Source organism: Lagenorhynchus albirostris, chromosome 9 (genome assembly GCF_949774975.1).
Source record: "Lagenorhynchus albirostris chromosome 9, mLagAlb1.1, whole genome shotgun sequence".
In the NCBI taxonomy this organism is placed as follows: Eukaryota; Metazoa; Chordata; class Mammalia; order Artiodactyla; family Delphinidae; genus Lagenorhynchus; species Lagenorhynchus albirostris.
Genome location: NC_083103.1, coordinates 22,156,590 through 22,300,227, shown reverse-complemented (window position 1 = coordinate 22,300,227; position 143,638 = coordinate 22,156,590). Strand labels below are relative to the sequence as shown.

At 45.3% G+C, this 143,638-nt stretch overlaps 2 protein-coding genes across 14 annotated transcripts; one reads left to right on the top strand and one right to left on the bottom strand.

Annotated features, from left to right (window-relative positions):
• The first annotated feature begins 27,180 nt into the window (after positions 1-27,180).
• Positions 27,181-99,392, top strand: PRR5L (proline rich 5 like). 10 transcript variants are annotated; one of them, XM_060159381.1, is made up of 12 exons: positions 27,183-27,348; positions 28,484-28,608; positions 46,161-46,448; positions 48,132-48,212; positions 63,306-63,354; positions 75,026-75,075; positions 77,405-77,499; positions 80,225-80,316; positions 81,404-81,538; positions 84,008-84,148; positions 88,331-88,457; positions 96,806-99,392. In XM_060159381.1, the coding sequence occupies exons 3-12, from the start codon at positions 46,285-46,287 to the stop codon at positions 97,198-97,200; spliced, it is 1,329 nt and encodes a 442-aa protein (XP_060015364.1). In that variant the 5' UTR covers positions 27,183-27,348; positions 28,484-28,608; positions 46,161-46,284; the 3' UTR covers positions 97,201-99,392. The 10 variants fall into 10 exon arrangements, with proteins under 10 accessions (XP_060015371.1, XP_060015372.1, XP_060015369.1 ...); XM_060159380.1 differs by lacking the exon at positions 28,484-28,608; XM_060159382.1 differs by lacking the exons at positions 27,183-27,348; positions 28,484-28,608 and adding an exon at positions 28,280-28,415.
• Positions 99,393-114,725: 15,333 nt separating this feature from the next.
• On the bottom strand, positions 114,726-142,227 carry TRAF6 (TNF receptor associated factor 6). Of its 4 annotated transcripts, XM_060159376.1 has the most exons (9): positions 142,038-142,227; positions 140,295-140,351; positions 137,498-137,704; positions 135,740-136,060; positions 131,830-131,980; positions 130,744-130,902; positions 129,346-129,417; positions 119,852-119,929; positions 114,726-118,504 (listed from the first exon to the last, which is right to left on the bottom strand). In XM_060159376.1, the coding sequence occupies exons 3-9, from the start codon at positions 137,530-137,532 to the stop codon at positions 117,635-117,637; spliced, it is 1,686 nt and encodes a 561-aa protein (XP_060015359.1). In that variant the 5' UTR covers positions 137,533-137,704; positions 140,295-140,351; positions 142,038-142,227; the 3' UTR covers positions 114,726-117,634. The 4 variants fall into 4 exon arrangements, with proteins under 4 accessions (XP_060015359.1, XP_060015362.1, XP_060015360.1 ...); XM_060159379.1 differs by lacking the exon at positions 137,498-137,704; XM_060159377.1 differs by lacking the exon at positions 140,295-140,351.
• Between the last annotated feature and the right edge of the window lie 1,411 nt (positions 142,228-143,638).

Below are 143,638 nucleotides of genomic sequence, written 5' to 3'. Positions count from 1 at the left end.
TTCCCAGATTACCCAGGCTTCTGTCTGATCTGGCTACAAATTGGGGGTTCCCACGACCCCCTCCTTAGGTTTGATAATTTGCTATAACGGCTCACAGAACCTGCGGAAACACTTTAGTTACGATTACCAGTTTATTATAAAGGATATTATAAAGGATACAAAAGAACAGCCAGATGAAGAGGTATTTAGAGTGGGGTCTGGAAGGATCCTGAACACAGGAGGTTCTGTCCCTGTGGAGTTTGGGATGTGCCGCCCTCCCAGCATGTGGATGTACTTACCAACCAGTTGCTCTCCAAACCCCTCCATGTCGTGTTTTACAAGGTTCCGTTACATAGGCATGATTCATTAAATCACTGGTCATTGGTAATTAACTCAATCCCCAGCACACACACACACACACACACACACACACACACACACACACACACGCTGCCGTCCCTGGAGGTAGGGGCATGGTAGAAAGTTCCAACCCTTTAATCACGTGGTTGGTTCCTCTGGCAACCGGTCACCATCCTGAAATGACCTAGGGACCCACCGAGGGTCACCTTATTAGCATCAGCTCAGGTTTGGTTGACAGGGGCTTATTATAAATAACAAAAGACACTCCTGTTGCCCCTATTATGCAGGAAATTACTAGGGTTTTAGGAACCCTGTGCCAGGAACCAGGGAGAAAGATGAAATATATATTTCTTATTATATCATAATATCACAAATAGTGAAATGATAGAATAAATTATAATTCATCCATATTATGAAACATTAAATAGCTTTAAAAGAGAATGTTAAATCCGTATGCAATGACCTAAGAGGCAGCCATGATACTTTCTTTAAGTGAAAATACAGGTTGGAGTGTAGTGCATAGGGCAGAAATGGGCACATGTTTTCTGAAATGAGCCAAATAGCAAATATTTTAGGCTCCTGCCTTTGTAGCGTAAAAGCAGCTATACAAATGTGTAAACGAACAGGCTTGGCTGTGTTCTAGTAGAACATTATTTACAAAAGCAGCCAGTGGGTCAGATTAGTCTGCAGACCATAGTTTTCTGACACTTGGCATAGGGTGTGATCTTTTTGAAAAGAACCCTTGAACATTGTGTCTATATTTCGTAAAGTTAGGGTCCAAGCTGTTAATATTGATTACCTTGGGGAGAAAAAGGGCGGAATGGGGAGCAGGGAGATTATTCATTTTTCTTTATTCATTTCTGTTTTGTGTGATTTGAGATGGAACACATGTATAGATTTTGTAATTTCTTTTTTGAATTCCCCAAATGACGTAATTAAGGATTGGGAATTCTCAGCTGCACAGCTGAGTGTTTCTGCCCGTAGAATGGGAAAATTGTGGCATAAGGAGGTTTCAGTTAGTCACAGGCTCCAGAGAAATCAGTAATTGCTAAAAAAAAAAAAAACAAAAAAAAACACCTAACCTAGTTTGAGACATAATGAAGGTGTTACCGAATCAAGTCTGGCTGCTCACCACTCAAAAATCAATACTCGAGAGAGAGACAAATGTTGGTAGAAAGTTGCTTTTAATCAGAATGTCGGCAATCTGGGGAGATGGTGGACTCAGTGCCCCCCAGAAACCATCTCTGAAGATTCTGCTCAGCCATGAAAGTTTTTAAAGGGAAAAAGGGAAGTGATCTCAGTTAATCATTGAAAAAGGAGGTCAGAGTCATTACCGTCCCTCACTGTGTGCAGGTCTGTGTTGACGTCTTGTGATTTTTCTTTAGGTGCTCTATTGTTCACAGAATTTGTTCACGAGGTTACTGAAGGGGAAGCTGGGGAAGAGATCTGGTCATCTATTCATTACTTATTGTGTGATCAAAAGATCTGAAAGGTGTGCTAGGGCTGGAGATGAGTAGGGCATGGGGGCGCCTGGTTTAAAGTTAGTGACAAGCCAAAAGGGCGCCTCCCGCAGAGAGCTCTTTCCTGCCAAAAGCTTGATGATAAATAGAGGGTCACTCTCACTGTTCTTTGTATCAGTCAAGCCACATCCAGGGCTCTCTTCCGAGCTTGGGGTGCTGGAGTGTAAGGCAGACACGGGCAAACTAGATGACCGCTGAGGACGGAGGCTGGCGAGGCAAAGGACCAAGGAGTTCTTTCGAGAGGCGCAGAGCCTGCTGAGCCTGAAGCAAAGAGGGTAGCGTGGAGGATGAGACAGTTGCTCTGACACAGTGGAGAGGAGAGAGGATCCACTCACCCGAGCCCCAGAGTCTGTGCCCCATCGTCTCTTGTCAAGCAGAGGACAGTTCAGCCACAGGGACTATTGGCTGGGAGAAGACTAGGTGATCCTTACACGGCCCCTTTCTGAAATAGCCCAGAACAAGCTGGTCTCGGCAGGACTCTGGGGGCAGTTTCTATGGGCCTGAGCTCAGGGCCTGAGCTTTGGGGTGGACAGACCTGGGCTTGCAGCTGGCCCTGCCAGTGACGAGCCCAGCAACCTTGAGGCAAGTTTCTGAACCTCTCTCAGCCTTAATATTTCCTCTGTAAAGGAGAGAAAGTAATAATAATAATAATATAATACCACCACCGATTTCATAGACATTATGAGAACGAAATAAGCCAACACACATTTAGCACTTTCCATGACGCCTGGTACAGTGAATAAGTGCTTAGTAGATGTTAATTGTTGTCGTGACATTTATCATTGTGGTTGTTACACAACAACGGCCAGATGACTCGGTTGACTCCTGAAGCCGTGGTAGCCTTTTGTTAACGTTTCGCCGCCTGATCTTTGACAAAATGAGGCTGGTATTGGCTTGGCTGCATTTCTTTCTCTGGGGCTCAGTTTCTCACCCATACAGCAGACTTCCTGGCACCCGTTGTCCCCATTTAATCAGGCAGATGAGGTATGAAAGACTCTGGGCATGGGCACCGGGAGAGTAGGAGGAAGGATACAAACGGAAGGTGACATGGTACCCAACGCTGGGAGGTCCCCGCCTCACCTTTCTTGGGACCAAATCGTGCTCCTCCTTCAACCAGCTCAAGTCCTGCTTCTTCTGACCACACAGATATCTCCCTTCTTAGGACTTTCGGGCATACTGTCTACCTTGCCCGTGTGGATCGGTAGTGCTACACCCACCCTAGTACCTTGTATCCTGAATGAATCATTTCATATGGATGTGTCACAACAAAAAGTGAGATCCTGGAGAGTTGGGACTTTGTCTTATGTATTTTCAAGTGGGTAACTATTAATAAGAGATGAATTAAAAACTAATCATAGATGCTAAATTCAAGGAGATTGCTGTGTGTCAGATATGGTGCTAGATGCCTTCACACAGAATTTCAATTTCATATCACAACACCTCCGTAAGGTAGGTATCAATGTTCCCACCCTACTGAGGAAAAATGGGGTTCAGGAAAGTCATTAAGTAGCTCTAGTAATTAGTACCACTCAAGTATATTAAGAGGCCGACTCTCCTACTTTCTTAGTGCCGAGTATCAGCACACACTAGGTTCAGGGTAAATATGAAGTAATAGTTAGTAAGTCCCCTACATACAAACCTTCAAGTTGTGAACTTTCGAAGACGCAAATGTGGGCTTCCCTGGTGGCGCAGTGGTTGAGAGTCCGCCTGCCAATGCAGGGGACATGCATTCGAGCCCCGGTCTGGGAAGATCCCACATGCCACGGAGCGGCTGCGCCCGTGAGCCGTGGCCGCTGAGCCTGCGCATCCGGAGCCTGTGCTCCACAACGGGAGAGGCCACAACAGTGAGAGGCCCGCATACCGCAGAAAAAGGAGAGGCCACAACAGTGAGAGGCCCGCGTACCGCAAAAAAAAAAAAAAAAAAAAAAAAAAATGTGCATCTGGTTCCAGCAAGGAACCAGAACCTGTGCCATCAACATCAGGCGTAAGTGAAATTGCAGCTTGCCCTCCACCTCCTATTGCTGACGATCCCTCAGCTCTACCATCTCCCACCTCCTCTCCCTCCTCCAGTCGGTAACTCTTCTTGCCTGTTCACTTGATGCCAGCCCCTGTATGCCAGCTGTTGTACTGGACTACTGTGCTTTTCAAGGTACTGTACTATAACATTCAAAATGTTTTCTTTATTTTTTTGTGTTTGTTTTTTATGTATTATTTGTGTGAAAAGTATTATAAACCTATTACAGTACAGTACTGTATAGCCGATTGTGTTAGTTGTGTACCTAGGCTAACTTTGTTGGACTTATGAACAAGTTGGACTTATGAACGTGCTCTCGGAATAGAACTCGTTCGTATGTAGTGGACTTACTGTACCCCTCTCTGATGAATTTGAGATTTAAAAAATTGTTATTTCTATAAAGCAACTAAGTTAAAATTAACAACAAAATGTATGAATTGCACTCGGTCCTTTCTGTCTGTTTACCAAACAGGCAGAGCGCTCACCTGGAGCTGAACCAGGGCAGAGAGGGACGGGAAGCAGGAGGCCCTCATAGGGCCTGGGTTTCCTGCAGGGAAATCCAGGGGCTGAGTGTCCCAACTTCCTTCTGGTCGATTGTTCAGGGGAAGGAAAGCAAGGGGCCTTCTGTTCTCTCTCCGGAATCCCGTGATGCTCACACTTTATAGTGGGTGAGAATAATTAGCACCTCCCCCATCCCGGCTCCAAACCTCCACATCCTCCAGGGAACTCTCCACTCTTCCCCCTGGAGGAGGGAGGAGGAATGAGGAGGGAATGCGCATCATGGTGGGGATTGGGGTGGAGTGGTGTGCAGCTACCTATGTTTTCTCCTGGACGGCAAGGACAAGCAAGTTTAGCTTATCACTTCTTTTAAACTCATCATTTTTTGAACCCTACTCTACCTAAGGCATCTTGGGGTGGTCCAGATGGAACTGGTGTCACTCTTTCCTCCAATAACCAGAAAAAATACTGTGAGACCTACCCATCCCCACAGAGGATTCAGCAAAGGAGAGAGCCCAACACCATCTCTGGCTTTGACCTCCTGCCATCTGCTTTTCCTCCATTACCTCTTACCCATCCTCCCTGATGCTGGGGGCTGCTTTCAGCTCTCTGTACCACTTAGCCCCCAGGCTAAAGAGAATAGATTTCATTCTCTCTCAGTTTTACTTGCCATATTTTTCTGAGCTAATAGAATTACATCACAGAGCAAGCACACCCACCTGCAATATAGTAAAGTCATTAAAAGCACAGATCTTCAAGTCAGACTGCCCGGGTTCAAATCCCAGCTGTGCCTCCTACCAGTTGTGTGATGTGAAGTAAGTCACTTAACTTCTCTGTGCCTCAGTGTCCTTGTCTATAAAATAGTGATAATAAATAATACAAGTAGAATTGCCATAAGGATTAAATGACTTAATACTTGTAAGGTCTTAGAACCTTGCCTAGCACATAGTAACCGCTAGATAACCAGTTATTAAATAACACAGCAATGTTATTTAGCGTAGCATCTAGGTCATCTGTGTCTTTGACCTGGTCAGTTTCTCTGTTGCTGGGGCCTGTACCCACCTTCACCCTGAAAAGCAGCTGCTTTCATTTTCTTCTGTTATATGACTCCTGAGCCCCTCCAATATCCCTGTGGCTCAGGCTTCAAGGGAAAAACAGAGAATTCTTGTTACCTTATTCTGGAGAACACTTTTAGCTTCCTTTATTTCTGCTTCCTCATTCCAGTCAGAGCCAGATAAGTTTTTAAAAAATTAATTAATTAATTAATTTTTGGCTGCTTTGAGTCTTTGTTGCTGCGCACGGGCTTTCTCTAGTTGTGGCGAGCGCGGGTTACTCTTCGTTGCGGTGCGCGGGCTTCTCATGGCGGTGGCTTCTTTTGTTGTGGAGCACGGGATCTAGGCACGCAGGCTTCAGTACTTGTGGCTCGCAGTGTCTAGAGCGCAGGCTCAGTAGTTGTGGAGCACGGGCTTAGCTGCTCCATGGCATGTAGGATCTTCCCGGACCGGGGCTCGAACCCGTGTTCCCTGCACTGGCGGGCAGATTCTTAACCACTGTGCCAGCAGGGAAGCCCCAGAAAACTTTTTATACCTAAAGGCTCATCACCACGATTTTCTAAACGGAAGATCCTCCCCACTCTCCCACCACTGGAACAATGGACAGTGCCCCTCAATGTGCTCAGTGTGTAGAAATAGTTGCAGTCAGTAGTTTTCTAATAATTTTGGCTTTGTAGGGGAAGAAAAACTTTCCCTCTACCCTCTTAGGTTCTGAGACTCAGGACTGTGAATTAAGCTGACAAATGACAGAGTAACAGGAGAAAAGCACACAAATTTTATTTGATACTAATATTTTTATGTGGCATGGGGAGCTTCATAGAAAAGAAGTGGAAATCTCAAGAAGCAGTTAGATTTGGGGGTTACATACCATTTTAACAAAGGGGGATAAATTGTGGAGAAGTGACTAGACAAAGGAAAGGGGTTTGGGCTTCTAGGGGTGGTAAATTACGGGAAAGTGACTAGAGAATATATGGGACGATAAGTGTTATTTTAATAATGTTTATTTGTGCCGGCTCATTTTGCCTCAACTCCCCATCTCAGGTAACAAGAATGTTCTTTTCTTCTTGGTACCAGGAGGGCACCTTTCTCCAGGGAAATTTATGCCCTGCTTTTAGACAGAAAGGGTTACTAGAGTGTGAGCAAAGAAGAGGCAATTCTGCTGACTTGGGGGAAACTTCCATGAAGAAGGATTCTGAAGCATCAGCTGTTCTCCAGGAAAGGTGGAGAGAAAATGAAGAGGGGAGAAAACATGCCTTATGTCACAGATTAGGGGATACGGGGCCTGCAGGTCAAGCTCCTGAGTCTCTTGAGGATTTAGCCTGGAGAGAAGGAGGTCGATTAGAAATTTCATCCTGTAATCCAGGTGGTGACAATGACTGTCTGGGTGGAGGAAGTGGGTGTGTGTGGTGGGGAAGGGGAGGTACAGAGAAGTGAAAAGGAGAAAATTGCAGGCGTGTCTTAAAAGTAGACAAAACACTTGACCTGGGATTGGATGTGAAATCAGAAGGATACATTAAAAAAGAAAGAAAAGATCAACTTTCAAAATGTGTTAAAACCTGAGGATTTTAGAGCTAAAAGGGGTCACCCCCATCCACACCCGTTTTACAGATGAAAAGTTGAGCCCAGCCCCTTGTCTATGGCACTAAATCATGTTAGTTCCAGGTTTTAGGAACAGGAGTTACATCTCCAGATCCTCAAGCTGGATCCCCAATTTTACCCTGTTCCTTCCATTCAAGTAAGAGGCAATACTGACCCTGGATTATGGCACTTGGCACTCAGATAAACAGAGGGTTTATACATCCCTGCCCCATCTCAGCCACCAGGACACCAGCTTCAGGAAGAACAAACCCTTATATCAGGCTTCTCAACCTCAGCACTATTGACATTTTGGGCCAGATTGTGTTCTTTATCACGGGCGACTCTCCTGTGTATTGTAGGATGTTTAAGGGCATCCTTACCACTAGATGCCATTGGCATCCTCTTCCCTTCCCCCCACCATCAGTCGTGAGAATTAAAAATGTTTCTGACACTGCTAAATGTCCCCGGCATAGTGGAGATGAGGGTATAAAATCACCCAGGGTTGAGAACCAATGCTTTGCATCAATGTGCTTACAATGAGCTCCAACATTGCATGGGCCCAAACCCATAAAACCTTAAAGGTTGAAGCTCTTAGATCATTCCTCAAGAATAAAATGATTACCAGTTTTCAAATAATCTTTAGAAAGATGATTTGTTCAATTATTCAACAAATATATATTGGTTATGTACTACGTGCCAGGAGTTATGGACGTCTTTAGAGAGATAGTGAATGAGATGACTTTAAAATGTTTATAGTCAAGATTGGTGATAACGTGAAAGTGAATGATCTCCTCCAGGACTTGAAGAGTCCCACGGGGAATGGGAGAAGGGAGAGAAAGCAGAAAAGACATTGGCAGTCAGGTGTCTTTTTTCTCTCTGGGAAAACTTGGAGAACATACTGCTGCAGAAGTCAGCCTAGGAATTGAGCTGCTGAGAGCATGGGCTTTGAAGGCAGATGCACCTGTGTCTGAATCTTGGCTCAATATGACTTGGGCAAATTATCTTCTTAACCTCAGTGTCCTTATCTATAGAATGGAGACACTAAGGATACTCAGTTCATGATTGTTTTGAAGATTCAAGAAGATAATGCGTGTAAAGCTCTTAGCACAGAGCCTGGGACTTGGTAAACACTCAACAATCCTACAGAAGCTTCTCTGATCATCTTTCAGCTTATTTTATACTTAGGAACAAAGTCGTGCTCTGGACAAAAGCGTATGCACTGCCACCAAAGAGAGGAGGGAGTCAACGGGGCAGTTACTTTAGTTTCAGCCTTTTGATTGTCCCTTATTTATGGCTTGTTGGTTGTGTGTGTCCTTGGTTTTGAGGTGTCTTATGAATATTACTAAATCTTTTATTTCCTATATGCACAAAAGCAGGGAGTGTTAAACATGTTACTTCGAGATTCACTCATAATGGAAATGAAAGTAAAAGCCATTTTTAAAAATTGAAAGTAAGAAAAAGAATTCTACATGTGCATTTGAGGTGAAGTGGGGATGGGGGGACAAATGATGCATTTAAAGTGCTGAGAACCGAGCTGGGCACATAGTAAGCACTCAAGAAATACCTTCCGGGCTTCCCTGGTGGCGCAGTGGTTGAGAGTCCTCCTGCCGATGCAGGGGACGCGGGTTCGTGCCCCGGTCCGGGAAGATCCCACATGCCGCGGAGCGGCTGGGCCCGTGAGCCATGGCCGCTGAGCCTGCGCGTCTGGAGCCTGTGCTCCGCAACGGGAGAGGCCACAACAGTGAGAGGCCCGCGTACCGCAAAAAAAAAAGAAAAAAGAAGTATCTTCCATCCTTGTCATCATCATCAAATCATCAACACATAGAATAAAGAGGGGATCATATAGTATGTGGAAATTGTTGAGTCATGTACTCTACAGTTATCAGCCTGAAGCAAGAAAAAATGAAGAGCAAAATAGAAAAAAATCTCAATTAGGAGAGGCTGGAGCAGAGCATCAACCCCAGAAGCCTCATGCAAGTTTAGGAGCCGGCTGGGCAACGGAAAATGCAAGGGCTTAGCTTGCGGAAGCAGAAAGCGCTGCTTGGAGATTTTTGGATTCTTTTTTTTTTATAAATTTATTTATTTTATTTATTTTTGACTGCATTGGGTCTTCGTTGCTGCACGCGGGCTCTCTCTAGTTGCGGAGAGCGGGGTTTACTCTTGGTTGTGGTGCGCGGGCTTCTCATCGTGGTGGCTTCTCTTGTTGCGGAGCACGGGCTCTAGGCGCACGGGCTTCAGTACTTGTGGCTCGCGGTCTCTAGAGCGCAGGCTCAGTAGTTGTGGCACACAAGCTTAGTTGCACCGTGGCATGTGGGATCTTCCCGGACCAGGGCTCGAACCCGTGTCTCCTGCATTGGCAGGCGGATTCTTAACCACTGAGCCACCAGGGAAGCCCACTTGGAGATTTTTTTGTTGCAAGCCTGGGTTTTCCATAAATTTAAAGTTCATATGAATCTGTTCCTCATTGAAATGAACCTCGGGTGATTAGGGGTATGGATCCCATAGATCTCTAAGATACGGAGACCATCTGGGGAAGGAGTGTCGATTGCCTCTACAGATTTCCAAATTGACCTGTTGTAAGGAACTATACCCGAGAAAGTTGTATGACAGCAGCAAGGAGAAACAGAAACGTCACAGCATCAACCAATGCTTCCATTTGGTGGGTATGTGAATGGATGTTGCAAAGGTAAACTCCTCTCGGTCGTCTTAGATTTACAAATATTATACCGACAATAGCAACTTACATTTATTGAGCATGTACTATGTGCCAGACAGTGTTCTAAACATATTCCATGGACTTTCACCCAAACTCTGTGAGCTAGGTCCTGTTATGTTCCCAGTTTATCACTATGGAAGCTGCGGCACAAGGCATCCTGCTAGTCGATCGTGCAAGCAAGAGATGAACGAGGCCGTCTGGCTCCAAAGCCCTTTTAAATACTGAACTTACAAATGGCTTTTTAAGACCTGACCTATTTTTAAGTATAAAAGCTTCTGTATTATCACGACGACTATCACTATTAGGGAAGCATGGTCATTGACGTCAAGGAGAATTACGACCAAGTCAAAGACATTTGATTTAGGACAAGCGCATCATTGACCCTTGGTTTCTGTTAAGCGCTGGGATGGCAGCCAGACTGCAAGGGCTTACAGGAGTCAAGGGAGGTGAGAAAAGGGAGGCCTCGATGTATATATCACTTGCAGGAGTTTGGCAGTAACAACCGAGAAAGAAATAGAATTATAACCACGAGGGGCAGCTAGCCTTATGAAGTCTTGTTTTTTCTTCTCCCCAAGGCAATAAATACACATTGGAGGGAAGGAAAAGGGGCCAGTGGAAGGGAAGAGGATAAAGGTGCTGAAAATGGAGGAAAGATGTTTCAAACGAACATTGGGAAAGGGATGGTACTCAGGGCACTAGTGGAGGGTTTGACGTCCAGCTGGATTTGGAGAAGATATTTCAGGCCCTACTTGTTAATGATCCCGGACGCAGCAGTGGTTACATTTTCAGTAATCTGGACCCACACTGTGCTGAAAGCCCACATTTTTCTGGTGTGGGTGGTCCATTATCTAACTGTTTGGAGAGTTGGGTGTGTGTCCCAGAGCCACTATTAAACAGCTCTGTGATCTTGGACAAAAAAGTCACTTCTTATCTCTGAGCCTCAATTTCCCCATCCTGTAAAGTGGCAGATTTGAACTCAAGGTCCTGGGTCCTTTGCACTTGGCAGCAGTACTAACTTCTCATATGAGTAGAAGAAGGTCTATTTTAGGTGAAGGATTAATACCTCTATTGTGTGATTTTTGTCTTAGAGTGAGAGAGAGGTCACAGTGCCTTCCCTCTGTGCTGGAGAGAGAGGTGATTTGACCAGAATTGTAAATGGCTCTGTATTTTATTTATAAACGTATATAATGTTCATTAAAATAGACTGATTTGTTACCAGGAATCTAAGGGCATCCTTCTAAATACTATAAAAACTTAGGCCCTTTATTAGCTATATACATATCTGAGCCTCAGGAATATCAGGTAACATTGCTCACTTGTTTCAGGAAAATGATGTATCATCATTTGAATGCACAAGTCCACCCATTGGTCATGGGGTTGCTGATCTCTGGAAGAGCCTGGTTCTCGGGAGGGAGGACCAATTGCTGCATTTGTGTTGTCAACCGTCAGTTGTTAACAGCATTTAGTAAGTAGAATATCCCCCCAGCCACTGGAATTATAAAATTCAGCTCAGCAAAAGCATAGAGTGCCTACTGTGTGTTAGGCACCAAACAGGAAAATGGGGGTGATAGACATCAGTTCGGCTGATCAAAGCCTGCAACCACAATAAAAACACAAAACAGGAAACTATGGTGAATATCGGGTGTGCAGCCATTTGGAACACAAGGGGTGCAAGCTTTCAGCTAGAGGGGTGTGTGTGTGTGTGTGTGTGTGTGTGTGTGTGTGTGTGTGTGTGTGTGTGTGTGTAATAGACTGAACATGGCAGATTATGTGGAAGGCACCCAAGGGGAAAACGTGCACAAGTGATCAAGAACACTTATGCCTGGTGATCCAGAAGCTTAAACAACGCGTGCACACACACACACACACACACACACACACACGCAGACTGCTACCTCTATAGCGTTTTGGTGTATACTTGTGGCCCTAAGTCAACCACTTGATGCAAGATGCAGGTCATATTCTGCAGTAGCAGTTCTCAAAGTGTGATCCAGGAACCTTTGAAGTAGCCCTCAGGACCTGTGCAGTCATTCAGGGCCCCCTGATCAGAAGGGCTGGTGCTCTGTTTAATGCTGTGCTGTGGCTGTCTTGAAATTCTAAGTAACTTTTGAATAAGAGACACACAACCCCCACTAGCCACTTTCAGTTTGCACTGCAAATCATGTAGCTGGTCTTAGTTGCTTGAGACCCCTTCGTGGGGTGCATGAGTTCAAAACTTTTTTTTTTTTTTTTTTTTTTTTTTTTTGCGGTACGCGGGCCTCTCACTGTTGCGGCCTCTCCTGTTGCGGAGCACAGGCTCCAAACGCGCAGGTTAGCGGCCATGGCTCACCAGCCCAGCCGCTCTGCGGCATGTGGGATCTTCCCGGACTGGGGCACAAACCCGTGTCCCCTGCATCGGCAGGTGGACTCTCAACCACTGCGCCACCAGGGAAGCCCTGAACTATTTTAATAATACTAATAATGATGACGATGAGGAGGATAATAATCTTACTTTATTTGCCTTTTCCACTCTCATTCTCACACGTTGGATGGTTGTGAAGAGTGAAAATGTGTGTGTTTGCCTCTTTTCCCCAGTAAGATGTCAGCTCCATGAGGGCAGGGCCTTTGTCTCTCTTGCTTACTGTTGGATCTTGGCAGAAGAGGAGCCAGCAGCATTTGTTGAGAGAATAAATGAAAGAAAGAATAAATGAATATACAAAATGGTCCCAACTGGGTTCTATAAATTTTTGTATAGGAGTTTACCAGGTGGTAATGGTAGGATTAAAGATGACTTCAGTTTTATATAAACTTGTATATTTTAAAACATATTTTATAATTAGACCAAATAAAAACATCATGGCAATGGGATCAAGGCACTGACTGGTTATATCAATGGCTCGCCCAGACAGAACTTCAGGTGGCCCTATTTGTCCTTACAGCAGCACCAGGATTTATAATTAGACCACATAATAAATGTCATTAGCATTGAGAGTTTTAGCATCAAAGGTTTCAGAAAGCAGCCTCAAGCCAAGCAGGAGAACTGATCCCCGCAACACGCTGAGGTCCACGCTGAGGGGAGGGTGTGCAAAGTGCTAGGCAGGCAGCCCCGTGGGGAGGGGAAGCACAGTCCTGCCCTGGCCCCTGGAGGGGGAAGTGGGTACTTATAAGGGGGAGCAGGAGAACAGGGTGCTCCAGGCCCAGAGAGGTTAAATAACGGGCCCAAGTTCACAATGGTATGTTGCTGGATGAGCGCTGAAATCTGGCTTGTCTCCATCACCTGAACCCTTGACCTGAATGCAGTCCTGCCTTTCCAAGAACGCAAGCAGCTTAGTGTGACTTGGCGTAGGGTGGGGTGGGCAAAAAGGAAGAGTGGCTGGGAATGAGGCTGGGGTCCAGCCTATATATAGCATCCCTTCAGTCATACTGGTAAACAGAAAAAGGAGGCAAACATTTATGGACCGGAGAAAAGTAAAACCCGAAGTTTTAAGGGGCTGTTCACTTATATTCATGTTACAAGTTATTCGGCACATATTCGTTGAGCCCCTGCCCTGTGCCCGGACAGACATCACTCCCACCCTGTCTCGGAGCTCACGCCTGTCCAGCACAGCTGGGGGAAGACTTACCGAGCTAGGCAGGATTCACTGTTAATAGTTCAATGTCATTTCTTAGATGCTGTGTTTGCAGCTTCTCATGCTTCCTTTGAAGACCTTTTGCCCCTTCTCCTAACAAATAACCTGACTCACATCTTTTCTTTCATCCTTTCCTTCCCCCAGCTCCCTCTGTCAGAGGTGCAGAAGGGCTGTGAACTGACCCAAGGCAGGTTTCCTGCAAAGAGAGGAGGAAGGGGCCCAGCTCCTAGACCAGCAGAAAGCAGGAGCCGATCCATCTCTGCCGGGTTCTCTCGACAAAGAGATTTGGTCCCTTCACCTACCAGTCTTGCCCTGGCTGACGCTGGCTGAGAGCTTACTCTTCCAGAGACAGCGGGGGCCCAGGGAGAATGGCCCACCCCTCCTGCAGGAATGCAAAAAACAATCGGCTATTAATTTCTAGTAGGATGAGCAGAAACATTTTTAGCCAGGAAATCTAAAGCTCCCTGGCCCCCGTTTAACTTCCAGGACTGCAGATGGCTCTGAGTTCCTCTTCGAGATCATTTTAGCCACTGGTCTTGGGAGGATATTTCACTTTTAAATGAGGTGTCTGCCTGTTCCCATTGGGCAGCACCCCATAGCAGTTAAGCACAAGGACTAGGGATCCAGACTGCCTGGGTTTGACTCCCAGCTCTGCCACTTGCTGTGTGACTTTGGGCAAGTCACTAAACTCTCTGTGCCTCAGTTTTCTCATCTACGAAATGGAAATAATAATAGTACCAGCCTCATACTCTTTTGCGGTATTATAAGAATTAAATGAGTTGATACTGGTGATGTGCTTAGAAATATGTAAACATTTTTCAGGGTTAAATTAATAAAATAAATATATTTAATTATCCAGCTGTGGGTGGTACGTGCCGCTGTCTGTTCCTTCTCTTGGGATGTCTATCATTGGACTGAGGGAATAGATGTAGCAAAGAGGCTAAAAGCAGGGATTTGAGGGTCAAACTGCCTCAGTTCAAATCCTGACTCTACCACTTAATTAGAGATTGTCATCTAAATCTCGCTGCTCCTCAGTTTCCGCATCTGTAAAATGGGTTTATAATTGTACTTTCTTCTTAGGATGTCATGGGGAATGAGCTGTGTCATGTTCTCAGTGTAGTAAGTGGTACATAGTAAGTGCTCAATAAATTTTAGCTGTTATTACCAGGCACTCCAAAAAAAAGTGCAATTTTGATTGCATAAACTACAGGAATGCCAAAGCTAATGCACAGAGCACACATGGCCAGAGCCTCACACCAGCTCCTCAAAGCTGGTTGTGCGCTAATTAACAAAAAGCTTGGCGGTTGGTCAGATGTGGGAGAGCTCAGCTATTTGGCATTTAAATCCTGGCTCTCCTGCTTGCTAGAGGTGTGATGTTGGGCAAGTTAGCATCTCCAAACCTCAATTTGTTTCCTTCCTCCCACCCTTCCTTCCTTTAATAAATATTTATTGAGTGTCTACTCAGTGGAGGCACCGTGCTAGGTTCTGGGTATTCCCCAAATGGACAGGCCCGTGAGGCATCACAGGCAGGCTGTACTCTCTGCTGGGGGCCTAGCCTGGGCCCGGTACGTGCTCTCAGTAACTATGGCTGCTCGTGCTAATTTACGATCAAATGCCCTTGATCACATCTCCATCGGGTCTCAACAGCCTTTCTCATGAAGGAGGTGGCTGGGTCTTATTCTTTTCTCCATCCCAGATGAGATGCATAGGCGGGTCAGAGGAAATGATTGTGAAGGTTACTCATTTGGTTTCTGCAGTGGAAAGTGAAGGAGGGAGACACTTTCCCTGTAAATTTGGATAGTATCCGTAGATTAGTCATTCAAGAGATTAAAAAACTGAAAGCAAAGTCGGCTGAGTAGATTCCGTTAAGAACTCCCGTTGATCTTATTTAGTTCTGGGACCTCTTCAAAGCAAATTTGACTGACGTGCAATTCTCCTGTCTAGGACAGCATTTTCCCGATGGTGTTCTGTGGAAAACTATATCCCTAAACTCTTAATAGTAGTCCATGAAAAGAAGTTACATTACTGAATGTTTCTTTCCTGCAGACCACCCCCAAGTTCTTAACATACAGATGCATGTTATGATATTGTGTGCACGATATATCCAAAAATTATTTGAGTGAAGAACCTTTTTCCAGTAACACTAGCAACAGCTTGTGGTTTACTCTTCCTCAGAGGAGAGCTTGAGAAATGCCCTAAGTTAGACTTCACTGATGAAAGCCAGGCTGAAACACCCAAACTCTGGTAACATGAGTACCATACTTAGGAGAAGTGGAACAGACATTGAGTGATGTCAGATCAGAACTGCCCCACTTAATGCCAGAGAATGAACAGAGAGTTCTCTCTGAGCCACGGCCATCCATGCGCTGGCTTGGCTCACCTTGATCCAGCTGCTAGGGACAGTTGTCCAAAGGGACAGGGCATCCTGGCTCTGCCCACTTTCTCCTACTGCAGAATTCTCCTTTCCCATGTCCAGCAGAAAACCTCTCTACAGTTGGTGGTTTGGATGAGAATATTTATCTTCCCCAAACAGCTCTGTAACTTCCTCTCCCTAAATTGGGAGGTCGAGATGACTCAGGGTAGGGAGGAACTTACAGTGGGAAAGAAAACCTTGTAATTTGTGGTTATTTCTACTTCTGACAAGCTGGGTGACCTTGGGAAAGGACTAAAGCGTTCATTTAAGCCTCAATTCTTCATCTATAAAATGGGGTTAATAGTAGCACCCATGTCATAGTGTTGTCTGAGGTGTGAGACACTGCTTGCAAAGCACCTGACACAGGGCCAGTATATCGTATGTCTGCAATTAATATTAATGTCAGTTGTAACTGTTGTTATTGTAGATTCCACATTTGTGGGGGGGGGGGAAGGAAGGGAGGAAGGAAGGAAGGAAGGAAGGAAGGAAGGGAAGAAGCAGAGAGGGAGGAGGGAAGAGAGTGGCACAGGATGCAATGTTTAGGGTATAATGGGAATTCCATCGTGCAGAGGAAGATTTAGATTAAAATGGAAAGTGAATAAATTTCCTACTAATGCAGGAAAAAGAGAAAATTTATCAATGTGATTCTAGGCAGAGTCCTAGAAACCAGAATTACTGGTTACATATTAATTAGTATGTTAGTTTATACATCAGGCTCTGGAGAATTTAGTTAGCATGAGTCAATCCCCAGAAGCTTACTTTGCATGGGATACATCTTGCAGCTGCATCGTGGTACCCAGGACACTGAATTTGTGGTTAGAGACTTGAGAGATGGGCACTGACTCTGAGGAAAGGGGGATAGATTGCCTTGAGGGATTTTTTTCAGCAGGCCTCTGACTGTAGCCTAGATGAACTCTCCTGGCCAGAACTCTTTCACTGGCCAAAACCATCTCTCTCCCCCTGTCTTTTTCTTTCTCCTCTTCCACACTCTTCCCTTTCTTATCCTCCCCTCTTCCTTTCCCTTCCCCTACCCCAACAGGAATGAATAAGCATAAACACACTCCTACTTATTCCATTTGTCTTTGTATATAACCAATGAAGACTACTATCTTATGTCCTTATATTTATGTGATTCTGCTCCTTATTTTTATTTGATCTATTTTTGAAGTGGGGAGCATGTGAATGTCACATTTTATGATTACCATTTGATTTCCATATTCTTGGACCACTTGTTGAAGTCTCCTTTATACTCAACAGTATTTTTTAATACAAGAGTACATTTGTATTGCGGTAATACAATAAACATTAGAGAATAAAGAAAGGCTGAAATATATGTGAATCAAACTGGGAATCAAGCTCAATACTAGGCTTTATCATAAAGGAATTGGGATTATTTATCTAGGGAAACAAACGCTATAGACAATAAACACACAAGATCTCCTGTTTTGAATATGATGCCTCATTGCTTTTCTATTGCTACTAAAAAAATGTACTGCAGTGTGCCAAGCACTATGTCAAATATTTCACATAACTCTCATAAACTTCATTTCGACTTTATAAAATCCCTGAAAACCAGATTGTGTCTGCAGCTGAGACTGTCATGGATTAAGGAACTGCCCTGAAATAATGCTACTAGGTCTAAATCAAGGTTTAGGCTTCCTCCCCACAAGGAAGCATTTCTTGATGGTAAGATTTGGGTTATATCAATACTAGAAGAGATGACTGTTCTGGTCAAGATACCTGTGTTGCAAAGGACAGCCTTACTCCTACGCCACTCTTAAATAAAAGAGGCCTCTCGAAGACATAAAGCCAAGCCAGGCTTTGTGGGAGCCGGGGCCAGGAAGAGTTCTCTCTCTCTCTGTCCTTCTCCCTCTCTCTGCCCCTCCCCCTCCATCTGTGCGTGTGTGTGTGTGTGCACGCATACACATGTGTGACTTTTCTGTTGGGAGATCCTCACTCTCTGAGAATTCATTCATTCATTCCTTCAACAAGTATTTGAGTTCCTATGCGACATGGAGATCGTGAACAATGTTGACAAGTAGTTTCAGCAGAATGGAGAAGATGAAAGCCTGATGGGAGAGGGTCAAAGAAAGAAAAAGAGAATAAGTATTAGGGACAATGAATATGGAAAAATCTTTCAAGCTGTTTTGTTCTACATAAACTGGAAGGGTGGGAGTGGAGTAACACCCCGCTAGGAGATGTGGGGGGATGGGATCAGTTGCACAATGGAGGGTTTAGCTTCAGATTTGGCACTGGCAGTCCATCTCCAGCAATAGGAGGGAGGCGGAATAGGGCTACAGATTCTAGCAGGTGCATAGGTACAGCAGTGGTGGTATGTGTGTCGGTCAGCTCAGGCTGCTGTAATAAATACCATAGACTGGGGGGCTTAAACAGCAGACATCCATCTTCTCACAGTTGTAGAGACTGGGACGTTCAAGATCAAGGTACCAGCAGGTTTGATTCTTAGTGAGGGCTCTCATCACAGCTTGCAGGTGCTGCTTTCTCACTGTATGTTCACATGGATTTTCTTTTTTTAAAAATTAATTAATTTTACTTTTGGCTGTTTTGGGTCTTTGTTTCTGTGCGAGGGCTTTCTCTAGTTGCGGCGAGCGGGGGCCACTCTTCATCGCGGTAAGCGGGCCTCTCACCGTCGCGGCCTCTCCTGTTGCGGAGCACAGGCTACAGATGTGCAGGCTCCGTAGTTGTGGCTCATGGACCCAGTTGCTCCGCGGCATGTGGGATCTTCCCAGACCAGAGCTTGAACCAGTGTCCCCTGCATTGGCAGGCAGACTCTCGACCACTGCGCCACCAGGGAAGCCCAATGGATTTCTTTTTTGAGAGAGAGAGAGACAGAGAAATACAGAAAAACAGAAAGACATATCACTTTTGTGTCTCTTTCTCTCTTTATAAAGGCATTAGTTTTTTCATGAGGGCCCCAACGTCATGACCTCATTTAACCTTAATTAACTCCCAAAGGCCCCACCTCCAAATACCATCACATTGGGAACTAGAGGTTCAACATATGAATTTGGGGGGACATAATCATTCAGTCCAAAGCATTATTGAAATTGTTATTAGATGTTCTTATATTATCGTGCAAAGGAGGAATGAAGGTTCTCAGATAAGAGTGAGGATGAGGAAGAAAACTTTGGAATGTGGGAGACAGTAGAAGCGTGAAAAGACTAGAAAGACTAGAAAGCGTGAAAAGACTAGGTGCAGGTGCTGAGTGGCGTTAGGGGCCCAGGAGGGTGGTAGGTGTGAACACACGGTTGCCTGTATTTCTCCAGCTGTTTATTACTGATGTAGGCACTGAGTAGAGGAGAATTGGATTGAACAACCTTGGCTTAGCCAAGCAATGCAATGAGAAAGGGGCAAGGCAGTCTAGGGCGTATGTGAAGAAGTTAATATAATAATGGAATCTAATCTGAATGAGGAGGGAAGTGAGGACCTGAGGGGTTGAGAGCCATGAAAAGGTAGTATATCCCAGGGAGTTGAAGAATTATGGGAGTCAGGGAACTAGAGGGAGAGAAGTGAAAGTTAGAGAGTGGGAGAGAGTGGCAGGCAATAGGAAATGACAAGGTCAAGGTTGACCAAGAGAGTGAGTGGCTGTGGTAGAGTGAAGGACAAGGTCATTGGAGCAGAGGTCAAGGAACTGAGCATTGAGGATACTGGAAGGATTCTATCTATGGATATTGAAATCACCAAGATGATTCTTCAATGGACATTGAAAGCACCAAGAGCAATACCTAAGAGAGTGACCTTGAACTGGGAGTGAAAGCTTCAAGGAAAGAGAAGGATAACCCACGAGATGGCAATGACCACAACAAGGAAGGAAAGTGGGTAGAATGATCTGATGGTTTGATGGGATTTTTAGGAGGAACTATGGTCTGGAAGTGGTGTAAGGAACAAGGAAGACAAGTACTCTCCCTCAAAATTCAGTGATACAAGGTGTGCGGGAGAAAAAACACCACCATTTGAGAGGACTTTGGAGGAGGCAAGGCCCTCAGGGGAGAACCAGTGTTCATTTAGAATAGTGATTCTCAAAGTGTAGTTCAGGAGCCCCAGGGAGTCTCCAAGACCCTGTCAGAGATCCATAAGTCAAAAACTATTTTCATAGCGACACTAAGATATTATTTGCCTTTTTGCTCTCATTCTCTCACAAGTCTACAGTGGAATTTTCCAGAGGCTACGTGATGTGTGATAACACAACAGACTGAATGCAGGAGTGGATAGAAGAATCCAGCTGTCTTCCATTAAGCTGGAAGTTCAAGAGATTTGCAGAAATGTAAAACAATGTCATTCTTCCTGTGACTTAAAAAGATACATATATGTGAAGTTATTTTTCATAAAATATGTGATGGTTTTTCTATAGTTATTTGAAATTAATAAGTTAATTTAAATGTTGTGTTTCAAATCCAGTAAGTATGGATAGATATAACACACACAAACAAAAGTTTTCTGGGGGGTCCTGAGACCCAAATGCTTGAGAACTACAAGGTTATGGCATAAAGGCTAATGAAATATTCAGAGAAGTCGAACATAAAGGGGATTTTGCTGATGATGGACTCCGGGTTCCAGAGCACACAACAGAAGGCTTTGGGGAATGGGGAAGGGCTGGGAGACAGGTCAGAAATGGAAATGGAAAGACAAATGTGGTGATGGCAGTCTGGAGGATTAATGGTGATCTTGAGCCCTGGCTTCTCATGTTGAAGGCATAGAGTGGCGTGAGCATTTCCAGGAAGCCAGGAGCACTGTGTGAGGCATGAAGCTGACTTATATGGTATCTGGGCACCTCAGTCTGAATTTTTAGAGGGCAGCCTGATAGGCATTGCTCATCTGCCTACTCCCAGGACCAGTCACCTGTCACAAGTCACAGGATGATCTGCTGTCCTATTTTGCAGAATCTGAGTGTGATGGTTCTTAGAGAAGGGAGTATGGTCTGGGCAGTCATTCTCAAATGCCTGCTACAATGATGGAGGAAAATAAAAAGCATATTTTTGGAACAACTTTGATTATCTGGAATTTTTCTAACTCAGTTCTGCCTGAAGGTGCAGAGATGGACTGGGTGTGTGCAGATTTTACACTGTGACATGGAAACTGGGGTATATGGTTTACCATGAATGTATTCCATTGCCTCTGGACGCAAAAGACCTTCTGAGAGGTGCATCGGGCAATACAATGACAGCGTCTTTGGAGGTGCCAGTGGTGAGTGGGTTGATGTATGTAGTCAGATTCTTAAATCTGCAAAGAAAATTTGGGCATGGGTCTGCACCAGTGGTTGGTTGGTAGAGGATCTAGCCCAAACAGTCTTAAGGTTAAGTCTGCCATATTGCACAACTTCTAAAAGATACCATTCGCACTGTGGTCTAAGGGACTGATGTTTTTTTGCAGCTGTGAAATGCAGAAGCTCTGATGTGAGAACTTTCCCTGTGCATGTCAGTATCTTACTTCCACATGGTTTCCTCTAACATATTTTCGTCATAGTCTCAACATGTCAATTTATTGCATTTAAAATATGTTTAAATGGTGCCACGTTTGGAGAATGTGTTCAACAAGAGCATTTATTTCCCTAGCCCCTCCCACCAAAATGTGTGTAGGGATATAAATCAATTTCCCTCTCTACTGGATAATTCTCATCAGCCTTTAAAACATGCCTTGCTATTTATCACCCATTTAAAAATAAACCATCAATCAAACCAGCAGACTATCTTTTGACCATGCACCCTCCAGGTACAGCCCCATTTCTCTGCTCCCCTTCATAGCAAAACTCTTTGAAAAAGTTGTTAGTATTCCCTTTCTCCATTTCTTCAATTCTCTTTCTCTTCCCAGCCCACTCTGATGGAATTTCCTTCCATACCACTCCCCTGAAAGGACCCTTATCAAGGTCACCAATGACTTACATTTTGCCAAAGAAATGTTATTCTCTGTTTTCATTTTACTTGACATTTTGACAGCACTGGACATACTTGATCAATCCTTCCTTCTTGGGATATCTTCTCGAAGCTTCTATATCACACTCCCTTGGATTTCCCTGTCTCATTAGCAACTCATTTCTTTCTATTCTGCTGGTTCCTCCTCTTTCACTAGACTCCTCTATTCTTCCCGGCTTCTCTTCTCCATTCATACTGTCCAAGGCATCATACCTAGTTCCTTGGTTTTCAGTACCATCTATATACACTGAAAAGTCTCCTATTTCTCTCTCCAGCCCTCAATGCCATCTCATGTATTCCAATGTCTCTTTAACATCTCTGCTTGGCTCTCACTTCAGGCATTTCAAACATAACATGGCTAAGGCAGAACTACTAATTCTCCTTCTAACTTCACTCTCCATCCTGTCCTTGCCATCTCAGTAAATGGTACCACTATCCACCCCATTGCTCAAACAAAAAAATGGAAGTACCACCCATGACGGTTGTCTTTACTTCACACATCCAATCTATCAGAAAGGCTCATCATCTTTAATTCTATAATGTTATACAAACATTATTGCTTCAAACTAATTCAAGCATCATCATCTCTTCTTTGGTCTACTGTGCCCACCCCCTTTAAGGGACTGCCAGCCCTCACTTTTCCTAGTTTATGAACCACATATCAGCCAGAGGGATCTTTCTAATACAGAAATCAGATCACATTACTTCCTATCTAAAACCCTCCAATAACTTCCCACTGTGACCCAACTCTTACCATGACTTACCAGGTCCCATACGATCTGACCCTGATCTATTTCTTGGACCTGTTTGCTAGGCTTCAACCATACTGCCCTTCTTTTTATCCCTCTAACTTGATAGGCTTCTTCTTGACTCAAGGCCTCTACACTGACCTCTTCTGTTTGGAACATTCTTCTGTTCCTATGGCTGCCTCTTGTCATCATTTAAATCTCAACTCCAAAGCTACCTTCTCTGAGAGACCATCCATGATAACCAAAGATAAAGCATTTCTCTTCTTCCCTCCAATCACTCTAATACCCCATTTTATCCTCATCATAGCACAGATCAGTACCTGAAATTATGTGAAACTACCTTTATGTGTTCGTTTCCACGTTTATTGTTTGTTTTCTGCCTGTTGATGGCAGGGACTTTGTCTTTTTTGCTCACTGTGGCACCCCCAGTACCTGACACCAATAAGTGATGGTTCAATATTTGTCGACCAACTGACTGACTTGGAATTGTGGGAAGGAATAATTGAAGTCTGGATTATCTGGGGAAAATTCACGTAGGATTGCTAAAGTTCTTCTCACTTTTAAGATTTGCTCATTCAAGTTATTCTCAAAACACATTCAGACTGAATTAAATACCAACCCCTTTAGAATGGAGAGGCACTTCCCAACACTAAAAGATAAAATTGATAGAAAAAAACCCAACACACCAGAAACAGCCCATTGCTATCAAACAAAGAATGAAGCGAACGAAAACAATTGTTTTTTGTATCATCCAAAATTCTTCCCGAAAACAAACTTCAAGGTTCTCAGTTTTTCTTACTGTGGAAGTTAAAGAGAGGGCAGAAGGAGAGCAAGGGTTTTCATTGGTGTGTTAAGTCCTCCTGCTAGGCCAAAGGTCACTGATTTTATACCCCGGTGTTAGATCAGATGCTGAGCTTAGTTTTCAAATGGTCCTGTTTTTATGGATGGTGCAGTGCTGTGGACATATATTGAGGGCTTATGCAAGTTCTGTATCTAGATTGGCATTTATCATGAGTAACTACATTAACTTATTTTATGACCAGAGCTCCAAGGACCTGAAAAACTATGTGTTCGAAACTGCATATGCCTGGGCACCTACCTGTGCTCCTCGCAAGCTCTGTACCAGCCATTAGCAAAGGATCTTGGATTTTCTGGGCCTCCAGCTTTCTATCTATAAAGAGGAGAAAACTTATGGAATGATTTGATGATTTTTTTCTTCATTGGAATACTTTTATGATACGATATGAGACCGTGAGGTGTCATGGAAGGAGGTCTGAACTGGAGATCAGAGCTTAAACACCTAAATTCAGCAGATATTTATTTCATACCTATTATATACCAGACCCTTAAGCTACTACATGCTATGCTTCTGCAAATTGAAGTAATTTTAATTATTATTTAGAGAGGAAAGCAGTTAATGAGACCAAGAGGGAGTATAGTATAGAACAAGAGTCCTGAATTGGCATTAAGGGTCCCTGCTTTGTCCTTCCTTGTTTGTGTATAATTTTAGACAAGTCATCTAACCCTTCCTAAACTTGGTCTGATTAGGCTTGAGGGGGGTAGAAATGAGTAATGGATTGGGAGGGGTAGGCATTGTCATGGGAACAAAGGAAAAGTAGGAACAACAGACTTCTGGAAGAGCGAGAATTGGATGGTGGCTTTGATCCCAAGGCAGCCCTAGTGGGGGCCTCTGCTGCTCCCTGCGCCCACTTGCCTCCGTACCTACCCCATAGCTTCCTTCACCTCAGTAGTATTCAAATTCTGCAATTCCATGCAAAGTTTGTTTATAAAGGCGTTCTCCTGCTGGGAGAAAAATGGTTTGAACCAATGCCATCCTCTTACATAATGTCTGCTGACTCAGACCTCTGCCCCCCTCCCCCACCCCTGCCCCTCCAACTATATGCCAGCATCCCTTTTCTAGCTGCATCTGGGTGGCAGGGAAGTGGGTGAAGCAGGCTGGGAACAAGAGAAGTAGAGAGTAGGGAGTGGCTGGGCTTGTGGCAAACTGGAAAGTGCATGTCCTGTTTGACAGGAAAGAAGCACTGTGGTACCAGCTAATTGTGGCTGTGCGGGCCTGCACCATGGACAATGCCAGGTCATCCAGATTTTTCCAGGCAAGCTGAAAATCCACATTTTTGCATGAAGTTTGCTGCTTTTTACGTGTTGGCAAGTAATTTAGAACATGTTGACACCATGGGCTTCAAACAGTATACATCTAATATATATCTAGTTAGTCTACAGACAGTTTTTAGAAACTAGAGTTCAGATAAAGTCATGACCTTTCAGCTTTCGTTCTGGATACTAGGTACGTGTGTGTGTGTGTGTGTGTGTGTGTGTGTGTGTGTTCACATTCCTGAAATGGAATCTGATTGGCCCAATGTACCTTTTCAGGCCAGAGTTTCTCAGAGGAGTTTATCACAGAGTTTGGCTGCATTGGAGTCAGTGACCACTGGCGCTGCCTAAGGTCTACCCTTTCAGCAGGAGCCTTGATTGGGCCAACTTCCATTTCAGAGGCTGTAGCCATGGTAAGCTGTGTGACTGATATATCTAACAAAGAACTAGAATTTCCTCCTCCATAAATGAATATTTAAGTAGCATGATCTGTATTGGTTTCTTCTAACAAAATTCTATTTCTTAATAAGAAAAAGCAATGTTCCACTGATATTTAGTTAGAATTTCGGTAAAAATGCGGGTGGTGACAAGTATAATATATTGGTATTAATGGTCCTTAGAGCAAAGCTCTGATTTGCACCAAAATGTTGGCTCCTTCTTATTTTAAGAAAATTCTGTTCACAAAATTAGCAAAACCCTTAGGGTTAGAAGAGAGTTTAACCTCTTTACACCTCCCTTCCAATCTTTGAATATTCTTTTATGGCGTCCCCACCGAGCTGGCATCGCCTATATTGTGAATACTTCTCTTTACAGGGAGTGTAAAGGGAGCCACTTTTATCCTCAGATAGCCTGGTGATTAAGTTTTTTCTTATTGCACAGAGCCCAACCCACCACATGCAGTCAGCATAGCATAAATTTGCTAAAGGAAATCTATTCACGTATTCTTTCATACGATATTTACTGGGGAGATACTATATGCCAGGAACTCTCCTAGGATCTCGAGTAGTATCAGAGCAAATCCACGTTCTTGTAGAGCTGATGTTCTAGCGCAGAAACAAGAGGTGGTGGGAGAGACAATAAATTTCTTTAAAAAGTAAATCACATAAAATGTTACAAGGTGATAGATACAATGGAAAAAAGAAAGGGTAGAGTTGAATGAAGGGGATTGGGAGGGAAGAGTGAGCTACAATTTTAAATAGACTGAATAGGGTAGGCCTCATTGAACGACTCCCTTTCCACTTCCCAGACCTGCAGGATAATAATAGTAATAATAATAGCTTAGTATCTGTTGAATCCCAGCAGAGATTCTAAGCACTTTCTCTGTATGAAATTCATTAAATCCTCATAACAACCCTGAGCTAGCTACTACTTTTATCCCCATTTTCATAGGAGCACACTAAGGGGTAGCGGTTAAGTAAGTTGGCTAATATCATGCAACTAGTAAGAGATGGTGGTCGACTAACCCCGACCTTCTGGCTCCAGGCTTTGGCTCTAGGCTTTGGCTCTCAAATGCTCAACACGGCTGCTTTTCAGCGCATCTCCCAAGTCTCCTCGTTGACCACTGCCCTCTCAAGCGTTTCTTTCCCAGGCACGTGCTTTGTCCAGTGCCTTTCATTGTCTCTGATTCTTGGCATGAGGTTTAAAGTCTCTTTATCATCCTGGGGTTTGTTGAGAATACTTTAGCTTTATCTGATATCACTGGACAAGGGAGGGGGGCACCCAGAGCTTCACGAAACCCTCCTTGGGCACACTCTGACCAGCCACCCTTACATCGGTTTTGTAAGGTCACAGTGATCAAAATAAACACGAATTTTTTTTTCTCAGTTTTGACATAAAAAGACATCTTTTTTCAGCAAATGTCACTGTGGTTTCCAAGCCTAAGTGTGATGTGTGAACGGGCAGCATTTGTAAAGTATTTCCTGCTCAGCCATAGGGTGAAATTATGCAAGCCAGTAAGTCCTGAAAACAGCTGCATCAAATTCTTAACACCTGCAAAAATAAAAAAAGGTTTGAGAATAATTTTTCATTGTTTTTAATTTGGGGATTGGTTGGTTTTCTGCTGTTTCAAACTCTGAAGGACCCTCCAGTTCACTAAACCTTCCGTTGGAAAGAGAATTGGGGAATTTTAAGAGAGTTTTGCAAATCTAAGTGGGAGACTTCACTGGAATTATATTTTCATTGATGCACTTAAAACAACTTCTCCTGGAATCAGCCTCAGGACTGCTCCTTAAAGCAACGACAAAAGCCCCAGGCTTTAGTCCTCTAGTGCGCCCTGGATCACTCCCTTGGCTTCTCGGTAGAGTTTCTCTTCGTAGGGGTGGAGGTAGGTGGGGGGTCTCGTCTTGTGCGACGGGAACGCAGAGCCAAGCTCCCATGACCTGTTGCATCCTCCCCAGCTTTTCAAGTTAAAGCGCTGGATTTCCTGAAATTGTTGAACTGGATCTAAGCGCAGGCGCCCCCTTTCCCCTGCCCCCCTCCCTAGCAAGGTGAGGGTTGCTGCTGGGGAGGAGAAGTGGGAGGGGGTGAGGTGGGGCTGGGATGGGGGCTGTTGGAGAGAAACTGAAGCGATGAGCACAGGACAGGAAAAGTGGGAGGAGGAGGAAGGAGGGGGGAGGAGGAGGTCGTAAGATGAGAGAGGAGGGAAACGTGTCACCAGCTCGGCTCCGGGAGCTCCGCTGCCGCCGCGTTTGTGGACTCGCGCGGGAGAGGACTCGAGTCTGGACCGGACCCCGCGGAGGGCAGAGCCGGGAGAGGAGGGAGAGAAGGAGGCTGAGCAGAGCGCGGCGGCGAGAGCCATCCAGGTCGCTCACTGCTCTCGGGTGAGAAAACTTTCTCGGGAAGACCGGAAACTTTTCCCTGGGCGCGCGGAGTCTGGGGCGGAGGCGAGCTGAGGGTGTGCGTGACTCGAGGTGACTCGGGAGGGGCTGGAGTCAGGCTCAGCAGTGGCACGGGATCGAGAACAAAATCGCCGGGCACACCGGGCACAATCCGGCGGGGCACGGGGAGGGGCCTTGGGGAAAGCGTTACATTTGGGGGCAACCGGGTGGGGGCCCCCGCGTGGTTAAGGATCCTCCGATTGGACGCTGCAGGCGGGTACAGAGGAAGGGGCTCGCGACCACCGTGGGGGGCGCGGAGGGGGGCGGGAAACGCGCCCAGCGTCCTCACCTTAGGGTGGGCGAGGGATCGCTGTGGGGTGGAACGCGGGACGCCGCCGATCCTGGGACCCAGGCTGTGCCAGGAGATCGAAAAAGAAAGTTTGCTTGTCGGTCTTTCTCGTTCTCCTCTTTGGCCTGAGGGGCAGATCTAAAGAGCTGCCCCTACTCGGGCGCGGGCGATTCAGCGCCCCGAAACACCCCATCTTTTCCTGCCATTTCCCCCTTTTCCGGAGAGAGGCGTGGGAGGGGAGGCCAGAGAAGTGAGCCGCTTTGTCCCGAGCACCGCTGGACGTGAGCGCTCTGCCTACTGGGGCGGGCCCGGGCGCAGCTTGCGGAGACCCGGCGGGGTGGGCGGCTCTCCTCGCCGGCGGCATTCCCTTTCTGCTTCACCTTTCCCGCCAGACCTCCCTTTGGGGAGGCTTTCCCCTGTGCGCCTACTGTGCGCGCGCGCGCAGAGCTCCTTGCGCGCACAGGGGGCGCCCTGGAGCCTCCGCCCCTGCAGCCCGCACCCTCTTGTCCCCAGCCTTCCGCCCCTTTTCTGAGGGGCGGCCGTCCGAGGGCAGACCAGGTTGTGTTACTTGCAAACCGTGCTTCAGGAATCGGCTGTGGGGTGCCCCTGTGGTTGGCAACAGGGTTTTCCCCTTGTTCTACCCACCTGCCTTTGGTCACATGCCACCGCCTCTTCCCCCGCGGTGCCGGGAGCCCGCGTTTTGTTTGTCAGCAGTAAGGCGGTGAGTATTTATAGACGCACTACAGTCTGCGGAGTGCAAGGTTTCAATTACTGCGATGCGCCCCACAGGACGGAAGGCTCACGCGAGGCGGCTCAGCGGCAGGTCTGCTCCAGAGACTCGCTTGGAAATAGTTCTGGGCCGGAGTCTGCTGGCATCCTTGCTGGGGCAGAGTTCTGGACCTGTTGCCCAGGCGGTACGTGCAAATCCAAATGACCCATTGCAAAGGACCAAAGCAGTCAAGGACGCCAACTCCAGATTGTCTCCATCCCCTGCCCCTCCCCCATCAAAGGGTGCTCGCTGATCAAGCCTCAGAGACTGCCCTTTAGTGACCATCGTGGGTGCAGTCATGACATTTCACTGGCCTACATGGTGCAATATTTCACGGTGCTGCGCCCTGGTAAATTGCTCTCTGGCTGGAAGGCGCTGTTACTGACAACATGAAGCAGCAAGCGGGTCAGGAGGAGAGGTGGAACTTGCAGAAACTAATTTAGCCACATTTTAAATTTAGCCCCTGATGAGGTTCCTAGTAGACTGAGGAAAGTGCAGCCCTCCTCTCTGTGGAACCTGGCTGGCCCATCTTCTCTGGTTGCATTCAGCCCAAGAATCTGACCAAGGGTGCTGTTCAGAGTGTTTTTGTAGAATGTAGCAGATAAGGGAAACAATGCTTGGTCAGTCCTCAAAGTTGTCTTTGGTTTTTTCAGCTCCAACCATTGTCCTTTCAGTGTTTTACTGAAGCTTCTGACAGCCAGAACCATTAGTAGTGTAAAAAAGAAAGGCGTTAGAAATAGGCTTGTTTGACTGGGTTCTTTCTCAAGGGCTTAGTTTATAGACAAAATTACTTCTCGAGGAGACCTCGTTTCTTTCAGATCCAGAGGGTCATGGGTATGTATTTATTTCAATGGGTGAAATTTCAGGAATGGTCTGTGTTTGAACATTACAAAAATGTTCCCTTTATTTTAAAAAAGGGGGCAAGCGCCTATTGTCGCCTTAATATGTCTTAAACTTTGCACTAACAGACTCTGATAATATTATATAATCTGCACCAAAACAATGATGAAATAGGTACTATCATATCTGCATTACATAGATAAGCCCACTGAGGCTTAGAGAACTTAAGTAATTTGTCCAAAGCAACACACACAGGGGTGGAGCTGAGAATGGGTTCCGGATCTGTTACTGCAGCCTTGTAGTGCCAGCCTGTTCTGGAGATGTCTTTCCTTTCAGGGCCTCAGTTGTTAATTAGATCATATTATAGTTGATTAACTTGGTGGCTTTTTTCTTTAAATATCACATAATATCACAGAGTGTCTCAATAACTGAAAAAAATAATCCCAGTCTTGTCTTTAGAAAACTATCACTCTGCTATCTGAAAATTTCATGCTGGAAATCCAGAGCTAATGTCAGAATCTTCAATTCGTTCATCGACAATGTATGTGCAACATTTAGACCATTCATCTGCAGAAAATTGAAATTAGTAAGGGCTTTGTGGATTTCTTAATGATTTCTCTATTTTAGGGGATTTGTAGGTGTGCATGTGTGTAATCCGCTGTGGTCATTCCTTTTGTATTGCCCTTGTACAAGGTAAAATATACTGAAATCTTTCTTGAATTGTAGCCTTTTTCATGTTCATCTTTTTTTGCAGCGCTAGACCAATACAGAATTGATTTGAGAAATAGAGTGTGAGGTCCTATGAAAGATCCCTACTGTGTTTAGCGTTCATCATTGAAAGTTTATTCCCTAGAGTTGCCTCTGTATGTGCAAAATGTAAATGCTTGCTAAAAGCAATGCTTATAGAAAGTATCATTTGTGAACAAGTCAGTGGGAATTAATATTTCAGTTGTTGAAAGTTGGGAATAAAGTATTTTGTGGGCTTTGTGTGGGGTATGAGGTTAGTAATTTTGGAACAGAGACAGTGGTACCCTGTTAAGCAGAAGGTACTGTTTTACAAGGGAAGATTCCCCTTTGGAGCTAAGAAGGAGGTTGGGAACATAGACGATACAAAGCAATAATGGGGCATCAGAGGTGAACTTGAGTTATTTACGCTTTTGTCAGGGGCTGAAGATCCAAGGCAAGGTTTACCTTGAAACCTGTACAGTTAAACGAGCCAACTTATTTACTGGGCAATAACTGTGAGCCAGGTCCAGCCATGGTAATGTTATTTGAACCTCCCAACAACTGTGCAGGTAGCTATTCTTTTCTCTATTTTAAGATGTGAAAATGAAGGCTCAGAGAGGTTAATTACTTTCCTGATGTCACACAGCTATTAACTAAAGCCCCTTGTTCTTTCTAGTTCATTTTGATATCTACCCTTGAAGGCCTTCCCTGAAGAACCCAGGGTCCCAAGTACTCAAGAAGGTCCTACTTGGTCACATGGAAGTTTCTGGAAGTTTCTGGATCAGAGCAGTGTGGTAGCACTCAAATGAGGGCACAGGAGTTGGGTGAACAATGGAGGAACTAAAGGGACAGTCTGGATAATTCTGACAGTAGTTATCCCATGGAAGAAGGAGAGAGGCCCAGAAGGTATTGTGAATTTAAGAATTACTGGCATTGGTCTGGCTGGGGATGGCTGTCACATTGCTCGGCCCGACAAGGTGCTGAGAGGGGAAAATGGGGGAGGAAGTACTGCCACCTCCCTTGGCATGGCTTCTGTTGTGAAGAGGCCTTGTTAGAAACCCCAGGTTATAGTCGATATAAATTAGGGAGTCCGTGAGACCTGTTTCCATTTTAATTGGACTCGGCTCTTTGAGGTAACAGTCGCCCAATCTCTCTCTTTATTCTTTTCTTACGTTTTGCCAGTTTATGGCCTTTGTAGATCAATCCTTGGATTTCATTTAGAGGCGAGAGAGAGAAAAAGGAAGAAAAAATAGAGCGAAGGTTAGTGATTATCTAAATTGGATTAAGCTCTGTCTAGCAGCCGTTTAAAGAAATACTACTTGCTCTCTAATTACCATCAACTAGGAATTTAAACGGTCTATTAAATTTAAGCTGACTTTTTTTCTTTCTTTCTCTTTTTTTTTTTGGCCTTCTGATAGTTGCAGCCTTAACATATTCTGGAAGTTTGGGGGCTTTTTATATATTCTTCAAATGTGTGGAGGACATTCTCTGCCTCCTCCCTTTAAAAAAGATTACATTTCTGTAACAGGATAATAAATGATATTATTATATACTGGCTTGGTTAAAAAGCAGAAGCTCATAGCCAGGTTCAGCCGGCCCTGGCTGGCTGGAGAGCGAGTCAGTTAACCGAGTTCTTTGTCAGAAATGTAGAGACACCTATGTTAGGCTTTCAGGGTGGAGTATGGCTCGTGTATTTTTCTCTGTAGTAAAAAGTTAGGCTTAGAATGAAAACCAGCCACCTTTACTCTGTGTGGAAGCTTTGAGTCAAAAATATGAACGTTCTTTATCAAAGTGGGTGGTGTGTGTGCTTTGGGGCTGGGACTAAGGTGAGGCAAGTGCGGCATCAAGAGCGTGGCCCTGAGAGAGATGCCTCACTCGCCTCTCCCTCTTCCCAGCCCTGCTGTGCTTATGGTGAACTGTGCCCAGAAGGGTTCTGGAGAGATCTCTCTCCCTCTTGACCATGGCCTATGGAAAATCCAGGTCGACATCTACCCCTGCCACTGCCCAAACAGCCTCTCATAATTATTGGTACAATTTATTTTGCATATAATCATATGTTACAAAAATCATATGTTACAAAAAGCTTTCATACTCTTTCCCTCACCTCAATTTTAGGGTGTAAATGTGAGATTTCTCTCAGGCACTCATCAGTGTTCTGGTTTCACTTTAGCTGATCACCAAACACCAGCAACACCTCCAGTTTCTTGCTTCTCTCATTTCTTACAGAACTTCCTTCAACTTTGCTGGTTCTTTTGGACACAGGCCAAGTTCTGTGTTTTGTTGAAGGCCTCTGTGACAGAGGTTAGGTTTCTAGCAAATACTAGGATTAAGGGGACACTTAGGGGCTCCCTTGGCCATTCAGGAACTAGAGTATATGTCCATTTAAGCTGAGCCTGGGAGAATACGTGAAGGAATTTGTTTTCCTCTTCTTCCCAAGGACTGGGGGCAAAAATCCAGCAAGGCCTCTGATGTGTGTCTGTATTATTCTGAACTAAGCTGCCTCAAACCCTGTTACAACCTGCTCGTGACCTCAGCTGCGTAAATCCTCCGTGTAAACCCTTTTACGCTTGCTGTTGAACTCTAAATACTCCTCTGGAATGGGTTCAGCATCATTCCCCGGATGTCTTTGGGGGAGAGCACGTCAGCTGCTACTGTCATTTTGGAGAACTGCACTACAGCTTGCTGGCCGCTGGAGTCCATCACTGTGCAGCTGTATGGCCACTTTCATAAAATATCTGGATGCAAAAGTAGTGGGTGAACATGGTAATCCTTTGCAGCGTTCTAAGATAATTAAAAAAAAAAAACTGGACCAACAGGATAATCGATTCCTTTCAGGCTTCAGAAAAGCCCCCAAGACACCCCCAAAGGTTGGAATCAACTTTGCAGAGGGGAGAGTTGTTCAGAGAGGGCACGCATTGGTCCTAACTGGCATCTTGGAGACAACACAGGTCGGGGATTTGAGATCTGGAATCTGATCCTGACTCTGCTGTGGGCAAGCTGTCTGACCCTGGGCCAGTTGCTCAGTGTTCATCTCTACAAAATAACGAGATTGGTCTCCCGTGAAGGTTCCTTCCTATTCTAAAATTCTGTGATGGCCAAGGAAGTGTGGTTTAGAGCAGTGCTTCTCCAAGTGCCTACCCGGTTGGGGACCTTGTTAAGCCACAGAACCTGATTCAGTGGGTCTGGGTTGGGGCCTGAATGACTAACAAGCTCCCAGGTGATGCTGACTCCGCTGATTCTCAGGTTGCTGGTTATGTAGCCAGGCACTAGAGTCTGGACCAGGGTCTCTCAACCTTGGCCCTATTGACACTTGGGGCTGAACAATTCTTTGTTGTGGGAAGCTGTCCTGTGCATTGTAGGAAGTTTAACAGCATCCCTGACCTCTACCTGCTAGATGCCTGTAGTACCCTTCACACCTCCCCAGTATGGCAGCCAAAAAATACCTCCAGACGTTGCTGAATGTCTCCTGCAGGAGGAGAGGAGGGCAAAATCACCCCTGGTTGAGAACATTGGTTCTCCCTAGAACAGTGTTATCAATCCTGGCTGTACCTCAGAATCCCCTGGAAGATGTCTAGAAAATACAATAGTCTGGAGTTCTTCTCTGAAATTCTGGAAAAGTACTAGTCCCAGACTTGAGTCGTGGTGCTATTATCCTTCCATAGCTGTGGGACCAGTTGCTCCTCTGGCCTCCCAAGCAGAAACTCTTCACTTCTAAAATAGAGGTCATAATGATGCCTACTTCGGAGGGTTGTTGGGAAGATCAACTGAGATGACATGAAAATGAGCTTTAGAAACTACAGTCATCCCTCAGTATCTTCAGGGCACTGGTTCCAGGACCTCTCCCCGCTTCCCTGTACCGAAATCCAAGGATGCTCAAGTTCTTTACGTTCGGCCCTCTGTACCCGAGGGCTCAGAACCCGCAGATATGTAAGGCTGACTGTATAAAGTGCTGTGCAGATGTCAGTGGTGAGTGTTATACCACAGGCCCCTGGAGTTTCATTTTATTTGTTCAATTACTTTATTTATTTTTCCCAGGACTGGATTCATCTTCCCACAGCTCTGCCTAAGTGACCTCCACACTTTTCCCTCATTATTCCTCCAGCGCTGGTAGTTAGGAGCTGTGCGTGTTTTTCTGCAGTCGAAAACTGGCAGCCCGGGAGCCAAACTTTGGCATCAGAAATGTCTTGTTTGGTTTGAGTCGTGTTTTGAAAAAAAAAAAGATTATTTTTTCCAGTATTTAAAAATTGGGAGATTTGACATATAAACACAGGTTTCCAGTTTTTCTTTAAAAATACAAAAAGAAGACTGAATGTTCTCTTTAGTTTGGTATGGTCCCCACCTGGCCTTCTAAGCGTGGTTGTGTTTTCTGCCTTGGCCCCTGTAGGCACTGAGTTTGCCATCTCAGCTTTAGGCCTTCCTGTGTTTTTCTTTCATCGTGACCAAATTACTCTTCCTCTTTTCTCTTTTCTTTATCACTGGTAGGACAACATCTGGCTCCTCTTTGCATCCTGGGTAGTGGATACTCACTAGCTATTTATTAAAATGCGATATTCTGTCCCATCCTTTTCTGTCACAGATGAAAAAAAAAAGGATACTCATTGAGCTTTACCTTTGAAAGCTTGCTTTTCCTTCCCCAAATTTCCTTTCCAGTGTCCAGCGCCCATATTCTTTAGAGAAACACAAGAAAATGGAGAGCATGTATTTTCGGTTGACCTTTCATTAACTTTACTTTGTAACTGGAGAAGGTGATTTAACCTTTGTGCGTCAATCTTGTCTCAACTGTCCATCTTCAGTTACAGCCCTCAGTGTCGACTTGCATTTATAACATTACTTCTGAGTATTTCCTGCGAGCCCCTGAGCCCCTTGGGGGCAGATACTTTATTCTTCTTTGCCCCATATGGCTTCCTCTACTTAGATCCTGGCACACAGCGGACCTTCTAACATGTGGTGGTTGCATGAACTTGAATCGAACCCATGACCTCCCTGAAATGATCATATCCCAAGAGCCCCTTCAGGCTTCTGACTCTCTATCCAGTGCTGTTTACACTTGGCCCCATGACATAGGAAGAAGTGCCCTTTCCCTTCATCTCCTTTTCTTACGAAAAAGCACTCCATCCTGTTTCTGCAACGGGAGAGTGAAGCTAATTTTTTAATAAATCGCACATGTTAATCTAGAGCACATTTCCCCACACTGAAAACTCTTGTTGGCTGCCAGACAGTAGCTTTTGACCGCTCTGTCACCCCCCAGGGATTTATGTATGTTCCATGTCAGCGATGTAATTGCAGACATCACGGTCGGTCTCGGCTACTGCTGGTGTCTAGCCTTTTGGTTTATCCTCTGGGAGGCACTGCAGAATTGCTCTGGATGGCGTTTATAGGCCACACCCAAACAATCTGCACTCCAAGAACCGCCCTCTTCAAAGTGAGGCTTATAGAGGAGGTGATAAGATGTGTGGTTATTCCCCACACTTTTGCTTGACTTGTATCACAGGAGGGGATTTTTCTGGTGATTATACTGTGGTTTGAAGCCTGGGTGATGATGATGATGGGATGAAATAATCACTTCTAGATGGATCTGAATTGTCAGTGCTCTGAGTCCTGTGGACATTCAGGCAACACTTTGAAACAGAGAAACATGCGCCTGCATCCTGTTGGTGCCGATATTTACTCTTGCACAAATTCAGGCTCCCAGACTCTTCTGTCTGCGCTCAGTTTCCAGTGGAGCGCTGAGAAAGTTGCCTCCTTCTTCCTGTTGAGCCTTTTCCATAGTCCAGACTTGACCCTTAACATTTTCTTGTTTGTGGGAGTGTCTGTCTCTCGGCTGTCTTTTGTCTCCTCAAAGTTGCGAAGTTTTGTCCTTAATCCCAAAGAGCGTGCTGTGCTCTGCAGCAGTCACCTTCCTCTGCTGTGTTTGTAGGATCCACTGACCAGCGTGCAGACCCAGGACTCTGTGCCCGCGTGACCCAGGTCCAATAATGCTTAGGCGGACCCCAGTTCAGGCAGAAGGAAGGGCATTTTTCTGGTCCCCCAGAAATGGGAGGGCTGCTCTTTCTGCTGGCTTGGAAGTCCACATTTCATCCCATCATTCAAAATTATTTACTGGGCACCTTTTATGTGCCCAGCATTGTGCTCATAGCGGGATCCAGCAGTGAACGAGACAAGCAAGGTCTTACAGGTCTTTAAGGAACTTACGTGCTCTGAGGGCCAGTCAGACAGTGAACAAGTAAACACAATGACTTCAGCTCGCTTGAAGGTACCATGAAGAAACGAAGCTTCCTTCCTGTAAGGGACAGAGCATACAGGCTGCCTGAACCTGGTAAGAAGCTGTTGGTGATGGTTGAGAAGGGAAGGCATGGGTGGTGACTGTGTGGCAGACAGGAATGTTGTTAAAACAGAGGGTTGGGAGTTCAGGCCCTGGAATCAGGTAGGATTTGACTTTTGGTCCCACTTAGTAGTCTTCCGACCTTGGGCAAGTTAATTTCCAGGCTTCAGTTTCTTCCTCTGCAAAATGGGAATAACAAAACCTACTTCCTGTAGGCTGGTTTAGGGCGGAAATGAACTAAGGTGATAGATGCCCGTAGAGGCTCGGCACCATGCCACCGTCGTGACCAGCCTCTGATGATGGTTAGTATATTCTTAGGAGCAACACCAATAGTAAAATCGGCACGGTAGGCAATTGATTTGCAAAATGGTCCCACTGCTCTTAAAAACCTACCTCTGACTTGGTTTCCATCCCACGGGCGGAGGCTGGGTAGTTCAAATCTGGTTTCCTAGGTCGGCTTAGAGGATTCTGTTTGGTGTGTGTTTCTTTCAGTGAAATCCCAGGTGCTGCTGGCTCTCCTTGGTGAAGAGTATACCTCGGTGTGTATGTGATATGGGGGTGGGGGGTTGCTTGTGGCTCTACCGAGGAATTGATGATGGGGTAAGAGTGAGATAAGAGAGAGAACTGGTTGGTTAAAGAGGCTGGTCAACTAGATGATGTGGCAGGTAGGAGCTGATACACTGGCTGAGGGCTGGTTCTGTGTATGCACTGTGTCAGGGTCTGATCCCCCTCCAAGTCTGTCAAAGGCACCCGTTTTTGTGCGGCTTACAGGGTAGGGACTGAATGCATGGCTGGTGATGCTGAGAGGTTATCATGGCCATCAGCAAAGCCAAACTCTTAACTAACTGAGAAGTCACTAGATTTAGGGAAGGGAAGTGACTTACCCAAGGCCACAGTGGCTGGGTAAGTGCTGGCTTACGTTACACCCCCGTTAGGCTCTGGGTGAAAGGTGTGAGAAGGTTTGGTGGTCATAGCTTGGGATAGCGATGGGATAAAATAAAGGTCACCAACCTATATGTGAAGCCCCCAAAGTGTTAGTCGGCCTGGTGAATTAGTTGCCAATACTTACATATCAAGTGATTTCAACATTTTAAAAAGTCTGGATTTGGGGCTTCTCTTCGAAAATTCAGATCTGGGACTGCTGGGCTTTTATACTGAGATGGCAAAAACCAGATTGGATTGAGCAATGGCTGGCTCCTTTAGCCTGGGTTGGTCCTGCCCACTCTCTGGGATGTGCCAGGCTCAGCCCTTTGGGCTTGTTTGTGATGCATGATGCAAAGACGGAAAGAAATTGGTTCTTCCTTTCATCTTCTTTTCTTACCAGGGTTTATTTTCTGGCCCACGTATCCCTAACAAGGCAGCTCCTTTTATAGCGTAAGTGTGCTGAATAAATACATTTGCGTTGAATGAATGAGTGAATGGATAGTTATGGATAGAGGGCTGCGCTGGGGACCAGGAGCCAGGCTTGAATCCTGACTCCCCCCGATAGCTGAGTGACTTTGAACAAATCATATAAGCTCTACTGATTTTTACTTTTGGAGGAGGGAGGGAAGTAGGAGGCGGTCACTGTTGTTTTTACTTATTTATTTGAATAAGTAATACATCTTCATGTTTCAAAATTCAAAAGGTACAAAAGGGTTTATAGAGAAAAGTGTTGCCCTCTGTATCCCTGCCACCCAGCTCCTTTCCTGGGGAAAACCTGTGTTACCAGTTCCTGGTTTGTCCTTTCAGAGATACTTTATGCTCATGCAAAAATATGCAAATACTCTTTTTCATGTTTTTTATGTAGATGGGAGCCTAATATACAAATGATTCTATGTTTAGCTTTTCAACACGCTTCACTCAGAGTGTCCCCTGGAGAGCGTCCCTGTCTCTCCCCTTCTTTCTTAGATTCCAGAGTATGGGATCCCATAGTTGACATAGTCGGTCCTCTGTTGCTGAGCATTTAGGGTCTTCCCCACCCATTGCTGTTATGAAGAAGGCTGTAGTAAAGGCTGGTTCCATAAGCCACTTGACATGCCTGGAATAACATTACTGGGAGTAGACTTGCTGTGTCTGAGGTGCAGCCGTTGTTATTTTGGTAGACCTTGTCAAATTTCCCTCCATAGCAGTTGCCCCAGACTGCTGTCCCTCCAGCAGGCCGTGAGAGGGCCTGTTGCCCCACACCATGGCTGGGTGTCACCTTTTGGGACCTATGAGGGCTTCGTGAAGAGCAGTGTTCTATAAAAATTTTAATACTAGCTACAGTTTGGGGGACCCCTACTGTGGGCCAGGCCATGGTCTGGGCTGTCTCATTTAATGTTAACAACATCGAGGTAAGTATCACAGTCATTTGACAGTTGAGGAAACTGAGATTCAGAGAGGTTGAGCCATTCATCCAGGTCACCCAGTTAATAAATTGTAGAGGCTGGATTTGAACCCACGTTTGTCAGATTTCAATACCAGGATGTTTTCATACAGTAAAGCCGTATGTAATTTGAGGTGTCGGTATCCTCAGCTGACACTTGCTTATAGTTTCTGTGTCTCCCAGCAATAGTACCTCTCAGGGGGCTGGTTCATTTGCTCATTTATCAAATATCTGTGGAATTCCTGCACTATACCAAGCTCTGGGGATGCACTTGAGAACAAGATAGACATAGTCCCTGACCTTATGGACCTCATAAAAACAATAAGAAACAATTCTGTAGTGATTTATTGAGGTGGATTGTGATACGACAACAAAGGAGGTGAGGAGGGTGCTCTATGGGGTGATGTGACCTGATCATGGGGGAGGGGGAGGAGGGCCTTTCTGAGCAAAGGAAGTTTAGACAATAAAGGGTGTACAGGTTTGAGCCTGGAGAAGTGAGTGGGAAGTATTTCACACAGAGGGTACAGCATGTGCAAAGGTCCTGGGGCAGGAAAGAGTGGGTGGTATTAGGGGAAATGAAGGAAAGTCAGTGAGCTGGCATGCAGAGTGAAGGGAGGTGAGAGTGTGAGGTTGGGGTTTGGGGATTTATTCTAAGACCTGTGGGGAGCCTTTGAAGTCATTGAAGCAACATCAGCCATAAGCATCACAGTCACTGGGCTGTCGGGTTCTTGTCCTAAGCAGCACCTCCATTTCCTTCTCTGTAAGATGGGGATGGCGATGGCACACAGGGCTTTCCAAACATTTTGAATGTTACAGACTGTAGGAAATACTGGTACATTTAGACTCAGTACGAGTACACGTGTAATATACACGTTTCTCCCAAATGCAGTGCACTCTGATATTTTCTGTTCTAATCTATATCATTAAAGGTTTTTGGTCAAGATCCCCTAAATTTATTTTAGAAACACCGAGATCATACATGTCAAGTACCTGCACCTTACTTCGCCCTCAGCGAACGTGCTATCATTCTCCGCTCTCATCATTATAAAGATCTCTCTGGCCACAGTTAGAGAATGGATGGGTGAACTTGAATGACAGTATCTAAATCCTGACGCAGCTTAAGGACGTTGCCTCTTCATTTCTGTGTTTGTGTCCCAGGGAAGGAGCTCCACACTGGGCTTCCTGCCTGCAGGGTCTCCTGGGGGCGGGGGTGGGGGGGACGTGTCAGATGGGCTCTCTGTCTGGTTTCCCTGGGAACTGGTTTCTCCTCGTTTTCCATTTTCTGGGCGGCCACAGCAGACTGAGTACCCAGTTTTCTTTGACTTCTTTGTTATTTACACTCAGAATGGCTTTTTCCTGGAAGCCTCAGAGTCATTGTAAGCCACCCACTGCTTTATTTTAAGTTGTGCCATGGTCCTACTTCCCTTTTCAGAGTCGAGGGCTGGAGCCTTAGTAGAATTCATTTGCATTTTCCACTGAGTGTACCACCTTCTTCTGCCTACTGGCCCGGCCCGAAAGCTGCAACCCCTCTCCGTGCCCTGGCCCTGGAAGCTGGGAGGAGAAGGCAAGAAACCACATTCTTTTTCTCCAAGAAACACATTCTGGATCGTGAGTGCAGAGGTTTCCAAAGAGACCCCTGTGCAGTGAGCCTGGGAGAGCAAGGCCAGTGGCAGCACCCAGTAACCCTCTAACTGCCTCACGCATCATGGACACAGGACCCCGGCTTTCCAGATTACTGAAGTGAATGCTTCCAGCACCCAAAACTTAACCCCTTAAACCATCATAGAAGCACATTTTTCTAAATGTTAGTAACCTCATCGGTCCTTCACAAGGGAATATCTACTGAGACACTGTGGCTTCTGTAACTCAGAGACTTTAGGCAAAGAAGGTTTTGTGGCGGTGACGATGATGATGGTTGTAGCTGAAGTGTGTCCCCCCCAAATTCATATGTTGAGACCTAGCACCTAGTACCTTCGAATGTGACTGTATTTGGAGATAGGGCCTTTACAGAGGTGACTGAGTTAAAATGAGCTTGTTTGGGTGGGCCCTAAGCCAATCTGACTGGTGTCCTCATAAGAAGAGAAGATTTGGACACACAAAGAGACACCAGGGGATGCATGTACACAGAGGAAAGGCCACGTGAGGACACAGGGAGAAGGTGGCCATCTGCAAGCCAAGGAGAGAGGCCTCAGGAGAAACCGCCCTTGCTGACGCCTTGATCTTGAACTTGTATCTCCTGAACTGCAAGAAAATAAATTTCTGTTGCTTTAACCATCCCATCTGTGGTATTTGGTTATAGCAGACTGAGCAGGCTAATACAGCAGTGATGGTGGCAGTAATAAAAATAAACAATAGGTAGCATATATCAAGCACTTGCTGCATACCAACACTATTTTCAGCCTTACTTGAATCATCTCATCCAGCCCCACACCAATCCTAAATCGCCTGCCTTGGCTGGAAGTGGTGACATGGGGCCTGGCTCTGGCCCCTTTGCTCTGAACCGCCACTGCACCTGTGGTAGCACCTGCATAGTTCCAGGAACCCTGCCAAGCACCTCGTAGATAATCTTTCTCATCGGCACCACAACTCTCCAAGTTCCCGTGTTTTAGAGGTAGAGACTGCAGTTTAGAGTGGTTCAGGGACACAGAGTGAGTATCTTCTCTTTCTGTTGGCTGCAATAGCAAATTCCCACAACCGTGGTGCCTTAGAACATCAGAAATGTATTCTCTCACAGTTCTGGAGTCAAAAGTCCAGAATCAATGTGTCACGGGTCACACTCCTTCCGGAGGCTCTAGGGGTGAATCTCTTTTTCTTTTTTTCACAGTATACCAACTTCGAGCTGCATTGGGAGAATCTATTTCTTTCCTCTCTCAGCTTCCTCTGGTGGCTGCCAGCATTCCTTGGCTTGTGGCTGGATCTCTCCAGTCTCTGACTCCATCTTCATACCTTCTCTGTGTGTATCTGTGTCTCCTCCTCTTCTGTCTCCAATCTCCTGCATTCCTCTTATCAGGATACATGTCATTGTATTTATGGGCCCACCTGGATAATTCAGGCTAAGCTCCTTCTCTCAAGATCCTTGACCTAATCCCATCTTTTGCCACCCGAGGTAGTATTCACAGGTTCTAAGAACTAAAATGTGACATATCTTTGGGGGCCAGTTTTTCTGCCTCATACAGTCAGTGAGTGGCAGAATGAGCATTGATGCCAGGGTTTGTCTGATTCCAAAGCTTCTAGTGACCACTGCTCCTTCAGAACTACAGGCATTCGCATTAATTTTAATGGTATGTTAACTCTTCCATTTAGGGGGTACCATACTTGATTTAACCTTTCCCCTTTGGGTGGATATTTTGGTAGTTTCCAGTTTTTCGTTACTGCAAAGAATGAGCACATCTGCCAGTCTTTGGGGACACGTGACCATGTCTGTAGGGTGCATTCTTAGAAGTGGAACTGCTGGGCCAAAGGGCTGGTAATTCTTAGCTTGCTTCACTCTGTGACCAACACCCACCCCCGCTGCAGCCCAGAAAGAACGCTGCAGGAAAGGAGTTGAGAGTCATCATGCCTCAATAAATAACATCGTGAGTTACCAAAGACCCTGATGCACTGTGACCACCATGGGAGCTCAGAGGCCTGGCCTGCTCCCACGTGGAGTATTTTCCAGATGTTTGTGAGGTCGCCATAAGCTAGAGGAAGTGTTGCTCTGTGTCTACTGCTGTCATTGCTTGGAGATTTAGAAGTAACAACAAGTTATTTTATTTATTTGACAAGCACTTATGAAGCATTTGCTCTTTGCCACGCGCTGTTCTATCTAAGTGCTTTACAAATATGTACTCACTTTATCCTCCTTCAACCCTGAGGTTGTCATGCTAGCAAGCTCATCTCTTGCAGGGGGAAATGGATCCTCAGAGAGGTCAAGAAACTTGCCAAGGTCACACAGGTGGCTTGTGGCTGGATCTCTCCAGTCTCTGACTCCATCTTCATACCTTCTCTGTGTGTATCTGTGTCTCCTCCTCTTCTGTCTCCCATCTCCTGCATCCCTTTTATCAGGATACGTCATTGTATTTATGGGCCCACCTGGATAATCCAGGCTAAGCTCCTTCTCTCAAGATCCTTGACCTAATCACATCTTTTGCCACCCGAGGTAATACTCACAGGTTCTAAGAACTAAAAAGTGACTATATCTTTGGGGGCCAGTTTTTCTGCCTCATACAGTCAGTGGGTGGCAGAATGAGCACTGATGCCAGGGTTTCCCTGCTGAGTAAGTTTCCCTACTGTGACAGTGCTTGTCATCATGTCAGGCAGGCAGTGGTGCCTTATTAGCTGCTGTCCTTTTCTTCATTTTTATCTTGAGCACTGCGCTTAGGCTTGAGGTAACAGAGATGAGTAAGTCCCGATGCCCATCTTCAAGGAGTTTACAAATGGCTTAGGTGGGAGTCAGGGAACCTGAGTTCTAGCCAGTCCTGGCTCTCTCCTACCTCAGACACATTGGACGTTTCCCTGCTCCTCTGGGCCTCACTTTTTCTTTTTTTTCTTTTTTTTTTTTTTTTTTTTGCGGTACGCGGGCCTCTCACCGTTGTGGTCTCTCCCGTTGCGGAGCACAGGCTCCGGACGCGCAGGCTCAGCGGCCATGGCTCACGGGCCTAGCCACTCCGCGGCACGTGGGATCTTCCCGGACCGGGGCACGAACCCATGTCCCCTGCATCGGCAGGCGGACTCTCAACCACTGCGCCACTAGGGAAGCCCTGGGCCTCACTGTTGTCACCTGTAAATGGGGGCCTGGACTGGCTTCACCCCAAAGCCCCATCCGTCTTGTCACTTTCTGATTTGTCCTATTTAGGTCAGGACAAACCGATGTCCGAGGAGCCAGCGCCGTAGCAGGTGGATGCAGGGTGTGTCAGCTTTTCCCTTTAGACTGCTCTTGTCAGCACGCCCAGCAGCTTCCTCTGCGTGCTCTGGGGAGTCCTCTTGGCTCCGTCCAGAAGTGAGAATTGTTGAGACCCAGACAGGTTTGCATTGTCTGTATCTGAGGGTGGCAGGTTTTGCCGGCGACGAATGAGTCAGAGGTGCTGCTTGTTGTGTGTTACTGTGGGGCTAATGCAAGGCCGAGGAGGCTGTGGTCATCATCCCTTTGGCTGAAAATTACCCTTAGTTAAAAAGGTCACGTGTGTGCATGGGTCTGCCCATGCGTCTTGCTGGATGCGCACACGGCTTGGAGCAGGCGGCCTGGTGGGAGGCGTTAACTGAGAAGTCGGGCGGGGCCAGGGTGGGGACGGGAGCCCACCCTGGGACCCTCAGTGTCGCCCAGCCTCCTGGAGAAGCGGTGTTTCAACAGGAAACCGGAAGCTGAACCCCTGATCGATCTGTTCTGCTCACCTTTCTACTTCCCCGTACAAGTGCCCCTGAGTGGGAGGCAACTGCATCACCTGGAGTTTAGGATGCTCATAAAAGGAGTTAATAGCCCGTAATTACACAGATGAATTGCACTTAACAGGCCCATTTAAAGAAGGGCAGTGAAACAGAGCCTCTCTTAATAGTGTGACCTTTACCGGGCAAATCAAATCCCAAAGCCGGCTAGTTTCAGGCTTCTGAAGCGGCTTCTGTGGTTGTGTCACTTCTTTGCCTCACTCACTGATTTGCACAGATCTTTCCACCTTGCAGTGGCACTTGGGGAAGTATTGAGACCCTCTGAAACTGAGCGGGCTTGTTATAACTTCCCCAGCATTTACTGGTAAAGTTTAGTCACTATTTGCTCAGTCTGAGAATGGGTCGAAGGGCAGGAGATTGTAAAAGAAAATGGGACACAAGTCTGCTTTCCTTTAAAAAACTGTAAGAGGTGGGCGGAGTCATTCCTTTTTTGGCTCTTGGTTTTACAAGTTCACTGTCACTGTGCCACAGTGCTAGCACCGCCCACACCCTCTGGATGGACGGCCTCCGTGCCCATCTAGCAGCCTCACTCCCCTTCTGACCAGAGCAGCGTGTTTCATTAGAAGTAGGCACCTCAGTTCCTCCTTCTTCTAACGCTGCAGTTGGACCTGCAGAACCTACCCCTCCTGCCAACCTGAAAGTTGGCATTTATGGCTGGAATGTCTTTTTCTTTCAGCATTGTTTTCGGGATCATAGCAGAGTAAGCTGGTGAGAGAGGTGCCAGTGAGAATACTTCTGGGCTAAACCTTAAAGCCTTGGAAGGAAAAAGTAACTATGACCTTGGTGGTTTCCTTCTGTCCTTCACTCTGACCAGTTTCAAAACTCACTTTAAGTCGTCAGTTTGGACTTGAGGCTCGCTAAAGATGAAAAGACTGAAAGGACAGGTTCAAAGTGCCGAGGAAAGAAGGAGATGAGTCTGAACAGAAACAGCTGATGCTTGAGAGCCTTGGGTCTGCTGTTCTGCTGGGCATGTCACACCATCTCATTTCCTCTCTCATCGGTCCTGGGAAGTTGGCAGTGCTAACAGGTGTGGACTCTCAGACTTAATGAGCTCAAAAGTCACACAGCTTGGGAGTGGCCTTGTTAAGACTCAAACCCAGATTCACTCAAAGTCACTGCCATTAACCGTGGAGCCTTAAAGGTTTCCAGGAGACAGTATCCTTGAACCCAACCCTTCAGGGTAAGTTAGATTTAGACAAGCAGAGAGGAAGAGGGAGGGGGTTCTGGGCAAGGGAAACGGGAGATACAATCAAAAGCCTGGGAGGGAGTCAGCCTGGCATGGAGCATTGCCTGCCAGTTGTAAGCTCCATGGGGCAGGGACCACATTCTCCAGGGCCACCATTGTATCCCCAGTACCTGAGTGCCTGGAGCGTAGTAGGTGCTCAATAAATATTTATTGTGTGAACAAATACATGACCAGTCATCTTCCTCATGAGCCTCTGGAAGGCAGGGACTAGGTCTTAGAAATCTTTGGATGCCCCACAGCTCACATGGTTAATAAATAGTAACCAATAAATATGTTCTGATGGAATGAATGAATGAACAGCAGGTAAGAGAGAGTGAGGAGATGAGCCTGAGTGAAGAGGCACTGACACTTTGGGAAATACTGAGCAATACACATGGGCTGCCGTGGTCAGGGCATGTCATGGACAGTCTTCAGTGCCAGGACAAAGAACTCTTGTGTTCTCTGTTTTTTAAAAAGCCATCTCTTAACGCGCAGCATCATGGGGTCTGCAGAAACCCAGCCAGCACCCAAACTCTGATGAGCGTGCATGGGAACCAAGTCAAGTACAGCTTAGAAATCACTTTTCTGTAGGACTGGCCTCAACCCACTGTCGCTGGCTTCCCATTTTGGGAAGTGACCAAAACTAACAAGAGGCCTGTAAATGCTTGTGAATGGGACCCTGCAGGGTATAGATAGTGCCGTGGGGTCCTGGAATTATTTTTAGGATAGTTTGGCCAGGAAGCCCCAGCCAGCTTCCTCCAAGTTGGGGTCTGCTCAGCCTAGGCGTTTTCAACAAAAGCTGCCCTCTCTTTTCAGGTGTTGGCTCACGTTGTGGTTTTGAGAAAGCCTGAGGGCCAGAAAGCAGTCCTGGGAGAAGCCCTCTGGGTGGGCAGTCGGAACCTTCAGGTCCAGAGGAGAAGGCGTCCCCTCACCTGGACTTATGACCCGCGGCTTCGCCCCCAGCCTGCCTGTCGAGTTCCCCAAGATGGGCTCTTTCCGCAGGCCCAGACCGCGCTTCATGAGCTCCCCGGCGCTCAGCGACCTGCCCCGCTTCCAGGCAGCCCGCCAGGCTCTGCAGCTGAGCTCCAACTCGGCCTGGAACAGGTACAGGAGGCACGGGCGGGCACAGGGGCACTGCTAGCACCAGAGCAGGGCCAGGGGCTGGCTGAGCTTCAGCATCTCCTGCTATCTCAGCTCCAGAAGGTCGTGAGTACAGGGTTGATTGACGAAGAGAGTGCTTTCCCTACGGCAACTGTATCCATTAGCTTTCCTTTATTAAAAAATATTTTCTTCTTTTTTTATTGAAGTATAGTTGATTTCCAATGTTGTGTTAGTTTCAGGTGCACCGCATAGGGATTCAGTTTTCTTTTTTCTGATTGTGTTCCATTATAGGTTATTCCAAGGTATTGAATATCGTTCCCTGTGCTATACAGTAAATCCTTGTTGCTTATTTATTTTATGTATAGGAGTTTGTGAATCCCATTCTCCTAATTTTTCCCTCTCCCCCTCCCTCTCCCCAGGTTTCCTTGTTTTAGTAGAGGGAAAGCGGACCACTGGGGGCCTCTGGGCTCTCAGAGTCAGTTAACCAGCCCGGGACAGTTGGATCAGAACTTACAGTTACCGTTCATGCCCATTAGTCACATGCCAATTGTAAGAGGACCCGGGGGTGGGAACATATAAGTAATCTCAAGTCACCTGTTACCCCTTCGGAGAGCTAAGACAGTATCTGTGAAAAGCTAACTAAGCAGCGTAAACCAGGGGTGATCCATACCTGGGAGCCACAGGTGGCTGGGAGAGGAGACACTTAGCCTTTGTAAGGCGTTCAGCTGAACTATTGTGCACCCAGCACTGAGTAGAGACTGAATCCGTTGTATGTCTCGCCCTTCTCTGAGCTGTTTTTCAAATCTGTGTGGTTCCTTTTTGGATAAATCAATGCATCCTTATTTTAAAGCATTATGGAATTCTTTGTCATTTGGATTATTATGGATTTTTTCAATGAATGCCCAACCCTTATGATGGGGAGGGAGGAGGTGTCCGAAATGTTTTGATGTTAAATGGAGGCTTGTTCATTGAAAAAGGCCTAGAACCTTTGGTAAAGACAAGCTTGTGATCAGCTCCTTGCTGAAATGTTGGGCTGGGGTCCAGAGAACGTGGAGTCAAGACTTACCTGGGCCCCTCAACGGATTAACCCTTCAGCCTAGACAGTGGCGGGAGTGGGAGTGGCAGGGGAAGTGAGGCCAGCCCCTCTGGAGTTCTTCCCAGAGGGTACTACTAAAAGGCAAGGACAATTAAAATCCATATTTGAAATTTTTTTTAAATTAAACATTTTAAAAAGGCAAGGAATTATCCTTTCCTATTGGCCCTGGGTCTCCAGGCTGCCCTGTGAAGGCAGGTCTCCTGAGTGAAAGGACCCCAGACCTGAGTCGTCTCCTACGTGCAGTTACTGCCACTGGGGATTCTTTCAGGCCCAGCGGCGGTGGCCACGCAGTTTCCTGAGAGTAGATCCCACTGCCTGCCCTTCATTAAGGCCGCCCCCCAGCAGGGCTGCCAGCCTGCGAGAAAGTGCGGGGGTGGTGAGGGCCTACTTTTGGGTCCTCCTGGCCTCAGTCTCCCTTCCTCTCCAAGGACCCTCAGATAGAAGTGACGGATTCCAGGGACAGAAAACATGGCCATGTTTGTGCCACAGGCTTCCCGGCCCTTGCACTCACCTTCAGCTCTGAGCTGCTTGAGGAAATGGCCCCGGGGAGACAGATCCACTCACGAGGGGTCGTTTCTATTTCCCTGCAGCGTCCAGACTGCCGTGATCAATGTCTTTAAAGGGGGCGGCTTGCAAAGCAATGAGCTCTACACACTGAACGAAAACATCAGGTATGTGGCTGGCCAGGCCGGGACCCTCCCACCGTGGGCCTGAGCTGGGGTGGAAGGAGCTACCCCACCCCCAGGAGCTTTACCTTAAGTTCTGTTTTCTGCTTGGTTCCTATTGCTGCTTCTGTTGGCTTTAATGAGACTCTTGTAACTGTTAAGTTCTGAGGCCCTTATCTGTCTAGACTTCCGCTCCAGAGAGGGCTCGTCCATTTGTCCATGTGTATAATGTATGTTTGGGTCACTGGGGTGCAGGGGGTAGAGGGCTGACATCTGGTAGCTGCCGTTTATTCTGTAAACATTTCTTGTGCCCTGCTTGATTATTAGGTGCCATATTAGGCCAGGGTGGCCTAGCAGTTGGTAGCAGACGGCTTGGGATTTTATTACTGTCCCTCCTTTTACTAAGTAGCTCGCCAACTTCTTTGTGCCTTGGTTTCCTCTTCTGTGAAACAGAGATAGGAAATGCACCTACTTCCAGTGCACAAGATTCTTGTGAGTTATTGAGTTACTACATAAATAGTCTGTAAGAACAGGGTTGGAACACACCAAGTATTTGGTACTTGGAGCTCTTATCATCATCGTTACTGTCATTGCTGTTAGGTTTTGGTGGTGAAACCCTCAATAAGACATGGTCCTTGAGGAGTTTAATGTCTTTGAGAATCTTCCCAGTAGTGTCCACTACTTGTTCTTTCATTCATCAAATATATGAGTGCCTCCCTATTAGCCAGGCACTGGAAAAACAACAATGAGGAAAGACAGATGTGGCCCCTGCTCTCCTGGAATTTATGTTCAGTTGAGGAGATAATCGTTAGTCAACTGATCACACATGTAAAATGTAATATTATGCACCTGTGATGGCTACTACAACACAGCTGATGTGATGAAAGTGTATGTTAGTAGGACTTGATCTTGCCAAGGAGGCCAGGAATGGTGATGTGATACTTGTGCTGTCATCTGAAGGATCGGTGGGAATTAACTAGATGAAAGGGCTCCAGGTGGGGGCAACTGCACGTGCAAAAGTCCAGTGGTAGCAAGGAGCAAGGAACTGAAAGAAGGCCCACGTGCGCAGAGTACTGGAGGTTGGGTGGTGGTGTGGTTGGGTTTGTGTTTTGGTGAAATGCGGGCAGAGAGGCAAGCAGGGCCCAGAGCCCCGAGGTCTCCTGGGACAGGAGGTTGAACATCAGGTCTTTTAATGCCCTGGTGTTCATTCCTCTTGGGTGTGTTAAGTGCAGAACATCAAGGGTGAAGACCTAACCCTGGAATGGGCAGAACATTTAAAAAGGCCATTATTCAGGTCTTGTTTACATTTAGTTAAGACCTGTGTTAAGGGTCAGTGAGGTGTTTTAAGAGCTCTGCTTTCATTAAAACGTTTAGAGCTTGGAAGCAAACAGAGTTGTGTTAAATTTCTAGCCAGGCACTTGAATTCCGCCTAATAATTACACAAATATGGAAAGAGACAATAGAGATCATCTCACCCAAGCCCTCCTTTTACAGAGGAGGAAACTGAGGCCCTGAGATGTTGAGTGACAAGGGCAAAGTTGGGTCGGCCAACCCCCCAGCTTGCGAGAGCTGAATTTTACTCCAAGAACTAAGATCTCGGTCTTTTCCGTGAACGTTCCTTAGCTCACAATAGATGTATAAATAAATAAAACGGTGACTCAGGAACGTGCTAATTGTTCCTCACATCAGGGGACTGATCCTGAAATTGTACTTAAAATCTTTGTGGGCAGCTAGGAAAAATACGGGCCACGCTAGATTTCAACAGCCCTGTTAACCCCGGGCTGCTCACTCAGAAGCCCACAGGTAGCCAGCAGGTCTAAGTGGGTGAAGCCGGCCTGGAGAGTGGAGGTGAGAGCTCACCCTCTGTCTAAGGGGATCCCCCCTGCCCAGAACAATGCAGGTCCAGTGACATACCATCTTATTTCTCAAGAAGAACCAGAAATTGAGATTTTTATGTGAAATTTTGTCTTTTAAAAGTTGATAAGTAATCCAAATGTCCCCAAACATTGGTACAGGCCAAACAAAACACATCTGTGGGCTGAAGTTGACCAACGGGCTGCCCATTGATGAGATCGGCCATAGCATACATGGGGCGGCATCGCTGATGGGGTGTCGTGTCCCAGATTCCAGCGCTAAGGACACCCAAGTGGGGGAGAAGGGAACTGACGTGGATGGAGGTGCCAGGAAAAGTGCCAGGCACCTTTCACATACATCACATGCAGCCCTCCTCACAGCCCTGAGAGACAATCATTGTTCTCAGTGCATAGCTTATCGGCAAAATGATGGGCAAGAGAAACAAAATAGCTCGTCCAAGGTCACGCAGCTATGAACGATAGAGTCAGGATGTGAACCCCTGTCTGACGTAGGCACCTATGTTAGTTTGCTCAGGCTGCCGAATGGTTTTTGTAACTATAGACTGGGAGGCTTAAACGATAGATGTTTATTTCTCACTGTTCTGGAAACTGGGAAGTCCAAGGTCGAGGTGCTGGCAGATTGGGTTCCTGGTGAGAGCCTGCTTCCTGGCCGCCATCTTGCTGTGTCCTCGCACGGCCTCTTTGTGTACGTGATGGGGAGAGAGCAAGCTCTCTGGTGTCGCTTCTTATAAGGATGCTAATCCCAACATGACTGTTGAGGGTCCTACCTTCATGACCTCATCAGAACCTAATTACTTCCCAAAGGCCCCACCTCCAAATAGTGTCACATTATGGGTGTAGGGCTTCAACATATGAATTTGGGGGGTGAGGGGACACAATTCAGTCCCCAGTGGAATCTGTGCTCTTTGCACTGTATCGTAGTGTCAGAGAGAGAGGTTCTAGGCTGGAAGAAGTGTTAAGCCAATGGTCTTGATCTTTCTTTCTGCCTTTGTTCCTTTCCCAAGGCCTCTGGGACTCCATCTGTACCATGTACTGTGATTCTTAACATCCCTCCAAGGATCACATCACTCCTCCAACACTCCTTTCCAGTATTGGGTTTAGCGGGGGCTGTTGGATGTTCCTCTCTATGTTTGGAGCAATTTTCAGGCTAGTGAGAAACACATATGGTTGGGGTTTGAAAGTAATTGCCTGGATGTGAACAACTCAAAGCTGTCAAAAGCCAGAGCTTCGATGACCATGTCCTGGACCGTCTGCCCTCTGTCCTTCTTTAGGATGGTGGTTAGAACAGAGATGGGCTTTCCCAGCACAGACACTCAGAGTATAACTGAGAACATGAAACACACCCCAGGCATATGTATGACCTGGTCGTCCCAAGTTAAATAAAGTGAACCCACGTATGCAAGAGCCAACATGGGAATAAACACAGCTGCCTTTATTTCAGTAATTAAAACACCAAAACAGACATACTACTCTCTGGTTACATTTAAATTGACAGGTTTTGGTTTTTCTTCACTCTCTTTTTTCTGTGAAAAGACCCGTTTGCAGAACATAATGGCAAACTGGCCAGCGTTGAGGCCCGACCAGGTGGGGTGAGGGGCAGAGGCGGTAGGGATGAGGGAAGAAGATGCCAAAGGAGAGAAGGCTATTCATCTCAAGCCCATTTTTCAATCAATTATGACGGTTCTATGTGCAAGAAGATCCCTGCCAGATTCGAGAGAATAGTTGAACTTGTTAAGAGAGTGGCTTTTGGATTCAGAGAGACGAGGGATCAAAATTAGGCCAGCTGTGTGACATGGGCAAGTTACTTCATTTATCAATCTCTGTTTTTTCTTTTATGAAACGGGAAAATAATGACATGAACATCATAGTGGTTGGGAGGTCTGAGATAATGCTAAAAATCTCATTATTACAAGATCTGGTGCCGAATACATGTTAGCCATTATTATTCCTGTTATGAAACTTGAGCAATAATAAAGTGATAAATGCTGGCTGAGTACCATGCGTGAGAGCACAGGGCAGTGTGATGAACTGCCCCATAAACAGTACTGTATACAAAGTTCTCTAGCTGTTTGGATGAGGTGAGCTGACTTTGAACTAGAGAGGTCCAGGACAGGCCCTTCCAAGAATGTGCTGGCCTGGAAGTGTGGGTGAGGCTAAGTTCTTACAAGGAGAGCCAGCTGTTTCTCCTTTCTGCAGAGGAAAGAACAAGAGGAAATGACTCTCTCAGTTCTTCATTCTACTCCAGCCAAACAGTAATAAACTTTGATGGATTATCCAAGTCCAATGTCAAAGCCTAAATCAGCTTCCCCGGGTCACCCCAGCCAGCCCTGGCCATCTTTCTAACTGTGGAGTTAGTGTGTTCCCTGGGAAATATGAATTTGTGTAAATATTAGCCAATGCGAAGGATGACCAGGAAGGTAAGTTTTATATAACTGGGTTCTGAAATGCAGTCGTTACAAACAATTGATCTTTTCTTCTAAGACGTGTCTCCATGTCTTAAAAATGAACTTCAGTTTAAACTTAAGTAGATAGACTTCGGGGTATCTCTGAGGAAGAACTCTGGACTAAGGATGTTCAACTTCTAAAACACATTACTAGATCAAGAGAAGGATGCGGAGACCTTTTTTTTTTTTTGAAAAAAAGACTGGAAAGTGTCCAGCCATAGTTTACATTTTTATTGAAATGAAAATTATTGGAGGTACAGAGATAATGCCTTTCCATGCACTTGTGTCCACATTAATTAGCAACTTAAAGGATACAATATGCTTGTGTATGTTATGTGTTTTAGAAAACAAGAAAATTCCTTATATAGTGTTCCTCAAGCTAACAATGGAAATGTGGTTCTCACGCTACCCATTATTATTGCCAAGAACAAATATGCTTCTGAACACAACCCTGGAAGTGGTGGTCTAATCTCACTGGTATATTTATATAGCTGTTGAAAGAACATAACAGAATATGCTATTGATACATTGTCCACACCCTATGGATGGAGCTAAGAGTCCTTCACTATCGCCTTTGCTGTTAATTGCACATATTTCTGGATCACCAAATTTACTCAAAGATTTTTTACAAAAATAATAAATTAAACAGGTTAAAAAAATAAGGACATTTGTGATACCATGCATGGTAATTATGGTAAAATTAGCAGTCTGAAATTTCATGCTTTTTCTTAATTATTAATTTAAAAACAACTTTTGCTCACAGTGAGCCAGTTTACCTCCTGATGCAGAAGCCAGGATATAGGATTTTTGTCATCTAACTCCACATGATCTTAACCCCATTTCTCATTAGCACTTATTTCCTCATTAGTTTTTTTAAATTTAATTTTATTTATTCTTTTATACAGCAGGTTCTCATTAGTCATCCATTTTATCCACATCAGTGTATACATGTCAATCCCAATCGTCCAATTCATCACACCACCCCCACCCCAACCCCCGCCGCTTTCCCCGCTTGGTGTCCATACGTTTGTTCTCTACATCTGTGTCTCAATTTCTGCCCTGCAAACCGGTTCATCTGTACCATTTTTCTAGGTTCCACATATATGGGTTAATACACGATATTTGTTTTTCTCTTTCTGACTTACTTCACTCCACATGACAGTCTCTAGATCCATCCATGTCTGAACAAATGACCCAATTTCGTTCCTTTTTATGGCTGAGTAATATTCCATTGTATACATGTACCACATCTTCATTATCCATTCGTCTGTTGAGGGGCATTTAGGTTGCTTCCATGACCTGGCTATTGTAAATAGTGCTGCAATGAATATTGGGGTGCATGTGTCTTTTTGAGTTATGGTTTTCTCAGGGTATGTGCCCAGTAGTGGGATTGCTGGGTCTATGGTAATTCTATTTTTAGTTTTTTAAGGAACCGCCATACTGTTCTCCATAATGGCTGTATCAATTTACATTCCCACCAGCAGTGCAAGAGGGTTCCCTTTTCTCCGCACTCTCTCCAGCATTTGTTGTTTGTAGATTTTCTGATGATGCCCATTCTAACTGGTGTGAGGTGATACCTCATTGTAGTTCTGATTTGCATTTCTCTAATAATTAGTGATGTTGAGCAGCTTTTCATGTGCTTCTTGGCCATCTGTATGTCTTCTTTGGAGAAATGTCTATTCAGGTGCAGAGACCTTTTAAGAACAAATTCATCAGGAATGTCACACCTCAATCAAGTGGCCAATTTTCCCCAAATTAAAGTCAGGGCTCATGGTCTGTCAATATGAAGACCATAAACCAGAATCTTTTCTATTGAAAATCACCCCTCAGCATAGACATATTCTAGTGAAATCCCTCGTCATCACAATCTACAGTTCTGCCCGCCCTGAGTGTCCGTCTGCCCTGGTGTGAGCTGGACCTGAGTGTCTTCTTGGTTTAAATTCTCTATGGGCATCGATGTGGTTTTGAACGCCCCTCTCCAGCCTCAATTCTGCCCGCCCTGAGTGTCCGTCTGCACTGGTGTGGGCTGGACCTGAGTGTCTTCTTGGTTTAAATTCTCTCTGGGGCATCGATGTGGTTTTGAACGCCCCTCCCCAGCCTCAATTCTAATGTGGCTGCATTTTGGCAATGGGCACACGTCTCTGTTAGAGGTCTGGGTTTCACGAGCTTTCCCAGGAACAAGAGTGGCCAAACTCTGACACAGAAGCATGCCCTTGCTAAACATGCCTTTCGGCAACTATTCCACTGATGATAGAAAGTTAGGAAAGCGTGAGAAAGCCATGATTTATTTGTACTGGTTCTTATAAGAACCTACGCAAGTAGTTTCTGAAAAGTGCTTTCACTTTTTGGTTGGCTGGTGGGAGTGGGGGGGGTACGTGTAGAGGGAGGGGTCATTGATGCTTTTGTTCATTTAATCAGTGAATATTTGTGGACTCTGCCAGGTACTGGGCCAGGTTCTGGGGCAGCCATTGAGGTGGGTTGTTCTTGCCCTTGGGGAACTTACGGCAGAGTGAGAGTGGGGAACTGAATAGGCAGCTATCATAGGATGTTCTGCGTGGGGTGGCAGCAGAACCCAGGGTGCTGGGGAATGTGAGGGGCTGGGCGCGTGATTAAATATGGGAGAAAGCTATGCCTCCTTTGAAATCTGCAGGATGAACAGGTGGGAATCAGGTAGAAAGGGCAAGTGAGGATATAAAGATCTTGCCACTACTCTCTCCATACTCTTTCACCCCTCCTTCTTCCTGGTTTTTTTTTTTTTTTTTCTCAGCAGAAATAAATGCTCAGAGATGAGGTTTCCGGAAACCAGAGATGAGTTATCTGCAGCTGGCCTGAGGCAGGAAACTCACATTTTCCTTCTCTCTCCAACCACCCCGCTTCTGTTCTTGTTGGGAGGGAGGTGTCATGAAGGAAACCCCAGAGATTTTCAAGGCAAGAGGAGGTTCCAAGAATAGAGCTCGGTCTCTGACAGGTCGGAGTTGAAACGTCCTGGTTCTGAGTCAGTTGGCTGTCTGAGGCCCGGAAGGGAGCTCCACCTCAGATGCTTCCAGCTCTGTGAGGGAGTCTGTTGACTGTGCTGGGACCCACAGCTGCGGGCAGAGCTGGGAGGGGAGGAGAGGAGAGGAGAGGCCGGATGGAACCCACAGGCTGGCAGAAGGGACCAGGCTGAGTCAAGATTCTGTGCGGTAGTGATAACAGTAGACGTCAGCAGAACATTTATTTAGTGCGTGCCGGGCTCTGTGTGTTAACTCTTGTAAAACTCACCACGCCCCTATGAGCCGGGTGCCACTGTATCCCTATCTTACAGATGAGGAAATAGAGGCACAGAGGACTGGAATAGCTTGCCCAGAGTCTCAGAGCTAGTTAGTAGCTGACCTGGGACTTGAACTTGAGCTTCCCATGTTTCTCAACACACAGTAAGTGGCTGCAAGAGGCACATGCCTGGCATTGTCCAGATTTAGGCCTGATGCTCCCGGATGTGGATTCATGAACAGATCATCGGATGAGTGGGGCATCGTCTTCTGAGGGCCCTCGTTTGGGAGGCCTGCAGGCGAGATCTTCTCTTTTTGGCCCAGGGCGCTCTGCCTGGCCGTGTGTTGATACCTTGTGTCTGCTCTAGTTGAGAAACAGACTCATCTCTGGGGGCAGGAAGACTAGTTGAAGGGAAGTAGTGAATCAGAAACCTCTGGGATTGGCCCATGAAGTGGTCGGCCTGCACAGTGTTTGGAAATCTGGACATCCCACCTGAAGATCCAGGCCTCTCTGGAAAGTCTGCATCGGGCAACGCTGCATCTGGAACTGGTCACTGGGAGCGAGGCCTGGCTGCTGGCTTCAGTGGAGTTTGCTGCAGCCCCACTGTCTGTGCCCGTCTGCTTCCCTCACTCACCTTACCTGCCTGCCCCTGTGGGGATGGGGGTACCACTGCCTGATGTTCAGATGGGCCTCTGTTTGAGTTGGGATCTGCCAGTGTATGGCCTCAGGGAAGGCTCTGAGCAACAGTCGCCTCATCTGCAAAATAAATTCCTACCTTAGAGGCTCTTGGAGAATTCAAGATGCTTTGTGCCATCTGCTTAGCAGTGTACATGTGACATAATTAGGAGCTCTGGAAATGCTTTTTGTTGGTTTTCTCCATCTTTTTCACTGTCCCCACTGCCACCCACTGGGGTGCAGAAAACAGAGAGGTGTGAGAATCCTAGAATTTTATCTGAGTTACGCACACAACCTCTGATAGGCCCCCATAGAATGGGCCAGCAGAGGAAAGGGATGTTTCCCTGTGTTTCTGCTTAAAAGACGCCACCTCCTTGAAACGTGTCCTATTGCAGAAGCAAGGTGGGTGATCTCAGGAGGATTTAATGATCAGGTTGGACAGGCACTGACTGACGAGCTATAGCGTCAGGCACAGGACCCTGAGGCCCCCTGCTGTTCCTAGACCATGAGGACGTCTGGCTAGATCCCACCAAAAGGCCTGGGTACGTGCGGCAGCCCCTGATTGCCAAATGGCACAGAAATACTTCACAACTGATATGGTGTCCCCACTCGTGCTGGCTAAACTTTAGCCCTGTGGCACCTGTCTCCAAGCTGTTTCATTATCCTTTGGGATTTTGCTGCCTTGGGGCTTTCCCTGTGCACAAGAGAGATTGTGGCTCACATCTAAGGTGATTGTCTACATCATTTCTGCCTCTCCATGCCCTGCCTGCCATCTGGTCCTCCCTGTACCTCATAACCAGCTAGATCCAGCTTGGGCTGTGCCTCGTTTACCTTCAAGCCCACAGAAGTGGGAAGTTGAGTTGACAAGATGGTGCGGGGTGAGATGACAGTCTGTATAATAACAGGAAATCCTGTCATCTGGGGTGGTGTCTCACCCAGTCAGCCTGGAGGAAAAGGGGGTGAGATAGTACAGATCAGCGTGTGAGTGGTTCCTCATTTCTCCTTATTACTGCCCTTTTGGCTTCTGACTGAACTTCATGCCCCATTTCCCTTTTGGGTTGAGTCCCACATAAGCATTCACTTCCCATTACTCTCAGGTCCCCACGTCCTTCTCTTTCTAGCTCAATGGCTGATGGTGGTGACGGTGGTGATGATGATGGTGGTGACAATGGTGGTGATGGTGGTGATGATGGTGCTGGTAGTGGTGGTGATGGTGGTGATGATGGTGGTGATGATGGTGATGGTGGTGGTGGTGGTGATGGTGGTGGTGGTGGTGGTGATGGTGGTGGTGGTGGTGATGGTGGTGATGGTGGTGATGGTGATCATGGTGGTAGTGATGGTGGTGATGGTAGTGGTGGTGATGATGGTGATGGTGATGATGGTGATGGTGGTGGTGGTGGTGGTGATGGTGATGGTGGTGATGATGGTGGTGATGGTGGTGGTGATGGTGGTGGTGATGGTGGTGGTGATGGTGATGATGGTGCTGGTGGTGATGGTGCTGGTGGTGATGATGGTGGTGGTAGTGGTGGTGATGGTGGTGATGGTGGTGGTGGTGATGGTGGTGGTGGTGGTGGTGGTGGTGGTGGTGGTGGTGATGATGGTGGTGGTGGTGGTGATGGTGGTGATGGTGGTGGTGGTGATGGTGGTGGTGGTGATGATGGTGCTGGTGGTGGTGATGGTGGTGGTGATGGTGATGGTGGTGGTGGTGGTGATGGTGGTGGTGGTGATCATGGTCATGATGGTGGTGATGATGGTGGTAGTGACACTTGCTGAGCCTTGCTGTATCCCGGGAGCATACCATTCAAGGATTAATTCGTTTAGCCCTTGCAATAATCCTGTGGAGTGGCTACCCTTACTATCCCCAAATTCCAGTTGAGGAAACAGTTACAAGGGACTAAACTGTACAGTTAACTTGCAAAGGTTACTGCTGACCACAGGCTTCGGACCCAGGCGGCTGCCTCCAGACCCTCACATTCAGTGAGACTTCTCTCCTCTCCATCCTGAGCTTGCTGCATGCCCTCCTCAGTAACCTCTGCCGTTCCATTTTCTTGTGTATAAAAAGCGGTTTTGTTTTACGCTTAAATGAGGAAATACATATACGTTGTTGACAATGGTGCCTGGCACTTAGTAAGTGCTTAGTAAACCTTAATTGGGAAAAAAGCTAGGCTCCATCCTAGGAGCAATTTGTTTTTTGTTTATTATTATTATTTGCTCCAATATGTAATAACTTTCCTATTTCCTGGGAAGAGACCCTAGGAAAGGATGGAAAAAGTGGAAGGAAGGCTGCCGGTTTCTGTGCCTCTGTGCCCAGGAGGAACATATGTCCTAGGTTTTGGGAATCAGGATTTCCATCTCTTCCGTATCTAGGGAACCCAAGCACGGGCTCTTCGATTCTGTTGTCTTTCTTCTGCTTTTCTCTTCTTTCTCGTGCTTTACAAGCTTAACTGGCAAATGTAGTGAGGATGGTTATAGGGTGAGTGGTCCCTCTGTGAATTTAGGTCTGTGCATCCCTAATGCCTTGATACTTTCCATTTTTTGGACGAGATGGTACCCCTGTCTCCTGGGAGAGGGGTCCTGATGGGCAGGAAGTCATTGTCTGAGCTCTTCCATCCTTCTCTCCTAGCACCTCACACCACATCTGACACAGAGTAGGTTTTCAGTAGACGTTTGTGATTCGATGAATTAACTCATGGGGTCCCGATTCTGTTTTGGAGAGAAGCTACTGATGAGTTCCCCCTGGAGATGGTACCTCAAGGTAGAGGGGTGGAAAATCCCTTTCTCTCAGTTCAGCTAAGACCAGGGTAGAGTTTTTGAGAAGTACCCTTTCCTTGTAATCCAAGTGCAAGCAGAATAAACACAGAATATAGAAATAGATGGTGGATCTCGCACTGTGGCTCAGCGCAGACTGTCCTCAGCTTGGCTCTGTCCTCTCCTCACCCCCCTCTCTCTGCATTAGGTTCTCGGGTTACCAGCCTGGGGTGGGTTTGCATTGGCAGATTCTCAGGACTTGTGGGATTCTCTGATCCCCTAGGACAGTCTGCTTCCTGATATTGTGCCCTTGATGTGGGAATGCACTCCCACAATTCCTTCTCGGCCTCAAGCCATCTGTTGGTAACCCTGATGGTGGTTATTGTTAATTCAAAAAAAATTTTTTTAATGTTTTTGAGTAGGATGTGTTCACAGTGTACTAAAAATTTATATATACAACGAGATATGCATTGAAGAATCTCCCTGCCTTGTACTCCAGAAACCCAGCTCCTACTCCCCTGCCAAAGATAACTTTTATTACAGTAGTTTATTGGTTATTCTTCCAGAGCTTCTTTACGCATATATGAGGAATATTTGTGGAAAAGCAGCGGGGGATACTTGACACTTTATACGAGGTCCACAGACTAGGGTCTAACGAGGTGGTTTGGTGTCTCTAGCACAGCGTTTCCCAACTTCAGGGGATAAAGTTTGCTAAAGTGTTTTGTTGCCCTACTGAATTTCCAGTAACAGCTTCAACCTTCTCCAGCCTCCTACTTGGGAAGATGGAGAGGAGGAGACACAACCCAGTGCATTTACATATAATTTTGAAAATGCATGTATGTTTTGTGTGTTTAAAAATCAAGATACTGAAAAAAAAATCAAGGTACTGTATATTTCAGTTCAAAGGGTCTCTTGGAAACCAAATCATAGTTGTGACAGAACAGCAAGTTAGAGCAGATTTGACAAGTGAATTTGTTGCTCTCGTGTAAATAAAAAATACATATATTTTCTCTTCCCTTCTCACAAGGTAGCACATTATACACACTGTTCTGCATCTTGCTTCTTTTTGACGTAACGTAATGTAGATATTTTCATATCATTACTTAAGAGCACTTCCTTATTCCCTTTTGTTTTTTTATGGCTACTTAGAACGTCATTGTACGAATGAACCAGGTTTTTATGAGCACTTTATTGGCGCACATTTACGTTGATTCCATATTTCACCACAGCGGAAGTGCTGTACATGTATGTATTGACCTTGTCTAACTCGTAACATGTGCAGACAGAAATAAGACAGGATTTTGTAAGGAACAGGGTAGCTTACTGATTTACCCACCCAGGACAATGGAATATTGACTTAAATGATCGGCTAGTGTCTATTCTGTTCTGATAATTCTGTACGACAATACCTAGTAGAGAGGGTTTTGAACATGGAATTCTCTTACAATACCTGCTTACAGTCTATTACATTTAACATATATAAAGCAGATTGCCACACCTGTGTGTGGTTCCGCTTCAGTAAAGGACCGAGGACCACTCTTATCAGTGTGGTGGGAGCACCTCTTCCTATCCTGCCTCTTTATTCTTATCCATCACCATCTTGCTGCCCCTGGTACGGCTGCTGCTAGCTTCTGGGTCCTTTTTGCTATGCCTTTGTCTTGGCAGTTGCAACAAGTTCACTCTTTAATCTCTGCTCCTTTATCAGCTGATTTCTGCCTCAAGCTTTGTCTTCCTATAATGCCCTGCAGAATTCTGGCCTTGGCCAGAATTGCTGCAGTCCCGGCTGTAACTTAAGGGTTCCTGTCACTGCAGTCTGCAGCCTTTCTGTCCTCCCTGATAGGTAGGGGAGGAGATCTCTTGGATTCCTCAGTTGTGTAGCATCACAGTGCTCCTGGGGTACCACCTGTCTAATCACGTCCAGCCCCAGTTCACGATTGTTACTCCTCCGCCTTGCTCCAAGTGGGTTTCCATAGCTCTTGACCCTGAAGGCTCACCTGTACTGACGACCTCTGTCTCTTTCCATTTTACCTGAAGCGTCTACATGAACACAGTGTCCTCCCAGCGTGGCTTCCTCGGGACACCAATTCCATAGCCTGCGTTTTAGTCTCAGAACCGTGTTGACCCCTTAACATTGTAAGTGCCCGAGATAATGCTTAAGAAACTGTTAGTAGTAGCCCGTTATGAGGACTTGTTTTTCCTTTTTTTTTTTTTTTTTTTTTTGCGGTATGCGGGCCTCTCACTGTTGTGGCCTCTCCCGTTGCGGAGCGCAGGCTCCGGACGCGCAGGCTCAGCGGCCATGGCTCACGGGCCCAGCCGCTCCGCAGCATGTGGGATCTTCCCGGACCGGGGCACAAACCCGTGTCCCCTGCATCGGCAGGCGGACTCTCAACCACTGCACCACCAGGGAAGCCCTGCTTTTCCACTTTTTGATGAAGCTTGGCTTCTTCACCTATGGTTTTGAGACTTCCCAGTGGCCATGAAGACTTCGTTGGGAGGTGCTTCTCTTTCCAGCAGCCAGAAGCAGCCTCCCTGCCTCTTCCTGTTTCAGGGCCTCCCTCTGGGGCTGCCCACTTGATTTCTGTGTCCCGTCTGAGCGACGCCTCTGGCCTCGAAGACCAGCCATGACCCACCTGCTCTTGGCCCAGTGACCGACGAAGGCTCCCCTGTCTCTGTCAGACCCACCCACACCTGGTGAACCCCTGGGTTCTGTGGATGGGATGGCCTTCTGAGAGCCTGCCATTCACTTGGATCTCAAAATGCAGTGTCCACCACAGATACGTTTTCTGTCCTGGCAAAAGGAAGGTATCTTCCTTGCTCAGCATGAGTTTTCAGCTTTCCAGGGCTCTTTCTGGTGCAGAAATTTAGATCTTGGATGTTTCTTCTTGTTGTGACTCAGGCTTATTGTATCTATCTTCTGCACACTGTGGCATCTTGTTGTAACTTCCCGTTTATCCTACAGCGACACGTGAGGATGCATTTTTTGAGGAGTTAAAACCCAGCAGGTGTTGTCAGAAGCTTGAGTGTTTGCTCTTTAGTAACCGTCTCCGGTGGGATGCGTAAATGAAATTATTGGAAGTCCTGAAGAGTTTTTTTTTTCCTGGATCCTTGGTTTTATCTTTCTCACCTTATTTGGATCAAATTAAAGAAAGAGCAGTAGGGATAGTCCCATGATTTATCTCAGGGAGAAGGAGGTCTGGTGCCAATACCACCATGTTTTATTTTTATCTTTTAAGCACTTAAGACTCTTTGTACTTACCTCGGGAGTGTATCGATTAACCTGCTAGATCTCCACACCCCTCCCCACAAGGATGTAAGCTGCTTGAGAGCAGAGACCTCGCCTGTCTTGTTCACTTCTGCAAGCCTGGTGCTAGAACAACGTCTGGCTCATAAAGAGCAGCTGAATAAATGTTTGTGCTGCATAAATAAAATCCATCTGTTCTCCTTTGAAGGACTTTTAAGTCCCTTTGGGATGGGCAGTAAGGCCACGGAAACCACGGCACCAAGCTCAGTGTCTCCGATGGATTTGGAGGCGAGACTGGGTAGGGTTATGCAAAGAGATGTTGAATTTGCCGAAGGTCTGGGTTTGAATCTTCACTCTGCCGCTGACTTATTTGGGAGACCTCTCTGAGCCTCAATTTCTTTATCTATACACGAGAGATAATAATTGCTCCCCAACACACACACATACTTTGCAATCCTTGGGTGAAAAATGTATGAAAAATGCATTTTAAACCGTAAAGTCTGCAAATGAGGGGGAATTACAAAACCATGGCCTTTCTCTTCCTTATTTTTTGCTGCACATGAAGCCAGGTGCCCCTGCCTGCCTCCACCTCTGTTAGAATTGGGATATCCTGTGGCTGCCCTCTTGAGATGCTTTATCTGTTAAAGTGAACTAAGGAGCAGATGCTTTCTAGGAGTTCATCTGCCCCAATTCCCTAATGACCTTGGTGGGGGTGGGGTATTACTGGCACCTAGGAAAGCACACTTCAGGCTCAGGCCAGGCCTCGGCGCCTGTGCCACTGGTGGTGAGCACGGCAATTCACCAAGCATCTGTGAACTCCGGGAGCTATAGCATCAAGGGCTGCTTGACAGTTTTTCTCTCTTTCCAGGAGGCTGCTGAAGAGTGAACTTGGATCGTTCATTACAGACTATTTTCAGGTAAGCTGTGTGGGTCTGAGCTTGTGTTATATTGTGCACGTGGGTACATGTACCTAAAGGAGTGACCGATACTGTACACCTGGACATGGCTTCAACATCCAAAATTATGTATCCCGAGTTCCTACTACATGCTGGGCATTGCAGTGCAGCCCTACTGCGTGCTGGGCACTGCAGTGCAGTGGCAGTGGAGGTGTACAGGGCAAGCGTGGTCCCTGCTCTTATGGAGACTATAGCCTCAGACAGCGGTTCTCAGGCTTTTTGGTCTCAAGGACCCCGTTACGCTCTTAAAAATGATCATTTATTTGGGTTATCTCTATGTATTTTCACCATATTAGAAATTAAGCCTGAGAAAATTTACTGTGTGCCTTAATTCATTCAAATAATAAACCTACTACATGTTAGCATAAACGGCATTTTTATGAAAAATAACTTTCTGAAAGTAAAAGGATAGGAGAGTGGTATTGTTTTATATGTCTGCAAATCTCTACCTGCAGACTGGATCCTCATATCTGCTTCATAGTCAGTCTATTGTGATATTGCCCATCTGGAAAATATTGCACCTAGTCTCTGGAAAATTCGACAGTACACTCAACGGAGGATGCAAGGCAAATAACAGCTTAGTGTTGTTAAGGAAATCGTTTTGACCATGTGGAAAAGGTCTGGGTGATCCCTCAGGAGACCCCAAACCACACTTGGAGAACTGCTTTCCTAGTGCCATTCCCTCCCACTCCGCATATGGTTCCTAATTGAGTGTAATGCTATGTCCCTTTAGCCAAGTTCTTTCTTGTCACTAAGCCTCTCGGTCTGTTCTGTTAAAGATAGAATTGAATCAGATAAGCTAACATCCCTCCTGCCTAGACACTGTTGTTAGGCAGCTAATGAGTTCAGGATTCCAGGTGCAGTCAGGATGGTTTCTAATCCACTGACACGAGATGCCTTCCTGACTCCATCCAAAGACACGTGGTGGGAAGTCCCCACACAGATATTTTTCAATAGTCAATACTATAGTACTGCAGGATCCATGGTTGGTTGAATCTGTGGATACCAAAAAACCTCAGATACGGAGGGTCAACTATAAATTATATGCAGATTCTCGACTACACAGAGGGTTGGTGCCCCTAACCCCTTGCGTTGTTCAAGGGTCAACTGTATACATATTTGTTATTCTAAAGTGTAATCCATCCCTTTTAATGGGAAGGTGACATAAAAATCCATAATAAATTGTTTTCAGGTTGGTGATATTATTCTGTATCCCAGGTGAGCATACTTTTAAGACAGTTTAAAGAGTTTTTAGCTTTTAAAAACAACACAGGCGTCCTTCCATTTTCTTTCCATAAATCAGGAAGCTTAAATTTTTATGTGCACTTTAAAAGAATGACAGATGTCAGTCGTTTCTCTCTCACATGCACACACACACCCACACACACCAGAAAATGACCACTTGGCCACTCTATATCTGGACAAAGCAAGACCCAGCAGAAGCCTGGAATTCAATCAGGGCAAATGTCTCAGCTGCTTGAAAGAAAACCCCTGTCCAGGGAGAGACAAACAAAGATTAAAAAAGAGATAATTAGTCACAAATGTGAATCATTTCAGTTGCCCTCGACTCAAAGGTCAGTCTTGTCCTCACTCTCTTCTCTTGCTGTCTCTAGTGATTGAGTTTTAAATCCAGCTACAGAGAAGTGGTTTTTCAATCCCTCCTGGTGAAACCTGCCAGCCCAGCTGCCTTCCTCATTGACATTTAAAATAGACAGGGTTCTGTGTGGTTTCAGTCAAGTTTGAAATGTCAGTCATATCTTGGCTTTGGGGGCTACCCCTCGGATGGGTGGGGAAGGGCATTTGGGTGGGGATTTATTTATCTGGAAAGCCCTGAGGTTTTGGGGGCAGTAAGTGCTGCTTACAAAGTATGCCAGACACTTAACAGCTGGTAACCACATGTCATTTTTTATCGAGTGCTTAATCAGAGAAACTGCTTGGTGAATATCGAGTCTCTTTCTGGGGGTGTGGGGTATGAACTGGTTTTCACAGTTTTGAATCTGGGTTTTTTCCTTAGTTTAAGGTGCTAGACTGGAGAAAAGCCTATCCTAGACACTGTTTATTAAAATGTAGGTTTTAAGTCTCATGTAGGCACAGAGCCTTTTTAAAAATGTGTTTGGTTCTCCAGTCCCTAGAAATTACCTAGCACATAGTAGATGCTCAATAAACTTTATTGGGAGAGAGGGAGGGGTTGCCCACCACAGATACATGAGAGATTTTAGGAGTTGCACACAATGGTATTAAATAACATTCGCCTTTGTGGTAAGTGTTTCCTTTCCTTATTTTCCTTTAGCACTTCTGATCGTGCCAGGGAGAGTCTTCGTTTGTGCCATTGTGTCTGTTACACTTCTGCAAGACTTGGTGATCTCTCTTGTTTAAGGAAGAGAGAGCAGGTTTCAAAATTAGTGTCTTCAGCTAGAAGCAATGTCTAGTTAGGATTACAAAACATCATTTTGTTGAGATTGAGTTGATCCTTGAGTTACATTGTATTTATGGTAAATGGTGTTGCTGTGGTTTCTTTTATAAACATATTTATGTTTTTAAAAAAGTGGATTGATTGAAGAAAAATAGTATACAAAGAATAATAGTGTATGTGGCCCTGGCTGTGACCAAGTGGTGAAGGTGGTTCAAGAGAGACTCAGGTGTGGAAAGTCCTTTGCTAGGCACCCTTGAAAATGTGGCTGGTTTCAAAGCCACACCAAGAAGAGCTTTTCAGATGAAGAGGGAAATCCAGGAGGCAAGGCTGATAGAGGTGACCTCAGCCTTCACACTCAACTATCGGATGTAGTTTCAAGAGGGAAAGTCAGAATGGGCTCCAGAAAGAACATTCCTCCAGCAAGGAGGAGAGGGGAAGGTCTGGGGACAAGTGAGGAGCAGAACCAGGGGGGTGGACAGGTAAGACCCAAATGCCATGGACGTGGCTGTTGGGGAAGGTGACGAGTGGGTTCCTCCGTGTGGAGGATGAGATGGCCACCCCCCCCCCACCCCGCCTGGACATCTGGACTCAGCAATGAGGTCTGTCTCCTGGGACCCAGACCCCCCACCCCAGAGACTGCTACCTGTAAAAGCCATCACCGTGGCTCCGCTTTTGAAAGTGAACATTCTCATTTTGCAGCTTTGAAGAAAGACTCACAGAAAGATTGTCTTCAGTGAAGAATAATGAAAATGACCCGAGGTGAGGGCAGGGGCAGAGCAGGCGGAAAGATGGTGCTTATCTTGTGTCTGCACACAGAGAAGACAGGCTGTTTGATTGACAAAAGCACAGATAGATTTCCATATGACAGAGGCCAGAAAAATCTTTGACATTTCCAGTATTGATTTTCCTTTTTCCTCCGTCTGTTTTGAATTGCACCCAGAAGGAAAATTGGGGTTTCCGACAGGAACTCTATATCCTAGAGACAGCTCTGCGGGGTAATTGGTTCCTTTTATCTTTGGAAATGGTTGACAGGAAATGCTCTGCATTTTTCTCTTACCTGATTAGGTACCTTGGTGGTCCGGGGCCTGGGGATGCGAGAGGTGGCAGATCATACTTTCTGTGCTTCTGCATCTGCTGGTTGTGTTGTGTCTGTCAAAAGCTTTCCCCCAAGCCCAGAAAGTTAAATTATTTTTGGTGGAACTAGAGTTTCGCTTGATACAGAGACTCAGTTTGTAGTCAGTGGCTTTGAGTAAGATAGAACCTAAGCAAAGGAGAAATTTGGCCACCATACTTGTCAGTAGGGCACAGATGATGTAAATGTTTGATGTAAAGGTTTCCATCTACTGCTCGTATCTGTGGCAGTCACAAGAGGCCACTTTCCCCTTAGCTCATCATTATCAGAGAAGATTCATTAAGGGCGTGTGGCATGTGGCAGGGAGCTGAAGGAGAGACCCACAGAAGCATCCTGGTCACCATGGAGTTTGAAATTGAAGTGCAGGGAGGTAGATGCATCCGTATAGGGGACACACGGCATCGTGTTAACTGAAACCCCGAGTGGATGGTAAAGGCTTAAAAACAGGCCCAGTATAGTCTTTACTATTCTTTAAGATTATCAATCTTTATTATTAATAATAATCTTATTATTTAAGATTAATAATAATCTTAAAGATGATTTTAATAATCTGTAAGATTATTAAATAATAATCTTCTTTAATCCACCTGGAAAGGCTTCTAAAACAAACGGGATTCCCAAAAGGGGAAGAGATAATTAGGTGGGCAGAAGGTAGTAAGGCACAATTCCCATATACTCTGCTTTGAAGGTAAAATTGGGGCCAGTATACAGAGGGACTTTGAACAAGAGGAGCTGGGCTCCAGTGAGAGGACAAGCAAGAGGGGAGAGGATGATGTCTCTAGGTGAGAAGGTCGTTAGAAGTTGCATCTTGCATTTGGCCAGTACTTGGAAGAGAGGCCTTGGGGAGTCTGTGAACATTGGGGTGGCTTAAAGCTCCCCTTGGCTGTTGAGAGGGGAGAGAAAAGGTGCTAGTCTGGGGGCTGCCAGGAGGACCCCTGGATGCTTCAGGCTGCCCTCCTCGGCAATTACTTGAATTTTATGCAATTATTTGAATATTTTTATTGGACTTTCCTGCAATTTTATGAAGAAAAATGGAAAAATGAGTCTTGAAATTGATAACCACAGATCTTAATATAATTGAGAGAAGGATGGAAATCAATGGGTATACGCGGAAATGGCAACTCTTCGGCCTATTGCACTGAGGTTATTACACATTCCGTTGTTAAGGAGGGAACATGTAGGTACAAAATGCTGCAAATATATCACCTGAAGACTAGCTCTGAAAATGAGGTGTAATTAGGGGTTTTATCATCCTTTTTGGCTCTGTGGGAACAGAACTCCCCCTGATATCAGGTAAGTGTCTAGGTTCACATGGGTATGTGTTTTCAGGAACCCATTATGGGTGAAATTGGGTGACTTCCAAGTAGACTAGGCTGGAAATGGCAGGAGACAGGTTTAGGGAACCATTGGGGGAAGGGATGGAAGGCAGGGGTAGATGCTGGAAAAGTGGAACCATCCAAATACGTGGAAACATCCAGCAACTCAGTGGCCATAAGAAGTAAGGGCTGAGGTAGGAGGTCTGAGAAATATTTGTTAGACTTGGAAAGCAACGGGCGACGTTTCTTGGAGGCTGTTTCACAGCTATAAGGAAGACTAAAATAGCCATCATTGTAACAACAGCTAATATTTTCAAGCATTTATGTGCCAGGCATTGTTCAACAGTTCTGAGCGGTTGGTTCTCAAAGTGTGGTCCCTGGACCTGCGTCTTCAGCATCACCTGAGAATGTGTCAGAAAAGCAAATTCTCAGGCCCCACCTCAGATGAACTGAGTCAGAAGCTGAGGGGACTGCGGCCCAGCAGCCTGTGTTTTAGCAAGTCCTCTGTGATTCTCGTGTGCTCAAGTCTGAGAACTGCTCTAAGCATCCTTCCTGCGCTGTCATGTATTCCTCCTGACAGCTGATGGGGAAAATTTCATTATTACCGTTTAGCATATACTGCAGCTGAACCTGGGTAAAGGAAGGTTATCCACAATCATACAGCTAGTAAAAGGTAGAGTGGAGATCAAACCCAGGCCATCTGGCCACAGAAGAAAATCTTTTGGATTATACTTTAAATGTTAAAAATGCCTGGAAGATATCCCCTGAAAACCCCAGAGAAGAGAAGTTTCAATGCTTTTAAATTTAATTTTACTTTATTTTTTTAGGATCCAGCAAAACAGACATGGGACCATTTTCCTGCTTCCTTGTAAAATAACTTTGAAAAAAGCCCAAATTCACCCTTTTAGTGAATTTTACCCTTTTACCAGCGAAATGGTGCTAAATGAAGATTAAACTTGTACCAAGTTTCAAATTTTCTTCATTCCCCATCTGGGGCTTTCTCTCTGGTCTCATCACACCCACACACACAACCCCAGGACTGGTTTATTAAGAACTCTCTGGTCCTGGGGGTGAGTTGTGTTTATAAGACTTTTTGTTGCTTATCTAGGAAGGCATCCAGGTTCACAGGAAATGTAGACATCCTAAGAGATGATGGCTGTACTTTCAAAGTTACAGAAGAGAAAAAAAATGGAGGTGGCCCATGATTTCCATCACTGGCTTGGTGCCAACAACAGCAACTTTTGCAGACATTGCTATCCCTGGAAACAAATGCCTAGAATGGAATTATTGGTGAATACAAGTTCTCAGTAGGCAGAGTGACATGCTGCCAGACACCTCTGGGATGGGAAAGAATGTCTCATTTGGGAATAGCATCCACCTGGGAGCCAGGTGTACGCCTTGCCAGACATCACATATGGTAGTGGAGAGGGAGACCCCAGGAAAGTACTTTTGGAGAGGCGGAAGTTGAGAAGCTAGTAGCAGGATTGGGCAGCAGCAATGACCCAGCTGGTTGGAAGCTTTGGTGGAACCCAGTTACATGGCCTGAAATTGCCAAGCCAGCTGCCCCCAGTATCTGAGCCGAGTGGATCTCATCTACTTTCCCTTGTGGGCAAGGGCATTGAAAACCTCTCCAACTGAGAGGGCAGAAGAGTGTGATGCCTAAAAGCACCAGCCTTTCTGCCAGGAAGGTCTGGATCCCAGTCCTTGCTAGAACACTTACTGGCTGTGTGACTGTAGGCATGTTACTTAACCTCTCTGAACCTCAGTCTTCTTAGTGGTAATCTAGTTGTAATCGTAGTACCTACCTCAAAAGGTTGATGCAGTGACTAGATGAGATGACGTATATCAAGTGCTTTGTACAAAAAGTGAGCAGTGAATGAATGATAGCTGTTCACCTTAGTATTTTTTTAATCATTGTTGAAGTAAACCAGAGTAATATCCTGGGGGAAAGATTGGGACTTTGGATTCCAGCCAACCTGGGTGCAAATTCTGGTCTCACATTTGCTAGTTGCTTCTCTGAACCTCTGTTTCTTCATCTATATAAAGGGGATAAGTTTGTGGCAAAGGTAGAGTGAGGTAATGCATGAGAAGGGTATAATACAGTGCCTGACAGAGAGTAAAAAACCAATAAAAAAAACTCCACCGTCATTCTTTGTGTTCTCATTATTATCATCACTGCTAAAGCATTAGAAGCAACAGGTGGCTGGCAGCCTTAAGCATTTACAGAATTCCTACCTTGTGTGGGAATAGCATCATTCTCCTCACCCCCTAGCTTGTTGGTTCCCCCTTTTCCTGAGTCCTTCCGGCTGGGTCGAGGAGGAGCCTGCTTGACTGAAGATGCATGTGGTTGACATTGACAAGCCCTGCACTACAGCAGCCCACCCTCTCCTCTGCCATCCTCGCCTCGTCCTGCCCACCCTCCGTGATTACCCAGGATGAGCTCGGTCCTTCCAACCCACTGAAGGCTCCATGGTTTTGGATGCCTTTCCACAGACATCCTTGTTTTTTGCATTTTTCCTTTGAGCCTTGTTCTTCTGTTGGCAGCCCGTTTTCGATGTCTTAATAAAAACAGATAGGTCAGCTGTTTTTGACTTCCGGATCCTCTGCCGCTTCCTTAGAGTGCTGTGTATTCCCCGTCCAAGTTCATTTATGGGGGCTGCATGAAGTGACAACGGGCCCATTTCCTAGGTGGCTGCTATTGAATGTAACTAGTAATGTTAGCTAGTTACGTTAACGAGTAACGTTAACGTGTAATGTTCTTTGGCTTGAAGCCTTTGGGCTGGGGAGGTGATGCGGTTGGTACCATCAGGCAGGGAGTGGGACAAGAGAAAAGTCAGGATCTTCTCCAGCTCGGTTCCCATACATTTTCTCAGCACCTTCTACAGTCAGGCGTTTGTCTGGGGCTGGGAATACTGGCAGGTGAGGCCAGAGGGGACAGACACTTCGAATGACAAACAATGCAAGATAGCTGTCTAAATCCAGGCGGGTTTTCTTTTCTTTTTTCTTTCTTTTTTTTAGGTCTCAGCAGCCTTAAGCCCCACAGATGTCCAGTTGGTGTGTCCTTAGGTGAAGCGACCAGCAGACAGGGTGGGCTTCGTAATTTGCAGGGCCCAGTGCAGGATGCAAATGTGGCTCCCACCAGGGTGAGGAAGGTACTCCCCTTCCCATGGACCTGTGGCCACAACACGTCGTGGACAGGGGGCCCCCAAGAGATTGTAACCTTGTTCTCGGTACATAGCTCAGGGGTGGTCGAGAGGCCCCCAGCTGAGTCATCAGCACCCAAGCCAGAGCTCTGCCAGCCCAGGGCAGGGAGGAGGGGCTGCCACCAGGCCTCTCCCCAAGATGCCACAGAGCACCAGGGCCTGGGCCCCTGCCGACGCAACCCTGTCACCACCTTGGGAATAGAAGGATGGCAGTGGTGAGGCAGGGCAGGGGAGACCAGCAGGGTGGAGAGCAGCCATGGGGGTGCGGAGCAGGGGCCTGATAATCCCTCCTGGGGTGACTGTAGAAGGCAGGACCATGAGTGAGCTAAGGCTGGGCCCCTGCGCCGTGTTCCGTTTCCCCAGCAGGCTTCACTTACAAAACACAGATGCAAAGCTAAGACTATTAAGAAGTGAAGATGCACCTGCAGAGCATTAAACCCCAAGCCTGAGGCCCTTCAGAGCACTGGGCCCTCAGGATTACAGGGCCCTTTGGGGCATAGGGGGCCCGTGTGACTACAGATTCCCAGAGGAGAAAATGATTGGCTCAGTTTGAGACCCAGGTGGGGTGGAGGGCAGGCACCAAGCCAATCAGCTAAGCTGAAGATGCAGGCTAGATTCAAATGGTTCGAGCATGCGAGATAGGGAAGCGGGGCTTTGAGCCAGGCTGGCCCAGAAGATTCTAACTCACTTAGCACATGCCAAATAAAAGATGGAGACCGTGCTTCTAGCTGCAGTTTATTCAACTGTAAAATGAGAGCAAAATCTACAAAGCGTAGGGGTATAAACGTTTTCAAGATGCTTTTGACAGGTGCTTTAGCTTCCTGGAAAATATGTCCACCTAAAAATTATGGAAACTGTATGTGACCTGTTGATTTGGACCACAGGGCTGGGGAGAGGGGAGAATGACTAGATGATTTTTAAGGCCCCTTTTAAGTTTTTGTTACTGTTATTTTGGTCTAAGCTACAGAATTTCTATGCCGTGTATCATGAGAAATTTTAAAATGAATGTTTTCCATTTCTCCATAGTACACAAATAACTTCTTCTCCTTGAAAAAAAATTTTTTTTTGCCCCAAATGTCTCCTTGAAGGGGGAAGACATAGAAAAGAGGAGGAAGGAGAACCTAGGCCACTTTTTAAAGTTTAAAGATGCAAAGTAGTTTTTATCAAATGAAAATAAATACCATTTTTAAAATGAGAGCAAGGTGTACAAATGCATAGGGGTGTTAGAATTTTAAGGACCTGCATCACTGTCTCTCCTCTTACAAATATTCTCTTATCTTGATTTCTTAAAACCAAAGAATGGTCTGTAGCATCAAAACAGGCAATATATACTCAATATTTATTAGCTTCTGCTATGATCTAGGCACTGTTCTCAGAGCCAGGGGGACTAAATTAAGTGGTCCTCACTCCTAAGGACCTAAAATCCTAACACATAGGATATAGGGTTTGAATTAATTTCCGTTATTAACTAATGATATAACCTGGACTAGGCTTTTATTTCTCTCAGTGCCTTGGTTAGCCCCCCATACCTTTAAAATGTAGATAATTACAGTGATGGAACAAAATTATGAAGCCTGCGTCGTAGGGAGGAGTCTCTCTTACATTTGTAGGTGCATCTCAGAAACATGAAATTAAGGAGGGTTTGTAGGTGTTCTGGAAGAAGGCTGAGGTGTCCATGTTGGCAGTAGAGGCGGTGACAGAGAACAATGCATGAGGAGTCCTTGCACGGAGTGCCAAGGGGACTCCCTGAGGCCCTCATCTGGGCCAGTGAAAGGGACCCGGGCAGACACTTCAGACCTCAATCGGGATCTTTGCTCAGAACCATTCAGGGGGAGTGACTGCCATCTGGAAACACCTCCACCGTCCATTCCTGCCCAGCTCGGTGGCACAAAGTCCTGACTTGGATCGTTTCAGTTTGGTGCTGTGGTGTTTTCTTGCTGCTGGGATGCGTGTGCTTGGCTAGAAGGTAGAGAACACAGAGTTTCACCTTAAGTACCTGTCTGTTCCATGATTCCTAGTAAAGGAATTGATTTTTTTTTTTTTTCCTTTAACAGAGTTGGTAGACTCCTATAGGATGTCACTCTAACTTTGATTTGGGGTTCCATCTTGAAACTGAATGGTGGCCAATTACTTTTTAAATTAGGTTATAGCTTGTGAATTTTCATAGGATCTATAAACTCTGGTGTATATGTATTAGTCACAGGAATGTGATAGTACCTTTGATCAAATACTTTAATATATTTGATGTAAGTCCATTCATTACTGACTCTCTTTACCTCCCACTCCTTTTGTGAAGATAGCTGGGCTAAAAGAGCAACTCTTGTCATCACTACCCAATTCCACTGATTACTGGGAACATAAAACACTGTGTGTGTTTTTTTGTGTGTGTGTGTGTATTTATAATGGTTAATTATTATAAGAACTTTATGATAATTGCTGTTGTGACGCCGTGTTGTAGATGAGGGACTCAAGACTCAGGGAAATGAAGTCCAAGGTCACACAGCTAGAAAGTCGCTGAGCTGGGACTTGAACCCCTGTCTGATGTCCAGGTTCTTTCTTCTCTGCCATGTATGCTCTCATCATCACCGTAACAGGGTTTAGGGTTTTATAAAGGAGAGTACTAAGAAACGCATTAGGTTTGGGGTAGGATATATACCACTGTGTACCCCCTACCCTATAAGCATAGGCCTTTGCTAATCTAAAGATGTGTGGTGAGTGGGGAGGCATTCTTACTCTCTCAGCTTCTGTGACCTTTGGAGGGGCTGCCCGCGTCATGTGGGACCAGCTGTAGCCTTCTGAGGGAAGGAGGGGTCTGGGTGGGAAGACTTGCTGGAAGGCAGCAAAGCGGAGTGGGCAGAACATGGCTTGTGCAGCTTGGAAGACCAGCTCTGCGTCCTGCGCTCCAGCCTCTCCCCCGACCATCAGTGAAGTCAGGGTAATGGCACCAACTTGACCGGACTGTTGGGAGGGTCAGAATTAGATGAGCTGAAGAATATAAATGCTCTGATACGTGCAAAACACTCAGCAATTGTTAGTTGTAATTGCAAAGGGACTTCCTCTTTCCACAACTTTCCCACGCACATGCTCATTGACGGACCCACACTCACTGCTGCTTAAAATCTTGTGGGCAGTTTCTTTCATGCTAGCGTGAGAGCTTTAGCATTTTTATAAAAAATCATTTTTATGAAACAAATCCATTATTTCTGCATGATTTCCCATTGCCTCCGTGCTCCCTTTTCTGAGTTTTACTCGAAGGGCTTGAAGGACATTGGGTGTCTGCCCTAGTCCTTCCAGAGAATTCAGCCAAGCTTGGGGCAGCCCATTCCCTGGTCGGAGGGACGGGGATGGCACTTGGGTTTGGCTCTCATCTCCTTCTTTTGCTTCGGGCTGTCTCACTGATGCCTCCGGAAGCCTCGGCCTTCCTAGAGGATAGAAGGCTTTTTCAGCCTGGAGGCTTGTGCAGCGCCCGAGTGCCTGGAACCCTGTGCCCTCGCCCACTGGGAGTGGATCTGGGTTTGTCACGCGGTGAAGTAACCCAACTCTTGTGTCCTTTGTTCTCTTTCGGCAGAACCAGCTTCTAGCAAAAGGACTGCTGTTTGTGGAGGAGAAGATTAAGCTGTGTGAAGGCAAGTACAAGGCGGCCCCCATCCAGCGGGCCCCTGACTCAGCCTTTGATGCTCGGACAGCTGGAATGCTTCTGTCCAAGAGAGGCGCGTGCCTCACCCTGGCGGCCCCTTCTCCAGCTAGGGGGCAGCATTTCCACCCGAGTTCGCCACTCCCAGCAATGCAAGTCAGACTGTGTTTTGGGAACTGAGGGGGAATTAGGGTGGCCTCTTTGGAGACCCCTGTTAAGGGGGGTTTTCATGGGATACATGCTGGTGGTCTCCTTTGAAGGGACAACTTATACTGCAGCTCCTGCCACGCTGTTCCCTCTGGTTTGATCCAGGCTATTTCCTATTGGCCTTTGTATAATACTGTTTCTTGAGGTGGTGCATGTCAGGAGGCCAACCCACTTGAGGGACAGGAGGCTAAGCAGGCACCTACTCAATGGGGGGTGATTTACTAAACAAAGAAAAGGGCTTCCCTGGTGGCGCAGTGGTTGAGAGTCCGCCTGCCGATGCAGGGGACGCGGGTTCATGCCCCGGTCCGGGAAGATCCCACATGCCGCGGAGCGGCTGGGCCCGTGAGCCATGGCCGCTGGGCCTGCGCGTCCAGAGCCTGTGCTCCGCAACGGGAGAGGCCAGCACAGTGAGAGGCCCGCGTACCGCAAAAAAAAAAAAAAAAAAAAAAAGTGTGAGTCAAGCTGGCAGGATAGAAAGGCACTGAATGGATCTGGGAGGTGGTCAAAGGCAAGAGTCGGCCGACCCCGTGGCTCCACCAACGGCTAATCTCAGCTCCCACCGATGTGGATCCTGGTGCAGCTCACCACCTACTTCTTGGGTAACTTTTGGCAAGTTTCTCGTTTCTTTGAGCCTTGGTTTTTTAAAATAATTTTTAAAATGATAAAATGGGACTAGGGATCGTAGGGAGTATAAGAAGTATAACTGGCATAGCTCCATACCTGGCACATAGTAGGTAAGCAAACTGGTTCCTTCTTTTTTTTTTTTTTTTTCCTATTCCAGCCTAGAGACCTCCATCTGTAGGTCAAGTTTACTTCTAGATTCAGACTTATCAGGCAGTAGGTCATTCCTTTTTTCTTCCCCTTCCCTGGGAGAGACACTTGTGTCCAGTGAAGTGTCTCCTAGAAAGACAAAGTAGGAAGAAACATGAGAAATGGACACTGCAAGGTCCCAGTGCCCAGCACACAGTGAGTGCTCACCAAACCTTTGGAAAATGAGAGGTTTGAAATTAACCTCTGTCTATTCAAGAACTGACCGAGCCTGCAGCCTTGTTTCCCTCCAATGCAACTACGCTGAGATTTTTTCAACCTTAGAGATACCCAGTAACCCGAGGCCTTATTTTTGAGTGACCGGCTTTGACAAGAGCTTCGTGGCCCTTTTGCGTGTTGGAGTTAGGCTAGTACACCAGTGTGAAAGGTGGCTGCCTGCCCGGTAGTAAGTCGTTTGGAGTTATTCCGTGCTCCTGGAAATGCGGAAGGCCAGCATTATGAAAGAGATGCTGAGCAAAACCAGAGTGTCAAGGACCCTTAAAAGGGAAAGTTGACTGTGTGTCATCCAAGTGACACTTAACATAGCTACGTTCAGAGTGAAAACTCAGGCACAGAGCTAGACGGGATAAACAAAGGGCATCCAAGGTTCTGTGTTTCTGCCCCAAAGCACAACTAGAGAGCAGTGGGCCGGGATATTCTTGCTGGGTCCCTTCTTGTCCTGGGGTCTGGGTGGCAAGGTTCTTTCTGCACAGTGAAGGGGCAGGTGGGAACCTGTAAGGGTCTTTCACATCTTTAACCAGAACATCTCTACTTTTTCATTTTGTGTGTTACAACTCCAAGAAAGATTTTATTTGGATAAAAGGATTCTTTTGCTATAAAATAGAGTTTTGATCCATCTTATCACTGAACAACCTTTACTTTATTGACCTGGCTTGTACACATCCACGCTACCTGACGGCTGCGGAAGGGACAGAGGTAGCCCCTCATTATGTGGTACTCTTTCGTGGACAGAATATGCCTTGTTACTTTCCATAATCTTTTCTAGAGCTTTAGTGACCTTGGCTTTAAAGAAGTTTCTCATACCTCTTCTATACCTCTGGTGATCTAAACTTCTATGGCAACTAGAGGACAGTTTTTATAGGACAGTCATCTAGAACCTCCCATCCAAACCCATTTCATCTTTGCAGGGGGCTAAGGCCTTGACTTGTGGGCTGCTCTTGGAGATGGGGTCACCTCCTTCCTTTAAGTCTTTCTTCCCAGGGCTACCCTGTTTTGTTAGCCTGTGTCTCTCTGATGTTCTTCTCTGAACACTTTCCAAAACCTTCACTCCTCTCTGAGATTTGTAGCAGGTTCCCAGGAGAGGCGCCTTCCTGCTGCCAGGTTGAAGGATGACTTCATTGCTGATGAGTATTCCATCTTGGAGGTGAAGGGGAGTAAGTAGGCACCAGCACTGAACAGCAGGCTTCTCTGTCACTTCCTTCCATTCGGGAGGGCCTCTGCTTGTCTTTCTGATGGAAAACTTAGGATAAGGGCCATCAATAAAGGAGCTGGCATAGCCTTTTCTCCTTTGAGATACACTCTCCAGGTGTTGGAATTCACCTTGGTTTTAGGCACCAGGATGCCCTAACATTTCAGACCATCCTCTTGACTTCCTGACCTCTTCCCTGCAGTGAACTAGCCTACCTTTGAAAAGAGAATGGTGATTGATACATTCATTCAAACATTTATTGATTATCTATTTTTTTTTTTTTTTTGGCTGCGTTGGGTCTTCGTCGCCGTGCGCGGGCTTTCTCTAGTTGCGGCGAGCGGGGGCTACTCTTTGTTGTGGTGCGTGGGCTTCTCATTGCAGTGGCTTCTCTTGTTGCAGAGCATGGAGTCTAGGCGCACAGGCTTCAGTAGTTGTGGCACACGGGCTCAGTAGTTGTGGCTCGCTGGCTCGAGAGTGCAGGCTCAGTAGTTGTGGCGCATGGGTTAAGTTGCTCCATGGCATGTGAGATCTTCCTGGACCAGGGCTCGAACCCATATACCCTGCATTGGCAGGCGGATTCTTAACCACTGTGCCACCAGGGAAGTCCTTGATTATCTACTGTTTACCAGGTACTTTGCTAGGTGCTAGGGACACAGTGGTGAACAAAACTTCATAGGATTTCAGGTCCTCGAGGCCCTCACTACCTGGTAGTGGAGACAGGTATTAATCAAATCACCATCAGATATAAAACCCCAACTGGGACAAGTACTAAGAATACAATCCATAATAGGGGGATTTGGCCAGTGGGGGAGACTTTCTTGTGGAAGTAATGCTGGAGTTGAAAATATTAAGATAAACGGATGTACGTTAGGCAAAGAGAGGAGAGCGAGAACAGTCTAGCCAAAGGAAGTAGAACGTGCAAAGGCCCTGTGGCATGGAGGGGGCATGGTGAGCACGAGGGGCTGAAATAAAAGTCGCATACAAGGGGAATACAGAAGAGGATGGAGACACAGAAGAAGGAAGCAGACTCTCCCCAGCCAGATTGCCTATGCTGTGGTTTCTTTATCTAAGAGCAAAGGAAAGTGTTGGAGCTATAGCTATTAAGTCCTGCTCTGTCCTGTCCCATATTTGGGTTAAAAGGTAACCTCCTTCCACTCACCAGCCCTAGTATCTGCAAAAACCTATGCACTCGGTACTTGCCATTCATTCATTTAAAGATTTCCAAACATTGATTTACTGATGTGTCTGGCTAAGTGCTAGAAATAGAATGGTGAGCAGCACAGACAGGGCCGGGGCCTTCACTCCCATTCTAGTAGAGGAGACAGAGAGAAGTAAATGAGCGATTCCAACAACGTGTAATTAGCATGCGGTGGGGGAAAGGAGAGGGCGCTGTGGATTTGCATTTCTCTCCAGTGTATTTCACTCTGACCTTTCAAAATCTGCACAGCTTTGGCCCTGCTAGCTACTAGTCACGCCCTCGTTCTGTTTTCTCTGCCAGCCACTGCTTTTGTTGTCCGTTAAATTAATAGATGGACAACACTAAATGACTCTTTCAAGATCGGCTCAGTGGAACTCGCCGTGCATTGCCAGACGCATCTCTCAGGGTCTAATCTTGGCTGACCCAGTTTCCCTGCCTCAGCTGAGCAGAGATAGTGCCCAGTCAGCTCTGTTATCTAGGTCATTAAACAGCAGGCATCGTGCAGGCTCTGCTCTGCCAGTGCCTGCCTTTCCTGCAGGTGCAAAGTCCCTCGAACAGCCTTCCGGTGGCGTTGGGTGACCTATGTCCATCTAGCCTGGGGGTGGCGCTTGGCCAGGGCTTGGGCTTCCTGATCCGGGGGATGAGGTAGGCATAGCGTCAGGAGGTGGGTCCCGCGTTTTGCAGGTGACTGTTCAGAGAGTAATGCCCTGCCGGTTACAGTGGGTGGAGGTGATAGTTTCTAAGCCCTCTTTCCATCTCTCTCAAGTGACAGCTCAAATCTAGACTGAAAAGCCAGTGTCTTAGTGATTATGAAAAACAAAATAATTTATAACTGTGCACATGATCTTTCTGGATTGTACGGGCAAGAGCACGGGTTCTGGAATCCCAGCTTGGCCTTCTACCTGTGTGACTTTGAGCCCAGATACCTGGCCTGTCTGAGGTAAAGTGGGGTAATAGCGTCTACTCGTGAGATAGCTTATAGATAAATAATCTAGCACAGGGCCTGATAATGTTGTAACCATTCTCGTGACGATAGCAGTTATGGCGTGCTTTTCAAAATTCAGCTCCCTGTTCTGGATTAAGGGAGAGAAGGCATATTTTCGGTCGAGTTTTCCCATCCAATCCCATGTTTACTGTAGTAACACTTGTGGATTAAAAGTAGGTAATGAGGGACTTCCCTGGTGGTGCAGTGGTTGGGACTCCATGCTCCCAATGCAGGGGGCCCGGGTTTGATCCCCGGTCAGGGAACTAGATCACACGTGCACGCCGCAACTAAGAGTTCGCGTGCTGCAACTAAGAGTTCGTGTGCTGCAACTAAGACCTGATGCAACTAAATAAATATTTATAAAAAAAAAAAAAAGTAGGTAATGAGCTTCCTCTCACGACCATCCCATGCTCCGTCTGACGTGGAACTGTCTCCTGGCCTCTCCTGCAAGTAATGACCAAGGTCTTTTCTTTCTTCCTCCCGTCCCATCTTCTCGCCCTCATGTAGGTGAAAATCGCATGGAGGTTCTGGCTGACGTCTGGGACCACTTCTTCACTGAGACGCTCCCCACCCTGCAGGCAATATTCTATCCAGTTCAGGTCAGTCTTACTGGGGAGCATCCTCCTGCCGGTCTGGGCAGCCTGTCTTATTCCTTGGCCTTTGCCCCCTGGGGCCTGCCAGTGAATGGGGGAAAACCAGGGGATTGGGCGCTGCCTGAGCCGGCTCAGGACCTCGGACATCCTTGGAAGGCCACTCTGTTCTGTATTCAGCATCTAACCTCAAGCAACGAGCAGTGCCTGCAGACGTAGCAATTGGTAGGCGCTCTTCCCTCTTGGTTTTGAGTATGTCTGTATATTCTTGGAGTGGGTTGTTTCTTCTTACTTTTCAGAAGTAGGGAAGGTGGGGCAAGGAGACTTCTTTCCTTTTCTTTCTTTTCTCCACCCCCTTCTTTGAAGCACAATTTTCTGGCACGTTTTCTGTGGCTCCCAAATTGTGGGAAAGGGACAATGTTCCTCACCCCTTGTAAGGGATTCCTGAATACGAGAAGGCCCATGATGTTGCAGAAAGAACTGGGGACCTGGAATCAGTAGCTGGGTTTGGGCAAACTCATTTCCTGTTTCTAGGCACAGCTCTGTTTCATCTCCTGCAGAATGAGGAATTTAGAGTAAAACCGAGTAGCATCTCTTATGCTTCTTATTCTGTGAGCTCAGCTCATTCTACCACATGCGTTGGTTTCCCTCTACCTTCCTGAAGGGGCCAATAGCAGGACTGGTCAGTGCCGGGTCAGAATGGACAGCTTCTCAGGCAGACTGACCAATAAATATGCCTCTCCAAAATGTATGTCTCTGTCACACGCTTATGCTGCTATGTGCTCACGAGCGCTCCTCCCACTGCGGTTAAGGCATCATATCTAATCAGGTTTGTTGAAGTGCAGGCGTGGGCGCTGCAACAATGCAGCCATTAGCAAAGGTAGGAATTACCTTGGACCAGAGGTAAGGGCCCACGTGCTTTGTTTGCTCTGAGTGGTATTTTAAAGGAAGTTGGAATTCTTTTAAATACATGTCAAATATTTAAAAATTGGGAGGTTATGCCTTCAGAGTCCATCTCCCAATTCAGGTTTGCCCCTAACAATTCCAGGAGAAGTGTCTGGCCTGCAGCGCACTGCTCTTTTCATCTCATCCTCAGCTCCACCCTGCACCCCTGCGAGAGGATTTGAAGCATTTATGTGGATGGTTCACTCCCTGTGTCCACAGACTTCTCCCTTCTCTGCAATACTCACTCTTCGGCCAACAGTGGGTCTTAAGAAGACACACCAGGGAGGTAGGGCTGGCAGATTTCGCAAATCAAAATACAGGATGCTGAGTTAAATTTCAGATAAACCATGAATAATGCAGTATTTGGGATATACTTATGCTAAAAAACGATTCAAATTTAACTGGACAGCCTCTGCTTTATTTGGCAGTCCTACTGGAGAGGGGGTGTAGACCTAGGTCCCCCTTAGGACCATTTGGGCAGGGAACTCCAAGGTGCGGATACCCGGATGGGTTTAGAATGGGGGGGGAGGGATCTGAGTGGGCATGGCCCCGTGCAGTCATTGGAGGCCCAAGAGGGGCCCTCTTAGCCTCAGATCCAGGCAGGAGCCCAGGTGCATGAGTCTGAGGGTGGTACTGTCCTGCTTCTCTTGAAAAATTCTAAGAGCTGGCAAGGGTTGCTCTTGCCCCTGTCTGCCCCTCCCCCACACAATTTCCCAAGTGCCACTGCTGGTCCAGACACCCTACTTTGAGAACCCCTGAGTGAGGGACTCTTACCACTGGTAGTGACACCCCCAGAGGTGTCTGTTTGTCCAGCTAGGTCCTTCTCGCTGTGTAAGTGTCTGTGTGAGACCTGCTTCCTCACTGGACGATGTGTTTGCGTGCCCACTGTGTTCAAGGGTGTGGAACTTTGCTTGCCTTTTTCTGTCCTGTAAAGTGAAAGGAGTCCTGGCAATGAAGCGAGGGTACAGATACCTATGAGATAGAAAGTCAGTGCCGAGTGCTGGGATGTGGTGTAAAGAATAGAAACTGTAGGACCTTGAGGAAAGTGGGGGGACTGCTGTCATTGGAGGTGGTTGGGGAAGGCAATCCAGGAGTGGTTAAGCTGAGCCTGTGAAGCATGGGTGGCGTGTATCTCTTGGGACTGGAGGGTAGGGGGATGTGGGGATGGCAAAACCTCTCTTGCCCATGTTTCTGTAAAACCCTAAGGAGTTGCAGGAAGTGCAAAACTTCCTTAAACCTTGGTCAACTTGAGGGATGGGAAGCTATGTCGTCTTTGGGAGGATACCCTAGTGATACCTCACCTCTACCAAGGTGATTTTTGTTGTGCGCTGTATGTATATGTGCAGAGGAGAGTCCAGGAAATGGGCCCTCCTTTCCCTTTCTTGTTTTGGGAACCTTTAGGAGCTCTAAAATCAAATAGTTCAGGTTTGAGATCCAGCTCTATCTTGGGTAAATTGCTGTCACTCTGGGTGTAGGGTTTTTCATCTGTGGAGCGGGTTTAGAGTAGTATCTATCTCAGAGGTGGTCGTGAGGATTAAATGTGCCATTTACATCTAGGATATTGAGAGTCAAGCCTAGCACATGGTCAGAGCTTAGTAAGGGTCACAGCTCTTATGATCATTACTTACTGTTTTCATCCTCTGCCCCCAGCCTACATGGTTGAACAAGTCCCTTTCTTCTACTTTCCCAGTGATTTTTCTTCCTGTGTTTCTTGCATTTGCAGAAGAGTCTAACAGGTCCTGTGTTTCCTTCTTTGCCTGGCACATGATAGGTGAGCAGGTATTGAATGGGTGAAGCTGAGGAAGCAGCCTTGCCTGTAGGGAGGCGCTGTTGACCTTCCGTCTCGTTTCTCCTCATCTTCTTCCTTTCTGACCACTAGCACACCATGGCCCCCACTGTACGTGTCTTGTATCACCTTTGGGTCATCTAGGCAGGTTGAGTCGCACCTTATCTGAAGTATAATTGATTTACAATATTAGTTTACAATGTTGTACAGCATAGTGATTCCATGTTTTTATAGATTATACTCCATTTAAAGTTATTATAAAATATTGGCTATATTCCCTGTGCTGTACAATATATCCTTGTATCTTATTTATTTTATACCTAGTAGTTTGTACCTCTTCATCCCCTACCCCTGTGTTACCCCTGCCCTCTTCCCTCTCCCCACTGGTAACCACTACTTTGTTCTCTGTATCTATGAGTCCGTTTCTGTTTTGCTATATTCATTAGTTTGTTTTATTTTTTAGATTCCACATATAAGTGATAAGGTACAACATTTGTCTTTCTCTGTCTGACTTATTTCACTAAGCGTAATACCCTTCAGTTTCATCCATGTTGTTACAAATGGCAAAATTTCATTCCTTTTTATGGCTGAGTAGTATTCCTTTGTGTGTGTGTGTGCGTGTGTGTGTGTGTGTGTGTGTGTGTATTTATATACACACACCACACCTTCTTTATCCAGCGATCTGTCTATGACATTTAGGTTGTGTTCACATCTTGGCTATTGTAAATAATGCCGCTATGAACATTGGGGTGCATGGATCTTTTCAAATCAGCGAGTCACACCTTATCGTAAATGAAGCTTTTGTTCTGAAGGACGGGGGCCAAGTCTGTGGCTGTTTGACAGCCCCCCGGGCCTTGCAGACACCTCGTTCCCCCCGACCATCCATTTGTTTTGCTGGCCCCCACGTGGTGGGTGGCAGATCCCGCCAGCTCTCACCTCCCGACGCTGCTTCTTCTTCTCTCCTGCCAGGGCCAGGAGCTGACCATCCGCCAGATCTCCCTGCTGGGCTTCCGTGACCTGGTCCTGCTGAAGGTGAAGCTGGATGACTTGCTGCTGCTGGCCCAGCCCCAGCTGCCCTCGTCCATCGTCCAGATGTTGCTCATCCTGCAGGTGAGGCTGGGCGGAGACATCACCGCAGGTGGAGGGGGAAAGGGCCCTGTGGCCAGAGCACCCTGGCTCAGTTTAGTGTCCTTTAGTGTCATCGGTCACGTTCCAGTTCATTTGTCCATTTGCTGTGTGTCCACTGTGCACCGTCAAGGTCACTGGTGCTGTGCTGGGTGCTGGGATCCCGGAGGAAGCCAGAGGAACACTGCCCCGTCCTTCAGGGAGTGGACACCCTTCTCCCCCATCCTGTCATGTCAGGGAGCCTCGTGTTGTAAGTTACGACCAGAACCCACTTCATCCCAGCTCAAGCCAGACCAGGAACCCACAGGAAAGGTCCTCAGGGGCTACAGCCACAAATGAGACCACGTCAGGCCACAAAGCTGCCAGCCTCTCTCCACTTACTGGTCTCTACTCGTATCTGGTCCACCTGGCTTCTCTCTGACCCTGCCTCTCCTGGCCTTCTTGGAGTTGGTCTCTCTCTCTCTCTCTCTCTCTGCAGAGTTGCAGTCAGTGCTTCAGTTTGCGCCGACAAACGTGGCATCCCACGGCTTGCATGTTTCCACCAAGAGATGACCCAGGTGGCTGCCAGCATCTCTTAATCCCAATTCTAGATCAACGATAGGAAGATGAGCTAACCCTGGTTGGTTCCCGGCTATCTGCCAGGCATGGGCCAAGGACTTAAAGCGTGTTACTTTCTGAATCAGATAATCCAAACCTTATGAGCTGGACACTGTTGTTAGTGCCATCTTACAGACGAGGAGACCGAAACCCAGGAAGTTTATGTGTTCGCCTGAGGTCCCGCAGCACGAGGTAGTAAGATTTAGAACCATGTACACTCAGGGGAAAGACTGATTGGCCCAGCTCGGGCTACGTGACTCCCCTTTGCACAATCGGCTAGGACCTTGAATAGGATCACATAGAATAAACATGGCCTCCGTGAGCCCGGTTCTGTGGATAGGGGTGCACAGTTCCAAGAAACAAGGCTTGTGGCCTAAGGACATCCCCAAAAATGTGGCTGCTATGCCTCTCTGACCTCTGTACCAAGTTCAGATGCTGCAGCCTCATCTCTGAGCCCGTCCTCAGGGAAGACAGTTTCATTCTTGGTCAGGCTGGTGAGGTTCCCTGGCTGCCGTCTCGGTAGGGGTGGAACGTCAGGTGTGGAACCCCTGATCTCTCCCTCCCCACCAGCTGCTGTTTTCTTCCGGTTCTCTAGCTGGGCCATCCTTCTGGGCCTTCTCCCCCTTTCCTGAGGTCAGAGAGGAGGAAGGGTTACCTAACAGAACAAGAGGGGGTGTCATTGGCTAGAATACCAGGTCAAGTATTTTTATGAAAAGGAAGGAGAAGGAATGGGGATAGGAAAGCATGCGTATGCAGCTCAGGTCTACGAAGCATAAAATAGGGCTTGGGTCCTGAAGAAGGAGTCTAGAAAAGGAGGCCTCTGGGATTCGGAGAGGAAGATTAGGAAAGGAAAGTTGGGCTTCCACACTTCCATTTCCATTTATATTGTGGGAAGTCGGGCAAGGAAACAGTCTCTGTTTTCCCATTTCACAGATGAGATGGAGGTTCAGAGAGGTTGGCAAACTAACTCAAGGTCACGTGCTGATTTGTAAGAGAGCTGGATTTGTCACCCATTCCTCAGCTCTCGCTCTTTCTACCTTCCCACCTAGCCTCTCCCGGCTACCGCTGCCTCCCCTCCCGCAGCCTCCCAGGGTACTTGGAGACGCCCCATGAGCTTCTGAGGTGGTCTCTTTAACACAGGACATTTGGCCTCATTTCCCCGAGGGCCTCCTGGGACTGGTTCCCTGGTCCATGTTCTTCTACACTCTGGGAGCCAGGAAGCCGGAGGCGGGAGTGTGACAGTGACAAAGGGAGGTTTTTCCCCAGTCCAGGTCCAGCTCCTTGGGTGGCAGGGGCGGCAGCTTCTGGATCTGAATGGAACGTGCAGGTTGTACTACCCTGGGACCATTCCTGCTACAGGAAATTTAGGCCCCAGTAGTTAGAATTGCTCTGCTGTCTCCCTGGGCCCCTACGTCCCACAGCGCCATGAGATCTGGGGCTGGTTTTTCCCTGCCTAACTCATATGGAGAAAAGAGCCATTTCTCAGGCCATCTCTCCCTTTCCCAGTGCTTTTCCAAAAGGTCCCTGAACAAACCCCTCCCTCCCCAGAATATACAAGGGGTTCAAACTACTGCGGGCCATGAACTCCTGTCCTTAGGCTGTCCAGGAAGAGGCTGAGCCAGAGATCTTGACCACTGTGGAGATCCGGTTCCCCCTGGCAGTGGCAGACAGGTCTGAGACCATCCTAGAATGGTCCCTTCCTAGGGGACCCGCCAAGCCAAGCAGGAGTGCTCCCTGCCGGGCCGGCCCCCAGGGCCCCCAGTCTCAGCAGGGCCCCGTGCTTGGTTTAATTGTCTCCTGGCGCCATCGGGAAACTCTTTAACAAGTTTTGAACCAGGAACCCCACGTTTTCCTCTTGCACTGGGCCTTGCAGATACGTAGCCCGTCCAGCGGCCGGGCCAAGGGCTGAGGGCAGCTCCCTCCTAGAGGGCTGTGTGCAAGTCAAGTTCTCAGCCCAGGGAGAGAACCATCCAGCTCCGGATCAGTGCGTTTGTTAGTTAAGCATTTTCTTCCCACCTCCTTCCTCTTTTCCTTATTCTGTCATCCCTCTCTGTTTAGTGCTTAGGAATTGTAGAGGGGGAGAGGCTTAGATGAGAAATATCAAGGCATTAAAAAAATGAGGAAAAAAAGTTTCCTCAGCTCTGAAACCCAACCAAGGTGGTTTTGGGGCTGAAACTGGTCCACTTTTGAGGCCGGGGGTGGGTCTCTGGGAGCATGAATAAGGCTCCCCGCGCCCTTCTGTTGCCTGGAGGATCCCCTTCCATTTGGGCAGATTTGTGTGTGAAGCATCTTATTTCCACTGCTGGCCTTTCCCAATGCTTCAGCTCCTGCTAAGCAGTATTGGAACCTGGGGGCGTGAAAAACCACCAAGTCGTCTCCCCATCATCACCCACTTCAAGCGCCAGGCAGCCCCACTTGCATTTTCTCTTCATTTCTTTTCCAGGCCCTTCCCAGCCCTAACTCCCAAGTCTTCTGCATCACAGCCCCTCCTCAGCCTCCTCTGTGTTTCCTTAAGCTTCCCCCTCCCTCCCACTGCCCCCAGCCACCTCCTTCGCACGGTGATGGAGCTGACGAGGGACCACGTCAGCCAGTTTCCTTGGGGGCTTCTTACCCCTCACCCAGCGATCTCCAGCCTGTAGGACTGGCCCTTCCCCCTTCATGGCCCAGCCTCCAAAACTCCAGTGCAGTGGAGAGTTTTCACTTTTCAAGTGAGGGTGACGTAAAATCTATTCCGCGTTGAGAATTTGATGGGACCACCCTTTGGGCTGAGCAAAGCCCCCGCAGAGCCTTGTCTCTGCTCCCCTGCAGCCCCTCAGCATGACCACCTGGCTTCCAGGGCTTTCCAGTGAGCAATTGAATTCCCTTGGAGTCTGCTGGTTTTCTAGAAAACCTTGGTGACCTTCTGGCTCCTTTTAGCTCTGAGGACTCCTGTCGCGCTGGGCTTTTGAACTGATCCTTCATCTTGGTGCTAAATGTGTGTCTAGTTCCACAGTGACACCCCCTTTCTTCTACTGTTCTGGACTTCTCCAAATTCTGTTCCCCTTTCTTTTCGAGCTAATTAACAAGGGGCAGTAAGACGGGCTTGGAGCCAGACAGCTTGTGTTCCGGTCCCAGGTTTTTGCCGCTGTCCAGCTGTGTCTCCCTGGGCAAGTTACATGAGCTTTCTGGGTCTTACTTTCCTCATGTGTATAAGGCAGATGATGAGGGCTGTTGGGAGGCCTCTGTGCTCTGAGACACGTGAAGTGCTTATATAAAGCGCCTGTGTGCCAGGTGTGAAACAGTCATTGTGACAGTGCGGGTGAGAGTGCTACGGTTGGAACCACTCAGACCTCAGCCCTGGAGCTGGGGTGGGGACAGTTCCCACGGGCCCCGCATCGGGGTGGGATCCAACCACAGAGGCCACGGTGCTCTCCGTGCGCCGTGCCGATCACCGCCACCCATGACAAGGGCCTGAGGCTTCAGTCCTGGCTGTCCTTCCTTTCAGCCACAAGGATGCGGCCTGCCTTGAATAGAGTAGGAGGGCAGTCGGACTTTGACTGACCTTTGTCTCTCTTGGGTGTTTATTTCCAGAGTGTCCACGAGCCCACAGGCCCAAGCGAGGGTTATTTGCAGCTGGAGGAGCTGGTGAAGCAGGTCGTTTCTCCTTTCCTCGGCATCAGCGAGGACCGCAGCGTCTCAGGCCCCACGTACACACTGGGTAAGGGGCACGGCTCTCAAGCTGCCAGGAGCCTCCGTGGCAATGATACCAGCTGTGTTTTACCGAGCCCCGATTATACCCCAAGCCCTTTGCTTCCCATGTGGGTCGTGCAAATCTCTGCACGTCCATCGCTCGTGTTTCCCGCTGGCCTGTGTCTCGGTAACCTCCCCTCTTGGCAGTTCCTCCCAAGGCACTGTTACCGTACCTCCGTGGCGGCGCTCGTTTGATCCGCATCTTCGATCGGTGGCTTTGATCTTTTTCGGTGTCTGCGATGTTAATTCTCCTGTATCTCATACCAGAAACAGCCTTACTGCACCCCATCCCCCCATGAGTGGAAAAACCACCAGTGATGAATTTCCCTTTGAAAGCAGCTCAGAATGTGAAGCCAGCTCATTGTGTGTGTGGCTGGAGGTACAGCTGCTGGCTGCCCACTACATTTCTATAGTTACCACCGGGGCCTTCACACCAAGGACAGGGGCTCCTGGACTGGGGGACAGATCCCGTTGTGGCCTTTTTCAGTGACTGTAAAGCTAGCATTCAGGCTCTGTACTAGTCACCCTGGCGAATCTAGAGATGAATTGGGTCTGTTCCTTCTCTCAGGGAGACCACGGCCTAGATGGGAAAATAGCTATAGAATATCATAAAAGATATGGCTCAGTTCCCCTCTGAAATGAAAATGCCCCAAATGCATGAACTTCGGGTTTGTGGTTCTATCTCCAGCATCCAGGATGGTGCCTGACACACGGTAGGCACTCAAAAACTTATATTTGTTAGATGGATGGGCGGCGTCTGTACCTGGGGCTGGGGTGACCAGCACCCACAGACAGGTGCAGAGGCGGAAAGGGATTCCCCAAATTTGGAACCTTTTGCCCCCTCTTCTTGCTTGCATGGAGACCTAGCTGAGCTTCAAAGAAAAGGGGGGAGGAGCAGCCTCCAGCAGGCTTCCCGCCCCTTCCTGGGCCTCAGGACTGCAGAGAAAGGCAGGGCCGGCCACAGTTTTCAGGCCCCGTTTATGCTTCTCTGGAGACACCAGTATAACCACAGCCACCACAGATCCGAGGGTGCTGGCCCGAGCCTGGTCCTCCACACTCCCTCCTTCTCTGCCTCCCTCCCTCATTCCACCCGGCTGAAGGAAAACAGTCCCCTGCCCTCCCCGTGAGGAGGCCTGGGCGCCACCTTCCGGCTTTGGCCCAGCAACTGGCCCCCCGAGTTTTTGGGGCAGGTGTCAAGATGTCAGCGGGTTAGCCAGGCCATGGCACGGACCCCACCATCCTCTGGGCCTAGAGCCGGGAACAAGAATAGATTTGGAAGTTTGTTCGGTGAGGACTTGCTCTAAGAAGGGATACCTTCAACTTTTCAGCTATAATAAGACTAAAACATACTTTCATCAAATTATAAACCAAAGGCCTGAGGTTTTATTCTTATACCAAGGACAATCCTTTTCTCTGGGGCGTTGTCACAGTAGGGGCAGAGAGGGAAGGAAATGACCTTCTTTTGATTATTTTTTTATTATATTATTGTTTCAGCAAATGTGTACTGAGACCCTGTCCCTGGCACCTTGTGAGGTGCTGCAGGTTTATCTGTGACAAAACTGACCCATCCCTGCCCTCTGGGATGCAGGGTCTGGTGAGGAAGTCACAAGCAATAGACGATGACTCATCAGTGTACGAGTGCTCTGAGTGGGGAAGTCCAGGGCCCACGGCAGGAGGACTTCACCGGGACTGGGAAATCAGGGAGGACTCCCTGGAGGAAGTGGTATCTGCAGTGGGACCTGGAGGATGAATATAAGTTAGCTGAGTAAACGAGAAAGGAAGACTGTCCCGGGCAAAGGGAAGGATCTTTGGGAGGGTTTTGGAGTTGGGGGGAGGAGGGCGGGGAGCAGGAGGGTGAAGCATTGGAGGAACTGAGAGGGCCTTAGAGTTTTAGCGTGGCTGATGGCAGGGAAAGCCCCGGGACATAGACCACATCCTGGGCACTGTGCGGGTGGGCTGGATACCACCTTCCCACGCACAGGGGAGGTGAATGAAGGTCAAGGTCGCTTGGCTATTGGAGACAGGCTTCCAAAGCCCGGAGCTGTTTGCCCTTTACCAGCTTTTCCCCACACTCCACCCACACCCCACCCACCCCGTCAACTCCTAGGAGGTGACTGATTTCACTGAGGGACAGCGGAGGAGCTGGTCTTTCCCTCTCAGTTGTCGACTGAAAAAAATATACAACCTGAAAGTTGAGAATTATGTTTTATTCGAGGGACACACTGAGGACTTAAGTGCAGAAGACAGCTTCTCAGAGAGCTCTGAGGGACTGTTCCAATGAGGTAAGGGAGGAGCCAGGATATGCAGAAGTTTTTGCAACAAAGATCAGGTAGTCGGAACATTGAGAGAATACTGTTAAAGAAAAATAGACGTCTCAAGTCAGTGAATTTTGTGCTTTTCTGCATATGGGAAGATGCAAGAGTCTGGGCTCATTGAAATCATTCCTTTGATACCCACCTTAACTCTCTAGGGCCAGTATCCTGCTCTTCTCCATCCTGAATCCCCTCAGGGGGCAGCTTCTGTGGCTGAGGGCTTGATGGCCACAACTCCTTTGTTTACTGACACGGCAGCCGACATTCTTTGTCCACACACTCCTTAGCCCAAGAGGTGTCCGAGACCGACATGTCATCCCAAACCCCTGGATACCAAAAAGCTAACACGGCCACGAAGGTGCCCTTCCTTATCGAGGACACCCCTTTCTAGATAAAGAGAGGAGTCTCTGGGCCTCAGTCTTCCCCTCAGTCGATTGGAGGCAATGACATTTCTCCTGCCTGTGGAAAAGGCAGCTGCCTGTTATGACGGCCGGCCGAGGTAAAGACTGAGGAGATGGAGCGGACATGAGAGATCCCTGGACCCTCGGGAGGGCTTTGCCACGGCCGCTCTGGGCCTGACTCGGTGGGAGGGGTCAAGGGCAGCTGGGACCGTCATCTCCAAAGCCACCCCTTATCAAATGCTCGTCACCTTCCAGGCCCTGAGCAAGGGCTTGGCATGCCCGCTGCGAGGGCGCCTGCTGTCATGACCTCAGACTCAGCGTTGGTAAGAAACGCCCCCCGGGTCACATGGGGTAGGTGACCAGAGCCAGAGAAGTGGTTTTCCAGGGGGCTCCCCACTGCACCCACGTGCCCACACGGGTTGATCTGGGGACTCAAGGGCAGGCCCTCTTCCTACTGGCCAGGCCGATGGGTCTGAGAGTTAAGCCTCACCCTGCAGATGTGCAAGGCTCGCTTCAGAGAGAAAAGATGAGTCCAAGGCCGTGATGGAGTGAGAGTGTGTGTGTGTGTGTGTGTGTGTGTCCTCCCTGCCGAAGCTGTCACTTTTCTCGGGCAGACGGAGTGTGGGGAAGAGGAGGAAGATAATGAAATCTTAAAAAAACCCAAGAAAACAAAAAAATCCAGGCTGCTTTGTCAGAGGTCAGGCCCGTGTTTCTACCTTTCTGGTTTCCCAAGTTTGCAGGCCGCTGCCCTGGCCTGGGTAGTGCGCAGTGTCTCCCACATGGAAGCCTGGCCTCCCACCCATGTATCCCCATTGTGTCCTCCCTCGGGGGAGGGCCCTTTTCCTCAACATACTGTAACTCGTCCCCGTGCCCAGTAGGCATTCATGGGCTTTCAGGTGCTGGGGCCTGAAGAGGGACCCCCACCGTGGACGTGGTGGGCAGGGATCACAATGCCTGCCTCATGGGGGCCACTCCAGTGGGGCCCGGCCGGCGAGCCTGGGAGATCAAAGGCCTGGGAACTGAGTCCCCAAGAAAGGACCGCCTCCTCCAGGCTTTGCTTCTCTCTGGGGAGTTGAAAGGAGCTGCCACGTCTGGCTCCGGAGCAGAGGGATGAATGCCAGGGCTCAGCGGGGCGCCTGGGGAGTGAGGGGGGAACAAAGGCTCCCCTCACCATACCCCATGTGACAGGCGGGAGGAGGCCTGGAAGTGGGTACAGGAGGTGGCAGGGCCCAGCCCCTCTCCCTGCTCCAAGGGCCCCCTTGCAGGGGAGGGACCAGTTTTTAGGCCCCAGGGGAGGTCCACAGCTTAGTCAGTCCCTTAATGGAAATTTCCTTCTCTGAGTGGCAGGGCCCAGCTTTCCCTGATACAGATGAGAAAAAGAGGGAAAAGAGAGCAAGCAGTCACGGTGTGGGGAGGCCACTGTCAGCTCCAGGTCTGCTCTTCAGTTTTAAGGCCTCCCAGGGGGCCCTAGCGGGGTCTGACCTCGCCAGGACACAGCTTGGCGTATACTTGTCCTGGGGTTGGCTCTGGAATCCAGTGGGAGCTTCGTAAGGACACACTGTCTGCCCAGGGGACTCACACAGCCCAGCGGCCCCTGTGGTCTCGGCTGTGCCCACACTCAGTCTTGGGAGCCAACACATTCCACCCAGAATGCAGGAGGAAGAGCTGGAGGCCTCTCAGTCAGCGTCAGGCAACAGCCCTAAGGAGAGAGGTGAGGCCAGCCGCAGGAGCGGGGCCCTGGAAACCACAAGGGCTGGGCTTCAGCTGTGTGCCCTGGAGTAAGTTACTTAACGTCTCTGAGCTGCAGAGGGCCGAGCACAGAGGAGGAAGGAGACTCCCTGTCTCAGGGCAGGGCCCAGGCAGAGCTGCCACCTGCTGTATTATGGGCCCCAGATAGAATGGCCTGGGGCCTGTGGAATCACCCCAGGTGAGGAGTTGTATGTGCCTCCCCTTCCCTTCTCTGGACCCCAAACCACATTCTGGCCCTTACCATGGTGTGTGGTCATGGCCTGATTATTTGTTGGTCTCCCCCTTAGACCGGGAGCTCGTTGCATGTGGCTCACCTGTATCCCAGGCCTGGCATAGACCTCTCCTCCGAGGGAGGGGATAAATGAACCACCAGCTGGGGTGCAGGCTGTCCATCCCTCTCAAAGGAGCAGGCCCATCTAGAGCGACCCCTCTTCACGACTCCTCCTCTGAATCCCGAGAGTGCTCTGTCTGTAGCCCTGCCCTGCCATTTGACACTGATTTGTGTGCAGGCCTCCCAGAGGTCAGGAGCAAGGGCTGTGCTGTCAGCCTTGGGTTTGAATCCCGGTTTCATCACTAATCGTGACTGTAAAATGATATAGCATCTCAACCTCAGGTTCCTTTTCTGCAAAATAGTTAGCAGGAGATCATGTCAGTGAAGCTTCTCCTTTTTTGATACAGTGCAGAGTAGAGGCTCAGTTAACGATTGCACCTGAGACTCTACCCCTCTCCAACGCACGTACCCGCTGCGCTCCAGGCCCTGTGCAGGCCCCATATCAGATTCACATTTCCCTTGCTCTCAGCAGTGCGCACAGCATCTTGCACAAAGTTCAAGATGTGTTTGCTGAAAGAGGGGGCAGATGTCATGGGGACCCCTTCCTCCAGGCTGGCCGCCCTCCCTCTGGCTCCATCTCTCCGCAGCAGCCCAAGTGGCCTGTCTTGTCAGTTTGCTGCCTGTTGAACCCTCCAGGGCCTTTGGGGTGCTGAACTAACGGTGTCAGAGATGGACAATGCCCAAGCCCCCATCTGAGACACCTTGCTAGTTCGTTCTACTATGGAAATCATCAAACGAATTCTTTCCCCCAGAGCTTCTGTGTGTGTCCACCATGCACATCTGTCCCCCAGGCCCTCACCTCATCCCATGTCCTGGGCCTGGGCTCTGTCCTACCTCTTTCCTCTTCCTGGATCTGCACGTAGTCAATGCTCACCGAACAGTCCAGCCCAGTCTCCTGCCAGGCTGGTTGTAGGGCCACAACCTGGGTCTTGCCACTGCCAACCTAGAGTGTGCTTGCTTTTAAGAGCAGCAGGAGAGAAATGAATTGTTTTCGAGGGCATTTTGTAATGGATGGTTCTTTAATGAGGTCCCTGCTTCTCTGAACTCTTCCGGTGCTCCTGCTTTATAGTTACCGATTTCTGTGATCATAAAAGTAATACATGGTTATTGTAAAAACGTGGGAACATTATAGAAATGTGCGGGTTGGCATGTACAAGCGCCCATGCTTGAGAGGACCTCTGCCGACGTCTGGCATCGATTCTTCTGTCCTGGTGGCTCCTTGGCATTCTGTCTCCTATTCATTCTTCCCCAGAGAAGGGGCTGATGACGCAGCCTCTGTCTGGCACTACTGGAGGCCGTGTTTGCTGTTACCTGAATTCAGAGGGTGGGCCGGCTCAAGCGCAGCGGCAGAGCCCTGAGAGGCAGTGGTGTGTAGTGGGGAGCGTCTGCCATTTAGAGCCTCAGAGGGCTGGGCCAAGTCTCAGTCTTCCTCCTCCGAGCAATGGGGATGATGAGAGCCGTCCTAGTGTTTCAGAGGGAGACTGGGATTCAACAGTGAGACGGCAGATGGGAACACTCTCAGTAAGCTCTAAATTCTATGTATTATTGTTTGGTTTTGAGAAATATCAGTTATTGCTATTAGCACCAAACAGCTCCCCTGGGGCTCTGAGCCAGTAGTCTTGGTGAACTTAGTCCTAAGGGTTAGCATTTCATTCTTTTGTCATTGTTTATACCTATGTGCGTGTGTATATGTGTATATATATATATATATGTATATGTATACATATAGACACATGTATGTATATGCATATGCACATATACGTAAATACATATGTGCATATATGGACATGGAAAATCGTCCAGTGCTGGGAACTGCTGAGAGCTTTGCAGAGGGACATGGCCGCCTCACTGCAATGCCCATCTAGGAGCACATGCTGAGAGCACGTATCAGGGCCTCCAGATCCATGGGAAGAGCTGACACTCAGCTAGAGCAGCATGGGCCGAGTGTCCCCAAGGCCAGCGTGTGACCAGTGAGCGCTGTCTGCTCTCCCTTTAGAGACTAGTTTTCCCCCTCCCCCTCTGTGATCCTGTCAGGGGTGCTGGGAGTACCAGCGCAGTCAACCCTTCTTCATTTCTCCCCACGGCATCCCCTGCTGAGAGAGGGATGTGTTAGGGGTCTTTGGGGTCTCAGGGATGAGGGAGCTGGGGAAAGCAGCGACACATGCAACGAGGTGGGTGGTTGGAAGGCTGGGAGACGTGTGCACTGGCAGGAAGAGGGCCAAAGGAAAGGAGAAAAGGCTTTGAACAGAACCTGCCGTTCCTCAGCCCTCCATCCTCACCTCCTCTGCCTCGCTGGGGTCTTTCATCCAGTTCGTGATGCAGACACAGTGCCTGAGTGGGAGAAGAGGACAGTGCCTGCAGAGGAGGCTTCCCTGGGACCTTGGGGATGCAGGCTTACCCTGGTCCCTACTCCGGCCACACTGTAGGTCTCTGGACTGGCCTGGTCCTTGTGAAGGCAGGAGATGAGAGGCCCTCGGAACTGGGTGTTGCTGGTACACGTGCTTCCTCCTGTGGATTCTTCTCCCTGGATTTGAACCCCATGTACTTGGCTTGTCCTTCCCACGAGATGCTCAGTCTCACTATGTGTACTTTGTGTGGGCAGCTTGCAAGAGTGAGGTCTGGAGTGAGACAGACCTTGTTTGCATCCCAGCTTTACTACGTTCTCTCCGTGTGAGCGTAGGCTTGTTACTACCTCTCTGATATTCATATTGTCTCCCACTTTACAGATGAGAAAATGATCATAACTTAGGTTCAGTTTAAGGAGGATTCAAAAGACAAAAGCATGTTGAGGTTGAGCATATTTTCTAGAGTGTGGTGAGAATTCAAGAAGCAGCAGTTTTATAATAATTCCTGTCCAGCCTTCTCTCTGTCTTCCTCAGTGGGGCCAGCCACAGAGCGTCATCCATTCTCTGGTGCTGTGAAAGGCTGGTTGACTCCAGAGTATTGACTTGAACAGAACACGGGTCTCAGACCACTGACCTGCTGGGAGCGTCGATAGTCCAGCTTCAGGACGATCTGGAGGACGTCCCACTGCCCTCGCTTTGATAGCTGAGCTCCCCCCAGTAACCTGTTCCTCCAGACCTAAGCTTATGAGGCCTTTTCCACTTCCTCTGTTGACACTGCAGAGAGCACATCATGCTGAATAGAGCCGAGGGCCTCTTTTGGCAGCTGGTCCAGCCAGTGCCCGGGTCTTCAGAGGAGACTGGTTGAAAGGGAATTGAGGGCAAATCCCATGAAGCTCGGGCAGCAGTGGGGAAAGCGGGGGGAGACTCCCTTGGACCTAATCAACCATGGAAAGTCCTTTGGTGACCCCTACTGTGGGGGGCATATCAGGCATAAACAAGTAAAGATACAACAGAAGCCTTTAGACATAGCCAAGTTCTTCCCTTACGTTTTAGGGCTTCATCTAAAGCTCTCTCTGAAGGTGGTGCCACCGCCTCCCTCGTCCCCCAAATTCATTAGGAGTTTTTGACTCCCACTAACCCCTCTGCAATCACAACCTTTGCTGGTCTTTCTCTTGCAGCCAGGCGCCACTCCAGGGCCCGGCCCAAGGTCACGCTCTTGAGCTACGCCTCCCCGATGACTGCCGTCAGCCGGCCCCTGAACGAGATGGCCCTGACCCCTCTGACGGAGCAAGAGGGCGAGGCCTACCTAGAGAAGTGTGGCAGTGTCCGGCGACACACGGTGGCCAATGCCCACTCGGACATCCAGCTGCTGGCCATGGCCACCAGGATGCACTCGGGCTTAGGGGAGGAGCCTGGCGGCGAGGACAAGTGCCTGCTTCTGCCACCCAGCTTCCCGCCACCCCACCGGCAGTGCTCCAGTGAGCCCAACATCACTGATGGCCCCGATGAGCCGGAGCAGGTGGCAGCGGGCAGCCAGGAGGACTCAGAGCTGAACTGTTCATCCCTCAGCTGAATGCCCGCCTCTGGGACCTCCCAGCTCCTGCCTGGCCACCAGGATGAGGGCAGCTTCATCTGCGAGGACCACCGAGGGGAGCTCTTCCTTTGGGCAATGCTGCCTTATGCCTTTCCAGGTACAGGCTAGTGTGAGCGCCCTTGGGAAAATCCCCGTCGTGAGCCTTTCCATTTTCATGACTGTGACCACCTACCTCTTGGCGGCCACACAGATCCAACTGCCTAATGTTCACCTTCTGACTTTCAGCCTTGCCTGCCTGACTCAACTCAAATCCTCCTCTCTGGGCTTTTCCCCTCAGATATTGGACTATCTGATCCTCCCAGCCCTATATTGCAGTGCCCCTGGCGTTCCCTATAGCAGGAAGTCGTCCGACCCACACACACAGCCAGCAAGGATGTGTTGGCGTGTGGATTTCCCCTTGAGGGTCCTTGTGATACAGAGGCCGATGGGTGAAAAGAGGCAATAGAGAGGTACCTCTTCTCTCCGTCTTGTGTGGAGTAAAAGTAGACTGCAGCCCCTCCCAAGCCTGACTCTGGGAATGCAGCTTTCATTTCAGCTTCAGAATTACTGGGAAAGAGTGGCCCCACCGGTGGGTGAGGGTCCATCCTCACCTATATCCAGACCCTATGTGCTGCCCTTGGCTTTTGGCCCAGGAGGGCCACAGTGCTGGAGGAACCCTGTCTTTGATTAAGCCTCAGCATTTCCCTCTCAGGCTTCCTCCACGACTCAAGGAACTAACCTTCCCGGTGGAGTAGCTGGTGCCTCCCTCCCTGTCTCATTTCAGAAACGACCCTTTTCCTATTGTGGGTGTGGGGCCAGCTGATACCAACCAACCAGTCTGTTCCTGGATTTGACTTGAATTTTTTAAATGTGCATCGTTTCAAAAATAAATTGCTTGCAAGTATTTGCACGTAGGCTCTTGCACTGCTCATTTCCAATGGGGTGTGTCTTCAAACTGAAAAACAGCAAACCCCCTAAGAAAGGAGACTGGAAGTGGTCCAGGGTGAAAGTGATCCGTGGTGGGCAGGGCTTAGAGGCCGCAGAGCTCTGGAAGCAGCTGGACTTGAATCCAGTGTGGCCTGTGTTTGTGAGTGTTGTGGTTTATAGGAAAAGTTGCATTGAGATAGAGAGACTCAGCTTGTCTCATGAGCTGAGAGTTCTAGCAAATGGGATGTCTCAGCGCTCTACAGTGCAGGGAGCTGGGAAAGATGTGGGCAGGACCTTTTGGAGAGATGTCCATTCCCTGTGATTAAAGAAGTGCCTGGAATGTATAACCTGTGGGGCCTTGACATGTTTTGGGGGGCAGCGGGCTTTGGTACTGTGCTATATATATCCTCAGCACTCCTCCCTCCATCCAGGTCTGGGCTTTTTATCTCCGTTGACCTCCCTGTTCTTTTTGTATTTGCCTGTTGGCCCCGCTGATAACAGCTCCAGAAAAAAGAGGAGGCCCCTGGGCCCTTCTGGCACCTTCTAGGTATCCTGTTAATCTTTGGAAACTTTGTTTATGAAATGTCAGAGACATGAGCCAGTTTGGCTTCCAATATGGCAGGAGGTGGCCGGGAGAGAATGAGGACAGTTTAAGCTGCCAACAGAGGAGGAAAGCTTCTAAGCTCATCTAAGCCTTGACAGCATTTCCCTTCTGGGTGAAGATTTGAAATATGACCAGAGGCATGCTTTTGATGGCTTTTGATTTGGAAATTTTGTTTAAAAAGTTGTTTTGTTTTCAGCCTTTTAAGAGATTGATGGAAGAGAAATGTCCAAAGGAGATCTTCTGAGAATTTCAAACAAAAAATAATCTGTGTATGCGTTGGATAAAGTCCACAAATTCACTAACAGGTATCAGTAGGTAACCACATGATGATTTATTTTAACTGATGGCTTCTGTCCTTATTGGTACACTTAGCACTTGGGACTAGTATTTATTGATCCAGGCAAAGTAATTAATCATGCTTGGGTTTGCTTTTTTAGTTTACAACCTGAATGATATATATGTCTTTAAATGCTTTTTCCACACACTAAATGCCCCTGATGGGGACATCAGTCATCAGTTAAATATGTAAGCTCTTAGGCCGAGAATGGGAGTGTCAGTACAGACCCAGTGTACTTAATTGCTAATGAATGTTAGCCAGTTTACAACTTTACCTTTGATGTACACACCTGATATTTGTACAGTATTTCGCACTGTACATATAAAAATTGTGCTGATTGGGCTTCCCTGGTGGCGCAGTGGTGGAGAGTTCGCCTGCCGATGCAGGGGACACGGGTTCGTGCCCCGGTTTGGGAAGATCCCACATGCCGCGGAGCGGCTGGGCCCGTGAGCCATGGCCACTGAGCCTGCGCTTCCGGAGCCTGTGCTCCGCAATGGGAGAGACCACAACAGTGAGAGGCCCGCATACCGCAAAAAAAAAAAAAAAAAAAAAAAAAAAAAAAATTGTGCTGATGTCTATGAGCATTCTAGCCATCAGAGCTATTGCAAGAGCGACAACCGTAGTGTTGTTTTTTGTTTTTTGTTTTTATTTTATATTATTTTTGGCTGCATTGGACCTTTGTAGTTGCGTGCAGGCTTTCTCTAGTTTTGGCGAGCCGGGGCTACTCTTCGTTGTGGTGTGCGGGCTTCTCATTGTGGTGGCTTCTCTTGTTGTGGAGCACGGGCTCTAGGTGCGCCGGTTTCAACAGTTGTGGCACGCGGGCTCAGTAGCTGTGGCGCACGGGCTTAGTTGCTGCGCGGCATGTGGGATCTTCCCGGACCAGGGCTTGAACCCGTGTCCCCTGCATCGGCAGGCGGATTCTCAACCACTGCGCCACCAGGGAAGTCCCACCGTAGTGTTTTTAACCACTTTTTCTCCCCTTTTTGTTATTTAAGCTAGGATCTTCCGGTGGCTGAGGTTTAATGACAGGAAATGATCATGACTCTTAAACTCCGAGTGGGCTCGAAACCAAAAACCTTTCATGCTGTCCGTTTCCAAAATGGATTCAATAAACGTCATTTTGTACATGCCGCCCTGTTCCCAGGCTGCGTGTCTTGATTGAATTTGCAAGCGCAGAGCGTCCGTTAGATCTTTTCTGCCTCCTGTCCTCACACTCCCTGTGTGAGGAGCCTGCCTTCCCTGGCGCCATGTTCCGTTTCCTGTTGCCCCCACCCCAGGGTTAGGCAGCAGCCTGACCTCAGCCAGTCTCCCCTGGGCTTGGCTTGCCATCCTTGTCTGGATTGGCAAGTCATTTCCTGGAGGAACAGCCTGTCTGCAGAAGAGCTTGGAAAACACCGAACAAAGTCGGAGAAGGCAAGGCCTCTTCTGAAGCCAGCTTGGTCTCTTTCCTGAGTGTTTGACCTGGAGGGGGCACTTACCGTATTTACTTGTAAACCATCTCCTCATATATGCCCCTTCGGTTCTGTTGGGCAGAGGCTATTTATTTATTTTTAAAATTTTTATTGGAGTATAGTTGATTTACAATGTTGTGTTAGTTTCAGGTGTACAGCAAAGTGAATCAGTTCTACATATACATATATCCCGCAGAGGCAATTTATAATATTTTGCTCTCCACATATATTGGGCTAGCCAAAAAGTTCATTCAGGTTTTTCCATGCGAGCCGATGGAAAACCCGATCGAACTTTTTGGCCAATCCAGTATTTTCCTGGGAGGGCTGCAGCAGTGTTGGCTTGAGACCCCTGAAGGCTTTGTAACAGGCTTCAGAGAGGCGTGACCTGAACTGACTGAAGATCCTGGAGGAGGTCAAGGAGAGCGTTCACACTTTTTATTGTGCCTTCAGAGGCTGGAAGTGTGAACTATGAACCCTGAGCATTCTGCCTTGGTAGATTTCATGCCATTGGGGCACCACCTGTATTCACTCAGCCAGCCACTCATCTTCCGGCCAAGGATTTGTGGAACTGCCACTGCTTTGTAGGCACTTGTGTGTGCTGGGGATGCAGTGATGGATGGATAACCTGCGTGCCTGCTCTCTTGGAGCTTACCATTGAATGCGGGAAGGCTGGCAATCAGGTCAACACAGGCATTTCAAAAAATGAACAACACTGCATCCAGTGTTGTTTCAAAAAATGAACAACACTGCATCCACATAAAATGGCAAAATGCAGTGACTAGAGGGTGATGCGAAGGTGACCCTAGGTCAGGCGGCTAGAGAAGGTCTCTCTAAAGTTGCAGCCGGCTTTACAACCTGCTTTTGTTTCCGCTCGCTGCCGTAATAAATTACCACGAATAAGTGGCTTAAAACAGCGAACACTTCTAATCTCACAGTTCTGTAGGCTGGAAGTCTGACCTGGGTCTCCCTGGGCTAGAAGTCAAGGTGTTGGCAGGGCTGAGTTCCTTTCTGGAGACTCTGAGGGAGAATCCATTTCCTCACCTTTGCCTGCTTCTAGAGGCCACCCATGGCCTCTTCATCTTCAACACCAGCAACAGTGGGTTGAATCCCTCATGCCAGCCTCCGTTCTGCCTCCTTCTTCCACTTTTAAAGACACTTGTGATTCCATTGGGCCCACCTGGATAATCTTCATCTCAAGATTTCTATGGGCAAGGCCTCTCCTGCCCCCTCTGCTGATGTCTCAGTGGGAGAAAGGCCAGCCACCTGGTATGCTGGGGACCCCGAGAAGATGAGGCGGTGTCGAGCGGGTGGGTGCTGGTCTCCAGGGAGACTGGCCCACCTAGCCCAGGGGCCTTTAAGCCTGATTTCTACCCACTGGCCCAGACTCCCATGGTGACCATGATGCTGGAGTTCTTCACTCAAATCTTATTTCCCATCTCATATGCCTGTCAGGCCCACATCACCCCTTGAATGCACTTGTATGACTTGGTACTCCCTGAATTGGTCTCCAGGTTCCATTTCACCCTATGGACACGCCCCAACTGATCTTTCTAAAATGCAATCCCTGCTTAAAACTTCTCCCTGGCTGCAAATAAAATCCACACACCTGAACTTGCCTTTCCAAGCTGATCCCCACCTGCCTTTCCCACCTCCTTCATTGCTCCCTGACTGTCCGTTATCCCAGGAAGCTGCCTTCCACCTCCACACCCTCCGCCGTGCCTCTGCTGGTCCTTCTCCCTCATCCAGGTACACTCTCAGGTACTGTCCTAGGAAGGTGAGGATGTGTAGGATTTCTGTTTGCATGCCTGGAGCCTAGCAATACAGAGAGGGATCCAAGTCTTGTGCATTGAATGAATTAATGGGGTGGTGATAATTCTGATCTGACCCCCTCCCTCCCAGGTATTTATGGAAAGCACCTTCATCCCCCTTCCTTTCTTCCTCCGTGGGGACCTTCCCCATGATGCTCTCTAGGGATGTTCCAACTGAGGCTGCGTGGCCAGGTGACCCTGTGAGCAAGGCAGGGGTTGGAGGCAGGTCTGAGTCCGTCCCTGTATCCCTGCCCCCTCCTGCTGCAGCCAGTGGCTGCCGTGGCCCTGTGGACAGCTACCCCTGTCCACAGGGCTGCTACCTTGCTGCTGAGCCAGCCACCTCTTTCTTGGCCTTTCCCCTTTCTGTCTGTGGTGAGAAATTCCTTCGGAGCCTGGACCTTGTGCCTGAGGGAGAGAGAAAGCCCTTGTTTGTCGCAGGGCCATCTCCTTGAAGAAACCCTCCTGCCACAAAGTAAGAGGGAGCGGCCTAGGCCCCTGTGCTCAGGCAAGAACCTCCTTGTCCTAAGCCCCCTGCCCTCAGGATCCAGCACAGGGGAGGTTCCAATGCCGCCACCCTGGTGTGCCCTGCACTGTGCTGATCCTCGTGGCAACCTTGCAAGGCAGGTGTCCCCTCATTTTGCAGATGGGGAAACTGAGGCTTGGGTTCTTTAAGCAATGGAGCTGGGACTCAACCCCAGGTTCTTTCACCTCAAATCCAGTGGTCATCCCTATCTATTCCATGGGGTATCCCAGCTTTAGAAAGTGAGAAAGCAAAACAGATAAGCCAGGGGCATAATCTCCTTTGCCTGCTGCAAGGTGAGACCGTTTCAGGGTTTCCAGAAAAGCAAAGAAACAAAGCTGCCGCTCTTCTCTAGCTATTTCTAGAAAACCTGAGAGTAGAGAGTGGGGAGGGGGACCCAGGAAAGTGGATTTCTTATGTAGGAAAGATTTCAATGGATATTTTTATTAATGAGTTTAATTTTGGCTTTAAAATACTATTTTAATAAGTTTAATAATTAGTAATCATTTAATAAGTAATACAATTAATAATTTTGTCATTAGAATCAAGATACAAGTTAAACTTTTTCAGGCTTTTAATTTTATTATCCTACGAATTTTATTATTCTATAAGTCTAGCAGATTGTAGCAATAACTTTGGAGGAGACTTCTGCATAATGCTTGGTCCTATTTACAAGCTAGGCTCAGCACTTGAAATGCTTTTAAATGCATTTATAAATTTAATATATTAATTTCTTTTCAAAGTACTTCAGTTTTTATGACAGCATGCAAAATGTCCCCCAATCCTAAGTTCTTATAGGAACTAATACATTAAACTTATAAATAAGGGAAACTTTAAATGTTTTCATACTCTACTTAAACTTAGATATCACCATTAAAAAATCGCAAGTCTAAATTAATTACTCAATTATACATTTTAAAGTGGAATTATAAAACTGTCATTCTAACGGACCTTATTCTCTTAAATATCACGTGTCTAAAATACCAAATATGCCGTTTGCTTTCTAACATAAAAATATTAGAGCTATAGTTCTGTTTTAAATCTTTCTCCACTTAAGCCTCAGTCTTCCTGGTGTGGTGGTTGTTAAGCTATTGTCTCAGCTTCGAGACTTTTCTATATTTGGGGATTCTGGGGCTGGGATCCTGCACATACACATCCGATTGTTAGCTGGGTCCCTGTTAGCTCTCCCAGTGGGGGCCACTAGAGGGAGCCTGGGAGGCTGGTGGAGTCTCTGCTTCCTGTCCTGTCAGCATTGTACTGACAGTTGGGTCCAGTGGCAGTAGCTACCTCCAGTTTGCAGGTTTTCCTCCCCCCCAGAACCCGCCTCAACATTCCTGCTCAGAGACAGCAGCACCGCTGGCCTGGGCCCCCCTCAGACGTCTGCAGCCCAGCTCTCTGCGGCCATCCTCCAACCCTTTACATCTCAGTCATCCCCAGCTCTTCCTTCTAAGGGTGGTCGTTGCCTCCTGTAGTTACTGTAGTGATTTCCTCAGTGTCCACTCTTTGCCGTTTTACTTGTTCAATACCTGATGAATAATTCTTCCTATTAAATGCTCTGTTAAAATGATGGATATGGCTTTTGCCCCTGACTAGACCCAGACTGATGAACCAGGGTTGAAAACTACATGCCTGCTAAAGAAGACAGTAACCATCCCAGTTAACCAAGGTGATGCATTACCAGAAATTTCCTTTGGACGTGAGACTCAGACCTGCAGACATTCAGAGCGATTCTTCTCACCTCCACCTAAGGAAACCGTAGTATTTCAAGTAATTTTGGTGATTGTTCCTCAGCATTCTTGAAATTATGAGCAAATTGTACTTGATTCTTGTCAGCATCCCCAAGAGACACTGGGTGCTATTTATGATTTAGTCAATGACTTCAAAACCTAAAAGAGCATAAGACAATTGCCTACTTCTTCAGTCTACCTGCAGAAGTATGCCCTTCTCACCAAGTCACTCATTAAATTGGTTCTTAATTTCCTTGGTTTTTCTGGCCTAAGTCTAATGATCTTTGAGAAGAATACTAAGCAATGTAAATATCTTGAACCTAACAGTCGCCTGAATTCTTTCATACTCTCAGGAACACATAACTTTTAACAAATACCTAACTTCAGTCTGATATCAGTTATATATCTCAGATAGCTTTGTCTGGGGTCCAAGTTATGAGGTCATTCCATCCTCTGTAAACTGAACTAGGATCAAGTCAATTGCCTGCCAACAGAAACGTTTGCTGCCCACTCCAAGGCAGTTTTGAGAAGGGCTCAATAGGTGGAAATAACATACGGCTTCTGGTTCTGGCCATAGGGGAATGGCTTGTATCAGATGAATCTTTTTGCCAAAATAATTATAAAACCTGGATAAAATATATAAAGCAAATGGGCAAAGGAATTGGAGAGCACCCAGTGCAGGCAGGATCTGAACTGCTATGATCCCTAAGAGAAGGGAAACAAATGAGGCAAAACTTCACATTCATCCTGGTTTTTCCAAAGGGTTTTACCCAAAATCACTGAAAGTGAGAGCTTGCTGGGTGGCCCCTCGAAGCCCCTGATTTTCCATAGAGAAGTTGTTCCACTGGAGGGAAATTCCCTCTTGAGGCTCCTCACCAGTGTGTGAGAGCTGCCCTGAGGCTCGGCCCCCCAAATTGCCCCCGGAGAGGCGGTGAGCACAGGAAGAGAATTAACTCCACAGGGAAACCAGGGCCACTATCTGTAGTTTCAATCTCTTTCTCCTCTGTCCTGCTCCACTGCAGTCAGACAGACCTTTTTCTATGCCCAGCAAAACTAGCTGGTGACCTTTGACAAGTTACTTAACCTCTCTTTTCTTCCACAAAACGCAACTAATTATGCCTACCCTGCAAGATTAGAGGAAAAAAATATATATATGTGCATGCACACACATATACACACATATACACATACTTACATACACACACATGCATGCATACAGATGGCATAGAAAAGGTCCAGGCTGTCTCCGGGTTAGGTAAAATCATTAGTGTTCATAGCAGCCTTCTGTGTAATGGCCAAAAACTGGAAACCACAACATCTGTCGATTGATGAATGGCGAGACAAAACGAGATACATCCACACAGTGAAGTTCTACTTGGCAACAAAAAAGGAATAAACTACTGACACATGCTACATCATGGACAGACTTCAAAAATGTCATGCTAAGTGAAAGAGACAGACATAGGAGACCATACACTGTATGATTCCATTTATATGAAATGTCCAGAAAAGGCACATTTATAGAGACAGAAGGCAGATTAATGGTTGCCTGGGGTGGGGAACGGGAGTGGGGATTAACGATACACGGGCATCAGGGGTCTTACTGCAGGGAGGAAAATGTCCTAAAACTGAGTTATGATGATGGTTGCACCACTTGGTTAAGTTACTAAAAGTCATTTGAACTGCACACCTGAAATTGCATTTTTCTTTTTTTTTTTATTGTGGTAAAATATACATAAAATTTGCTATTTTCATCTTTTTTAGGTGTATAGATCAGTGGCATTAAGTACCTTCACATTGTTGTACAACCATCACCAGCATCCATCTCCGGACCATTTTCATCTTCCCCACCTGAAACTCTGTCCCCATTAAACAATTATTCCCTATTTCCCTGCCCCAGCCCCTGGCAGCCACCACTCTTTCTATCTCTATGAATTTGTTCTAGGCTCCTGATGTAAGAGGAATCATACAATCTCTGTCCTTCTGTGACTGGCTTATTTTGCTCAGGATAATGTTTTCAAAGTTCATCTATGTTGTAGCATGTGTCAAAATGTCCTTCCTTTTTTTTTGGCGGTACGCGGGCCTCTCACCGTTGTGGCCTCTCCTGTTGCGGAGCACAGGCTCCGGACGTGCAGGCTCAGCGGCCATGGCGCTCCGCGGTATGTGGGATCCTCCCGGACCGGGGCACGAACCCGTGTCCCCTGCATTGGCAGGCGGACTCTCAACCACTGCACCACCAGGGAAGCCCTGTCCTTCCTTTTTAAGGCTGAGAAATATTCCCGTGTATGTATGTACCACATTTTGTTTATTCATTAATCCCTTAATGGACATTTGTGTTATTTCCATCTTTTGATTATTGTGAATAATACTGCTATGAATATTGCTGTGTAAATATCTCGAAACTGGTAGGGTTTGTGATAAGTAAAACATATCTCAGTAAAGTTATTTAAAATAAAACTTTTTTTTCCCAAAATTTAAAGAGCCAATAAATGGTAGATGCTGTTATATCAATAACTTAGAGTGGCAAATTTGATCAATGAAGTGAGTTTTTAAAAATAAAATTAATTTAATAAAAAAGACATGGTTTAGGGCTTCCCTGGTGGCGTAGTGGTTGAGAGTCCGCCTGCTGATGCAGGGGACACGAGTTCGTGCCCCAGTCCGGGAAGATCCCACATGCCGCGGAGCGGCTGGGACCGTGAGCCATGGCTGCTGGGCCTGCACATCCGGAGCCTGTGCCCCGCAACAGGAGAGGCCGCAGCAGTGAGAGGCCCACGGACCGCAAAAAAAGAAAAAAAAAGAAAAAGACATGGTTTAGAAAAAGGAAAAATACAGAAAAGTACGAAAAAAAAAATCTGTAATCTCACTTGGAGATAAACCGTTGAAAGACTACAAGAACTACCAAATTTTAATTTTACTTGAAATTAGTAGAAGGAACTGAACTGAACTGAAGAAGTTGCTGAACTTCAGATGTTTATCTAGAACAGAGAGATTCATTCCTAAACTCTCTCTCTAAAGGCAAAAAAAAAGTTATGAGAAAATATTGAGTTTGGGTTGGGACCCATGGTTTTTCTATTTCAGTTCATGTTTCTTAATGGTCAAAGTTTAATCTCCCAGATGGACAACTGTTTCATAAAAATAGAGGATATTTCTGATGTTTAAAAAAATTAAGTACCTGAATTTTTAGATGAAAAATAAAGAACGTTGAAAACCTCAGCCAGGGGCTTCCCTGGTGGCGCAGTGGTTGAGAGTCTGCCTGCCGATGTAGGGGACACGGGTTCGAGCCCTGGTCTGGGAGGATCCCACATGCCGCGGAGCAACTGGGCCCGTGAGCCAGAACTACTGAGCCTGCGCGTCTGAAGCCTGTGCCGCGACAGCGAGAGGCCCGTGCACCGCGATGAAGAATGGCCCCCGCTTGCCCCAACTGGAGAAAGCCCTCTCACAGAAACGAAGACCCAACACAGCCATAAATAAATAAATAAATAAATAAATAAATTAATTAATTAAAAAAACAAAAAACAACTTATAAGATAAACTTCTAAGAGAAATTATTAGGGAATGACTAGTTTGTAAGCCAAGTAACTACAAAAATGACAGATCACTTTCAAAGCAGGAGGAAGTGATTGTAGCTAGCGTCTAAAATAAATCCAAGGAGGTTACACATGAATTCTGAGTATCTGTCAGTTTTCTCCTCCCTTGAATTAACTGGTTCTTGTTTTTGAATATATCTGCTCCAGCCTGAATTTTTTCACCCAGAGGTGTGGAGTCCACACATTCTATGTTTTGCTGTCTTTATTCACTGCAAAAAAGAATTAACCGAAACTTGAAAATAAGGCAAAAAGTTGGGCTGTATGTCCTTTTAGAGCCACACTGGGGAATTATTTAACAAGTTGCCCGAGGATTATTTAATTTTCTGGGAGAATATTTCTCTGTTTGACTTTGCTATTTATTATTTGATCATAGCCCAGATACTGCAAAGTTATGTTAATTTGTATTTTTCTATTTCATAGGAAAGATAACCCCAAAGGTTATGGCTTTATTAGCTTGTAAGACATTAACCAGTTTCTTCTGTAACCTAGCCATTTAATTCTAACATTCTTTTTTTGTTGTTTTGAAAATGCTTTTCCTGATTATATAAACTCTTTTTACCCAGATGCTCTTGGAATCAGCTTTACCATCTAATGGTTCCGTCATAAATTAATGAGCTGAACAAAACCTTTGACATATTCTATATTTGAATGAGAGCCATGATTTTACCATCTTAACAATTATATTTTGATTTATCTGGTAGACCTCAGATCATACTCTCTCCTTCCATCTCCTGTGAAGAGTCACCTGGAGAGCCTGTTTAGAATGCAGATTCCCCAGCCCACCGCTCAAAAAGTCTAATTCTGGGGGTTTGGCCAAGGCCCAATAATATGCATTTTAATAAGCACCCCAGAAGATTCGGAGGCTGATGGTCCTCAGACCCAGACACCTCGCGAAAGCCCCCAGTGAACTGCATGGTACTAATGCTGACTTGATTCTCACTGTTCAGCGAGGACAAAGATAACCGGGGTTAAAGGTTGAGGCCTTGGGATGTGCTAGAGTCCAATAGTCCATTTTCCTAAACTTCAGCTTGGAGATAGCAGTTGATCTCCAATGTTCATCTACCCATTGGCTATATCAGAACAGAGGCAGAGGAGTGGGGGTGACCAGGAATCTGAACACATAAGTTGAATCTCGAGAAATTGCTGATACTCAACTCTTTATTGACCTTACAAAAAAGGTGATTTTGTATGGGTCGACCTAATAATTCCTCAGGTGTTTCTAATTTGAAGCTGATTTGGCAACCAACCTGTGAATATGATAGTTGGGGGTGTAATTTCTAATATGGGGGAAAGTGCTTTGTAGCATTCATCAGACTCAAAGCAAAAAAAATTAAGGACTCTCTTCCCCTAAAAAGCCACAAAGTACAACTTTTTGCATATAATCTAGGGGAATTTATGGACTCCTTAAAAGTGCAAGGACTCCAGGCTAATCCTAGTTTACAGATTTCCTTCTGAAGGTTGCTTGCTTTAGGGATGAAGCTCTGCTGCCCCCTACTGCCAAATGAGGCTCCAGCTGGCTTTGCTCTACTCAGGCCGGTCTTTCAGTTTGGAGTTTTGTAGAAGCTAGAACCCGCTGTCATCCCACGCCAGTTGGAGCAGTCCAATTCTAGGCGGGAATGGGCCCCACAGATGTGTTTAACCATCATTCACACACTGCAGTGAATTCTCGTCAGTGCAGGGTGCAGGGGCATTTTGTGCTTTGATGGAACACTATGCATTGTCTAGTCCAAAGCACACCCTTCAGGGTTCTGAGTCTCATTCTAAGGAAGCTACTTTACAGCTCTGTCCTGTAGATAACCAAGAGCAATGCAAAATGATTCTTATTTCTAGAAACGGAAATTATGTCCTGTGAGATTTGCTTGACACACACACCCCCCCCCGCCCCACACCAAGGAAGAAGCTGGGTTTGCTTCCATTTCGACATTCATGTAAATGTTCCTCGTCTCTAGGTGTGTCTGTTCTTTGGGTTCTCATTTGGACGGTTATATAACGCATCTGCCTGCTTCCCTCATTAAGAGTTAGAGAAAATCTTTAACACATGCTCATTTGATATCTGTATGAGAACCGTAATTTGACTCTTTTTTGAAAATTATCCTTTAACAAAGGCCAGGATCATATTAGAGATCTCTGATCCCCATCTGATTCCTTTCCTTGAAAGCTCATAGTCTGATTGAGAAGACACTCAGTGCTGCCAGTAACTCTTTGAGATATTAAGAAATCCTCCCCTCCTCTCCCTGTACCCCACCTGCCTCTTTCAGGTAGCATGCCACCTCTTTGCCTCAGGGGAGGGAGGTATATAGCAAAAGCAAAACAAAAGGCAACAACTGAGGATTTTGTAAATCTTTCTGGGTTTTGTTCTAGTAAAGCTTCAGCCCACAGAAGAGTTCAGAGGAGCAGTGGAGCAGGAGAGGACCTGAATCTTGGAGAAACAGGGAGTGGACTTTTCCTTCTACGGAACCATGGGGTTCCCTCAGGCTGAGAGAAGGAGAGGGAGGCAGGAGCATCAGGACCAGGCCCTGAGAGGCAAGGCTGCAGGGTCGGGGTGGATGGAACAAGAGCAAGGCACAGGCTGGAAGGCCCCGCTAAGCCCAGTGGACACGTGTGCGCGTGTGTGTGCATGCGTGTGTGTGGGAATGAATTTGGCCTCTAGCCTTCTGGGCTATTTAAAACCCTCAGATCTTGACTCATGAGGCAAGCTGCATTCTGTTAAAGTCGTTTGTGTTCTGGGGGCTACATTTTAAAAGTGAAGAAAGAACAGAAAATGTCAGAACGGATCAGGTGTAGTAAAAGCAAGTGTTTCAGAAACCTTCTGTGTCAGGTGAGTTGGTGTACATATTATTTATTCATTTATCTCTATCTAATTTACTGTGGGTAGTGAGAAAAAAAGATTGCAAAACTGATCCTAAAAGCATTAATAAACAGTCAATTTTTGTTCTATTGGTCTAGTTGTATTCAATAAACCTGCCTTCTTTCCTCTTCTTTCACAATGGCGCCAAAGGAATTTCAGATTAGACTGGAAAAAATTTTACTTTCAGGCTCCGAACTAGTCTAAAGGGAATGACTAGTTACCATCTTTAAGCACTTTTGGTGGGGCTTCGTCTACTTTAGCTAGACACCTCAAGAGAAATGAGCAGCCGGGGGAAAGGAACCTGGAATTGAGACAAGGAGGCCAGACTCCTCAGACAGAAGCTCACTATTTTTAAATCAACCCCTGCCTGCCAGTCAGGATAGAGCAGCCAGTGGGAAGGTGGGGTAAGGAGGGGAGGGATGATTTTTCAGGAGTTTGAGATCTACTTTTGAGCGCAGTTTTATTATTTATCTTTCAGCAGTATAAATTCTGTGAAGACCAGACTTGCTGACCCACTTTTGTATTAAAATGTACAAACCCCTACCCAGACCAAGCAAACATTGTGATTTTGCCTCATTTTCTGCCAAGGCTACAACTGTCACTTTATAAAGTAATCCTGTTCCTGCTGGTCCCTTAATTACAAAAGTTAATTTTGAAAATGTGACAACAGCATAACAGACATCCGTAAGAATGGACTAGAAGAAAGACGTGTTGTTAAACACAAATGAAGACCACACTTGAAAACTCTCTGAGCAGACACAACCAGTTTGGTCATACAAGAAAAGCTTAATTTAGCTTATTTTGCAAGACAAGCAAGGCTAACTTGACCTGAGTCACTTCTTGCTTATGCCTCTGAAAATCATAAGCAAAACTTAAATTGTTCCCCAAAATTGATATGAAGTAACCACTAACCAATTTCCTTTCATTTAAGAAAATTCTAATATTGTAACCAATGACTGTGAAGAATAAGCATTGTCTCCACACTAGATAAGCTGCATTATAACAATAGACAGGAGGGGTTAGGTGTGTCAGTCTGGCATTTGTTTTCATCTAAATTAATATTCAACAAGATCCCAATCAAGGAGCACTGTTTTGGTCATATCTTTGCAACCACTACTAAGATGCTATCTACGGTAAAAACTCCAAGTGCCTTTGGAGATAAACGTGAATCTACATCCATCACCTGGGCTTAGAAAGAACAGAGCACACTCAGAGACCCTGCTTAGCCCTTGGCCGACCCTGTAATTTCATCTCATCGACCTGATGGAGACCACCTGAGGCCGGGCTGGCAGGAGCAGGGCTGGTGCTGTGTGTGGTGTGGGTTGATGCTCGGGGAGCAGAGGAGGGTGTGGCAGTGCATCGGGATGACTGCCTTAAGCCCGGCCCTTCCACACAACCTGTTCTTAAACTGAACACTGATTTTCTATCTTTCTGTGTTGAATGTCTGCCTCCTCCCATCTTTGTATTCACCACCCCCGCACACACAAAATACATTATTTTCAGAGTTCAGATGGATTAGGAAAACACTCACAAATTCTGTGGCAATAGTAAGTTCTAAGCAACAGCGGGTTTTTGATAAGACACTTTGACCGTTTCCCATGCTTCAATTTTTCAAAAGTCAGAGTTCATTCCGTAGCTTGTCATACAGTTAGAGAATTATGAGAGCCTCCCCGGATTCACAGTGTATTTTTTCTTTCTTTTTAAAGTGTCTTTCTTAATAGATCCAAGCATTAATAAATGTTACCCATTACCCATTAATAATATCTAAATTTCAAATTCTAGTCCCCACTTTACAAGTAGATAAATGGACACAAAGAGAAGTGATTTGCCTGTGGTCAGTCAGGAATAAAATCTAATAAAAATCTAAATCTCTTAGCTCCTAATTTACTGGTTTATACACTAAATTACCCTGCCTCTTCAAGCCCTCTGGGAACATAATCCTGGAATGCTGCATAAGCAAAATGGGGCCAAAATTGCACTCTCACCAGAGAAATTAATTGGATAATTAATCAAGTATGGAAATAACATTAGAATATTCTGTACAACTGATCAAGGACTTTCAAATAATTCTATTATAAAAAACATCCCTTCAGGCAAAATAAATAAGATTGAAATTCAGCATGACAGATTTACAAGTTTAAACTAGCTTAAATTAAGGACTACAATTTTAGCTATAAAGCAAATATCGTGTTTCCCGGAGGAGCTTAAGACAACTGAATTAAAGGTGTTCAATTATCTTAGCAGTGCGATTTTTAAAGAGAAACCAACCTTAATAAGTCTCATTAAAAGGAGCATCTCTGAAGTGGTAAGGCAAATGTAACAAAATGCTATTTGTGGATTCCAGGTGGTAGATGGCCATGTTACAATTCTTGCAACAATTCTGCATGTTTAGAAAATTTCATAATAAAGTGCTGGGGGAAAAAAGCAAAATAAAAGTAACATTTATTTCTTATCACCGAAAACTCACATGACAAATAACCTGCCAAAAAGTGGTGCACCTCAACCAGTATTTTCACTAAATGTTCATTGTTGATATTTGAGTGTGTGCTGTGTGCCAGGCACTGTGCTAAGTCTGGGGTTTCAGCTATGGACGGAATCTTGCCCCTGCCGCTCAGTTGATGTTCCCCTCAGGGCCACTGATAGCGTCTCTTCCTTGGAATACAGAAATCCATCTGCCCTTCTTCCCACTGGCGTTCTATTTAGCTTTTATCCTGAAATCTATCTGGGAGAAAGCTGGGATAAATGCAATTCATCAGCAGAGACAGGGAAGCTCTATCAAGAGGAGGTTCTCCCTTTGAGAGACCGCATCTTAGCGAAGCAACTGGGCATCTCCTTGCAGGTATTTGCCTTTGACTAAAAGTGAGGGCTGTGATTGAACATCATGATCTGCAGAGATGCATCTGATTTGATTTCATCAGATCACCTTTTTGGATACTAGGAATTTGGAAGTGCCAACTCCATTCTAGACTCTACAATAGCGACTGTGAAACTAACTACAGCTTATCATATATATGCACCCGGGAATTTTTAAAAAATGTATTTCAAAGGAAAAACACAAATGACTATTGTCCCTTTTTCATTTCCTCAAGGCACTGCACTGCTTAGGTTCTATGGAACTAGGCATCACAAAAACACCTGATGGTATTTCTCATAAAACAGTGAGTAGAATTTAACTGAGGCAAAACAAGAACAGCAGTAACTGAATTAAGGAAAGCTATTTCAAAGCCTTAAGTTAGAAAAACCTCTCTAATAATTAAAAATGTTTTCTGGTCACCAGAGACTTGAGGATTCCCTGGATAAAGGAATGACAGGCAACTGCTCCTTTTTGGTGAGAATGTACTCTAACTGCATGCATAATTCATAAACATGCTCTTAGTTTACCTAAGACTTATGGTATAAAAACAGCAATGGGGGACAATTTTATAATTTTATACCTGCCACAAAAACTAAATGCTAGAGATCATTCAACATCTCTGTTAGTCCGTCTTTAGGGGGAAAACCCCTCAATTTTCATCCTATTTCACTTTTTTCTATTCTATTTTTATTCCCCCCAATAAAAGTTTAATCATTTTGTAGTACAGCCAGAAACTGTCATTGCTGCAACCGCTAACAGACAGTAAAAAACTACCAAACTACCACAACATCCTGACTTTGTTTTCCAATAACAAAGGGTATGACCTGCAGCAAGTTTCATCCAACACTGGGTTGGACACCTCTGGGAAAAGAAAAAAACAATTTATTTTTAATTTAACAATGTGTAAAAGCAATGTCCAAAGATAAATGTTAAAAGGTTAATAAAACATAAATACACAGCTCAAATACTTGTTAGCCAACTGGGTGAAACCAGCATGTTGCAGAGTGAGGCAGGAGGTTTGAAAAATGAACGGAAGAGAGCCACTTTCCAGCGAAGAGTGGATTCTGAGTTGAAGTCACCAAAAGTTTATATATGGAGAGTTTGACCATTACTTTTACTCTATATTCACAATGAACGACCAGTATAAAATAAGTGGCAGGTTTATTACAAAATGCCAAATGTTGGGGGTTAAAAAAAATTGTTCAAATTAAAAGGAGACCCTAAATTGATACTAAATTGAAGTATTATGTCAGCAAAAAAAATAAAGCAATTTTTCTACTGGCAAAATCCTCTTGTAGATATTGCCAACTTTCTGCTGGTTAGCACTTCATTTCTTAAAACAGAATTTTATGGTTGGCATGGACCTTAGAAATAGCTAATTCAACTCCTTCAGCGAAACCTGAAGCTAAAAGTTGAAGTGAGGCAAAAAACTGTTGTTGTTTGGATTAAGGCTCCCAAGTTAGTAGAAAAAAATAACATAACCAAAGCAGGAAATGGCTCGCCTCAGTACCTAATGCACAGCCATGCTTTTAATAGAAATTTGACCAGGAAGCTTTTAAATGCTATTTCCTTCTCTGTGAGGGTTGAATGTTTTGTGGCAACATTTTTTTCTCCAAGGACATGTTTACTGTAAAAAAATATAAAACATGTAAGAAAGCACAAAGAAGAAAATAAGTCATCAAAAAGAGTTTAGTATATTTCCTCCAGGCTTTTTTGTTTCTATACAAGAGTAACTGCCATTTATTTTTCACATGGAACTGGACAGCAATTTATTTCTGGAAAACCATCACAGGAACAGCAGCGGTGCCGGGCTCCTCACCTAGAGGGCCGTGCCGCAGTGATCCTCGGGAGCTGGCTGCAGAGCTCAGGGGCCACGGAGCACAAACTGTCAGCAAGCCAACTGTGAGCTAGCGACGGGCAGCTGCCGCTGATGGTGGCACTGGGAACAGGGTCCCTGTATGACCTTTTCTTTCCCCCACTTTACAGAATAAACCCACCAGAGCAGGAGCCTGGATGTGGGGTGGGTAAGGAGAGTAGACAGAAAAGTAAAGGGAAAGGTCAGAGTGGCACTTGCTGGGTCTGCCCGGAACCGAGACCATTCCTTTGCACGGTCTCTTGGCTTCCTCTTGAAATGAAGGCTGATCTTGAACACCGGCCAGGGGCTCTGATTTGGCCTCTCTGGAGTTGCAGGACTACCTCAGACAACTTTAAACAATCTTGTATAAACAGCATGGTGTAGGGGTCCTCTCAGATTCTTCATAAGAGCCTGTACTAGTTGTGGGACTCCCTGAGAACTACATTTCACCATAATCTTTAGTATCTAAGGCTTTTAACAAGTATCTAGTGGCACAAAACCCATCCCTCCCTGTTAGGAACAACTGACCACTTCAATACATTCCACGTGATCCTCCTCAGGTATGAACTGTGGGACTAAAGCCACCCGCTCCAGCCAAGTCCTGATATAATCACTATGACTTCCAACCTTGGTTTGGTGACCTCTCAGGTACACCAATGATCTCCCAAGTATTAAGAAATTCTGCATTTAGGACAGCAATTTTCTTCCATTAATTGAACTAAACCAGAAGGTGTTCAAAAGAGCTGAAAATTTCTGGCTCAAATAGCTTTTCTCACCACCAATGAGCTGCCCTATTGGTTGACTAGTTGAGCCATTTAAAATTTTTGTTGGTGATTATGTGTGTGCATCTCCTTGTCCTACAACCATTAGGCAACAGAGAACATAGGTAGGGCTGTGGAATTCACTCTGCCTGGAATAGACAAAAGGGATTTATAGCATAACACCCAGCAGCTGGTTTCCACATGGTTCTCAGAGTTCTAAACTCTGGACAAGATGCTACTTTGTAGCCTCAAGTAAATAAGCAAGGTACAATGAAACAAGAATTATTCAACAAACAACATATCCACACTTAGTAAGCTTATATTTAGGGTTTAAACTAGTCCCTGAATATCCTTAAAAACACCCTGCAGGCGGAAAAAACAGGGTTAATGAGAACTTAAACTTTCCAAGGATTATGGTTCAAATCCTCTGAAATCTACAGAAGTTCAAATAAAATGAGAACTCAAGAATAATAATTATTCTCGCTGGCACCAGCGCGAGGCGGTAGTGATTCTCAAGCTTAATATATTGCATCTAACACTATAAGAATACGTGGAAATTTTATGGAACGTCCATTATTATTAAAAGGTTTGAGCTTTACTACTCCTAACCTGGGTTTGACAATAAACCCCCCTGGAGCAAGAGCCCATGAAAATAAAACAGAGAGATATCCTACTAGACAAACAACTGCTGCCATAGGCCACAGGCACTTTGAGTGTAACCATTTTTAAAAGGCAGGGAACACGTACATTCCCGAGAAAACTGCTTCAGATATTTTTTTTTTTTTTTTTTTTTTTGCGATAACGCGGGCCTCTCACTGTTGTGGCCTCTCCCGTTGCGGAGCACAGGCTCCGGACGCGCAGGCTCAGCGGCCATGGCTCACGGGCCTAGCTGCTCTGTGGCATGTGGGATCTTCCCGGACCGGGGCACGAACCCGTGTCCCCTGCATCGGCAGGTGGACTCTCAACCACTGCGCCACCAGGGAAGCCCTGCTTCAGATATTTTTAACAGGAAAGTGGCAAGTGACCTCTCTAACCACATTCACTGGTGGGTATACCTTCCCCATTGCTTTTTTTGTTTGTATGTTATTGAAAACAGGGCAAGTTTTCTCCAAATGTTTTTTCTGTTGTTTTGTTTCTTAAACAAATGAGGGGATGCTATATCCCCAAGTCAGTACTTCGTGGTTGAAAACCCTCCCTCCGAAGACTGCCCATGTCAAAGCGGGTGGAGACCTCACAGCGTACTAATAACGTGTCGTCCTTGATGAAGGTTCTTTGTCTTAGGGCTTCCAGATGCATAAAGGTCACATAGCCAAACCCTTTGGGGTTCCGTGGGATTGTGGGTCTCTGGAAGGCAAGCAGCTCTGGTTTGGCGTCCATTATCTCTTCATGGTTTTGCCTTACAGGTGCTTCAGACTGATCAAGGATGGTAAGGCGTATCGTACCCTGGAAGGGCCAAGGGAGGTGGCTGTCATACTCTCCTTGCATCGTGTGGACAAAGAGGGATATGTAGTTGGCACAGCGCTGTGCAGTCGGTAGCTGCAGGTGCAGGCGCATGCATAGTTTGTAGCCGGGTTTGCCTGTGTAGAATCCGGGGCTGTGAATGACAACAGGTTTCTCCTCTTCTTGAGATTTCAAGTGCATCCCAAAATTGCCAATCTTCCAGATGTAAATTCCATTGCACTGCTGTGCTTCTATTTCAGCAACTTTGTCCTCAAGGGTTCGAATAGTTCGTTTTAGCTCACTTACATACGTGCTCTGAGTTTCCATTTTTGCAGTCAGCTCCCGGATTTGATGGTCTTGTCTTACAAGGCGACCCTCTAACTGTTGAATGGTTTCTTGGAAATTCTGGACCTCTGAGTGACACCCAGAGGAAATCCGGGGCAGAGAGGCAGAATCACATGGCAGCATGCCACGCTGAGGTGCGGGAGCTATCGCAAGGCTTAAAGTCTGAACAGCCTGGGCCATCATTCTCATGTGCGACTGGGTATCCTCTTGCAGGTGGCGTGCCAAGTGATTCCTCTGCATCTGAAAATCATGCACAGGCCTTAGGTTAGGAACAGAGACGTGAGCACCAGGAAAGGGACCTAGCCAAGCCAAATAAAAGGTTTTTAAGCCATGTCATCACTTCCCTCAATCCCCTACAATCTTCTTTGATTTCATCAGATTCTCGATCCAGTAAGATGATCTTGCCTCCTAATTCCCTGAAAAACCGAGAGGCTATCTGCTGAATAATCGTTCAGGGACTCAGAAAAAAACCTCCCTCCTACCTGTAAAAGTATCAGGATCTATACTCATCCTTCTTTTCTGATTCAGAGCTGACTCTCCTCTTGTCCCAGATTAATGCTTCACCTGGGCTCTAACTGGCACCTGCCCCTTTTCAACACCTCAGAGATTCTGCTTAGCTATCCCCTTTCTCCTTTATTTTCAAACATTCTCTCCTCTTAACCCTTCCCCTCAGAACAGAATTAGTAAAGTCTTTCCTGTTTAAAAAAAGGGGCAAACCTCTCTATTGATCTTGTATCCCCCTCTAACTAGTATCATTTTCTCCCTTCTCCTTTTATAACCAAGAGGAGTCCACCTGCACTGCCTGCCCCCAATCCCTCACTTATTTTTACAAATCTGTTGCAAAGTAGAATCTTCTCTGTCTTCATACTCTTCTAAGATCATCAAGAATAGCCTGTTATATGAAAAAAAAATCATATAACAATTTTTATTGTAAGGGTAATTCATGTATATTACAGAAAAATAGGAAGTGTAGATGATCAAAAAGAAAATAAGTTACCTATTATCTCACCTAACTACCATTAACATTTTGATACATTTCCTTTAAGTCTTTGTCTCTACGCACACAAATACAGAATTTTCTCACAAAGTGTAACCATACTATACACTATTTGCTCATTTTATTTTTTTAATTATTAAACACATACTTACTGTAAAAAAGTCAGATAAAAAGGCACAGTGGAAAAGCCGAAGTGTAATCGCACTCTCCAGAAAGATCAACTTATCATAAACAATGCTCCCTCTCCGACATTTGACACAACTGATCGCTAAGTCTTGAAACTAATTTTGGAGATCATAACAATAACTTCTCCTTGCCTGTTTCATCAACGTCTGAGACTGTTCATTCATGGCTCCTTTCCTGTTCTACTTCTCTTTCCTGTACACTCTATATGATCCCAATCACACCTCCCATTATCATCACCAACTATTTCTCAAAATTAATATTCTGAGTCCCAATTTCTTGGAGCTTAAGACCACATAAACAATGTGTGTTGGCCACCTCCAAACCACTGGTATCCTCCACTACACTATATAACTTAATTTTCTTGATCTATATTCAAGAATTAAAAGGGAAAAAAAAACCCTTACCTTTTCATGGCAACCAAAAGTACTGAATGTGCATGGAACTGGGGCTGTAGGACAGTCTAGATCATAATGATTAGGCATCTGAAAACCAAAACAAAGGTTGAAAAATATTTTACCCTGCATATCATAGTCTAGTTTGACAAGATCATACTTGAAATGAAGAGTTACACTTCATCTAAACAAAATCATATACTGTCAGTGGCTGACTTTGTTACAATGGCTGAGTGAATAGTTGCAACAGAAACCAGTTAGCCCACAAAGATTAAAATGATATTTACGGACATCCTCCAGCTGGATTTTAGCTTGGACAAACCACTCTCCCTGCCCCACTGTTGGTCCACCACTGGAAAGAATAATTAGGAACAATAAGATGTCACTGAAATATCTGTAGCTGATGAGATGATCAGATTGGCATTTGAAAAAGCCTGATTCAGTGTAAAATGATTGTGAGAGGATCAGCTTGGTACCTGGGAGAACAGCTCTGTGACTGGTAGGGTCTTGGTGCTCGGGTGGGTGTCAGGCCTGTGTCTCTGAGGTGGCAGAGCCAAGTTCAGGACACTGGTCCACCAGAGACCTCCTGGCTCCATGTCACATCAAATGGCGAAAGCTCTCCCAGGGATCTCCATCTCAATGCTAAGACCCAGCTCCACTCAATGACCAGCAAGCTACAGTGCTGGACACCCCATGGCAAACAACTAGCAAGACAGGAACACAACCCCACCCATTAGCAGAGAGGCTGCCTAAAATCATAATAAGGTCACAGGCACCCCAAAACACACCCCCAGATGCGGTCCTGCCCACCAGAAAGACAAGATCTAGCCTCATCCACCAGAACACAGGCACCAGTCCCCTCCACCAGGAAGCCTACACAACCCACTGAACCAAGTTTAGCCACTGGGGACAGACACCAAAAACAACGGGAACTACAAACCTGCAGCCTTCAAAAAGGAGACCCCAAACACAGTTAGTTAAGCAAAATGAGAAGACAGAGAAACACACAGCAGATGAAGGAGCAAGGTAAAAACCCACCAGACCAAACAAATGAAGAGGAAACAGGCAGTCTACCTGAAAAAGAATTCAGAGTAATGATAATAAAGATGATCCAAAATCTTAGAAATAGAATGGAGAAACAAGAAACGGTTAACAAAGACCTAGAAGAACTAAAGAGCAAACAAACAGTGATAAACAACACAATAAATGAAATTAAAAATTCTCTAGAAGGAATCAATAGCAGAATAATTGAGGCAGAAGAACGGATAAGTGACCTGGAAGACAAAATAGTGGAAATAACTACTGCAGATCAGAATAAAGAAAAAAGAATGAAAAGAATTGAGGACGGTCTTAGAGACCTCTGGGACAATATTAAACACACCAACATTCGAATTACAGGGGTCCCAGAAGTAGAGAAAGAGACAGGGACTGAGAAGATATTTGAAGAGATTATAATTGAAAACTTTCCTGATATGGGAAAGGAAATAGTTAATCAAGTCCAGGAAGAGCAGAGAGTCCCATACAGGACAAATCCAAGGAGAAACACGCCAAGACACATATTCATCAAACTATCAAAAATTAAATACAAAGAAAAAATATTAAAAGCAGCAAGGGAAAAACAACAAATAACATACAAGGGAATCCCCATAAGGTTAACAGCTGATCTTTCAGCAGAAACACTGCAAGCCAGAAGGAAGTGGCAGGACATATTTGAAGTGCTGAAAGGGAAAAACCTACAAACAAGATTACTCTACCCAGCAAGGATCTCATTCAGATTCAACAGAAATATTAAAACCTTTACAGACTAGCAAAAGCTAAGAGAATTCAGCACCACCAAACCAGCTTTACAACAAATGTTAAAGGAACTTCTCTAGGCAGGAAACACAAGAGAAGGAAAAGACCTACAATAACAAACCCAAAACAATTAAGAAAATGGTAATAGGACCATACATATCGATAACTACCTTAAATGTAAATGGACTGAATACTCCAACCAAAAGACGAAGACTGGCTGAATGGATACAAAAAGAAGACCCGTATATATGCTGTCTACAAGAGACCCACTTCAGACCTAGGGACACATACAGACTGAAAGTGAGGGGAGGGAAAAAGATATTCCATGCAAATGGAAATCAAAAGAAAGCTGGAGCAGCAATTCTCGTATCAGACAAAATAGACTTTAAAATAAAGACTGTTACGAGAGACAAAGAAGGACACTACATAAGGATCAAGGTATCAATCCAAGAAGAAGATATAACAACTGTAAATATTTATGCACCCAACACAGGAGCACCTCAATACATAAGGCAAATGCTAAGAGCCATTAAAGAGGAAACTGGCAGTAACACAATCATAGAAGGGGACTTTAACACCCCACTTTCACCAATGGACAGATCATCCAAAATGAAAATAAATAAGGAAACACAAGCTTTAAATGACACATTAAACAAGATGGACTTAATTGATATTTATAGGACATTCCATTCAAAGACAACAGAATACACTTTCTTCTCAAGTGCTCATGGAACATTCTCCAGGATAGATCATTATCTTGGGTCACAAATCAAGCCTTGGTAAATTTAAGAAAATTGAAATCATATCAAGTATCTTTTCGGACCACAGCACTGTAAGACTAGATATCAATTACAGGAAAAAAATCTGTAAAAAATACAAACACATGGAGGCTAAACAATACACTACTTAATAACCAACCAATCACTAAAGAAATCAAAGAGGAAATCAAAAAATACCTAGAATCAAACGACAATGAAAACACGATGACCCAAAACCTATGGGATGAAGCAAAAGCAATTCTGAGAGGGAAGTTTATAACAATACAATCCTTCCTCAAGAAACATCTCAAATAAACAACCTAACCTTACATCTAAAGCAATTAGAGAAAGAAGAACAAAAAAACCCCAAAGTCAGCAGAAGGAAAGAAATCATAAAGATCAGACCAGAAATAAATGAAAAAGAAATGAAGGAAACAATAGCAAAGATCAATAAAACTAAAAGCTGGTTCTTTGAGAAAATAAACGAAATTGATAAACCATTAGCCAGACTCATCAAGAAAAAAAGGGAGAAGACTCAAATCAATAGAATTAGAAATGAAAAAGAAGTAACAGCTGACACTGTAGAAATACAAAGGATCATGAGAGATTACTACAAGCAACTATATGCCAATAAAATGGACAACCTGGAAGAAATGGACAAATTCTTAGAAAAGCACAACCTTCCGAGACTGAACCACGAAGAAATAGAAATTATAAACAGACCAATCACAAGCACTGAAATTGAGACTGAGATTAAAACTCTTCCAACAAACAAAAGCCCAGGACCAGATGGCTTCACAGGTAAATTCTATCAATTTAGAGAAGAGCTAACACCTATCCTTCTCAAACTCTTCCAAAATATAGCAGAGGGAGGAATACTCCCAAACTCATTCTATGAGGCCACCATCACCCTGATACCAAAACCAGACAAAGATGTCACAAAGAAAGAAAACTACAGGCCAATATCACTGATGAACATAGATGCAAAAATCCTCAACAAAATACTAGCAAACAGAATCCAACAGCACATTAAAAGGACATACACCATGATCAAGTGGAGTTTATCCCAGGAATGCAAGGATTCTTCAGTATACACAAGTCAATCAATGTGATAAACCATATCAACAAACTGAAGGATAAAAACCATATAATCATTTCAATAGATGCAGAAGAAGCTTGTGACAAAATTCAACACCCATTATGACAAAAACCCTCCAGAAAGTAGGCATAGAGGGAACCTACCTCAACACTATAAAGACCATATATGACAAACCCACAGCCAACATCATTCTCGATGGGGAAAAACTGAAACCACCCCCTCTAGGATCCAGAACAAGACAAGGTTGTCCATTCTCACCACTATTATTCAACATAGTTATGGAAGTTTTAGCCACAGCAATCAGAAAAGAAAAAGAAATAAGAGGAATCCAAATCAGAAAAGAAGTAAAGCTGTCACTGTTTGCAGATGACATGATACTATACATAGAGAATCCTAAAGATCCCACCAAAAAACTACTAGAGCTAATTCAATGAATTTGGTAAAGTAGCAGGACACAAAATTAATGCACAGAAATCTCTTGCATTCCTATACACTAATGATGAAAAATCTGCAAGAGAAATTAAGGAAACACTCCCATTTACCACTGCAACAAAAAGAATAAAATACCTAGGAATAAAGCTACCTAAGGAGACAGAAGACCTGTATGCAGTAAACTGTAAGACACTGATGAAAGAAATTAAAAATGATGCAAACAGATGAAGAGATATACCATGTTCTTGGATTGGAAGAATCAACATTGTGAAAATGACTCTACTACCCAAAGCAATCTACAGATTCAATGCAATCCCTATCAAACTACCAATGGCATTTTTCACAGAACTAGAACAAAAATTTTCACAATTTGTATGGATACACTAAAGACCCCAAAGAGCCAAAGTAATCTTGAGAAAGAGAATCAGAGCTAGAGGAATCAGGTTCCCTGACTTCAAACTATACTACAAAGCTACAGTAATCAAGACAGTATGGTACTGGCACAAAAACAGAAATATACATCAGTGGAACAGGATCAAAAGCCCAGAGATAAACCCACACACACATGGTCACCTTATTTTTGATAAAGGAGGCAAGAATACACAACGGAGAAAAAACAGCCTATTCAGTAAGTGGTATTGGGAAAACTGGACAGCTATATGTAAAAGAATGAAATTAGAACACTCCCTAACGCCATACACAAAAATAAACTCCAAATGGATTAAAGACCTAAATGTAAGGCCAGACACTATAAAACTCTTAGAGGAAAACATAGGAAGAACACTCTATGACATAAATCACAGCAAGATCCTTCTTGACCACCTCCTAGCGAAATGGAAATAAAAAGAAAAATAAACAAATGGGATCTAATGAAACTTAAAAGCTTTTGCACAGCAAAGGAAACCACAAACAAGATGAAAAGACAACCCTCAGAATGGGAGAAAATATTTGCAAATGAAGCAACTGACAGAGGATTAATCTCCAAAATTTACAAGCAGCTCATGCAGCTCAATATCAAAGAAACAAACAACCCAATCCAAAAATGGGCTGAAGACCTAAATAGACATTTCTCCAAAGAAGATATACAGATTGCCAACACATGAAAGTATGCTCAACATCACTAATCATTAGAGAAATGCAAATCAAAACTACAATGAAGTATCACCTCACACCTGTCAGAATGGCCATCATCAAAAAATCTGGAAACGATAAATGCTGGAGAGGGTGTGGAGAAAAGGGAACTCTCTTGCACTGTTGGTGGGAATGTAAATTGATACAGCCACTATGGAGAACAGTATGGAGGTTCCTTAAAAAACTAAAAATAGAACTACCATACGACCCAGCAATCCCACTACTGGGCATATATCCTCAGAAAACCATAATTCAGAAAGACGCATGTATCACAATGTTCACTGCAGCTCTATTTACAATAGCCAGGATGTGGAAGCTACCTGTGTCCATTGACAGATGAATGGATAAAGAAGATGTGGCACATATATACAATGGAATATTACTCAGCCATAAAAAGAAACAAAATTAAGTTATTTGTAGTGAGGTTGATGGACCTAGAGTCTGTCATACAGAGTGAAGTCAGAAAGTGAAAAACAAATACTGTATGCTAACACATATACACGGAATTAAAAAAAAAAGGTTCTGAAGAACCTAGGGGCAGGACAGGAATAAAGATGCAGACAGAGAATGGACTTGAGCACACGGGAGGGGGAAGAGAAAGCTGGGACAAAATGAGAGAGTAGCATTGATGTATACACACTACCAAATGTAAAATAGATAGCTAGTGGGAAGCAGCTGCATAGCACAGGGAGATGAGCTTGCTGCTTTGTGACCATCTAGAGGAGTGGGATAGGGAGGGTGGGAGGGAGACGCAAGAGGGAGGAGATATGGGGATATACATATATGTGTAGCTGATTCACTTTGTTACAAAGCAGAAACTAACACACCATTGTAAAGCAATTATACTCCAATAAAGATGTTAAAAAGGAAAAAAAAAAAAGAGCAGCTTCCAAGATCACTAGAGTCTGGTGGGTCTAGGAACATGAGCCCTGTTGGTTTTCAGAGTCAGATATTTGGGGAGCTTATCTCTCCAGTGTATGTCTTAAAAGTTGAAATGCCTGAGGAGTGGGTTTGGACCCTTCAGTCCTCAGGGAGAAGCTCCAGGGTTTGAGTTCCCTCCTGCTTGTGGGTATATGGTGAGATTGTTTCCTAGCCTTTCCTACCCACTTTGATGTGATTTTCTTCTCATTTGCCTAATGTGTAGTCATTACTCAGCCAGCCTTTTAGGTTTTTATAAGAGGAAGTTTTTCCATGTGTAGCTGTAGACTCTTGGGAGGAGGTGAATTCACAGGCATCATATTGAGTTGGCCAAAAAGTTCGTTCGGGTTTTTCCGAACATTTTATGGAAAACCCGAACGAACTTTTTGGCCAATCCAATACATAGCTGTCTTGAACAGGAACTGCAATATGATGTTCTTAACCAATTTTTTCTTCATTTTCAAATTAACTCCAGGTATCTAAGGGCCTCTTCAAAGCAATACCTGGCTGGATTTAGATTGGCTAGTGCATATATATAAAAGTTGTTTTGCAGCTCTGTTAAGCTTATTTTATAATTGAGACTTAGCTGATTTAGACTGGCTTTGCATCAACATAAAATGTATTTTATCAACTTAAAAAATGATATTTACTTCCAAAAGTCACAAAGGAAGGAAATATCAACGTCTCATACCATACCCCCAAATCACTCAAAATTCATTTCAAGAAAATGAATTTATTCCTATTGCCAGGGAACTGGCACCCTCTAGCGGCATTATAAAGAAAAAGTACCTTCTGATGTCAACCATGACCCAACTAAGACTCTCACTGTGGTCCAGGCCACTGAATCCCTATTCAATAAACTATATACGTTAGAGCCACTGACTGCACCCTGTCTTTCCCTCATGACCACCTTTCATAAATCTTACTTTTTGTTAACCTGCGCATGCTTTGACTACAATGGGGAGACTCAGATGTTAGAAGATATTTTAAGCACTTTAATAAAAGTTTTAAAGAAAGTCTCAGGCTTTGATTTGGGGACTCTAAATTCTTTAAGGTAAGATCCATTATGTAGAATCATGTTCTTTGAAAGTGGTACTAAATTTCCTTTAGAAATTTAGTTTAGCTGTAATCATAGATATTTCAAGCAGAAACAACATCAGAGACCATTTAATCCAGTCCTTCATTTCGCATAATCTAGGTGGTCAATAAAATTTTTTGTGAAGGGTCATATAGTAAATATTTTCAGCCTTGTAAGCCCTATGGAGTCTGTCCCAAGTACTCAGCTCTACCATTGTGGCACAAAACCAGCCACATACAACACATGGGCATGGCTGTGTTCCAATAAAACTTATTTTAAAAAGCAGGCAGCAGCCAGATTTGGCTGGTGGGCTGGTTTGCTGATCCCTGATCTAGAATGTCCACTTTCTTGTCAGAGATCAGTGGGCAAGTAGTGGCACAGTCAGGGTTAAAATCTAGGTTTTTCTGACTCTAAACCTAGGGTTTTTTCCTACATTAAGTTTTACTTTTGCTGGATTTTAGATGTGCTGTGTGGTTTCCTTTAAGTATTAAAACAGAGCAAAAAGCAAAACCCGGGAGATGAGACTTCACAAGCAAAAAGTTACTTACACCTTCAAATTAAGGCCCTGTTGGAAAAAAACCTAAAGGACTCTTAACAAATGAATGGAAAAGTTTAGTTGAGGGACAGGTTTTGCTTGTTCCTACTTAGTAAGGTAATCAATTATGATCTCCGGGTTTGCAGATTTCATGAGTGTATAAATATTTAGTGACTAATATTCATATTTTGTGGGTAAACCCTCCAAATGTCAGAAGATAGCAATCAGATGGAATTTTCCTTTCTCTATTAATAAAAAAAATGAATAGTTTTCTAATATAACTACTACTTCTGATGATGCCCCATCAGTGGTCTACAGGCAACTGAACAGAGGGGCTACAGATCCTGGAAATCTCAAAATCTCCCAACATGCCTCGGGGACATGGCTACAAATAACATCCTGCTACTGAATAGACTTGTTTCCTTCTATTTCATTGTTCTTACTTTTTCAACTGGTTTCTGGATACCTAAGATCCTTATTTCACAGTCTAAAGATGTATTGATATTTCTTATAAAGTTTCTGGTGTTTAAATGAGCATTTTAAATTATTTTTATCTAAAAATTACTTGGCTTTGGAACTTCTATGAATATATATAAACACAGGTATTATGTTAATGACTTAGGAATTTTAAGTACTCAGGGCTGAGTATTTTGTTCTTTCTGAAATTATTCATTATATTATTTGAAAAAATTCAGTTTTCTTAAAATTGAAATACAGATTTACAATACTGTGTTAGTTTCAAGTATATAACAAAGTGATTCAGCTATGTATATATTTATATTTTTCAGATTACTTTCCATTATAGGTTGTTACAAGGTATTGAATATAGTTCCCTACTGTGTTATGTATATCCTTGTTGCTTATCTATTTTATGTATAGTAGTTGGTATCTATTAATCTATACTAATTTATCCCTCCCCACTTCCCTTTCCCCTTTGGTAACCCTAAGTTTGTTTTCTATGTCTGTGAGTCTATTTGTTTCGTATATAAGATTCATTTGTATTTTTTAGATTCCATATATAAGTGGTAACATAAAGCAATTGTCTTTGACTTACTTCACTTAGTATAATATTCTCTAGGTCCATCCATGTTGCTGCAAATGGAAGTATTTCATTCTTTTTTATGGCTGAGTAATATTCTATTATCTATACATATCACATCTTCTTAAACCAATCGGTTGTTTCCAAGTCTTGGCTATTATAAATAATGCTGCTATAAACACTGGGGTGCATGTACCTTTTCTTTTTTCTTTTTTTTTTGGCCGTGCCGCACAACCTGCAGGATCTTAGTTCCCCGACCAGGAACTGAACCTGGGCCCTCAGCAGTGAAAGCGCAGAGTCCTAACCACCAGACCGCCAGGGAATTCCCCGTGTACCTTCTCAAATTAAGAGTTTTCATCTTTTGGGGATATATGCCCATGAGTAAGATTGCTGGATCATATGGTAGTTCTACTTTTAGTTTTTTAAGGAAACTCCATACTGTTTTCCATAGTGGCTGCACCAATTTACATTCCCACCAACAGTGAAGGAGGGTTCTCTTTTCCCCACACCCTCTCCAGAATATTATTTGTAGACTTTTTGATGATAGCGTGTGAGGTGATACCTCATTGTGATTCTGATTTGCATTTAAAATTCACACAGTTTTAATTCTTCTTCAACCTGTGTTCATTTTGCCTTACTGATTTAAATTTTCAGTTAAAAACCTAATTCACTTCTTTAACCTGTTTATGGAAATACTGATTTATGAAAGGGAATCATTATACCTGTTCTCTGATGAGCATGGTGTTGCAGTATTCACAGATGACATTTGCCAAAGGACAGTTCTGGTCATGAATCTAAATTTTATTAAAGAAATATAAGAAAAAAAGTGAGAAAATCTGAAAAGGCAACACCAACCTATTTTTTTTTGATGTGTGTAAAACAAAAATGTGAGAATAATCTATAAAGGTTATTTTCTCTCCCTTTGCCAGTGTAGTAATGAGATTCATCTCACCCTCCAGCTCTTTAACAGAATATGATAGTATACAAAAGATGCATCTGTGACTGTTTGAGCATCATTTAACAACATTATAATTCTCCAAAGACACCTTTCCAAAAACTTCCAGCAGCAGCATGATTCAATTAAAACTCTTATCAGGAGGGTAAAGAACAGAAGCATGATTAGGGCAGGAGGCCCATGTTCTCAAAGGCCCCAGAAAGGTGAGCCTTGTTTTCTAGAATACAAAAAATTTAAGAAATAATTAACCCTTCTGGTTAGGTCCATTTAATTTACTGAAGTTTAAGAAGACACCAATTTGCTCTAATTATGCCTCAGACTTTTTAGCAAGTTAGCTGACATTTTTTTGAATAATTCATCAACTTAAAGAGCATAATATGCTTGATCTCATAAGAAAGTAGGGAAAATTAACAAGATAAATTTGTAAGAAATACAGTTTAAGGAAGTATCTTAATAGTTACAAAAGAACATAAATTGTATGTACTCTATTTTAGTAAAAGGGACACAGGATACGGATCCAGGATCTAGGATCTCAGTGCTAGCTTTGCCATTGATAATATTAATATAAAATTACTTAATCTCTCTACATCCCAGTTTATAAATGGGAAAAATATTCTATGATCATGACGCTGTCAAGTGCCATGAAGTTTCTTTTTAAAAATAAATGTTTTAATTGAAGTATAACATAAGTACAGATAAGTGAATTCATCATATGTTTTGATGAATTATCACCAAAGGAACACACTTTGTAGGATTTAACTTAATCTCCTAAAAGTTTTAACCACTCATTCTCTTTTTTAAAGAGAAAAACATAAGTCTTATACAGTAATTCTTTTATTTATTTGTCTCTAATCCAAGACTGGTCATTAAAATATCACATAGGGAAACAGATCAGCATATACCTTTCCTAAAAACTTGTTACTTGTAGATCTACTACTGTAGTAAGCAGTAGAAACAATGCTTTCTCAGAAAGAGATGAAAATATAAACTCTACACTCATTTACTAGAATGGTTTATTGAACTTACTTTCTTAAAAAATCAGTCTTCTCACAACTTATAATACAGACTCAGAACTGGATTAACATCTTCATCTACTGCTAACCCCCTCCACTGTACATTAAAAAAAAAATAGTAGTGGAATTAACAAATCCAAGTTAGTACATGCCTCTTTATCTTCAAATGCCATCGATACAGCACAGTTTACACAAGAAACCTGTCTCCTTGGACACTCCTTGACAATGTGAATATTAAGTTGGCATTTTTGGAAGGGACGTTGGCATTGGGGACAATTCATAAGAGCAAACTCACAATGTGCTCGATGATCCTATGATGGAAAAAAATTATCAATTAGTATTTGCCAATCCTTAAGAAATCTAAATATAATCTCTTCAAAGAATATACTGTTCTCTTCTATAGAATTGTCCACTGAACCTACTTTGTTTAGTACACACCACAGAACCACAATATGAAGGCCTTAATGGGTTTTTTCCAAAGAATGGTTGTGAATGGAAAGTTTATACAAAGGATGTGACTTTTCAGGTTCATGTATCCAATTAGGGAAGAGAGTTGGAAAGAAGTCAGATTTTCTCATTATCAATTTAGTAGTGTCGAAAGGCCGCTCCTCCAAAAGGAGCTAAGTAAAGGGGGCAAGTTACAAATATATTTTAAATGCTTAATTTCAAATGGAACATAAGCAATATTTAACTTCTTGTAAAACTACCACACTAAGGACTGATTAATTTAAAAGCAAATTATTTTATCTCGTGGATTCAGTTAATCTCAAGCTATAGGAGAACTATATTATAGTTCATAATAAAATGAATAATTTAGAAAACCAGAGAAAAAAGTATGAGGGTGCTAAGACGATGGCGCTAAGATGATGGCTACATGTGACTTGCTGCTTATTTCAAAATGAGAGAAATGAAGCTATGGAATTAAAATGTGACACTTGTATTTAAAATGCTCTTCAGTTTTATTGCAGATAATGCTCATCCAAAAAACTTATAGAATACTGATTTATTTTTTATCATCACTGGGGCAAAGCCAGAGTAGATGGAAAAAGAAATTTCTAGTTTCTACTCATATTTATACTCAATAATGAAAGGGAAAGGGTTGGTATCAATTCAGCAAGAATTTGCTAACCAATCACTATATGCTAGGCACTGGCAATATCCAGATGGACACAGCAAAGTTCCTATTCTCTAGGAACTTCCCTGCCTATATGCTAACAGCTAGAAAATAACTTTAATACCTCAAGATGCCTCAGTTCCATCTTGTGCAGACAACCTTCATTTGGACACTTCACCATCAGAGAAAGAATCTCTCGTTTTGCAAAATTGTCAGGAAATAGTTGATTTTCCAGCAGTATTTCATTGTCAACTGGACATTTGTGACCTGCATCCCTAAAAGAAACAAATAAAATACATATTATTTGGTAGATTTTAAACATTCACATTAGAAAATACACACAACTTTAATTCACCACATATAAATTCTCTACTTATTTCCTATAGAAAATAAATGAACACATTATATTGTATAATATCACTAAAATAAACTGTCCTTTTACAGACAGTTTATGAACCATTCTTTTATGAAATGGATACAACTAGCACCATATGGATTATCTATCAAAAACTAGTATGGGATTTTAGATTGTGGGATAGATTTCAACCAAAAAATGAGAAATTGAATAAAATCATATTTTGAACAACACAAATGAAGTGAAAGTTAAGGATGGGAATTTTGGCAGTCTAGCAGGCCTCTATCAGCAGCTATTCAACATACTAGGGATATGTAACTAATTATATGCTGCTCAGAATATACTAATAACATGTCTATAGTTATTAGTCATAAGTAAAAATTAACCAATTAGCAGTAAGTAGCCCCAGGAGGCCACATTTTAAGGTTTACTTTGAACAGTCATCAACACTGGCTCACGGGCAACAAAGGTTTCCTTTATTTTTATGTCTAGGGTACATACAATGCAATCAGGAGTTAAAGGACCTCTATGTCCTGCTTCCCAATGGTTTATTCTACCTTACGATGGGAAAAACTACCCCAGGAAGCTTGGGTCTGTCATTCCCCTTTAACTTTTTGGGATGTTTCAATCTTCACTCACGAAACGTGGCAGGTCAGATAGGCTACAGAGCGTCAATCACTCAAACATTTGTTGCACACCTCCTACGTGTAAAGCAACAGTGGTGGTTCCTGTGCACGTGAAGTTGTTGAAAATGGGAGTCTGCTGTCAAATGCCTTAGAACTACAAAATGTGACCGACATAGTCAGTCTTTATAGGGCTTCTCTCACACTGCATGATATTATCCTACTGTCGAATATTTTTTGAGAACCAGGGACGTAAACAAGTTTATTGAAATATATTCCCCAAACGTAAGTGATGGATATCTAAGAGAAAATAAGAACCTTTCAAAGTAAACTGGAAACCATTATCCACCGCATTAGCAATCACTCCAAAGGAAAATGGAATTGGATTGAGATGCTGCCTTTTGATTCTCCGAATGACTATAACCGATGAGAAATTTCCGAGCCATTCCTTTAAGAACATTAAAGTTGAAGTAAGTGGTCATTTCTAGCTTAGAGGGAGATAGAAGAAAAAAAAAAGCCTCACACTTCCTTTTGTAGGTTTTACTTCCTTTTCAGACCATTGTTCCACTATTTTCATGAATATCTTGCTATTAAAAAACTGCTAAAGATTAGCTACCTTCCTGGGCATGGGTGACACTTGGGTTTTTCTGTACATCTTCACCTACAGGAAAATCAACGATCCATAATATGGTCCTATTTCTACCTAAATACAATATAAATTGAAAATCATTATAAACAGAAAAAAAAGGTGAGCCTTTAACACTGCTCTCATGTATACCCTAAACCAGTGGTCTCAACTAGGGCAATTTTGACCACAGGGGACATCTGGCAACATCTGGAGACACTCTGGGTCTCACAACTGGGAAAGTGGGGCTATTTCACCATCCAGTGAGCAGAGGCCAGGAATGCTGTTAAGCACCCTACAACATCAGGACATTCTTCTACAACAAAGAAGTATCTGGCTCAAAATGCCAATAGTGTGGAGGATGAGAACACCAACTCTAGAGAGATATTGCCAATTCACCATTGGGTAACATATTTTTCCCCCAAATTGAAACAAGACACATGCTCCCTTGTAACTTAAGTTAAGCCAATTCCCAAGTATGGATGTAGTTACCACAAATTCAAATTTTATAGAAAAGTTTAGCTAGACTAACAAGAAAAAAAAGAGGACTCAAATAAAATCAGAAATGAAAGAGGAGACATCACAACTGATACCACAGATACAAAGGATCAAAAGAGACTACTATGAACACTTATATGGCAACAGATTTGACAACCTAAAAGAAATGGATAAATTCCCAGAAACATGCAACCTACCAAGACTGAACCATAAAGAAACAGAAAATCTGAACAGACTACATTACTAGTAAGGAGAGTGAATCAGTAATCAAAAACCTCCCAACAGGGCTCCCCCTGGTGGCGCAGTGGTTGAGAGTCCGCCTGCCGATGCAGGGGACACAGGTTCGTGCCCCGGTCCAGGAAGATCCCACATGCCATGGAGCGGCTGGGCCCATGAGCCATGGCCGCTGAGCCTGCGCGTCCGGAGCCTGTGCTCCGCAACGGGAGAGACCACAGCAGTGAGAGGCCCGCGTACCGCAAAAAAAAAAAAAAAAAAAAAAAGTCGAAAGAAAAAAACTTACAAGATGAGTGAACAGCCAGCTAACCTACTTAAAAATGATTTCACCAATATGACTAGATGCTTATTAGTTGAAGAACCTAAAATTCCCCCACTTCTTCCATTTTTTTTGTCCTGTATAGAACTCCTTAGTCACCTAAAAATATTCCCATCTAGCTTTTGAATTATAGTAAAATGTATCTATTTCTTAGGAGATGAATTTTAATCATTTGCGGAAACCCCATCTACTTTTGTTCAGTTGATGCAATCATGACTTACTGAGCACCTACTATGTATCAGGTGCTACTCCTGGCACTTAGGAAATATCAAGAACTAAAATAGATCTCAACCCCTGCTCTCAAGGAGCTTATACTCCAGGTGAGCAAGCAGACAATAAACACACAAATTATCTATATTTTTAAATATGAAAAGTGTTAGAGAAAAAAAGAAAGGTAGGTAAGGGAGATAGAGAGTGTGGGAAGAGGTGGGGAAAGGCATGCTGCGGTATAAACAGGGTAGCCAAGGTACCTACGAGAAGGTGAGATCTGAGCCACACTGGAGGGAGAAAAGGGCACTGACTAAGCAGTTAACTGAAGTAAGATGCAGAGAGAACAGCTGAAGCCAACTCCCCAAGAGCATGCTTCACAAGTTCAAGGAACAGCAAAGAGTGAATTGGTAGAGGGGAGGGGAGCCTAATAGAGAGATGATCAGAAAATTTACGGACCTATCATATAAGGCCTTACAAGGGCTTTGGCTTTTACTCCCAGACGACCTGCTGCAATGCTCTGAGCAGAGATGACATCATCTTACTTATTTTACCAGGTTCATTCTGGCTGCTATATTGAGAACAGCCTGGAAGAAGGCAAGGGTGGAAGTAGGGAGGCCTGTGAGAGAGTTGATGGTGATTCAGAACAGGGTGAGGCAGGGATTGAATTCTGGATATATTATGAAGGCAGAGCCATCAATCAATACTTTCTTTAAAAATACTGGTTATTTTACAGTTGTCCATAGGCAGCAGGTAGCAGACAAAATTTAATGTGGCTAAAATGAGAATAACGATTACTCATAAAGTCAGCATTATTTGTAATGAGATTATCATTGAGATTATCGTATTCTAGTAGGATCATCATTTAAGGTACATTATTTTAAATTATTTTCTTAAAGCTTAGAGACACACCCTAGTCTACAATACAACTGCTTTAAGTAGAAGTAGCTACTTATTGTTTATTTATCTGAGGGTCAAAGGAGGGGAGGACATAGTAATTACCTTTCATACTACAGTAGGAACTGGAATAAGAATGTAAATTTCTCAGTTTTCTGTTCAGTGTTCTTCTTCCTGAAGTAGCTTTTTATGTATAAGACTATTCTTGGGATGCCCTGTGTTCTATGTAATAATGTTCTATTTGGTTGTTATAGGTTCATTCTTATGCTCACGTACCTTATTGATTTGATGATGCAGGCTTTGCAGAACCTGTGGCCGCATGGTGTTTGCACTGCTTCCCGTAATGCCATCAAGCAGATGGGGCATTCATACTTGCTTTCCAGGGGTGGGTCAAATTCCACGTCATATCCCTGGATCTCTTCCATAAAAGAGCTGGAAAGATTCACTGTGCTGGCAGTTCCACTCACACTGTCATCTTTTGCTGCAGCACCACAGGAGCTGGCGGCCATGGCAGCACAGCAGTCGCTCTCAGACTGGCTGGATCCACAGCTGTTTTCCCAGTGTAGCAGACTCATAGTAAGGTGATTATCGACTGCTCTGAAGAAATAGCAAGACAAAAAATGCCTTCACATACACACATACATACACATACACACACACACACACACACACGTATCATAGCTATCTATGCAAGCCACCTTTTAGTTAATAAACATTAGCTCTGTTAATATTATTTACAGAAAACTTTCAAAGTTTTTTCAGCTTTGCTTCATGACTACTATTTTACAAGTTAAGGAGTTCATGATCTAGTAGGATGGATGGAATATAAGGTTAAAAGAAGAAACATACCTCAACTGTAATAATTAGCATAATTATCTGTTTAAATGTCTGTTTTCTATGACTGCAGTTTCAAGAATGTTCATTTCCTCAGTACTCAGCACGAGCTTTCACCTAACAGGTGCTCATTAGGCAGCTGCTGAAGAACTTAATTATGCTGCTGAACTTCCTTCAAGTATCCAGAGCTGAAGAGAACAGCTCGACCAGCAGGCAGTGTGAGGACGAACAATGCACAAAGGATCAGATGACCATGAGAAACTATTAGTTATGTGATTTTGGGCAACTAACCATTTGGATCTCAGTTTCTTCTTCTAGATCTAAAACTCTATTGACTACAGTTGAGCCCTGAACAAGGCAGGTGTTAGGGAGGCCGACACCCGAGCAATAGAAAATCCGACTTGGCCCTCTGTTCCCAAAGTTCCACATCCTCGGAGTCAATAACCACAGATCCTTTACTGAAAAAAATTTGCATTTAAGTGGACCTGTGTAGTTCAAACCTGTGTTGTTCAAGGGGTCAACTGTACCTCCAAATGTTCAGTGTGGCAATTTCTATTACACAGAAAGAAAGGAATTGAAAAAGTATATCTGTATGTCCTCGTGCCTTCAGTCATGTCAAGTGACTATGTTTCATTACTAATGACTGGAAAAACAAGCGAGGTTTTGTTTGCCTATGGAAAACTATTGCTTTCATGGTAGGTGGGATGCTTTCAAATTCTAAACCATTACCAGAATTTACAAGTGAGAAGTTAAGGTCTAGAAGCAGTTCACAGCCTAATTAACCAGGTCTCTCTTGTAGGTAATTACATGTATAGAAAATTCCCACTATGTACCAGATATACAGTTGACCCTTGAACACAGGGGTTGGGGTGCCGACACCCACGCAGTCAAAAATCCACATATAACGTTACAGCTTGCCCTCTGTGTCTGTGGTTCTATATCCACTGATTCAACCAACCTCTGATAATGTAGTGCTGTAGTATTTATTGGAAAAAATCCATGTATAAGTGGACTCATGCAGTTCAAACCTATGTTGTTCAAGCGTCAACCAGAGTTCTAGAAAACAGAATGTAAGCCTCCAGCCAATATGGTAGACAAGGTATCCCCCGCCTGTCTCATTCTTATATAAAAATCCTGGCTGCCACCATGTCAAATAGTGGGTTAAGACAGTAATCCTCTATTTTTTACCACTATAGATACCTTTTTCTTCTTCTCAAAAAGATTTTGAGTAGCATTTGATGACCACCTACAAAGGATGAAGCACTGTTCTGGCTGGAGAGGCAATATCATGAAGTGGTGAAGAGCTTAGATGCTGGAATCGGATGATCTGGGTTTAACTCTTGTCTCCATCATTTGGTGTATGACCTGGGCAAACTATATAACCTTTCTGTGCTTCAGTTTCCTCATCTGTAAATGGGGGTAACAAAAGAATCCACCTCAGAATTACCGAGAGGATTAAATGTGTTAATATGTGCAAAGCACTTAGAACTGTGCCTGGAAGTAAAAATGAGTTGTTATTATGTGTACCTCTATAGAGTTATTTTATTTAACAATTTTATTGCCCCCGCCCCCGGTTATCAAAGTGGAAACTCTGAAGCTTTAAAAGGCTAAGTAACTTGCCAAGGATTACCCAACTAATAAGAAACAGAGTTAGAATCAGAACCCAAGACTACTTCACCCAGAGCCTGTGCAATTTGTACTATCCTATGTTTGTCTATGTTTTGATAATTTTGTCTATAAAGCTGAATTTAAAATTTCTTTCCATTTATTTTTATTACACTAGACTAAGATGCTGACCACAGCTTCTGTTAAACATGAGCTGTCCAGTGTTATCAGGTTGGGTTGACAGAATTCCAAAAAATCAGTAAAGAAAAACTCATGTTTTGTTCTACTTTTTTAGTTTCGATAATATTTTTGAAAAGTTAAAAACAGTTTGCAAAGCCTTGTTATAACTAATGCAGAATCCCGTGGAAGACTCAGTACAAGTTGATAAGGAGGAAGGGATGGCAAGATAATGGCAAAGAACAGAACTAGTTATTACGCCTGTGCTCCAGGATGCGGTTATAAGGCCCCTGTTATACCCTCCAAATCTGTTGCTAGATAACACTGTAATGCTATACTAGGGTTTATATCCTTTGTTATTTTTCTTCCCATATACATTTTTGTGTTCAATTACTACCTTAGTTAAATTTCTTAGAAGTAGAATTATTAGGTCAAAAAGTATATAACTTTTTATAGTTTCTGATAGATGCTGGTTATCCAATATGATATGTTTTGATATCCAATATCAAAGGCTTTATAATTCCCACTCCCAAAAGCAGAGTAAGTATGAGAACACATTTTATATACCTTTGATAATTCCAGGTATAGTTACCTTTTTTTTTTTAACATCTTTATTGGGGTATAATTGGTTTACAATGGTGTGTTAGTTTCTGCTTTATAACAAAGTGAATCAGTCATACATAAACATATGTTCCCATATGTCTTCCCTCTTGCGTCTCCCTCCCTCCCACCCTCCCTATCCCACCCCTCCAGGCTGTCACAAAGCACCGAGCCAATATCCCTGTGCCATGCGGCTGCTTCCCACTAGCTATCTACCTTACTACGTTTGTTAGTGTGTATATGCCCATGACTCTCTTTCGCCCTGTCACAGCTCACTCTTCCCCCTCCCCATAACCTCAAGTCCGTTCTCTAGGAGGTCTGCGTCTTTATTCCTTCTTTACCCCTAGGTTCTTCATGACATTTTTTTCCTTAAATTCCATATATATGTGTTAGCATACGGTATTTGTCTTATAGTTACCTTTTGAAACTTTAACCATTTTTTTAAAGTAAAATCACTTTTGAGAAATTAATATTCGTTTGGTTGTACAGCATATATCAAAATGCTAGCCAGGAGACAAAAGCAAAAGTCCCTGAGCTAAGTCTACCTTTTCTGCCCAAATGTCCAGTTAAAATTCAGTTTATTGGATAGTCGATAAACTGCCCTCTTGCTATCCAGTCCAAAAGACTTGCAGGTCTTTAGATTTAGAGACCTTTTATAGCAAATGTGTTACTAAGAAAATCTGTCCAATCCGTCACAATTCCTTAAAAGGAACTCCACTGCAGGAATGCAGTGTCAAGACATGAAAGTGAGCACTCTTAAAAATATAGATGCCATTATTTTTCATGCTTTAAGTAATACAGAAGCTTTTCATCTTTCAAATAAACTTTTTTAGGTAGTCACTCTGTCTACAGTATGTAGTCCCATGTAACTATACTACAAAGGGAAAATTAAGCTAAAGCAGTATTCTGAGTGCCATTCAGTATTTTTAGGTTTACTCTTTCTTTTTGGCAAGTTAAAACGTTTTTTCCTTTTACTTTTAGGGACTGTGATGACTTAATTGAAAATCACTTTCTTAACTACAGTGAGTAACTATTTTAATTAACACCAAGAAAAAACCCAAAAAGTGCTTAGAGTCAGCTATAGAAGATGGTCTGGGGGGGTTCCCTGGTGGCGCAGTGGCTGAGAATCCACCTGCCAATGCAGGGGACACAGGTTCAAGCGCTGGTCGGGGAAGATCCCACATGCTGTGGAGCAACTAAGCCCATGGGCCACAACTACTGAGCCTGCACTCTAGAGCCCACGAGCCACAACTATTTAGCCCGCGAGCCACAATTACTGAAGCCTGCGCACCTAGAGCCTGTGCTCAGCAACAAGAGAAGCCACCGCAATGAGAAGCCCGTGCACTGCAATGAACAGTAGCCCGCACTGGCTGCAACTAGAGAAAGTCCTCGTGCAGCAACGAAAGACCCAACACAGCCAAAAATAAATAAGTAAATAATTTTTTAAAAAAAGAAGATGATGATGATCTGGCAACCGTGTAGAAAATACTATGCTTTATTAGTATTTTTTTTTTAACCTCATATGGTGCCTTAGGTATCCACTTCATGAGATGCTACAGAGGTACGCTTGGCTTTACATAAGCTAAAATAGATAAGAGTAAACAGATATTCTTACCTTCAAAGATTTCTTTGGCCTCTTTTCTATTCTAACATTCAGAATTCATGTGGCTTTCTATATGAATTAATGGAAGAGACAGCACAAAGGTTAAATGGTTCCTTAATACGTTGAGCTTCATGACTGTAATTCCCTCTTTGTAATTGTGAATCTAGTACAGTAAGCACTGAGTTAATTAAATATTGTGGGATGTAACCACTGCCAACTTATTTTGACTGCAAAATGAATATCAAAAATAGCCTTATAAGAAATCATGGCTTAAATTCACCTATTAGTATGGGGTTATATATTATGCTCCAAAGAGTATACTGTTAAGTATCTTGTGGGAAGGGGAGTAGAGCGATACACAAAACTTTGTTCCTTTAAGATCAACAGATGCTAATGAGAGAAACGTACCAAGCTAAAAAATCAGTAAGTTATGTCTTGAACTGGTCAATTTTAAGTTTTAAAGTAAAACCACATAATACAAAACACTGAGAAATTACCTTTAATTTGCTACTAGCTTTAGAAACAAGAACTATTTACCAAATCCTTAAGATCTATTCTTAAAATTGCAAAGACCTGCAAAAGGGCTGCAATGGCGAAGGTGCTGCAAAAGAGTCAACTACTATGCCTTATTTTTGAACATAAATTTGAGGGGACATTCCCTTTCCTAGGGATGATTTGTTCTCCTCCAGGAGGCAAAGATTTGAACTTCTTTCAAAATCTAAGTGGCCAAAAATTTATCAGCATCACGTATCCAAATTTGTCACAGAAAAGACTTCAAGTTACAATTCTTAAATACTGTGATGTATATAGTGCGTGCAGGTTGAAACTCTGATCATCACATGGGCAACAAGGGCCTGAGACACATTCCTTCCTTGAGTCACAAAAAAAGCCACAGCGTCCTCACCCCACTCCCATATCAACATCAGAAAAGCCCCTTCTCCCTTCCCGAGTAATCACAAGGGAATGGATAAAATACCAGTGGCCAGGTTCACAAGGCCAACACTCAGAATTTCAAGTTTTTCTTGTTTCTATGCCTGTGTAGCAAGACATTTAGTGATTTACACTCCCGAGAAACCAGAGAAAACACGCAAATACTATACGTTGTATGAAGCTCCTAAAATTTGTAGGTGCTTTCTGTTCACATTCAAGACAGTCCTAACTCAGCTGGAGTTCCCCTGAAGCCAAATACTAGGAACAGCTTTATCAACCCAGCGTCTGGAACAATCGCTAGAACTGCCGCGTGCAAGGGCGGGGGAGGAACATTCGTGTCAGCTGAACCTTTTCTTTCAAAAAAAAAAAACACTTGCTGCCTGGGACGTCTATTTGAGTTCAACAGGGAACCCAAAAATAGCTCTCCCATGACAGTGACAGAGGGAGTCGCTGAGAACCTAAAAGGGATTTTTTTAAGCCGGTACCATCCGAGCAATAGGAAAATACAGGAGGCGATTTCCTTTTCTGGGAAGGGGAATGCGCGGGGTGGGGGAAGTCGGGCCGAGAAAGTTGGCGCGAGATTCCAGCTGGGGGATGGAGTGAGCCGGGGAGGTGGTCCCCACCGGCCGGCGGAGCAGAGGTGAGGGGACAGGGGGCGGCGTCTCCAACCTGTGGGAACCCAGGGGAGAGGAGGCGGCGTCCCCAACCCGTGGGAAGCTAGGGGCCAGGGGCGGCGTCCCCAAGTGAGAAACAGGAGAGGAGGAGGCATCCCAGCCCGTGGGGAGAGAGGCCGCCACCGCCGGGAGCCGTCAGAAGGAGACTCACCACTCCGGTCCGCTGGGCCGCCGACTACGCCCGGCCGCAGGACTCCACTCAGCCAAGGTGCCAGGAGAGAAAGGCACCGCACTCCAAGCCGAGGGTGCCAGGACGCCAATCTCTTGACCCGAAGGCCGCCGTTACTGAATCCCCCGGAAGCCCGAGCCCCATCCGCGGATGCCCCTACTTCCGCCTTCTCCGCTCGCCCGGGCGAGCGAGGGGCGGGGAGCGGGCAGGGGAGGAGACAGAGCGGCCCAGCCGGGCGTGGGCGTCCCCTGGCGGCGGTCCTCCACAGGCGCGCGCTGCGGTGCCGGCGCGGGCAGGTCCAGCCGTCAATCTAGAGCTCTCCCGCTGCGTTTCCGCCTCGCTTGGGTGCGAATCCCACCTAGGAATTCCTTACCCTGCAATCCTGAAGTGAGATCTGTCCCGGAGTAACTGTGATCTAGTGAGCAGCAGCAACAGCAGTAATCCCAAACTGTGTTTTTATAGTTTCCCAATCCAAGCAGGAGAAAAACCCCAACTCGGCGAGATTACTTGACCTTCGAAAAGCCTTCACTCCTTCCCTAACTCCACCCTCCTTGACAAGGAAGTTTACATGATATGTAGAGCCCTCTCTTATCACCTGGTCCTTCCCCTTCAACAAGTCCAAGGGAGTCAAACCCATATATTTAAATATTTCTTTGAAACTGCTGCCAAACACATCATCTCTTTTTCGGTCAACGTCACAAGAAAGCTATTTTTAATTCCCTGTTTAACTGCATGCAAACCTCTAAGGAATGTAACGAGAAGATGCGTGAAAGATTTTGGCTCACCTCTGCAAATCTGACTCATCCTTCACCTCTTGGGGGAGGTATTACAGGATGTTGGGTTTCATATGTACATGTCCTGAAACCAGAGTGCTTCATTCCAATCTAGTTTTTCCCCTTTATAAATTATTTGACTTTAAATAATTTACTTAATCTGACTTCAATTTTTTCATCTCATTAAAATAAGGATAATGATAGTACCTACCTCATTGGTAGCATTGTTGGAAGGGAAACATAAGTTAGTACGTGTTAGTAAATTATTTAAAACTAGGACATAGTATGTGCTCAATAAATGTTAACAATACTGTATTTCCTGCTTTCTGGCTGCTGATATTCATAAAAAATACTTATGTTTTTAAGATAAGAAACTGTCACAAGTTTTCAAACTCACTCTGCCACCCCTCTTTTTAAAAAGTACTTTGAAATAGTTAAGACATAAAAAGAATTATACACACATCTGTGTGCTCACCACCCAGCTCAATAAATAAAACATTGCCGGTAGAATTGCCAGCTCTTGTGCATCCCTCCCCACTGATTCCCAGGGCCCTGTAAAAATAAATCCCCTATGTGATGGTGAAGAGATCATGATATAAAACTGAGAGATGGCGAAAAAGAAGAACAAGAGAGGTAGACTTTCCTCCACGTATTAATATGTGCTCTGGGGCAAGTTTTGTAACTTCTACGAACTTCAGTTTCCTAAACCATAAACTAGGGGATAATATTTACCTTCCAGGCTGTTGTCAGCATCAACTAATAAAAATGTACGTGAGAGAACCCAGCACTGGGCTTTCAGAAAGATTAGGT

Bases quoted from the DNA above. Each gene is read 5' to 3' on its own strand.
- TRAF6 (XM_060159376.1), bottom strand. From the start codon at position 137,532: ATGCTACTCAAAATCTTTTTGAGAAGAAGAAAAAG. The intron at 131,981-135,739 runs GTACGTGAGCAT...TGTTTCTTTTAG, and splicing joins TGCATCATCAAATCAATAAG to GGATGCAGGTCACAAATGTC. The intron at 130,903-131,829 runs GTATTAAAGTTA...TTTCCATCATAG, and splicing joins TGGAACTGAGGCATCTTGAG to GATCATCGAGCACATTGTGA.
- PRR5L (XM_060159380.1), top strand. From the start codon at position 46,285: ATGACCCGCGGCTTCGCCCCCAGCCTGCCTGTCGAGTTCCCCAAGATG. The intron at 63,355-75,025 runs GTAAGCTGTGTG...CTCTTTCGGCAG, and splicing joins TCATTACAGACTATTTTCAG to AACCAGCTTCTAGCAAAAGG. The intron at 88,458-96,805 runs GTAAGGGGCACG...TTTCTCTTGCAG, and splicing joins AGGCCCCACGTACACACTGG to CCAGGCGCCACTCCAGGGCC.